Source organism: Hibiscus syriacus, unplaced genomic scaffold (assembly GCF_006381635.1).
Source record: "Hibiscus syriacus cultivar Baekdansim isolate YM2019G1 unplaced genomic scaffold, ASM638163v2 tig00018191_pilon, whole genome shotgun sequence".
NCBI lineage: Eukaryota > Viridiplantae > Streptophyta > Magnoliopsida > Malvales > Malvaceae > Hibiscus > Hibiscus syriacus.
Genome location: NW_024062431.1, coordinates 8,028 through 151,039, shown reverse-complemented (window position 1 = coordinate 151,039; position 143,012 = coordinate 8,028). Strand labels below are relative to the sequence as shown.

Genomic DNA, 143,012 nt, shown 5'->3' with positions numbered 1-143,012 from the left:
AGATCGACATGTAGTCGGTGCAAGGAAAGTGGTCATACAAGGTTGACATGTGGATCACCAGTGCCATCACAATCATCTTTTCCTCTACCAAAATATGGATCATCATCAAAATCCAAAGCTCATATGGTGTCAAGAAAAAGGCAATCAAAATCGCAATCACCTTTAAAATCCCAATCACAACTGGCTTCACCTTTTGGGACTGTTAACTTAGGTGATTTTTAAATGCAAACGTTGTATTATGTAGATTTTATGTGTGAACTTTTAACATTTTCAGTTAGGCATGTATTAGTAACTTGAGTTTGAAAATTGCTATGATCTGTTCAGTTGTTATCACTTAATAGGCAATCATCTTAATGTCTATCACAACGCGGAAATTACTATCGCAATGCGAAATGAAAATCGCAACGAGAGAATCGCAATACGAAATGAAAATTGCAACGCTAATTTCGCAATGCGAAATGAAAATCGCAATGAGGGAATCGCAATGCGAAATGAAAATCGCAACGCGAATTTAATTTCGCGTTACGATTCTCTCGTTGCGATTTTCATTTCGCATTGCGATAGTACTTTTTGCCTTCAACATAATGCATATTGAAATCAACAAAATCAACAATTACATTTCAATCAATTAAACAAGCACAAATAAGAATTATGTTAACATCAATTAAACAAATTAACTTTTACAAATCACTTTTACAAATCAATTAAACAATCAAAAAATAAGCAATAATTATTAGAGAAAATAACACTTCTACTATTGAATCAACTTTTGCAGCCATACATCATTTTCACGCAGCTCACTTATGAGATTAACCTGCATAAACCAAACATTTGCTCAAACAACACTTTCTACACATCTAAAACCTACAAACAGCAAATTATTGAATTCTAGGTACTTAACCAAACATTTTCAAACCACAAGCCTATAACATACCAATTGTTTATGGACATTTTATAATGCGGATGCAGGTAGGCAGCGTCTCGTATATATCGATCTAGCCATATAATGTCGAAACCACAAGCCTACTGCAGCTCTATCTATATCGGTGGGAGGTAGATACTTTATACTTCCTGTGATCAAACGGTCCAACGCCAAGCATACGAGAGGACCACAATCCCCTCTGGGTCCTTTCGTTTGTTGTGGTACGGTCTCGTCTCTGCTAACTGTAACATTGAGCTTCTTTGGCTTCTTGTTTCCAGAACGAGTCCAATAATTTATCGCATCCAAGAATTTAGCCAAATAAGAGCTCCATCCCTTAATAATATCTCTTAAATCAGCCAATGATATGTAATTTATCATGTTGTCATATACTATTGCCTTAAGGGATGGGATCTGAAGCTCGACGAGAAGCTAATGGTTACGTTCCAAAACAGGGATAAACACCTGCAATCATAAGTAATAATTCATTCATTTGCGCACTTATTTATGAATACCTTTAAACTCAATCTAATATAAACACTAACCATATCGACCTCCCACCATGCAGGATAAAGTTTAGCTTGTCCATTGCCCAACGCAAATGATTCATCTCGTTGATTCTTCAAGTGAACGACGTTAAAAGACGTCGGTATAATTGTATATCGTGTATTTCTTTTATTTTTCTTAAGTTTCCTAATTATTAGAAGACGTGACACCCACACATCGATATGCTGTTTTACAAAAAAAGACATATATTAGTAACTTACATAAATTTACAAAAAAATAATCAAATTAAAATATAAGAAAAATATAAGACTTACCTCTCCATCGAAATAGCCATTGTCTTCGACCCCTAATAATACGCCCCACCAAGACCGATCAAGCAACAAATAGATATCATCATTGAGCTTGCATATGTCAGTGAAACACCCCTGGCTTCGCTCATGTAGATAAAAATCAATTGCGGTCTTAACCCAAAGGGTGTTATCCAGAATTGTGTCCGGTAGTTGTTCCCTCTCCACTTCAGATACCGGTATGGTACTGGCCGGTAACTCATACGAGAGCCAACTTGAATCCATCATGTCCAGCACGTCAGAGGGTTTCTCAAGAATCCTACATATGACGTCATGTGAATCGGGCTCTTGAATGGTGGGAGGAACCTCTTCAACGATGACAGTGGCCTCTTGAATGGTGGGAGGGGACTCTCGAGGAATGATAGGGGCCTCTCCAATGATAGGAGTGGACTCTTGAGGGATGACAGTGGCCTCTTGAACGGTGGGAGGGGACTCTCGATGAATGATAGGGGCCTCTTCAACGATAGGAGTGGACTCTTGAGGGATGACAGGCGAGTCGGGCTTCTTCTTGCGGTGTCTTCGCACTATTGGGGTATACGGAGACTTAATAGCACGTGCACGCCGTCTGATGTGTGAACTCTGTCGTGCAAGAAAAACCCGACGTAAAGCATCCACCTTATCGGTCCGCTAAATAATTAAATACAAATATCAGTAAATAAACGGACATGATATTTAAACAGTGAAAACAAAGACAAATATATTTCAAAACTTCAACCAAAAGACAAAACAAAGACAAATACTAACTTCACAATGTTAAAGAATACACAGTTTAGCAGAATTGGCAGCAACCGAATAAATTTACTTCAACCAAAAGACAAAACAAAAAGACAAATACTAACTTCACAGTGTTAATAAACAGTTTAGCAGTATTGGCAGCAACCGAATAAATTTACTAAGCAATCTAAGTGAAATGGTTAATTTAAGTGAAATTACGAGTAAATTTATCATCAAGTTAAATATGGAAAATCTTAAACTTACCTCGTTGCGTAGAGTATGAACCTCATTCTGCAACGATACTACCATCTCACTTAGAGCGGCAACCTCACCACGTAAAGTAGATACCTCCACACACCATGCACCATCGTTATCGCGTAGAGTACCGATCTCCTCACGCAAGGCATTGACCTCATCACGTAACTCCCTTGACTCATCCCGTGGAGGTGGAGAACAGGGAGATAGAAGTCGTGGCATCTTTATCGGTCGCCTATCATGAGGTGATGGTGGAGAAGAGGCTCGATGATGTGACGGGATAGGTGATGGCTCTCGTTGTAGAGGTGTATAGTCGGGTCGATCAGGTGATGGCTCTGGGTGAGGTGATGGCTCTCGAAGTGGAGGAAGTAGAGGCTGCTCATCATTCGTGCCATCAAGAAAACGCTGACTAGCTTGCCACCAATCAGTGGCAAGCTCAGCCTCCGTGGGTGTCAGTCTCATTAATGGAATGTTGGCCTCCTAAAATATAAAAACTCAAACAAAGTTAAACGTCTACTATTAATAACTTGTTTATATATGATAGTATTTGTGTTAACTTACATTATTTATTGTCGCATATGGTATTAAGTCTTCCCAATCCAACAGACGTTTCCTCTTCCAGGAAATAGCCCTAGGAATATTATTTGAAGTTTTTATTGCATATGTCTTCATGGTGGGAAAGGACTCGAATATCCAAATCTACAAACAATATAATAACAAACATTAGTAATTGTTAAATAATTAATTATAATTTTGAAAACATTATATAGAAATTCTTACCTTAAAGGCCCAAACAAAGCCTGACAAAGTGTATTTCGACCCATCGCCCCGCAAACTTTTACGGTCATCAAAGGCAGACGACAACTTAGTCCATGTAGCTTTCCATATATACGAACCCCACGGAAACAGATTCCATGCATTTAGGTCATCTACCAATAATATTAGCTCCTGAGGAATAGGTTGTCTGGCCTCTCTGCCTAAAAAGCTGGCATACAAAAGTAGTAGAAGGCATACTCGGACAACATCGACGTCATTCATCCGAGTAAAACCATCTTTCTTATTAAACAATTTCTTCATGTCGTCGACGTGTAAGTTCGGCTTCTCTATTGACTCATCAAAAAACCTGGATAACCATGATGGGCGGGTGATATGACGAGTGTACCGGCCTACATCATCGTGTCCGAATCGTAGACCAGTGATTAAGCATAACTCCTTCCGCCCAAAACAAGTATACGCAGGTGGAAAATGAAACAATATCTCTTCCTCACCACGTTGTATACTGTCGGGTAGATCTCTAGTCATGGTCTGAAGCCACAAATGGGTCAAATTAGCATCTCCACCCGGATGTTGTACTCTCAGCCATGGCCCGAAGCAGGTTTCCTCAAACAATTTTCTTTGTGCAGGTGAAAGCTTCGAAGCAATTGTAGTGGCTAGGCTAACTTTATTCCTTAATGTCAATGAAGCCGAAAAAAATTTCTACAAAAACAATAAACATACCAAGTTAGATATACCAAAAACTACACTGTCAAGATATACCAAAAACAATAAACATAAATAGTAGTTTATTCTTGAAACTAAAATTTGCAACACTGTTTTGTCTTTTGGTTGAAATGAAAATCGCAACGAGATAATGAGAATCGCAACGCGAAATGACTATCGCAACGAGAGAATCGCAACGCGAAATGAAAATCGCAACGAGAGAATCGCAACGCGAAATGAAAATCGCAACGCGAAATGAAAATCGCAATGCGATTTTGGTTTCGTGTTGCGTTTTTTATTTCGCGTTGCGATTCTCTCGTTGCGATAGTTATTTCCGCGTTGCGATTTTCATTCTCGAAACTATTCTTCTTCTGCATTACTTCAACCAAAAGACAAAACAAAGACAAATACTAACTTCACAGGCTAAACAGTTTAGCAGTATTGGCAGCAATCCAATGAATTTAATAAGAAATCTAAGTGAAATGGTTAATCTATTATTGAAATTACCAGTAAACTTATCATCAATCTCAATATGAAAAAACCTAAAATAATGCAAAAATTTCAACAACAAAAAAAAAACTAACCATCGGAGGTTGATTTTCCATTTCTGAATGATTGTGAGGGATTTTTGACTGTGAATGGTTGTGAGGGATTTCGCCGGCGATGGGGACAGAAATCTTCGGAGATGGGGACGGATTTCGCCGTAGAGAGTGAGAGATGGAGATGGGACTGAGTGTTGTGATTTTGGGTTTGAGGTTATGAGTTGCGATTACTGTGGACGATTCAGTTTCCGATTTATTAAGAAAAAATTCGTGTTTGAAATTTGAAAAAAAAAATACGCGTTAATACGAATGGCGCTATGTAAATCGCGTTGCGAAAATCAGTATCTCGTTGTGATTTTGTATTATCGCATTGCGATAGTAAGTATCGCATTGCAATAGTCAGTATCGCATTGCGATTTTCCCAATTCGCGTTGCGATTTACTTATTCGCATTGCGAATTAGGAAAATCGCAACGACATTGTAGACCATCGCAACGCGAATTTGCGATAATGGAGATCGCGTTGCGAATTAGCGATCGCATTACGATTTTGTTGGTCATTTTGACAAATCCGGAAAAAGTTGGTTAAAATCGTATATTATAAGACATTTTTGATCACTGAGGCGATTTTCTCTTTTAATAAAGTATAAATTACATATGAATACATTGGGGAGACGGCAGCTACATGCATCAAGGTTTCAGCGTACAGTTAAACATGGAGAGGAACTATTTATATACAGGTTCACATAGGCAAAATATAGATATACAGTGAACTCTCTTCCTCCAAGCATCATCGGCTTCTCGATGTTGCTTCTCCTTGTGATGTGCTGACCCCCCCCCCCTTTTTTCCTCATCCTCTCCTCTGGCAATGCCAAAAGCCCTATGCCTTGGCAAACGGACATCAACGTTTGAGACGGAATGTTGATGCCAATTCTCTGTAGGTGCCTGCTGCCGGCAAATTTGGCGTAGAATATTCACAAGATCAATGGCCAGAATCTTCATTATTTCTGTTAGAGCAGCTGGATCTATGGGTTGAAGCTTTGCCCTTCCAACTTCTTCCCCTACTGTTGCTACCACCTCCCAAGCCCTTTGAACTCCCCATCCTACTGCAGGCTCCACGAGAGTTCACATCTGATAGGCCATTTTCTAGAGCTCGAACTAAATTCTCAAAGAAAGTTCGTGTCACGCTGTTGTCACAAAATTCAAACAATTAATTAGAAGAAAAAACGCATACCAATTCTCTCAAAGATGCATAAGAGTACGATAAAACACTTCATTAGAAAGTTAAATAAAAGCATCATCTTTGCATCCCCAAACATGGACCGTGAATCAGAAATGTAATATACAAAAAAAGAAAAGAAAAAAGATAACCATATCCTTCCAACACAATAGCTTAATTCCATGACAAACCAACCAAACAATTTCTTCAATAAAACTTCATGTTAAGCTTATCAAACTCTACTTAATATTAAAATGAATATTACCTGGTCAATCCAGCAAGTTTTGAGCGAAACTCGTTAAAATCTTTTAATGGTGCCTCTGCATTGAGGTAGACCTGAAGCTCCTTCTCTGCACATCGATGAAGTCGTTCTAACCCAGACTCAGCCTCGCCTGCAAGCCATACGAGCAATTGGTGCATACTGAACAGGAATATAAAGCTATAGCTTATATTATAGCAATAGATGGAGCCACATTACCCTGTAGGTATTCAAAGAAGTGCCTTTTAGTATGTTCCTCTTCAGGTAAATAAAATCCGTAAGCATAAGTCCACTTCAGGACTCTCCTACATTCTATTATCTACACAAGCAGAGCAGCTACAATGAGCTAAAGCATGTAGCTAGGGACTACGAAAAGTTTGAAATTTACCTGTAGCCATGCCTCAATGATGAACTTCAGCTGTGATTCAGGTTGACACAGTATCTCACTCAACTTCTCGAGCTACATTTACATGTCAGCAGTTCCCATAAACTAAAATAATAATAATAATTGTAATCTGAATCAAGATAAAACACCAAGTGGGAGGGAACAAAAATCCATGTGTTATTAGTGAATTTTATATTGCAATTTATTTAATTTTTTTTGGCAGGGGAGATTGAAACCTAGAGGAGAGGTAGCCAAAATGATGGAGATTGGGGGTGGCTGAGAATGTCTCGCCAAACTCTAAAGAAGTAGACAAAGTGCACTCCCACAAAAACAGGAAAGGGAAGGTCTTTGGCAGTTGCACGTCTTATTATACATGTCTTTCGGGAAGAGATGAATTTTCCACAAACGCGAAATGCTTCAACAATAACAGAATATTATAATTGCAGAACAAAAATAATGTGCAACATAGTGACCTCATTTTCACGATAAAGGCATTTAAAAATCCAATTAAAGGTTCCATTGGTTACACAAATCTTGACATTTCAAAACAAGTGATACTGCCAAACTTAGCAGATTCAATAGATAAAACTCAGATGACAAGAACATGCAAATCTGTTGAATAGAAACAGATTAAAACCAGTGGTGATAGGTTATAAACTTATACAGAGCATTTAATAGTCTTCAAACCCATTTCCATGACATCCACAATAAATGGTGCAAAAATAATTGAAGAGACCAGCATCGACAAATAGGAAGTCAGTAACTTTAAGAAGTTTGACTTACATGCACGGACTGCATTTGCTGTAGATCAGCCATTGCCTTTTGCCTAGACTGCATAAGTCGAGAGAAGTTTTAACAAGTAAGACACATGGTTTCTCATTCAAGTATATAGTGGCATATCATCCACAAAGTATTCCCAGAAAAAAAAATATTAAGCAATCAGAAGAAATGGGCCAATAAATGCTACAAATTCTACAAACTAATACATACTAATTGGTTGGTTGCCCATCGTTCATAATAATGAGTGTATTTCTCTACAGATAATTTAGCCAACTCTCTTCGTTTCTCCTCTTCATCAAACTGTAAATAAATAGCATTGATCAGAAAAACATAAAAAGAGGGCAGCTAAATAATGATGTGCAATGAATAATGACAAGAACTGGGAAATGTTGACTGCAAGAATAAGGAATTGCTTTTCATACCGTGCCCTCTTTTTTTGCTGTCTCGTAACGGTTGCAAGCATAATAACCACCAGTTACCTCACCATGATCTGTCCATGCACCAAGGCAAAGCCTGCATATATAAGTGGTCAACTGACAGAAACTTTTACACAAAAGAGAGAAAACAAACAGTAAGCACATAAAAAGAGTACAAATATATAAATTTGTTTTTGGCACAAAATCTTTTTAGTAAAGTTTAGGAAAATTGCCCCTAGTTGAGTAGATCATATAGCTAAAGAAAGTAGGCAACCTTAGCAGAATTATTTATATATGTTTGCATTTGGAATAAAAGGGGGGACAAACAAAGACAAATAAGGTAGTGAGGACAGACTTCAATCAAAATACATGCAATGCACATGTATGAAGTATAAGCTCACCAGCAAAATTCAAATTTACATGGTGGTGTGCATGTCATATGCATACACCCGTGGTTCTTCTCAATTGGGCGCTTGCATTTAGGACAAGGCTTGGAATTAGCCAATATCCTGAAGATTAAAACAGGAAAATTTATTGAGAAACAGAACACTTTGAAAATAAAGCATTGTATAATATATAATGCAGAACAACTATTTTAGTAATTGGACAATCACAAACAAGTCCATTTGTAGAAGGGGAGAACGAAAAGGAAACTTATTTTAAGAAAGAAATTATCGAAGAAGATCTTTGGAAGGACATATCCCTATGCCCATATTTGAATATGGGTCAGACACTTGTATCATACATGAATACTTTAAGAAAAAATTAAGGGTCAGAGTAACATAACATTTTTGTATAGACATATAAATGAGGAATATTTATTTCACTAATTCATTTAATAGCAAAATAGTTCAATTCATAATGCAAAAATGATAATGTACAACCATAAACATTACATTACTTATCAAGATAGAGTCCACATTTAAGCTCAGCAGAGGGGGAAGTGAGAATAAGAAAATTGCTTCTGTTAGGTGGGCTATTCAGCACTAAACTAGCAACCCCTCTATTTGGTATGAATTAAACAATCTAACGCATTAGAATAAGAAAAGTTACTATAATCCTGTTCCATACCAATTCATATTTTCAGACTCAGCACTGTTTTTCAGTATCCACTTGGCAACAGTTTCACAATCAACAGGACGGTGAGCTTCTTCAGAGCACTGCAAAGTCAAAATTACATTATGGGTCAAAATTCCTGATTGCAACTTAAAAAATGAAAGAAGAATGAAGCAGGAAGCCATACGCATGAATTGTTAGAAGTACTCTAAATAGAAACAGCACCAAAGGATCTTACATTCCAACAAAAGCTATATGAGCAGTGACACGTGACATCATAGTTTCCACTATCAAAATTAAAATCCACGGCGTAATCACACCCAGGTGCAGGACACCATTTGGTCTGCAAAATAACACAAAAGAATCGAAATGTTATTGATACCAAGAAGGCAAACATGAAATAATGGAGAAAAAAAAAGCTATACGTCTGTTCTTATCAGTGATTTTAGCGCAGAATATATATTGAAGAAATATAGTAAAAACTGAAAAGGAACATAATCGATACATTCATGGTTCTAATCCATGACAAGCTTGAGGAAAACCTATTTATGAAGCTACACAGAGAGAAATATTAGCAATATTTTCATACAATCTTAACAAAGATGCAAAAGAGAGGGAAATAGTTATGAAAACCTAGTAATTACAAGGAACTAATTCCCAAGACATCTTTGGTTGACGTGTAACAACTCAAGGGGACCCACTAATTGGAATTTGAATAAAAATGTTTTCAGTCATTATGGTTAATTACTCGCATAATTCCCCCATTCCAAACCCTACAAGAATTGGAAAGTGGACTTGGGTTGCCATTGTAATTACAAGTGACTATACACAAATTCAATTGCTGGGTGGTTTTCAAAACTACCTCCGTGTTTTTGTTCAAAAGTGTGTGCGTGTGTATATACATATAAAAAATTTTGTTGAGAAAAAAGAATTATAAAAACCAGTAAGCTGGATGACAAATGTGTTTTTTGTTTTTATATAAGCTAGAGCAGAAATAAGAAAATGTGGTTAATATCTTTTTTATGCAAAACTGCTAAAGCGCACAACCAATTTTCAATTAATTGCCAATTAGATACTAACCATAGGGAACTAAAAGCCAAAATACAGAATCTTACAACTGCACTCCCAATGCAGTGGCAGCTCGTCCTTCAACCCAAATAGCATAAATGAAAAAGAATAAAAAAATTTATATGCATATATATAAGTAGGCAATTCTGAGAAATCCTTTTGCAAAGGGAAAGTAAATGCACACATAAAATGCTCTACTCATGGGCAATAAGTCCTATTACTCAAAACATTTAAGTATTACCTTCCTATTGTCTTCAACATAAGATCTAATGAAATAACGAGAATACTTCTCTCTGTCTTCAGCAGAAGCCAATGCATTTATCATATCTTGACCAACAACAGCAGCACAGGATGGATCAGGACATCGCAACATCAAACATCCAGGACCATCATTAATGGCTGTGCTAATATAGCCTAAACAAGGAAAAGATTATATATATATATCACAACTATATAAGAAAATCCCACATGCATAACATATGGAAAGGTTAGTAAACACACAAAAGTTAAAATATTAGCAAATAACTCTCAGACGGGAAAAAATCATTGAGAGGTAAGCCATTTCCTTCACCAAACAATAATTTTTAAAATATCTGCACAATATCCTGGTTAACCATTGAGCTTAAAATCATAGAAACTAATCTACAATGTAGATAATCATGCAAACAATAATTTTTAAAAGTACAAGCCCTTTACCCCTTCCCAGACAGCTTAGATATGAGAACTCAATGCTTTAAGACAAAAACTCCCAAATCTAACCAACAGCTCTCAAAACAATTCTGAAACTGAAAATTAGAAAGGAAAAGGGTACATTAGGGCATAAGCTTATATAGCAGCATTAATAATAGAACATAACTCTACATAGTGACCAACATTGTTGATCTTTCTTATACCAAATTATGTAAAATGTTCATTTGTATAAAATATACAATATACATGGTATAACAGCAACAGGAACCAGCAGCTTAATTATATCAATGGTCTAATTTCCATAAAATTTCTAGATGCATGCGTCCCCTAAAATCAGTAGGCACCAATATTGATGGTTGCAATATTGATGGCGGAACTCTTATATTGATAATCACTTGCAAGAGTTTTCTGATGTTTCTTTCTTCAAAATACTTTTACCAGTTCCTCATGTAAATTATCAAATAACCATCCCCTTGTGACAAAGCTTGAATATAGATCAAAAAATCACATTGTTGGGAATGATTTAAATCAATCCAAGTAAAAAGAATGAGCAATAGAGGGGAAAAGTCATTATTACAAACAGAGAGCACTAAGGGAACCTGTCTACTTGTTTGGAACATGTTGCCAACTTCCAATATAACAGTAAGAACCAGATTAATCAATAAGGAAATCCCATTGTTATGCAACTGAGCGAACCCACAGATTCTGGAGTGTAATTGACACAGTCCTAGATTCAAAATCCCAAAATCATTTGAGAGGTTTTTTTTTTTATAAGAATTTCAGGCCTCGTTAAAAACCTCCTTCTTGATTAAAGGTGCTTGTAGGTAAGCTCCTTAATCAGTGGAAGGAGGAAAAGAGTGCCTTAGGATTTTATTGAACATAACAAAAATATACATAAGATATATTACTATAAGGGGGTGTTTGGTTCAAGGATTGTGGGAATCCCACATTCCCATGTTTGGTTGGCCGGGAATCTCATTCCCGATAATATTTTATTACCAATAGTAGATTTTTTGGGGTATATTACCGGGAATGTCATTACCTCCCTTCCCTTAGGTATTGTAACATTACCGGCGTTTTGGACTAAAATGCCCTTAAATTTTTATTTTTTTTCAAAAATATCCTTCTTCTGTCATTGAATAATAAAAATTCTACGAATGTTAAATTACAAATTTATCCTTAAATTATTTTAGATTTACAAAAAAAAGTCTATAATTAAAATTTTATATGAAGTTCAGGGGTTAAAAAAATTTTACCCTTTCATTAAACATTTTTTATATTTTTAATTTTGTAAAAAAAATTATATAAATATTATGAATTTAATTTTTTAAAGAAAATATATAAATATTTTACAATTTGTAATATTATACAAATATATAATAAAGACAATTTGGTCAAATATACATTCCAATAATCTTTTATTCCTTCAACCAAACACGGTAATATTACATTCCTGCTAAACCAACCAAACACAAAATACAACATTCCCAGTAATCCTATTCCCTGGTAATCTTTTATTCCCACTGGTAATCTTACATTCCGTGAACCAAACGCACCCTAAGTGCACTAAACACAGGCAGGTAAACACAAGGCAACCTTGTGACCCATATACATCAACATTTAATCAACCAATTCCTTCTTTAGCTAAGGCATCAGCTAAAATAATGGTATTTATAGAATCAACCAAAAATTCTATTCTATCAGCCAAATGCCTAAAGTAGCATCTTTGATGGGAACAGAAGAAAAAAAGGTTAATGAAACAAGGAAATTAGCTTCAGAATTTTTTTGATAAGAATTGAAGGTCTCGTTAAAACCCCCTCTTCTTGATTACAAGAGCTTGTAGGGAAGCTCTTTAATCAGTGTAAGGAGGAAAAGAGTGCCTTAGAATTTCATTCAACAACTGAAATTACATAAGATACATCCGGAGAAACACCCCCTTCAAAAACAGAAAGACACAAGACACCCGTAAACAACCAGATACAACAAAACTGACTTAGAGATGAATGGAACAGCAGAACAAATTTCATAAACACCCAGGACTTGGAGATGCTAACAAAATAATTAGAATTGCATCCAACTAGAAGCATACCTTATCTTTGCTAGTTAAGCAGTCCATAAGGAGCTTGAGAAAACATGGAACTTTGATTATATTCCACTGGGGGGAAGAAGTAAACTACATTATTCAGTGAAAGAAAGCATGCTTCTAGGTTTTGGGAGAAAAGAAAACTTTATTTATCTTCAACTGTATAATGTTTTTTTTCTTATAAAAAAAAACATTATACAGTTGAAGATAAATAAAGTTTTTTTTTCTCCCAAAACCTAGAAGCAAGCTTTCTTTCACTGAACTTACTGGTCGGTCTGGAAATATAGGAATGAGATTATCTTTGAGAAAAGGAAGTTAGACTCTACTCATCTTTTCTTCTTAACAAAATATAGGTTGTCAGTGTGGTTCTCTGCAAAATTTCCTAACTTCTCTATTCCTTTTTACTGTCTCGTGGGGGACCCTTCCTTGGCTGATTCCTGGTCAAGTTGCCTGAAGGTGCCCTCCTCCTCCTCCTCGTGGTGTCCTCCTCCTCCGGATTTCTTCAAAGTTAACGTTGACGGCGCAATGGATAAACAATGGATTAAAGGGGGTATTGGTGGTTTACTTCGGGATGCAGATGGTTCTGTGTTGGGGACTTTCTCTGAAAGTGTAGGGTCAGGTCCTCCTATTATGGCTGAGCTACTGGCAATTAAATCGGGCTTACGGTTCTTTATGGAGTCTGTTTGGGGCTGAGGGGGCGCCTCATCTTGAAGAGTGATTGAGGAATATTATTGTAAGGCATATTCTGAGATGTGTGAATTGGGAGGCAGATGAGTTAGTGAAACTAGGAATTGGTTAATGCTTTTTGTTTTTTCTAGTTTTTCTGTAGGAGGTAATTTCTTTTGGTTATGGTTGTATATGCACTGTCTGTTTCTTTGTATCTTTGATATTATATTGATTGGTAATAAAATTTCTGAGGTACTCTTTTCCTCCTTCTAATGTCCGTTGAGATACTTTGTTGCATTTCGACGGTTATGAAGAGGGGTTTTAATGAGACTTCCCTTTCTTATAAAAAAAAGGTGGAAAGAACCAGGCAAAGAGTAGAAATTACTGGTCCTAACTCCTAAGTTAAATGTTTTATTTCCAATAAATTATCTTCCTTTACATACTAGGCATGATATTAATGTCATTGACATCATCTGGTAATTTAACTCTGGCCTCAAGTAGGCTGTCGGGACAAAGCAATCAATCCAAACCAAAATTACTAACAGTTCAGATTATCACAGCAAAGGGATGTGGTTGGTTGCCACAAAAAAAGAAACAACAATCAAACGAATGACGCTCTAAGAATAGCAGACATTAACATGAAACAAGCAAGGAACTTTTAAGAACCATGATATGAAAATAAAAGTTGTGGCTCTCTCTCAACTGACCTGACCAGCAAGAGTTACAAAAAGGATGATCACATGCAGCGGCATGAAGCAGATCACAAGGATAGTTATCAAAACATATCCCACAAGTCATCTGCCAAAATAAGTGATGTGAAAAAAAAAAAACTGTCCAAGAACATGTAGCAAACACGCACTGAAACTCCTGGCTCATAAACTAAAAGTTAACTCTCATTCGGGTTTGCATCACTTACTTCGCTACCATCAGGAAATGGGACTGCACGCTTATCCAATAAGCCAACAGACCAGCGAACCTTTTCCTCATCTGCAAACCATTCGTCATGTATTTTACTGACGTTCCTGCAAGTCCAAAATAAACATAAATCACTAACAACATCAAGACACACAAATTTATCATCGTCAAGATATAGCAAAAATATATGCATAGTAACCAAAACACTGACAAAATTCTAATCTTCACTCTGCATTTACATTGCTGCAGTTTTAGGTCCATTAAAAATAGGATTATTATCCTATACAAATGGAATTAACTCCACAAAGGGGTTTAAAAAATACCACATATTACACTTATTTATCTTTTATTTGGAAAAAGAATAATAAGAACATGTGCCAGTGTACCAATAATAATCCTTAAAAATAAATTTTCAACCAGTGAAAAGCTCTACATATTTCGGAAGGAACAGAATGAAGAGTATATGAAATACAGAAATTATACCAATAGTGATCACTCACCAATTATAATGGCATAGTAGAATGCCTGCTTCAGCCTCTGAGATGGAAAGCACAGTAGATATCCTAGTGATGTCATCCTCTTGACGTTGACGAATATCTACTTCACTCAAAATGGTATAATTTTGCTAAGAAAAGAAGAAACATATTTAGGATAGTCAGCTTCAAAAGAAATGATTAACAGAACAGGGCTCAAAATACGCAACTTTTATGTACAAAAGGACGAAAAATGTTAAAAGCTTGTAGTGAAAACCAGTGTTAATATTCAGTCCTATAGCAAAAGGAATGAATGCATGCAGTGCAAATAAAAAGAACCTATGACTTATGTAAAACACATTAATTACAAAATCCTCAAAGAAAAAGTGTTTCAGTCTTAGACATTCAGTTGTGCCGGTAACTATGTAACATTAGAGAAAAAAGTAAGGTTTTACAGACATTCACTGTAGAATGTCAAGATATTCCATCAATGCTAACAGTTGATCAGCACAAATACGGATAAAGAAAAGGGTCAGGCAGTTAACCAGTTTAACAAATAAAGCAGGTAATGAGCATCTGCATGTTGGATTTCAACTTGTATTAAGAAATGACACCCAGCATGATTGCATTTTTTTCATTATGTTTAACACTAAATTGTAAAGCGTAAGCATTACCTAGGGTGCAATGAATAAGGGAAAAAAAGGTACTTTTTTTTTCCTATCTGAAAAAAGCATCTAATACCCATTAGCAAGTAGCAAAGAAATGTCATAAAGTTCTATCCAAAAGTAAAATGATTTTGGAGTAGAGACTTGACATGCGTCTTTGACTTAGAACTTTGATATGGTCATTCAACACCTAAAGAAACTAAAATTCAAGATGTTCGAGGAAAACAATTCAAGTGGCCCATGGAAATTTTACTGAACCAACGGGTTATGTAATCATTTTATTCCGCTATCTAATTTAATTTCCTTTCCATGTAGTAATCTTTGCAATATAATACGATCCATTTCCATCCGCTAACATACTTAGCGCTGCACGTAATTGATAATATAAGTATTCAACAGTTCAATATCTAGTAAAATTTATATTTGCGAAACCAAAAAACTTCAAACTCTTGTGTACATTTTCAAATCTTGAAAAACAAAACCAAAATTAAGCATATTAAGATGACCAATGTTTGCAAATGCAGTTCAATAATCACATGCCGAAAAAGATGAATAATTTGAATGAAATTAGAAACTTTCAAATTTGTACGAAATATTTATACATTTGACAACCATGTTTAACCAAAAGCAACTCGCATCAACAAATAGCAACATAACCCACAAAATCAATACTGAAAAAAAGTCATGAGCTTGAAATTCTAAAGGAAAAATTCTAAGCGAATAAAGTGAAATCCAAAGGAGGAAAAAAGAAGAACAAATACCCGGTGACTATGAGAGGTAAAATCAACGGAATCATCAGAATCGTGGCCGATGAACTCGTAGCCAGCGTCATCGGCATCGGAATCATCATCGTAGGTAGCCATGGCCCCAGCATCATCGTCGCCTTCACTGTAGAAATCATCTTCCCCCGATTCGTTGGCGCCGTTCATATAGAAATCATCATCAGATTCCATTTCCCTTCTGCTGCTGCTTTTTCCCCTTTCCTCCTCCGATATATGTACCAAAAATAAAAAAATAATCAAAAAAGATCAAAGGAAACCAAACCGTAGCAAAAATAGTAAGATGGTGTGAGATCAATGGAGGAGGAATGAATTGTAGAGAAGTATAAGTGAATTGTAAGGTAAAAAGCGGAAATGAAATGGAATCGAAAAGAAAATAGAGGGAATTTTATTGAGCTCAATTCATTTTGGCTTTTGATGGAGTGGACAGTGGAGAATCAAAGAATGTAAACAATTACTTAATTTTACTTTATATGGTTAAAGGGATTATTTTTTTATCGTTCTAATTCGAACATATTTTGACAAATTTGATTGAAAAAAGTCCACTATGCCAGCCTTAGACGTGCAATTTTAAACATTAATATACGTGTCAAAATCTTAATACTTATAAATATATCACATTTATGATTATGACAAACAAATGATAAAAAAGAGGGTAAATTATGAAAATAATCTTTTTCTTATAGGATGATCAGTTGATTTAAAAAATAAATAAATAATTTTAAAAAATCAATAACAGATTACATAACGGTTAATTAACATGATAATAAATTTAATTTTCAATATTTATAATTTACTTTAATTTGATTTTAGTTCTAAAAAATAATTATCAGCTTTTTAATATCTTATCATTTTAGTTCTCCTCTTCCACGTCTCCAAAATCCAAAGCAATGACAACTCTGATGACTATCCAACAAAACTTCCTACCGTTCTTCAACACATTTACCCTTGTGTCCCTTACCTTACTTGCAAGACCTTGTGGATTTTGAAAGATTATTCAAAGCCTACACCTTTATAGGGAATATGAGGGTTCATCATTCTGCCTCTTACTATTTTGCATTGCAACAATACCAGAAGCATTAGAAACAGGAAGCGTCTCCTTATTTCACACATATTGGCGCATTATTTGTCACATCTGCTGTCATAGAAACAGAATGCAAACAGAACAATGACAAACAACATTTACTCTCATATTCCACCTAATCGCAGTTACTCAAAACACACGATGCAATTTTGTTATACAAGTTAAGAAAATAATATAAAATTTAAACAAGTTTTCATTTTTTTTCCCTCAAAAGCATTTATGTGTCGGCAGTCTTATAAATTATTTTTATTTGGGGTGAAAAAACAGCTTTTTTACAGTGATTTTGGTGCTAAAAACAAGTGTGTGGCATTATTTCTGCTGCCAATAAAGACTTTTGGAGTTGTAGAAGAATCGTCGAAGTTGAACTGTGAACATACCTTGATCCTATGCCCATTACCACTGTTTAACTACAGTTCAACTTCTTTTGCAGACAACTTCCTATGGTTTGTCCTTGATCCAGTTCCTATATCTTCTACAAAGATCTGATTCGAGATTCGAAATATACGAGTACCGTGTTGTTATCAAGGCCCATCCTAATTACCAAAATACATCCACCAATTCAGGGCCGGCTCTGGGCAGGGAAAGAGGGGCACCCGCCCGGGCCTATAATTTTAATTTATATTAATTTATCATATTTTAATAAATTAAATTAAAAATAGAGTCCATAAATATTAATATAATATTTTCTTACATTAATGCAAGGCCCATAAATATTAATGTACATTAATGCTAGTTTAATTTAAAATTTTTAAACGTTTAAATTGGACATTCTCATCATAACGTTAAAAACTATAACGTTTACTTTTTATTTCTTATAAATGATAGGAGAACATTGAAGTAAAATTAACTTATTTCTTATTGTTCTCAATTTTCATTTTCTCATATTTATCACAATTTACAAATACAAAATCACAATTACTTATCATCAATTGTGGTCATTGAAGATATTATTAAAATGCTCGAATGCAATATTTTTTATAAGTATTTATATGTTTAAATATGTTTTTGACATTTTTGATATTATAATGAATTAATATTTATTTAATTTAATAAAAAATTAATTAAAATTTTATATTGCATATTTTTTTAATATTCTTTTAAATTAGAGCCTATTTTTTTTTAATTTTGCCACGGCCAAGAAAAAGTCAGAACCAGCCCTGCACAAATTGAACCAAAATAAAATATATAAGAAATCACAAAAATTGAATCATTACTGATGCTAGATGAAAGACGGTCCAATCCATTGGATGGATATCAAAGATCTCCAGGCATATTCAAAGTTTACAAATGCAATCGGAAGGGTATTGATTAAAATAATTATATTTCTTTACGAATAAAGAAGACAAACAAGAATTCAGTTTATATTTGAAAAAAAAACTTTTCTTCTATAGAAGATGCAGCCAGCAGCTCACTTTGTTTCATTAACTATGCGTGCATGAAGAGATGAATGAAGTTATGAACTGTGAAGAACCATTTAGATGGCATTTATTCTGTTCAGTAACTAAAACTAGTATTTTTCTTTTCTCCATCTGACTCCGCCTAAAAAGAATGTATTACTCCAAAACTGTTCCTGAAATCAAAACATTTCCGAACATTATTTACATTTAAAGGCATAAATATCAAACTTAAATGATCATGTCCTAACAAACTTGACTGACCAATATAACTCACCCAACCTGCTTGAACCCTGATGCAATCCGGACATCAATTCCACTCTAAAAGGGAACAAATAAAACCTGACCTAATAACCCAACCTCAGCCCAACACCCTCAGTTACAATCTCTATTTTTCTAATATTATAAAACCCCCTCTAAGTTTCGAACAAGATCCATGTAGGTACATGCGAAGTTTCTTTTATTTGAAGCCTCATGTTATTTATTCTTCAATGGTTACCAACTCTCGAACCTTGTCGAGGTTAGAGTGACAAGCACCTAACCATTGGGGACAAGAGAAGAGTTGGTCGTGTTATTTTTTAATAGCACAAAAAAGGAAGGAACCATGAGTTTTAGACAGGAAAAGCCGGCACAGATAAAAGAGTCGGCACATAACCATTATCCATACCAATTATGTGGAACTTAAATGGGAAGAAGCTGTCTTTTTTCTTCTTCATGAACACGATGACTAGCCTGGAGAATTTTTAAAATAGAAAAACATTGCATATCGTAAATACGGATAAAAAAACAAAGAGAAAAAAAAATCAACATATTTAATAGAAAACTGCCAGTGAAAGCTCTCACCTCTTCATTGGCTCCAGCAGTCATATTTAGCAACAATGCATCCTTAGACCTGATAATATACATCGGGAAGTTAGCATCTTTGGTTTACAGTGAATCAAAGAACTACAGTATTGGGGAAACTGAGGTTAAAACAAGATCTGGTGTGCTGAGAAACACATAAAAAGAGATCTGCTTTTACTGGGAAAAAAGCGATGAACCTAGACTGAAGGTTTCTGTTGTATTCTTTTACACGATAGAGCAGGAATGAAATTCAGCAACAAAAATATTATGTTTGATGCCTTCGCTCTCCCTCTGAATCCCCCCCCCCCAACACACACACGCACACACTCCAGTTATTGCCATTATCAACATCCAAGAATAGAACAGTTTTAACATGGTCCACAAAAATAGCATACAAGAAAAAAGTATACCTCTTGATGTCTTGGCCATCCACCATCTCCAAACTACCACTTTGTTTTTCATCTTTAACCTTTGAAAGTGATGAAAAAAACTGAAAGGAATAAAGTATACAGCACAATTATAAGCAGGCTCTCCCTATCTCAAAATAGCAGAGAAGGGAAGTACAACATGGTAGGAGCATTGAAAAATAAATAGGTGCACGTTTCTGTGTGCTTTACTGGACAGCATTGACAATATATGAGCACCTATATAAGCTAAAATCACCTGATGCATGGAGATAATCACAACTGATATTCCTAAAACAAAGTTTATGGTCAGGGTGTGACCAAACAAAATAGCAGATGCTATGCCAGTGAAAATTGTGGCAATTGTTGAGGAGTACTTTTTCAAGATTGTATCTGCAAGAAAAAGGAACCTTACTTGAGAAGACAAAATACAAACAGTATGAGAAACCTATAGATAGTAAAAGAAAAATAAAATATAGTGCCACTAATAATGCAAGTGATTTGACAAATTTTAGAAGGGTAGTCAAAGGCAATATGTTGTACGATAATACTACGGCATAGTTTAACATCTACCCAAAAGTGGTTTTTTTTCTTCGTTTTTAGGAGACAAATTGCATAACAGTAATTTAAATTATGGGTGTTTTCTTTAGCCATGAAAAATAAGGATTTCCTTGTGGAAACCAACTTCAACAGCTGACTTTTGGCATGTGGTTCTCCAAAAGTCCACATCAGGAACCTTGTCCTATCCCTCTACCCAAAATATCTGGATGACCAAAGGAATAATTTCCCTATGATTTTTTTGGGGGTAAAAGCTTCCTTTAGGAGATTAGCACCTGCCGTCCATATCCCTTTATACATGTACATGCATCTATGACAGACATAATTGATATTGTAAATTTCCCAAAGAGTTTTCAAGCAATTATGGTAGCTATTTAGGCTATGATGTCAGCAGGAATTACTTTCTCTACAAACAAACAGAAACAAAAAACAGTTCAAATTAGAGTATGATTTAGTTTGTTGCATATGATCATAAAGGCATGAAGGACAGCAAAACCTTAAACTCAATGTTGGTACCTCCTGTTCAACCTTTTAAAACCATTCAACTCATGTAGGTATGCACTAACTCAAGTATTTTCCGAAGGTCTTATCAACTTCAGTGCTATTCAGTAATCCTTTCTCTTCTTTTTTTTTTTCTGCATTACCTTACAGTAATATATACATGCACACTTTAGTATTAAATATACCTGCATATTTGAAGAAGAACGATGATAAGATCCCTTGGGCTGCATTGTTGCATATTAGAAGCATAGTAGCCTTTGAATGTCCCTGCATGATATCCAAGCTACTGGGACCTAAAAGTAGGGAGGTCATGGAAATACAGTAGCTAGTCAATAAAAAGATTATGAGTGCACTTAGAGCAATTTACATGTCTTCTAAATAGAAAAATGTCGGTTCAAATATATATGTATATAGAGAGGGAGACAGAAGAGGGGCCCAATTACAGAGTGTAGAACTAAATTAGTCTACACTTGATATCTTAATAAAGCAACCCTTGAGTTTACCAATATTGTTCTATTTGACATTAACATAAAGTTCTGAATTGATCCGATACCACTATCATATAAATTGAGACTACTGATTTTCTCAAAATATATTTAACAATACAGTTTTTTACTTTGAACAGATAGTTAAACATTTTTTAATTTACTCTAAATCCAATATGCGTGTTCTATGTGGATAGAACATGGAATACAACGGTTAGATTAAACAAATAAAAATCAAATAACAAGTCTACTTCTTACCTTTAAAAAGTGCAGTTCCAAGAATTGCTAGGAAATTGAAAATTGCACCATACCCATAAAGAAACAAGTTCTGTGAAACACATAAAGCAAAATAAATAGAGGATTCAAATTAATGGTCAAAGAACATTCTTTTTAAGCCATTTTCCTAACCTTCCTATAAAAAAAAAACATTTGCCTAACCATCAGCAAATTACTTTAATTCTCTCAATCCATGCCATGTAAGACTACTTGAGATTTTTTCCCTACCTGTTATCAAGAATCAATGCAAGAGCCTGGACAACAAATAAATTCATTATAAACGTACCTGATGGTAAATGCTCGTCTCAAACTGGCTCTTTAAAGCATATTCATTAAAGACAGATGCCAGAGATGGGACAGTAACCTGTATTAATGTCATAGAGTTAGGTTTCCTTGTGTCATAGTCCCCAGCATAATAGATACATTAATCTTATACATATAGCTAAAGATTATTTAACACTGTGCTATAGCAGTGTCTTTATAAAAGGGGCACAATTGGCAAAATAGCGCACCACTTTATCATTATTTTTCACAGTTTGTGTTTTTTTATAGAATATTAGGCCTCATTAAAAAACCCCTTTTTACCCTCCATGTTATGAAAGTAACATGAAGGAGAAAGAAAGGAGGAAAAGAATGCCTAAAAATTTATTAGATTAAATAATAGTACAACCAAGGCAGACCCTGAACATCTGCTAACACCACCAGTAATTACATAAAACTTAAACACAACAGCTAAACATAGGAAGTAAATTTCCTACACCTCCACCGAAACAGACAGAAACCATAACATCACCGTATCCCATCTTTAGCTAATTTGTCAGCTTCCCAATTTGCAGCCCTCAAAATGTGCTTGATAATGATATCCTTCCCTGCCATAAGAGGAACTATATCCTTCACCAATAATTGAAACATAGGAGCGCATGAACCCGGACTCTTGATCCATTTCAGAGCATTGCTTGAATCTGATTCAACAATAAACCTTTGGTTAAGAACAAAACTTAAATCTTCCAAAATACATAACCCCCTCTTAATCGCCAATAATTCTGCCAAGATAGGAGGACCACCCCCAACTCTTTCTGAAAAACATTGAAGCACCATACCTTTGCTGTCCCTAATCAGTCCACCAATACCTCCCTTCTCCCAACCCTTTGCCATCGCTCCATCAACATTAAGCTTTAAAAACCCATCCGGAGGAGGAACCCAACAATTTGGTGTAGAGTTACCATTACCCTGTCTTCCCACCAAGTCAGCAAGTTTTAGATCACCCACTAGTGAGTCTAAAGGGATATGAACATCCTTGAACTTTGCTACAAACCAGGAAGCTATTCTAAAACGAACAATAAAAAACAATCTCACCACATCCAGTTTGTGTTTCCAAATCATTTGGATCATACGAGGGTTTTTCTTCACCAGGTATTTTCACCGTGCAGTAGCACTCTGTTTTTGCTTATTAACAGCCCTTGCCGAACTTATATCTGCAATAGTTAATCAGTTTTTTGGTTCTGAATTCCTATTATCTTAAACTGCATCTATTGAATCTAAAAGTCCAAACCCACAAAATAACCCAGTTACCTGTTAATTCTGTTTCTATTATTATTTTTTCTATTGGATGGATGGATGGATGTCCCTTGTTCCCATATGTAATGGGGTAAGGGGGAGGTAAGATAGTAGGTTGCCCCCAACACTAGATTGAGAGCAGCTTCCGTAGAAGACCTCCAAATTATAAAATGCCCTCCATGGGACTCGATCCCACGACCTCAAGGTTAAGAACCTTGTGCTCTACCAACTGAGCTGGATGGTCATCTCTTTCTATTGATATTGGTAATTAACATTATTAAGGAGCATGATTTTTTAAGAAACTATCATAGTATTACTGTTACACTATATGCTTAGAAACTTGAATTGAACAATTTTAGCATCAAGATATAACTAGATGTATATTTAGATAGCTGATTTTGCAAGTCTGCATAGTACATTATGAGATTTGTTTGTAAATCTACTTGAGCTCAAACCTAATAACTGGATTAGTTATCATATAATATCTAAGAGATAGTGATGTAGTTGTAAAATATGGTGTGTGTTGAACGCTTTTTGGTCAAGGTAACTCCTTAACAAGTACAATGGTAAACAAATACTGTAAAAGCTGTAAACTTAATAATTGATTTTCCCCTTACTTAGCCCTACAGTATAACATCATTGCAAGATATAACCCTTTGAAAGAAACAGTTCAAAAAGTTGTCACATCAATGTGCAGCAACTATTTTAACAACTTACAAATATAAGAGTGTACAAGTATGCGCCTGTTGCAATCGGAACACCAAGTGATGTTGTACCCTCTGGAAAAGACCGCAACTGGTTTATGCTAATTCCAATGAGCAACAGAGCAAGAGCCTCCCACTGTTACAAACATGGATCCGCACCATACATGCAATATGGATAAACTATAACCAATTAACCAGTCCAAATGTCCACATATTTGCTTTCAGTTTCTGGATAATTGACTGTGATACAGTTCAATGAGAAAAATCTTTCTGTTCAAACTAACCTGAATAATAGAAAACCGCCGTTTCATGATCATCTTTAACAAGATAGCTATTACCAAAACCTGCATAAGTTGGACAGTACTGAAACAGATTCACTAAGAATTCTCACAGGAAAACCAAAAGAAAAGGCATGATCATGTGCATAGTACTCAAATTTTCCAATGATTCACAGTAGTCTAAAGTTAGTTTTCACAAATGCATTAAACTTCTAGATAGAATGAATCCTAAACTAATTATATTTAGGTTTTAGGATTCATCGCACTCATTGATTGTGATGGTAACAAATACGTGATGAATAATCAAACGGAAACGGGTTTAAAGCATAAACTAACTCAAAATGTATTTATTTAGAGCAGAAAGGAGATTGCTTAGAACCTATACTATTTAAACAATCATTAAACAAAATGTATTATTCTACCTTTAGGTTACTAAGCATCTTCACAGTAGCAGGATTGAAATAAAGCTGCAGGGGAATAATGGCATAAATATTAGAAAACAATTACTTCACAAAAGAATATTAAAAAGAATTTTTTGCTGTGGATAAATAGTTTAACGGAAACACAGCACATAGTTAAATTCTATTAATCAAAATTCTACAGAATCAGGTAATTTTTAAGTAACTGAAATTAAACAGGTGACAAAGAACAAGCGGAAAGATCATTAAGAAAACACCACCTGCATGATGAACTTTAGGTAATTGTTAATAGCGTAAAGTAGAGCTGGAACTGCAAGAAGCACATTATTTCGAGCAGCCTGTAAAATTTTGGAACAAAGGAAAAGACACCTTGAGGTCAAAAAGATGTTGATATATTACTATGGTTCATACCATTTCAGAGTAGACTCAGTGCAAAACAATATAAAAGGGGGAAATGAGCTAAAAGTTCCAAAAAAGACTTCATGTCACATTAAGACGGTTTTGCAAGACCAAAATGACACCACACTGATATTAGCACAGATATATTAGTTTACAGAATGCAATCCAAACACATTTTTATGAACCGAATAAGATACTTAATTGGCAGCATCTTTTTCAGAAAACCCATAATATGAATAGAAAGTTAAAATTATATCAACTATTAATAAACCAAAGGAAGAATAAAGAAAACTGCCACTCAAAATAAAAGAATACTAACAATATATCTTCACTCATCTACCATTAGTCTCATTAAAGTTGCACATTGCATAACTGTGTCTGACCAAATCTACTGCACAAGACCAAGAAAATCAATAAAAAAAGCCACAGCTACGTGAAACTAAAAACATTTCACTGACTTGTTTTATCTACTTTCAGCATGGCTTCTTAATAACTGGAATTCTTCTAATTTCTCCCCCTTTAAGACCCAAAATATCTTAAAAGTGTCAACTAAGATTACAATGAATTGCTATTGTTATCTACCACAGAGCATATATGGTTAAGTCAGCTTCTTGACCAGTCTCACAGTTTAGCACTCCAGACAAAATCAGCCCCTACCAATAGAAGAAACTTAATGAAACTAACAGTCAAGCCTCTAATTAGCCCAACGGTTGCCTCTTAGAATAGTCTACAAGTTTTTCATTCTTTATCAAAAGCTATTGGAATGCATCATAAAACCATCAACTCAAGAATCAATAGTGAAATTAGTGATACAAAACTAATAATAGAATTGCAATTAGAATCATACATTTGTGGAAGTAAAGTTCTTACCTGCACTAACGAAGAAATTGAGAGGAGAGATTTCTCCCCTACTTTCTTATTCCGAGCCTTCAGAGAGAGAGAGAATTAAATAAGTACAACAGTTAAAACCTAATGAAAGAATTTAGTAAAAAGAATCTGAAATAACATTTAGTGTAATAATCAATGCGATTGGACTTCCATTAATCTTTGAAATGCAATTTTTCCTGTTACGGCTGAAAACTAATAGCAAGCCCATTGAGCTTCTACAGGCTAGGCTTAGTAACTTTTCCTAACGCTGTAGACCATGAGAAAAAGCATATTTACTTTAGCAATCCCTCTAACTTCCAGAACTAATGCAGCTGATCTCTTACACACTTCTAGAATATCAGATAATACATGGATACGAACATAATCTACTTGTTCCAGCATGTCAGGATATCCCCACAAAAATTAATTTACGAATCAGATACAGAACAATTTACAAAAAATAATTGATGAATTTTTTAACACCCCCTCTCTTATACTTCTCAAGTTTCACGAACAAAGATATTTTTAACACAGATTTTCATGCATGAAGGAATTTTGATTGAACAGTTAAAAAAGAGGACCGACTTTAGTGGGATATGGGCACCATCTTATGGTGCTTCTGACACCTTTATATCATATAAGTACTTTGCTTTGTTCGCGGAAACCAAATTCAACAATTGCCCTGTATAAGGGCATCTTATATTGGGTACAGTCAAGCTCTATTTTCCCGAATTATTTTGATAAGTTGTAACAGAGAGACATTTGACATTTCTTTGGTCTGTCTAACCTAATAAAAAAAATAATTTAATCTTAAATTCAACAGGTACAACTATGACTTGATTGATAAAACAACACCATGGGGACAAGAGAGTTCCTTATTGGAGGTATATGTTATAACATGCTTATAGCTAAACAAACACATGACAAGCATATAAACCTTTTTGTTGAGTTTTTGAACTCCACTTTAGGCAAATGGTATAAACCCTCACCTATTCTAGTTGACAGTTAATAAAATGCTAAAAAGGTACCTGAAACAAAAGCATAATAATGGCGAAAACAACTTTAGCCAACTCGGTAAGAAAGTTAACGCTAATGGGACTAAACTTGAAACCTCCATCCACCTTTGACATATAAACCAATATAGGCTGCAATAATATAAATGTATGGTGTTAGAACGCAAAGAAATCTCGCATCCAGATTACCGATTTAGATTTGATGGTTAGAAACAAAGAATTTACCTGAAAACCGACCAAAATGCAGTCCCCACCGACCAAAAGAACGTTGAGGAGACGATTTTTGGAGGACACATAGCTGCGATGCGTATCGTAAGCCCTTGAAACGGTTTTAGTACCGGGCGGTGCCATTTTTGAATGGCAAACACTGCATTTTATCATCCCCACCAGTGCCTGCACCTAACTAACCAAACTAACAATAAATCAACAGCATAAAATCAATTTTCATTCTCACAAATAACAAAAAAGATGATTTAAGGCGGCATCTCAGAATTGGTAACACAAAAAGGAGAAAATTACCTGAGTAGAGTTACGGGAAGCGACAGGCAAGAGAGGCTGCAGATCTTGAGAGATCTCGAAGCCCTCGATCAGAATTTGACAAAACAAAATAGAAAACTGAGAATTAAAGGGCCAAAACGTATGGAAAGAAAGAGTTGGGAGCTTGGAAGGTGAGATGCAATGTCACTTGTTGGCTGCTCTTTCGTGTTTTGCTTATGTTTGAATAAATTATTTCGTGCATAAATTGTACTGTTTGCGAAATAAAATAAATAATGAAAAAGGAAGGTGAACTGTTCTTTTCGTATATAGGTTTTCTCTTCTTCAATTTATTGCATTTTTCTCTTGACGGTGGAAAAGTATTTTAAAAACGTGTCCTTTTTTCTTTCTTATTTTGAGTGTGTGTAGACATAAGAAGTAACTGAAAGATAGTGTAATTGTTAAGGCAGTGACTTGATATTTTTTTTGTAATTATAAAAAACATTAATTAATTTTTAAATACGTAGAGCTAGTAAAATACGATTACACACAATTTAATATACTAAACTCCCCAATTAAAAAATAATAGGAAAATTTTTGAAAATTACACGCATGTTTCTTTTCTTTTCTTGAAATAAACAACCATTCGATTGATTAGCCGCTAATGGCATTAGCAACAACAATTTTGCAATACATTCAGGTGGTTCATAACTATAAAATAAAGACGAAGGAATCGAAAGAGCAAACAATGCGAGAGAGTGAACGGCTAAATTCGCCGAAAATAGTCAGGATTACCTCGGAGCAAAGATTTGGCTTCAGCAAGATAAAAACCAACTGTGCACAAATCTAACCGGTTGGCTCTCAGTTGACAAACAACATTCCTTGCATCACTTTCAACATAAACTGTGGAAATCGATAACTCCATTGCAAGCCGAACACCATGAGTATTTGTCATAGCTTCTGTAGCACTAACATCAACAATTCCTTTAAGTGGTGTAGCTTGGGTTGCAATCACCAACCCGTTATGATCACGGGCAATGACACTAATCGCCGAAAGGCCAATCGTAGGATGACAGGAAGCATCTACGTTAATTTTAATGTTGTCCCGTAGGGGCTTATGCCAAATATTTGTCAAAATTCTAGCAGAAACAAAGGAACCCGAGAGACCATGAGCAGCAACAAACGCTGACAAATAAGATTTACTCATATTGATCACTACCCAACCAGGAGTTAATCTTCTCGTCATGACTAGCTCATTTCGCCTTTGCCAAACATAATACAAAACCATTAACGACTTTCGGAAATCATCATTAGAAAGCCAAGATTGCATTGTGCAAAGCCACTCCCCATTACTGGTCACCGGACTGAAGACTTCTGATTGTGTGAGACCTGCAGATCGTATGATTTGAGACGAACAAACACAATCACGCAAAACATGCAAACAAGTCTCCATGAACACTTGGCAAAACGGGCAGCGACCATCTGACCTTTCTGCTTGTTGCAGCTGACTGCTCACTGGAAAAGCTTCATGACCTAATTGTAAACCTTTGGAGGAACTGAAAGACGAGATAAAAATAACCACAATGGAGAAACGGAGTTGAGTGATATTTGACACCGAAGAAGGTAAAAGTAATCGGAGTGGACTGGATAGACTCTCGAAGAATAAACACTCAATAGCAATGTATCACCCATGACCGGAGCAATAGGACACTCTAAAACCGCCATGGCATCTTCATCACAAAAGACATCCCAGACTAGGTTTTCATTCCATCGATTATCACCCAGTATTATAAATTCACCACAGAGAACTGGATGCGAGGCACTATCAATGTAATCAGTAGCAAAATCAATAGGTGAAGAACCCCCCAACGGTCGACAAACATCTGAGATCCACTATTTTGTCCAACTCACTAATGGAAACCCGATCGAAATTTCGTATGACTTTATATATCCATTTTCAAGCAAATGAGGGCCTCACTCCCAAAGATGCATCCAAAATACTCTCACTCGGAAAGTATTTAGCAGACAAAACACGAGTTAGAAGATAATTTAGATCTGTCAGACACCTCCATACATGTTTCCCAAGTAAAGCAACATTAAACTGTAGCAAATCCCAGAATCCAAAACCACCCATGTGGTTCAGTTGACATATGGAATCCCACTCTAGCATTGGCCAACCATGATCCATCAAAAAAACCATCCACCAATATGATTGGAGGATTAACTCCATATCAGAAATAATATTCCCTGGCAGAAGGTAGCAACTCATAGTGTAAGTTGGGATAGATTGTCCCACAACTTGAATATAAATGGCACGTCCTCCAGATGAAATCAAATGCTTTGTCCAGCCTCGTACTCATCGAAGAATCTTGTCTCGCAGAAAACTGAAAGTAGCATATCAGTTCTTACCAATCTCCAATGGGGAGCCTAAATACATTTTTGATCCACTATTTTGTCCAACTCGTCAATGAAAACCCGATCGAAATTCTGTCATAACTTTATATATCCCTTGCCAAGCAAATGAGGGTCTCGCTCCCAAAGATGCATCCAAAATACTCCCCCTCAGAAAGTATTTAGCAGACAAAACACAAGCCAGAAGACAATTTAGATATGTCAGACACCTCCATACATGTTTCCCAAGCAAAGCAATATTAAACTATCGTAAATCCCGGAATCCAATACCATCCAGGGGCTTCGATTGACATATAGAATCCCACGCTAGCATTGGCCAACCATGATTCATTAAAGATCCCATCCACCAATATGATCGGAGGATTGACTCTATATTAGAAATAATATTCCCTGACAGAAGGTAGGAGCTCATAGTGTAAGTTGGGATTGTCTGTCCCACAACTTGAATATAAATAGCACGTCCTCCATATGAAATCAAATGTTTTGTCCAGCCTCGTACTCGTCGAAGAATCTTGTCTCGCAGAAAATTGAAAATAGAAGATCGATTCCTACCAATCTCCAACGGGGAGCCTAAATACATTCCTGGATTTTTAATAATCGACACCCCAAGAATAGCACTTAACGATGTCTGAACGGCAGGATGAGTATTAACACCAAAATAAACACTTGATTTGGCGAAATTGACATGTTATCTTTATTGAAAAATCAACTTCAACTTTCGGTGGCAACTTGGCCAAACTTTCACCGAAAATTGGCTTGTTTTTATTGAAAAACAAAAATAATAATAAATGGTAAAATTGCAATTAGTCATTGTACTTTAGGGTATTTACAAAATTAGTCCTTAAGCTTCAACTATAAATACCCTAACCCATTTACCTTCAAAACCATCCCAAATCATTCTAGCTTTCTCCCAATACTAGAGAATTTAGAGAGTTTCTTGAGAGTTGTTTTCTCATTTTTTTATCAAGAGAGAATTATCATTGTTTTCTCCTTGTAGATCGAAAGAGGTTATAATTCCTATTTTCTCATATTGAAATTCTTCTACCGTTGCCTGTGGTTTTTACCCTATATTATTTAGGGGTTTTCTACATAAATTTTGTGTCTCTTTTATCTTCATTTTTCTTTTCTCAAATTATTAGTTGTGATTTTGCTCTATCTGATAGTCGTCTTCCGCAACAATTGGTATCAGAGTCAGATTTGAGTATGTAATATCTGTTTATTGTCTTTGTGGTTGCCACCAAAAGGTGGATCCTCCAACATAAGAAAGTAAGAAGGTATTACACATTCTTTGAAGGTTCCAAAGAACTATTCACGATAGTGAAATAGTGGGAGCTATTCGAAATATAAGCTATGGAATCGAAATTTGATATTGAAAAAATCAATATGAGAAATTTCTCATTGTGGAAATTGAAGATGAAGGTCATCTTGAGGAAAGATGGTTGTTTAGCATATATCAGTGAAAGGCCGGTAGATTTCACAAATGACAACAAATGGACGGGAATGTTATGGCAAATTTTTATCTAGCATTAGCAGATGAAGTATTGTCAAGCATCGAGAAGAAGAAAATAGCTAAGGAGATATGGGATCATCTCACCAAATTGTACGAGGCCACATCGTTGCACAATAAAATTTTCCTTAAGAGGAAAATGTACACTCTCTGTATGCCAGAATCTACTTCAGTGATGGAGCACTTAAACACGCTGAGCACCTTATTTTCTCAGCTTACATTATTACGATGTACAATAGAAGAGAAAGAACGTGTTGAACTTCTACTTCAAAGTCTACCTGATTCGTATGATCAACTCATCATCAACTTGACAAACAGTAATGTCATCAGTCTAGTCTTCGATGATGTTGCAACTGATGTTCTACTAGAAGAAAATCAGCGCAAGAACAAGGAAGACAAACAAGTAAATCTGCAACAAACATAAACATTGACAACGATGAGAGGAAGATCAACAGAACGTGGCCAAAGCAGCAGTCACAAACATGGTAGATCGAATACGAGGAGCAAGAATAATTTAAAGTGTTACAACTATGGAAAGAATGGTCATTTAAAGAAGGATTGTTGAAGTCTAAATAAAAACTCCAATCCACAAGGCAATACTATAAACACTTCAGATTATGGAGATGCTCTATGCTGTGAAGCGTCAACCACTGTGGAAGGCAGAAAAAGATTTACAGATATATGGCTCATTGATTTGGGAGCAACATATCACATGACCTCGAGAAGAGAATGGTTCCATCATTATGAACCTGTCTCAGGAAGATATGTGTATAGTTGCAATGATAATGCCTTAGAGATCATTGGCGTAGGAACCATCAAATTGAAGATGTATGATGGAACAATTAAAGTTGTTCGAGATGTGCGGCACGTGAAATGCCTGAAGAAAAATTTATTATCCTATGGATTGTTGGATAATAATGCAAGCAAGATTGAAAAACGAAAATGAATCATGAAGGTGTTCCGTGGAGCGCTTGTAGTGTTGAAAGGTGAAAAGATAGCTACAAACTTGTACATGATGAAGGGAGAGACTTTGCTAGAAGCAGAAGCCTCTGTTGCCTCATATAGTTTAGATTCTGCAATGATATGGCATCATAAATTTGTACACATGTCATAACAAGGAATGAAAGTCCTTGTGGAGAAAAAACTAATTCCAGGCTTAACAAAAGTATCACTTACTTTGTGTAAGCATTGCATAACAAGTAAGCAGCACCGGTTGAAATTCAACACATCAAATTCTAGAGGAAAAAATGTTCTAGAATTGGTTCACTCTGACGTATGGCAAGCACCAGTTATATCCCTAGGCGGAGCAAAATACTTTGTCTCATTTATTGATGACTACTCCAGGAGATGTTGGGTGTACCCTATTAAAAAGAAGTCATATGTGTTTTCAACTTTCAAAAACTTCAAAGCGCGGGTGGAACTTGATTCTGGAAATAAGATCAAGTGTTTCAGAATAGATAATGGAGGAGAATACACAAGTGAAGAATTTGATGACTTTTGCATGAAATAATGCATCAAAAGATTGTTCACAGTGGCTAACACTCCTCAACAAAATGGAGTGGTAGAGCAGATGAACAGAACCTTGTTAGAAAGAATAATAGCAATGTTGAGGGATGCAGGCCTAAAAAATCATCATGGGCAGAAGCAATCAATATTGCCTGTTATTTGGTGAATCGAGCTCCATCAACTGCAATAGAGCTAAAAACACCAATGGAGATGTGGACTGGTAAACCAGCTGATTATTCAAACTCCATGTATTTGGAAGTATTGTGTACGCGATGTACAACTCCCAAGAAATCTCAAAGCTGGATCCAAAATCCAATAAATGCAAATTCATGGGGTATGCTGATGGAGTCAAGGGGTATCACTTGTGGGATCCCACTGCCCGCAAAGTGATCATCAGTAGGGATGTTATCTTTGTAGAAGATAAACTACAAAGAAAAGAAGACAATGATAGTGCTGAAAAGTCATAGATTACACAGATACATATGGAAAAGGAGGTTGAACAAGGAGATTCTTCTGAAGCAGAACCATCACACGATGAAAAAGAACCAGAGAGTTCTGAAGCTCCAACAACTCGTCAATCATATCATGTGAGAAGACATCCCAATTGGCACTCAGATTATGTTATAGAAGGAAATGTTGCATACTACATTTTAATAGAGGACGGTGAGCCATCAACATACCATGAGGCAATAAACAACTCAGATGTTTCATTGTGGATGATGGCGATGCAAGAAGAAATTGAAGCCCTTCATAAAAATAATACATGAGACCTTGTGCCACTACCACAAGGAATGAAGCCAATTGGTAACAAATGGGTTTTCAAAATCAAGCGAAATGGTGATGACCAAGTGGAGAGGTATCGTACAAGACTGGTAGTCAAAGGATATGCTAAAAAAAGGTATTGATTTCAATGAAATCTTTTCTCCTATGGTTTGACTAACAACAGTTCGAGTTGTCTTGGTAATGTTTTCTACAATGAACTTATATCTAGAGCAGTTAGATGTTAAAACATCTTTTCTTCATGGAAATCTTGAAGAAGATATTTACATGCTCCAGCCTAAAGGTTTTGAAGAAAAAGAAAAGAAGAACTTGGTTTACAGGTTGAACAAATCTTTGTGTGGTCTAAAGCAGACACCGAGGTGTTGGTATAAGAGATTTGATTCCTTCATTATGTGCCTTGGATACAACAGACTTAATGCATACCCTTGTCTTATTTCAAGAGGTCTGGTGATAACGATTTTGTTATATTGTTGTTGTATGTGGATGACATGTTGGTTACAGGACCCAACAAAGATCATATTGAAGAATTGAAGGCACAACTGGCTAGGGAATTTGAAATGAAGGACTTGGGATCAACAAACAAGATTCTAGGGATGCAAACTCACCGAGACAGAATAGAAAGATTTGGCTTTCATAAAAGAATTATTTGAAGAAGATCTTGTCAAGATTCAGCATGCAAGATTGTAAGCCAATTTCTACCACTCTTCCTATTAGCTTCAAATTATCCTCCAGTATGAGTCTTAGCAGTGAAGAAGAGATGATGAAGATGTCTTGAGTACCGTATGCATCAGCAGTGGGAAGTTTTGTAACATACTCAATACCGGGATAGTGACTAGATTGAAAAATTTAAGAAATTGGTGATTAAAGTGAGATAATTGAATAGTTCAATGACTTACTTGAAGATATTTTATGCATCATTGTTAGTAATTATTAGATGAAATAAAGGGCAAAATGGTCATTTGACATGAAAGATTTTTAATTTTCTTTATAAGATAAAGAAGCCCACGTGGAAGAGAAAAGAAGGCAAAACAAACTTCCAGAGTTCTCTTCTTCTTCAGCCGTGAGTCAGCATAACAAATGTGAGTTTTGTGGTTAATTGATTATTTGTTGAAATTAAAGTTGGTTTATGATTATTGGATGATAATTAAGCTTAAGAAAAGCTTAAATTATCTTAAAAATAAAGGATGATGGAGTATGAGAGATTAAGTAAAAGAAGTTTTTAAGTGAATTCTTGAAATAAAAAGAGTTAATAGACTTTGAAGTTGAATTTGACTTATCATTAGTGGAATTAAAAGATATGAAGTGTTAGAAGTGGATTTAGAACATATTGAAAATTGTGCATGATTCTTGAATTTCATAAAGAAAAGAGGATATTGAGGTTAAAGATGAGATAGATAAATATTAATGAGGCTCGGTATGTATAGATAAGTTTTAAGGTATAAGGAGAGGTTAATAAGTAAAATTTGAGGACAAAGTAAGACATTTTCGTGCTCAAAATAGAACTTTTGGGTTGTGTGCATCGATACATCTTCAATGTGTATTGATGCACTCTCAAATAAATAAACATCGAATGCAATTAGTGCATCGATGCATAAGGAGTGCATCGATGCACCCCCTTAAAATGAAAACATCGAATGTAATTTGTGTACCGATGCATGGATAATGCATCGATGAACATGTTAAGGAATGCATCAATACACTGTAGAATGTACCGATGCACTTCAAGGGGAAATATAATTAGACATTTCTTTTGGTCTAAGAAATGATAGATTAGAATACATCAATTAGATACTGATATGTATCAATGTATAAATATATAGATATCGAGCACGAACAAGTTCCGGGATGACCATCAAGTTAAGATTCGATCGGAAGAAATGAAATCATAAAAAAGGGATTGGAACTTAGTGAGGCCAAGGTGAGTGCATATTAGTGATATGTAATGTTTACTGGAAATTGGACTTGCGATAAGTCTATTTCCTAGAGTAATATGCATGAAGTCATGACATGAGAATAGTTTGATATGATTATATGTGTTTGTCCACTTTTTGTGAGTACTATAAATGGTGCGGAAATATGTTCAAGTATACACAATCGAACAAGTAATATAGTGATGAGTGAGTATCGTTCTCCACAAGGATTGGGGGAAATCAAATAAGTTTGTCAAGGTACTTTACTTTGCCATCTAAGTAAAGTTAGTGATGGTATGTACAAATGAGAATATTGTGGCAAAATGGAATGTCTGATGTGGAAATAGAATGGTGGTAGTGTGGTAGCAAATGGATATGTCGTGACAAATTATATTGTGATGCGTGCGAACAAACTGAAATGTCAAGGCAAAATAAAATGTAAATACGAGATTTAAAATGTAGGACTTTAGCTTTCTCATAGGACAAGCTGCTTTGGGAATGAGTGATTGGAGTCACTAAGGAAAATATAAGTTTACTTCTCCGAATGATTTTATCTTTATGCCTCTCCTGTCCGACAGAGAATACTAAGATACCCTATGCTATCTCTAGTAAGGTACTCGACAGAAAATCAAGATGCCTTGGCAAAACCTATTGGCTTAAACCCCTGTAGTGATGATATTGGTCCAGATAACAGGATATGTCTCGGCAATACCTTTTTGCGGCAGCATTAACATCTAACCTATTGTTCTTGCACAACTCCTTTTAGTCGAATGAAATCCTAGCCTTATCTCTAAGGTGGATTAGGCCTAGTTACTACCTAGAACCCTTTGTTTATATAGTTCATCCCTAGTTTCTCTCGAATACTAAGGATATTTTATCAAGGTATTCTCTCGAACCCTAAGAACCTCTTAAGGAAAGGCTACTCTCGTAGCTCCTACAACCTTAAGGCATTAAGTATCATAAACAAAACAGATTAAAGCATAGAAAAACAACCATTCATTGAAATAAAAACTTAAACATCCAAGCGAACTCCCACCAAATAGGATTAGTTCATGGTGGGGATCAAAATAAACAAGCACAAGTCAAGTTTCATTCGTTCCTTACAACCCAATAAAAATATATAAAAGCAAAGAACTAAGGGAATGAGGAAAAGCCTTCGACGTGCACTACCAGAGCTTCCATCGGCCACCACGAACTGCCCCCAGCGAACTAGCTCCTCTCGGATGACTTAGATCGCCACTCCTTCAAGCTTGTCACGGAGAAATGCCACAGTAAGTAGGATTGACGGAGAAAGGTAAGACATTCTCTCTCTAACTTTTAAGCTCAAAATGGCGTGGAACCAAAAAAGTGCATAATATTGTGGCTTCATCCTCTATTTATAGGGGAGAAAAACCCTAAAGATTTGTGTCAAAATTACAAAGATACCCCAAATCATGCTTAATTCTCATAAAGATCGGGCAGAGCTAGCAGTAATCCTACTGGGCAGCTGGTAATGGTCCAGCTTGGATGGTTGACTGAGCACCAGATAGACAGCACTGATTCAAGCGGATTTCTCGGTTATGGTCAGAGATCCCGTGAAAATAGGGACAGCTGGCTCCAAAAATATCTTCTTTCATTTTGTTCACTCTCGAGATGCCAATCTGTTGAACTATGTTTTGATATAACAATTTAAGGCAAAATGGTTTTTGGACTTGAATTGAATTTACAAAATATTTTTGGACTTAATTTAATTTATTCAAAGTTTTAAAAGGTTTCAAAAATAATTCAAAGTCCATTAAATTCGGATTTGAGCCAAAATGCTAAAGGGTGTCAAAGTGCATCCATGCACCCCTGCAGTGCATCTATGCATCCCTGCAGTGCATCCATGCACATGCACTAGTACATCGATGCACCATGCAGTGCATCCATGCACTCAAACACCAAATGAAATTAGTGCATCGATGCATCCTTCTGTGCATCGATGCATCAAGGTTGTGCATCAATGCATTTTGTTGTGCATCCATGCACGAAGGCTGCAACAGCTAGTAACGGCTAGTTTATTTGAATTTAATGAAAAGGTATTGGTGCCCATGATAGTGCACCGATGCCATGTTATGGGTAGCCTTTTTGAGTAGAAAAATCATCCCCAAACGGATCCAAAACATCCCCAACAGCTATATACAACATCAAACACATTCCAAGCTATAAATACAAGCTAAGGACACTTAAAGAATAAAGAGAACAATTATCCAATCAATCAAACGCAAGAGAAGAGTTTTTCAATCTTATTTCATCTTTCTCTTGTAAATATTTTGTTCTTGTGAGCTCAATCTTGTAAACACTTACCTTAGAGAGGTTTTCTTGTTTACTTATTTTATCCTTTTATAAAGGGGAAATGTTCTAGCTTATCCCGTGTAAAAGGTAGGGAAAGATTCTAGTTTAGCCCAGAAAAACTAGGGAGTTGTAAGGTTATCTCTTTGTCCTCAAAAGAATGAACAAATTAGTGAATTTGTTGGAAAATCCTTGGTGAGGAGCTAAGGTAGTGGACGTAGACTTTGGTTTAGAAAGTCGAACCACTCTAAATCGCTGTGCACTTTTCTATCTTTCAATTTCCTTACTCTCTAAACTCAAAAACCGTTCCGACCCCTCTTTGCAAACCGTTCCGGTTGTCGAATCGAGCTTCCGAAAATCCCAACACAATCCAACTTGACATTTTCATTCTGCTCAACAATCTCCTTATGCCAAGGCATTTCCCTTTTTCTTTTCATTGCTATCAAATCCTGCACATCATTAAGCAAACACCTTCCCCATAAGACAGCACTGATGACAAATTAAAATGTCACGACAAACCTAATTCCACCACATGCAACTATATGCTCCTAAATGCATCTATGTGGTCCTAAATGAGCTCTTAGACATTCAATAACTTAAGTGAAAAGGTCCCAAAATGTGACCTTTTTACGGAGTTATCAATGTTATATGTTGATATGCTTTGTATATGATAAATGATTTATGTAAAATATTATTATGTGATAATGGAAGATCATAAAATAAGATATATAACGATATGCTTATAAGAAACAAGCCATATAAGTATATGTTACTGACATAATAATTAAGTCAAGGTTTATTGTGATAAGTAAAAATTAAATGTAACTGCATATAAGTGATAAGTCATGAAGATATGTGACTATGAGAATATTTAAGAGAAGAAAATATAAATCAGAAGATAATAAATTAAGAGACTCTACGAAAATAATATATAAATTAGGGGACATAACATAACGATGATACGAACTTATAGGATAAGCATTATAGGAAAGAGTGATATATTTAAAAGGAAACTATGATATATTAAGTATAAAACGAAGAACTATAAAACCCTATGAGAAGGTTATGAGAGTTATGTGAAACTAAATTAAATAGATATAATAAACTAGTATTTAAATAATGTGAGATAAATGATAAGGGTTATATGTTATTGTACAAGTTTGAATAATAAACCATTTAAGCTGGTACAAGAGGAAAATGAGATAAAGATAAATAGTTTTACCTATAGGATTTATAAGATTATATGTTGGTATGATAACATGAAAAGTGAACCAAGTTCTATGATATTGATATATGTGAGTATAAAAGTACAAACCATAATTTATATGATATGAATAAGTTATTATATGTACATGATGTTTGTTATGAGATATGATCTATGTAATTACAAGAGAAATGATATTTGACTATACGAGTATAGGTATATGTGAATGATTTGAAAACGAACTACGTGACTATGTGTGATCTTATGAAAATGTGACAATGAGCTATGTGAAAGAACTATAAGATTATGTGTATATGTGATATGAATATGGCAATGTGTGATAGCATAAATATTAATGCCCATGTTATGTGTCATGAGAGCTAGAGGTATAGTTGGCATGCCAAGAATCGAGGGTCTACGCGGTCCTTCGGGACATATATGTATTCCTTGGAACATGTGTGATGTCTTTTGAGACACATACTTGATCCTTAGCATATATATATGATTCTTAAGGAATTTTCTATGTGGTCCTTAGGGACATTTTATATGGCACTTCGGTGCAATTCTATGCGGCATTTCGGTGCAATTCTACGTGGCACTTCGGTGCATTTATACGAGCTATGGTGACAACATTAGTGCACAACCTCTAGAGACTCACATATCAATAGTTCTCACATATGTACATGGGTTAATCAAGAGATAATAACAAATATATGTTGTGATATGATAAATTTTATAGCAAGGACATGATGAGGTATGAATATAGAATATGATTAAGAAGGTTAAGTATATATGCTATGTGATTAATTATAAGTGACTAATTATGATTTATATGTATGCATGTATTTCTTATTAGATAATCTGATATGATTTATATGATGATGTTTGTATTGCTTAGTTAATTGAATCATATGTTGAGTAAAAGAATAGATATAAAAGGATATAATTATAAGATATAAATGATAAGAATATTGATAGTGGAATAAGGTTAGAGATGAAAATAATGTGTGATATGTATATGTGTATAGTACGTTATATATAATGTTATATTGTTTTGATGTGGCATTATAAGATGATATGTTCATGCATGTGTAAATAGTTAGAGTTCTTTTATAAATTAATGTCTCACTAAGTCATAGACTTAGCGTGTGATTGTTTCACACGTAGGTTACAGAAACGATAATATAAGTGAAGAGGAGCAAGACAAGTTAGCATCTTCCTTATGAATACCAGATCAGAAACATATAGAGTATATGTATCTTGTGTTATAAAAATTTAGTTGGCATGTAGTTACAAGATTTGGATTGAATATGCTCTGATTGGTTTGTAAAACGATTTGATTATATTTATTTCTAAAAATTACTCACTTTTTCAAATGATGAATTTAAGATTTTGATGGATTTGTAAAGAAAAGAGTTTTGAAAAGTCAATGTGACACCTCAAACCCGGATCCGGGTCGGATACGGGTTGAAGGTGTTACAAGTTTAATGTTCGCTATGATATGCACAAGACCAGACATTGCACAAGAAGTTAGAGTAGTTAGTTGGTACATGGCGAATCCAGGAAAAGACCATTGAAATACATTAAAGAGGATCCTGAGATACATCAAAAGGACCTCAAATATTGCATTATGTTACGGAGGATCAAACTTACTAATCAATGGGTATGTAGATTCTGACTATGCAGGGGATTTAGATAAAAGCAAAACTACTACATGATATGTGTTCAAAGTTGTTGGTGGAGCTGTAAGTTGGGTTTCAAAATTGCAGTTAGTTGTGGCTATGTCCACAACAGAGGCAGAATATGTAGCAGCTACACAAGCCAGTAAAGAAACAATTTGGTTAATGATGCTATTGGAGGAGCTTGGGCACAATCAAGAGTATGTCTCTATGTTTTGTGACAGTCAAAGCACCTTGCATCTAGCAAGGAATCCAGCATTTCATTCAAGGACAAAACACATACGAGTTCAATACCATTTCATTCGTGAAAAGGTGGAAGAAGGGACAGTAGATATGCAAAAGATCCATACCAAAGACAACATAGCAGATTTCATGACGAAGGCGATCAATGCTGATAAATTTACTTGGTGTCGGTCCTCTTGTGGCCTGTCAGAGACGTAAGCAACATGATAGTACAAGGTAGAAAGAATGGTGTGAAAATATGATTGTTCCAATCAAATCTTCAAGTGAGAGATTGTTGAAAAATCAACTTTAACTTTCAGTGGCAACTTGGCCAAACTTTCACCGAAAGTTGTCTTGTTTTTTATTGAAAAACAAAAATAATAATAAATGGTGAAATTGTAATTAGTCATTGTACTTTAGGGTATTTACAAAATTAGTCCTTAAGCTTCAACTATAAATACCCTAACCCATTTACCTTCAAAACAATCCCAAATCATTCTAGCTTTCTCCCAATACTAGAGAATTTAGAGAGTTTTCTTAAGAGTTGTTTTCTCTTTTTTTTAATCAAGAGAGAATTATCATTGTTTTCTCCTTGGTAGATCAAGAGAGGTTGTAATTCCTATTTTCTCATAGTGAAATTCTTCTACCGTTGCCCGTGGTTTTTACCTTATATTATTTAGGGGTTTTCCACATAAATTTTGTGTCTCTTTTATCTTCATTTTTCTTTTCTCAAATTATCAGTTGTGATTTTGCTCTATCCGATAGTCGTCTTCTGCAACAATCCTGATGCGTTCACGTAAGCCTGAATAATATCCTTCAATCGAGAAAATTCAGTCACATAATTCTGAAAGAATAGTAAACAATCATCCGCATATAACAAGTGTGTTATACACGGAGCCAACAAACTCACCCTCGGACCACAAAATTGATTATGCCTTTGGGTAGAATAGAGGAACGATGAAAGTCCTTGTGAGCAATAAGAATAAAAAGGGGATAAAGGATCCCCTTGACGAAGACCACGTTCTGGTCAAAATTATTCCGTGAGACTGCCATCTACCCGAACACAATAAGTAACTGAGGTAACACACAACATTATAAGAGATATCCATTCCAGAGCTAAACCCAACTTGTGCAACTTATCTTTGAGAAAATATTATCCTACTCGATCATAAGCTTTCTCCATATCGAGTTTCAATGCGGCACCAAGAGACACACCCATCGAAGCAGTCTTGAGATAATGGAAAAGTTCATCGGCGAGCAATACATTGTCCAAAATTAACTGGCCAGGCACAAACACAACTTGATTATAGTCAGTACAAACGAGTAACACTGAACGAATTCGATTGACCAAAACCTTGGAAACAATTTTGTAAATAATCGTGCAAAGAGCGATCAGTCTAAATTAACGTAGATGCTCAGGGTTTGTCATTTTCGGAATCAACTCAAGCACCGTTTCATTAATAGCTTTCACTTAAGCCCGGCCATACAAAATGTCGAGACAACCGAATCATGTCTTCACCAATAATGGGCTAAAAAGTGCGATAAAAACTCCCGGACAAACCATCTATGCCAGGAGCCTTACCAGGTTGAATCTGCATGAAAGCATCATAGACCTCCTGACGTGAAAAATCTGTTGTGAGAGTTGTGTTCATCTCATTTGTAATAACAGAAATGACGGTAGCTAATAATTTGAAAGAAGAGGTTGGGGCCAATGATTGGTAAGCCAATCGAAAATATAAATGTACTTCATCCAAGATAGAAATCCAAGTCATTAATCACGAACAATCAGCCTTATAAAATTCCCGTATGTGATTCTCCCGTTTTTTTTGAAGAAGTGCGTGCATGAAAATAGGAGTTGGAGTCCCCATGTGCAAGCCATGATACTCTGGATCGTTGCTTCTAGTAAATTTCCTCTATCGCTAACCGCCTCATCAGATCTTCTCGAAGTTGGCTAATAATATGCAAGTCAGGGGCAGACAAAGGTTGTTGCAACAAGTAGTTAATTCGGTGTCGGAGAGCATGAATTGAAATATTCTCTTCCCTTCTTCTAACCTGCTGTCAATCATTCAGAACCTTAGCCACTAAATTAATTTTATTCATAGTCGGTCCAGATTATTGTCCCCAAGCTGTTTGAACCCTATGGATCATTTCGGTTCATCTTTCCAACAATCTTCGAAAATGAAATAATCATCTCAATGATTATATTAAGGTAGGAGGGACTGCTCTGTGTCCAACGACAGATGACAGTGATCCGACTCAAGCATATTTTCACTCCTAACCGCATGAGAAGCATTGAGAGACATCCAAGAGAAAGAACCAAGGAAACGATCAAGTCTCTCACAAATAACCGTCGATGGTGACACACCCCATAACCACGTAAACCATCCACTGCTTAGACGAATATCCCAAAGATAGTTACGGTCAAGGCAATGTCAGAAATCGACCATATCCGAACGGGATCGACGTCGACCTCCAGACTTCTCTGAGTCGGAGAGAATTTCATTAAGGTCACCATCAATCACCCACGGGAGGGAAGATTGATCACGAAGGAAGTCAATCAACGCCCAAGTATTGGCTCAATATCTTCGATCACTAAAACCATGCAAGCCAGTGAATCTGAACGGATTGCCAATGCCATGAACTGATATGCCAATATGATGATCTGATAGAGACAATAAATCTACCTGAATAGAATGCTGCCAGAGAACAATTAAACCAGAACAAGTTGAAGAACTCGGAACACACAAACCTCCATCCATTTGAAGAAGAATTTTGATCTATTCAACCTTATTTTGCTGAAGATGAGATTCACAAAGGAACACAACATCAGTATCTTTGTGAGCAATTAATTGCTCAAGAGCTCGAACTATCTGCAGGTTCCCAAGCCCACGGTAGTTCTAAGATAAGATATTCATAATGATTGGCGGGGTTGGCAACCAGCCTCCGCCGTTAAAGCATCTGATGAGTTTGAAACCTGAGCCAAAGAAGAGGATCGAATGAGTTCAATTGACCGAGTTCGAGTGCTTTGTTGGGACAAAATTGGCCAAACAAAACGAGATTGTCGAGGATCGTTTGAATGACCTTGCACCCTTAGAAGGTGGACAAGTAATTTGGATGCCCTTTCCTTTGGCACCCCCAGATAGACCTGAGGATGTAGATGTAACAGAAGCAACGAATGGCAAGGACGAAGGGTTCCCTAAAACTGAATGAGCAAACAGATTCGATTGTCGAGGAGTAGAGGCAGAAGGAGCCATCGCATGATCCAACCGAATAATACTCGGACGAGCCTGTTGTTGAGAGGATGAACCAGGAGGAAGATCCACTCTTAGCTAATCACCAAACTGATTTTCACCTTCTGTCACCAGTACCTCAGTTGTACAAGATGCAATAGGGTGTCCAATAATACCACATCGGTAGCAAAATACTTGGAGACGTTCATACAGAAGTATACATAACTGAGGTGAACCATCAGGCCTTCGTGCAATAGCTAGACATCGACGAAGGGGTTTAGATATGTCAATCATTACCCTAAGCCTCATATAAGATCCCATACGACCTGCTCCCGGACGAAAATCAACCGACTCTTAAATGCCAAGTCTCTGCCCTATCCGCGACGCCATCTCTTCTGTCATCCATCCCAGAGGAAGATCGTACACACGGATCCATATAGCCAATCGTGAGAAATCAAAGTCAGTCAGACTGCAGAGGGGGTCATAATGTGTAAGAGCAAACAAGTCCTCGTTAAACGACCAATGACTACGATCCAAAACAAATTGCACGGCTTCAAGAGACAATAAGGAAACCATGAAGTGTTTGTCACTAAGAGCAGATATAGTGGACACCCGAGTTAAAGCGGTAGAATCAATCGAGTTCACTGAAAACAAAGCCAATTAAAGTATGCTTTGATGGTTTGTTGGTCGAAGTCTCAGATAAGCCTGGAAGCAAGACTTCACCCACCTCATCATTGGTGAAATTTAGGTGGGCAAGGAGATTATGTGCTTCTTCAGCCATTTCCAAGAACACTACCTTCCAAGGGAAGCAATTCAAGTGCAAATACAAACTGTAGACAGAAGAGACCATACAAAAATCATTGAGAACCACGTGTAAGAAGTTGGCAAAAAATCGTTGCATGTACCATGCAACCACCTCCATGCCACAAAAAGCTAACCACCCCACATTCCAGACAGTACGTAGGTTAACCGCTCTAAACCGACTGAAGTACAGCAGGAACTGATCTGATGGACGTGATAATCCGACTGAATAATTTCCGAACAGCGAATGAAGAGGGTAGAGGACTGGAATTGGGTGAACGTATTGTTCAAGATCTCGGTGGAAATCTCCAAATCAACACTGGTGGCGGCCAATACCGCTCGATATGGAAGAGAAAGGAAAAGTTGAACGACTAGACGATGAAAGGGAAACCTAGATATCAAAACACATAACCAAACCTGCACCGAGGAACTGTAGCGAACCTCGGCGACGATGACACCCTGCCATAAGCGGAGGGCCGAGAGCATGAGGAAATCAATTTGAATAGGGATTGTCACGCATATTTCTTTAAATTTTAAATTTCTATATGAAGTTAAGAGCATAACCTTATGTTCAAATTATATTTAATTTAATAAAATTTAGTAATTATATTTTTTATTCAGTCATCCAACGTGTGTAATTCACAAATAATTACATTCAAATTTAACTAATTGATTAAATATTGGAAAATTTTTAAATATAATCTAATTGATTTCTTTAATTTCGAAAGATATAATTTTTACCTAACCTCGGTACATGTAGATGTTTAGGTTAGGTGATTATGGAATTTGATTATTATTACTATTATTGAAATATAATAATATAATACAATCAAGACCTTCAAATTAATAAGTGTGGATATTAATAACTTCTTTTCGAAATTCTATAAAAAAAAATCCATACACTGGATTATGAATGATCATATAATATTGTTATGATTTCATTATATTTTAATCTTATTCGATGTAAATATAAAATTTTAATTTTAATTTTTTCACCATTATAAATTTATCATAAATCTCTTTCAATTAAACCTTAAATATGACCAATTTTACTCTGAAATTACACAAATCCAAACATTTCCCTCCCAAGTGTAGGTGTCTAAATTCCATTTTTCATTGTTTGTAAATTTGTGGAGGTATTATTTATTCTTATTGTATTTTGTATTGTCATTAGATAGTTTAATCACATGAAAGGAATCATACGTTTCAAGTTTGAATATGTAGGGTCCTAAAGACCCAAGCCCATCGTGAAAAACATTTAGGATTTTTTTGTGTGAAAAGGAAAAGTTTTATTTAATAATATGGGATAATTATATTTGTAGTATTTACTTATAATTTTTTAATTAATTAGTAATGAATACATTCTTTGTAGATACAATTTTCATATTCAGAATTTTTAAGAAAATAACATTCTATTTTACCGTTAAGATCACTTGATCGGTTCAAGCAAAAAGCTGATAAACTACCATACGAATCCATATTATAAATTTTTAATTACAAGTTCAATTAACGTTAAAAAAATAAGAATTGAACTCATCAAGTGATTTTAGTAATAAAAGAAAATATTTTTCTAGAAATTCTGATTTTGAGCAATTGAGTCTGTATGGTATGTGCACGTATTAATAAGTTAACAAAAATTTGAACATATATTATATTGTAATCATATCATATTTTAAAAATAAAAATAAAAATTGATTTAGAATCTATATAAATTAGAAGATAGTACATTAAATATTATATCTTAAAAGAGTCAACGGCAACCTATAATTAAAAAATACGTTTGACATGTTCACAATTCAAGAAAATAATAATAACATTTTAATTGAAAATTTTATAAAATTATATTTTATATTTTTTAAGTTTAAATCTTTATCAACTATTAATTAATAGAATGAGTTGTACTTTTAATTTACAAGAGAGAGAAAAAGCTACACCACACAAGAAAATAATGGAACCAAACTTAGTTTAATTTCGTAGGCTTGCACGATTCCTTCCCCCAACAATTCATTATATTATACCAACCAACTCACTTCAATAGGTAAAGTATTTATTATTGTTTTTAAATGTTATCGATTCGAGCACCAATAATTATAATAAAGTGATTGAATGTATTCATTATTAAACGAGTGAAAATATATTTAGAACATATATAATTTGTAATCACCTTAACCTAATAAAAAACAATTCATTATATTATTTTTGCATCTTTAAAAAAATTATACTTGGAACATGATATTTCCCTTTTGTTAAATAACTTTTCGGTAAATTACACATTTAATACTTAAACTATCAGCTTTGATTTATTTTATTACTTAAACTTTTAATTTTTTTCAAAACCATACTTAAAGTTTAATTTTTTTTTTTCATTTTAGTACTCATCGTCTTTCATTTTTGTACCCACGTTCAAAATTTAAAGTTAAGTTTTGAAAATATTGAAAGTTTAGATACTAAAACGGATCAAAACTGATAGTTTATGTACTAAGCGCGTTAAGTTTTTAATGAGCGGTACTAAAATGAAATGAAAACTAAACGTTAGATATGATTTTTAAAAAAACTAAAAGTTTAGATACTAAAACATATCAAAATTAATAGTTTAAGTAAATAGTTTACCCTAACCTTTTTTAGAATGATTAACAAATGAATATTCCGGTTCAAACGCCTCAATAGGTAATTCCCCTAACTTTATGGAAATGCTCACGTGCGGTAGTCTTAATATACAACAAAAAAAAATGCTACCGATTTTGTTATTATTTAAATAATAAAATCGGTAAAAAATTACCAGAAATATTATTATTTCTATCGGTTTTATTATTGTTGGACATTTTTATCAGAAATGTTAAAAATAGATATTTTAGATAAAATTAATAATATTTTAGATAAATTTTTTTATCAATTTTATTATTTAAATAATAATAAAACTGATAACATTTAATTTTAATCTTATATTAAGGTGTCGCACTGTTTAATTTACACACCGACTTAGCACCACGAATAGGACAGATACTGATAACATATCCGTAAGGCTCAAATAAATTAAATTTAAAAAAGTGCGCCAACTCGATTTCCCGATTCAGCACCACCGTATCACCACCAGCTATGGGCGATGAAGTTACCATCGACGGCGCCGACGAGGACTTAGCCCTCTCCAAGTCCGAGTTTCTCAGCCGACAAGAGGTGCTTCGCCGGCGGTTGCGGCGGATCAAGCAGATAGCGAGGCACTACAAATCTCTCTACTGGAGCCTAATGGAGGGGGTCAGGAGAGACTACAAGGAATACTATTGGCTCTACGGAAAGAGCCCTTTCAAAGAAGACGAGAAGAAGAATGACGAAGAAAACGATGGAAATAAGTTAGGGTTTCGTCTGAAGTGTCAGATTTCAGATTGCAAAGAGAAAGCGATGGCGTTGACTCGGTTTTGTCTTAAACATATTTTAAAGGATTCTAATCAGATCCTATATCGAGGCTGTAATTTTCCTATCAAGAGGTTTGTTCTTTTTTCTATATTTTTACGATTTTACTTTTATGTGTTTTCTGCTTTTTTATTTTTTATTTTTCTTGAATGCAATTTCTTCTATAAGTTGAATTAGGGTTTAAACTGTAGTCAAAATCATGAATTATTTTTTCTTTCTTTCATTTTTTTTTTGGATCTTGGAGAACATTGATGCTCTTGGACTCATTTACTGACCTTGGAAATTGAATTCAATAAAGAATGAATCTTACTCAAATTTAGAGCTTAAAATTTGTGATGTTTGAAAACATTTATTTACTTGGATTTACTGACATTGGAAATTGAATTCAATAAGAAATACTCTTCCTCTAACTTAGAACTTAAAATTTTGATCCTGCACGGCGACATAAGGAGTCTTGTGCTAGCGAACTTGAGAATATCTCTTTTTTGTTTCTTCTATGAAAGCTTATTCTAACAAATATGGAGTCTTAACTCTTATTTAAGTATATGCTATTCTCTTTTCCAACCCTAGTTTTGTCGATGGAAGAAGTTATTTGGCTTGGTAGACTGTTCGTAAATTTAAATATGCTTTCTGTGTTGAAAATTGAAATAATGATAGTTGTTTTGACATTCTGTAGTGAAAGAACATGTGATGAATTTAAATGACATTGCTACTATGGTGTATTCTCGTGAATGTGATTTATTTCCTTTCTCATCATTTTCTCTAATGTTCAAGAGGATCCTTGATTAGATATTTAATAGGAGAAGAAGTCTTTAAGTTTATGGTTGATGCGAATGACCACGTGCTAATAGAGAGAATGCCATATATGTCCTAATTAACCATATGGTTGCATTTCCATGAAAAGTTTGTTGTGGGATAGGTTAAGATTAATGCTCCTGTGTAAATGGTCTTCGGTTCTTAATCCTATGCGGCTATGACCCAAACAATACGATAACAAAATAATTTACAAGGAAAAAAAATGAAGTTGTAGTTGGTGGTGTAAGGTTTTGCTTAGGTTGAAGAGAATTTTGGCTTTGTTTGCCTCTATCTCTTGAAAATATTTCAAGAAGTTGGGATAATATCAACTCTTCTGTGGATATGAGCTATTTTGCTCCGACTCTTCCTTTTTATTGAGGTATTTGTGTCAGGCACTTGTATTCAGAAATATGACCTTCAAGGATTCTCCAAATACATGGGGAAAAAATCTGACCATACCCTTGTCGGACACACACATGTATTCAACACTCCTATTCAAGACTTCAAGTCCAAGTAACATATGATATGAGAAATAATCATACCTTTTATTTCATAGTCTCCTCTTTCCTCTCATTTAAGTGTAATACATTAGCTGTTTTGAGGAAGCTTTAATTTATTGTTTTGTCTGAAAACTTCAATGGGCTTCCTTCATACACTAAAAATCTTAGAACTTTAAGAGCCAAAGACATCTCTTCTACTCTTATTGCAGAAAAGCTCATTTTTGAGCTGGGCCAAATACACATTAAAACTAGGCACTGCTGTTGCTCTCTCCATTTTAAACATTTAAGGATGTGCACTTGGGGACACGAATTTTAGATGTCGCCTTGGTGATGCCTATTATTATTGTTCCTCCTATTGTGTAAGATAGCAACTGCATCATTTATGGTCGGCTTTATTTTCTTTAATTGGTCACTATATCGGATAACCTTGTCCTCCTATTAATATCTATACCTGTTCTCCATACTTGGGTTTGTGTTCCTTGTAATACTTGCTGACTACATTTTTGCTTGAATACATTTCTTTGTCCTAACTGGTCAAAGGCTGACCCTTGCAATGTATTAGCTTAGTAAATTTAAGAACTATATCTTGTTTAAACAGTGAGCAGATTTGCAAGAAACCAATCCTAAGATCCATTAATCCTCCTCATTGCCCTGTCCATGCTCAAGCAGCTGAAAAACATCTTCAACGAGCTTTGAAAAGGGCCGGCCTTGACGTCCCATCTCCAGGTAAGCTTGCTCCGAAGTTGCATGTTGTTGTCGTCGAGTATGTTCGCCAGATTCAAACTAAAAGAAGCGAAGCACAACGGAAATCTGTATCTAAAATCAAGAGTGAAGAGAAAGCTAGTGAAAGCTGAATACATTCAGCAAATATGTTGTCGGACACTGGAATTGTGCATCGAAGATCATCATTTCTGCATAGCAGCAATTGTTTTTCCCATTTGTTGTTGTTTCGGTTCGAGGATATGTTCATTCATGTGCTATTCACGAAATAAAATCCATTATTTATCCTTCACATCATTTTTTCCCCCTCTTCTAACGTAGAGAAACAAGCCAAATAGAAAATCTAAATCTAAATCTTTAATTTTCAAGTCTCCTGCATGAAACAGGTTGTCAAATCAGCATTTATAATTACGTTATGGGTCGGGTTACTATCTGTTAGACGCAATCCATCATCTGAAAATCTTCCAACGCCTAATAGTATTATATGTTGTAATTCATCTTCTATTAAAGTTTTATTGCTTTACTCATTTAGGTGCTCGGGCCGTCAACGGCGTTAATTTCTTCTATTAAGTGACACGTATCACACAACATGGTAATTTTAAAAATTTATTTAAAATTAAAAAATATATATATATATATATATATTAAAAAGAAAACACAAATATTGAAATAAACCCAAAACTTTGAAAACATTCATTTAAACCTCAAAACCCACGTTAGCCGACACCTCTTGTTGTCGACGAAGCTCCACCTGACCTCCCCTCCCCTTGGCGACCAAAACCCCCATGAAATCGTGACCGATTGGCGACGAATCAACATTTTATACCCCGCGAACCCTAAGATAAAAATCTCGATCCCACGTGATTCCAATGGTTGATCGTCGGTCGATCGGTCACGATTTCATGGGGGTTTTGGTCGCCAAGGGGAGGGGAGGTCAGGTGGAGCTTCATCAACGGCAAAAGGCACCTACCGACATGGGTTTCGGGATTGAAATGAAAGTTTTTAAAGTTTTGGGTTTATTTCAATATTTGTGTTTTCTTTTTAAAATATAAATGTATAATTTTAATTTTTTAATTTTAATTAAAAAATTTAAAATTATCATATTGTGACAAGTGTCACTTAACATCCCGTCACTACTTGACCTGTTTTGAGTAACGAAATAAAACGTTAGGTATTAAATTGGAACAAAATAAACGTTAGAGACCAAACTGAAAAATGAACATAGATTGGGCGCATTTTGTATATTTAAGCACACACAAAAAAGACAATTTTTTAGTATGGAAAATGAAACATACATTTCTTTGACAATTAAAAACAAAAATGGGAACTTGGATTCCAACTTTCCAAGGTTTAGATTTGAAAATCGTGCCATATGCTTCGATTTAAAGTATTCTCATACAGCTGATTTGAAACGATTTCATATGAAAATGGATTGTATAAATAAGTTAATAAAAATTCCCCCAAAAAAAACAAAATTAGCATTGATTATGGAAGGTCCCATCTGATTTATACTCACCAACTTGGTTTAACCAATTAGCTCTGGCCAAATTCTTACAAATATATATATATATATATATATATATATATATATATATTCAAATTGAGTTAGTTGGTCACCAAGAGATCATTTTGATGCTATTCAAACCACAAAAACCAAATATCTGTTGCTGCAAACAGTTCACAATCACACACACACAAAATATCATTTTCATGTCAAGTTGATTCCTAAAAAGGCTTCATTCTCAATATATATAAACACACGACATTGGCAATACAAAGGAGAGTGATCAAATCAATATATATTATGAAATCAAGAATAGATGGAGATCCTTTACAACAAAAATAAAAATTCTTTCTACAGTACTAGTGACTTAGCGAGAGAAAGGACAGATTCCCGGAATCTAATACAGCCGGGCTTGCCTCTCGGGTCCAATTTTTTCAACATCAATCAATGTTCTGTGGAAAAAGAAACCAATATAATAGAAGCAAACCAAAATTCAATTTAATTTCAAAAAAAGGTACTAACCACACCACCTCATTTCCGAGCCTTCTCATCCTCCTTCCCTGGAACAAACCTTGGGAGATTCAAAAGTGTGTCGACACGAGATACTCCATCAAGAGAAGACCAATCTATTCCTAATTCTAAATTCCTTTCCAGCTGCTTTGACTTTGATGAATCTTCATTCCCTCCGGGGACTACTTCATCAGTTCGCACAGTTCTGTATCGGTCGAGACTGGTTAAGACACTGACACTATTGTCTTTCTCGCTATCATTGTTGACATGGTCCATTGAAGCTGGCTGCACTTTTTCCTTGGCATTGGAAGCATAAGTTAAGTTGCTTGAGTTGGAATCAAGGAAGAGACAGACGACAGCACAATCATCAACTTTTGAAGTCGGGTATTTGTATCTCCAAGCTCGAACTGCTGAATGAACCAAGGCTCGAGCGGCATAGGAACGTGTAGGGGCAGATGCTACAATATCTATCACTTCGTTGTTTGAAAGAACATCCCATATCTGCAAAGATATTGAGGAAAACCTTAGATTTTGAGTTAAGCAATCAAATGTCAGTATTTTGAATAAGAATTCATGTTGGCTACTTTACCCCATCTGTGGCCAACACAATAAATTCATCCTCCTCTGATAGGCGCCGATAATATACTTCAGGCACAGAGATCAGGCCAAAATCCTTGAGGCAAAAGTCCCCAAAAGCCCGTGCCATGGCCAGGCCAGGTGCATCATTGTTAGGCAGCCAAACTCTGGCAACTGTAGGTTCATCACGAAGAGCAAAGACACGACCCTTACATCTTCGAATTCTCTCCTCTTCCGCTGTAAAGGGAAAAGAAAAAGAAAAAGTGTATTTAACATGTCAGCTGGTGAAATCTTCTCTCTCAACTGCTTCCAGTAATGAAAACTGTATCGAGAATGTACAGAAAACACAAAACTAAAGGATACATGAAATGTCAGATGAGCCAGCCAGCCAGAGAGCACAATAACGTAAAAAGCATAAATGTAGTTGCACGCACGCGTGCAGTTAGGATATACTAGAACAGACATGTACCTGGAAGATTTGGTTTGAGATCAACAGTCAACTGAACTGCAGTAAGTGAATTGTCTTTGTCCCTAGAGGCCAACACAGCTCTTGAGTCCCCAACATTGCCAATGACTAGGTATGGACCCTATACAACAAGGAAAGAGACTTACGATTAGCTATGAAACTTACCATAAAATAGTTCTTCAAATAAAGCTTTTAAAAGTTGATGCTGCATACCTGTTTGACCAACGTTACAGCTGTTGTTCCACTACAGAAGCAATTGATATTTGTATGCAATCTAAGTTCCCTGTCCATAGCCTTAAAAGCCTTCAGAAAAGACGCTTTAAGAGTCTTAAAAATCTCGATCTCTGGGTGCTTTTCCATTTCATCAAGATTTACAGAGGTCCTAAAGTCATCATCAGCAGATGTAAGAGCAGTTTCTTCGGAGTTCACGCTTCCTGCAGTGTTCAAACTGGTCTTTCTGAGAACATCCTCACTGGATATATTGACTTCCCAGTGAGCACTCAGTTTTAAGGGAAGATGGTCCCTCACTTTCTTTGCTACCATGTGACCAAAGGGACCGTGGCCGTCAAAAACACCACACAAAACTGTATCTGCTCTGGAACAAAAATTCTGGGGAACAACAGCCATGAATAGTGAGAAATGGAACATGATAATGCAGAAGAACAATATTGGTAACCATATTAACAATATCTAATACGAGAGAACAGTTATTCGCATCACAAATCTGTTGTGACTATAAACTTTTATCCTTCCTCTGACTACAAAAAATAAGATACATGTTACAGGGATAAAAAAAGCCAATTAAAGGGAAGAAGTTGCATTCAATTAACACGACAATATTGCTTTCCCTCTAATTAGACAGCTATGAAGATATGTTCACAGGTAACCTAAAAGTTACATACACAACTTGAAGATAATACAAAATTTAATGTTAGCCGAAACATATTAAAATTAACTTAATATTACAGAACTAAAAGATACTGACAAAGCAACCAGGAAAGAAGGGAAAGTTCCATTATCCAATAAATATTATACTCCTAAATAATATAAGATCTATTACAATTCTTCAAAGCTACAAAAGGATCATGACACACAAAGCCAAATATATTAAACAATAATCGGTTGACCAGTTTGATAGAAACAGGATTCATGTGAAAAATGGATAAAAGAAAGAAACTAACCTCCCAAACAATCATGGCATCCTGGTTGGTTCCTTTCTTGCCTTGTTGAGTATAGAGTGAAGCAACACCACTACAGCCATTCAAGAATAACCTCCCCGGAATCCTATGCAATGTTTCTCCCTTGCTGTAGTCGAAAGACCCTGATTTCTTCCTCAAATACCCCTTCTTCCAGTAGTCGAGAGCCTGATGAGGGGAATGGGATAGAGGCGACCCCGGGATAGGGCTCCTGCTTTCAGCAGAGAAACAGGACCCCATTTGGAGGGCCCTGATGATGCTTAATATGCACTCCAGACCAGCTAGACAACCACAACCCCTATTCTCAGTTGATGGATCCGTCAGAACTCGTTGGGTTAAGTCCTCGAAGAGACTCTTCCCAACTTTCTAGATAGCTAATGTTGCAGATTAATCCACCAATAACCTTTAATTGTAAAATCCTTCTTTCACCAAATCTAAACAATCCTTTCTCAATTCAGAGCCAAAATATCCTATTTGCCAATTGAAAATTCCTTGATTGGTTCTTCAATCGCTTAAAATTTCCATCTTCAAAATCACAGCCTTAAAATAACTTTTCCTTTGAGTTTCTTCCCAAATCACTTGAATAATTACCTTAAATAAGAATTTTCCCGATACCCTTTTTCACTTTCAATCCAATGATCAGACCACTACACGAATTCAATCTCTTGAACTGCATCCATTAAAAAGAAAAACACTCAGAATAAAAGAAAAAGAAGGAAAGGTAAATCCTTGGTTTCTAATACATGAAATGGATCAGAAAGAAAATAATAATAACAACAAAAAACTGTAAAGGCATATGTGTTGGGGGGAAAAGGAGATCTATAGATGCAAATCAACAGCAAAGAAGCACAATTTATGGGAATCATTAATTATACATTGAATAACTCCACCAGGAAAAAAATGCAAGACCATTTTCAATGAACAAGGCCAAAAGTTGTTAAGAGTCGTATAATTCAAACAAGAAACCACCCCAAAAAGAGCAGAAGAACAAAAACAAAAAACAAGGCCATGGGTTAGTGAAAATTGATTGAAGATAGAGAGGGAGAGAGGGGATACCTGAACACAGTTGTTCAAAGAGGAGTTATAGTTAAAAAAAGAAGGAAAAAAAAAGGAAACAGCAAATTATCTCATAATTCTTTTGGGATATATTTTCGTGAGGACAAGAATTGAAGATGATACAAAATGTTATTTTTCTTTACATATATAGCAAGAAAGGATTTATACTTTTTAATTAGACTTTTATTATATTCGGGTGTGTGTTTAATTAATTAGTAGGGTACAACAATAATCAGTTTATCGAATTTAGCAATGAACTTTAAATATTTCAATTTTAATATCATTTAGTACATTATAGTATATGTTAAAAAATAACTCTTAACCTTTCGTCATTGAACTTTTACACCTCTGATATTCATGGTGTTAAAATCCGAAATTTTAAAGAACAACAATAATTCGTTTACTACGAATTTAATATCAAATTTCAATTTATCTGAATTAGGGTACTTCTTTAATAATTGGTGATATGATTATTTTTTATAAAAAATTATTATTTTTATTTGCCGTGCGCATCAATTGTCATTTGTTATCATATTAACATCAAAATATTCTTATTTCGCTCATCTTTCTTTTTCAATAGTAAGTATACATGATAATGATTTTTAAAAATAAATAAATTTCTGATTACATGTGTATATTTGTATATATTTTATATCATTCACATAAATATTAAGACTATATAAATAATTAAGTCAACATTTTAGATACGAGTTACAGAGTCAGAACATCTTATTTTAATTATAGTAATAAATATTGTATTTTTATATTACTTTTATTATGATTGAAATATAAATTATCATTTGATATACGATTGAAAATATAATACATCTAAGATAATATCAATCAACTCAAAAGAGGTAGGGTTTTCGTAACGTACATAAACTTTCTATTTCATGGTCACGTATTCTTCTAATTCTAGCACATATATTTTTGAATTTTTTTAGAGCACTTAATAAAATTATAGATGAATCCATCAAGTGACCTTGGGTAAAAAAAGTATTATTCTTTTTAGAGATCTTTGGTTCGAACAATTATATATGTAAGGTGTGTGTTGTCAATAAATTAAGAAAATTATGAATGAATAATATCTTGTAATCATGAATATACCTAGGCGGGGGCGGTCGCCCCCTAAAAATTTAAATTTATCATATATTTTATATTTTTTCCATATATTTTCAATTGAATACAAGTCTTCGTCCTCCCTAAAATTTTATAAGTTTAAGTTTGTCACCTCTTGAATTTTATAAATTCAGGTTCAACTCACTAACATAAAATCTCACGTCTGTCTTGCTTATAATTACTCAGGCTATTTAAAGAAAATTATATGCAAAATAAATAAAATTTATAAGACAACCAATTGGGGACTTTGATTCTTAGTTTTTTTTTTCTTTTGGAGTTTGGGTTTAATTTTTCTGTTTCAATTTCTCCCTAATCATTTTTTTATAATTCAAAATTTGAGATTTATTAAAAAAATTTGAAAAAAATGCTTAACTGATAAATTTTAATTTTTGATTAATTAATCGCTTAATAATATATTTTGTCATATAATTATTTCATCTAATATTTAATAATAAATAATATATTTATAATCAAATTTTAATTAAATAATTAAATTAAAAATTAAAAATTAATCTATTTATAATTTGAAATAATAGTTAAATAACCTAAATGTATTTGACCGTATATCAAATTACATGTAGAGGTGGTCAAAATCACAGGGACGCTACTGCTAGTTGCCATCTAGCTTCAAAGAGACAGCCAATTAATACATGAGAAAATTAATTCAACATTTTTATTTTCAGTCAAACCTAGTCGGCCGCCTCACTCTTCCATTAAGAAAACAATGGGATTAAATATAAAATAAGTGTTAAAATTATACTTTTTTTTGTATGGATAAATATTTAAAATCCTTTTTTTTTGAATCATCTTGAATTAAGATATTTAACGTTATAATTATAATTATTTTAGGTGTTTGTGTTGTCAACGGCGTTAATTTTTTCTGTTAAGTGACATATATCACAATATCTAATGATTTTAAAATTTATTTTTCAAAATATTAAAAATATTATTATATTTATTAAAAAATCACTAATTTCTCTTAATTTATAAAAAACTCTAAATCCCTAAACTTTAACCTTAACCCCTCGTCGCCGCCCTTTCTAGCCACGACCGTCGCCGTCGATGTAGTCACTACCATCCTCCTAGTCATACGTTGTCATCAGTGACGAATCCAAAAATTTAAAAATGGAGAACCAAAATTTTAATATTATTTTATTACAAATAATGGGTATGCAATTTTTTTTCTTTTTTCTTAACATATTAAACTAAATTTCACTATTTTTCCAAAATAATAGGGATGCACTTGGCCTCCTATGGGACTTAGTGCATCCGCCCCTGCCCGGTGTAGTTGTCGTCGATTGGTCGTTAAAATTATAATTTTTATCTTAGGTTTCACAGGATATAAAACGTAAATTCGTTGTCGATCGGTCATGATTTCATAGAGGTTTTGGTCGTCGGGGTGGTGAAATCAGGTGGAGCTTCGTCGTTAGTAAAAGATGACGATCGATGTGTGTTTAGGGTTAAAATGGGATCTTCGAAGTTTTAGGGTTATTTCAAAATTTTAATATTTTTAAATATATGCATAATTTTAATTTATTTGAATTTTTAAATAAATTTTTTAAAATTATCATTATTGTAACTTGTGTCACTTAACGGGAGAAATTAGTACAGTTGACAGCTCGGACACCTAAAATGATAACGTTTGTAGCTTTAGACATCGGTATAAATCAAAAAAATACTTTAGACATCTACTCATGAAAAGTAATATAATTTAGACACTTATTTTATATTTAACCCTAATGTATATATATATATATTTATTTATTTATTTAAAATTTTGAATGACATTAATTTTAAAATTACAAGTTTTAGGTTAGCATCAGATGTAAAGATGACGCACATATGATATTAATGATTGTATATGAATATTGTTCAACTATATATTTATGTATTTATTTATATATGCATTGCATTTTATCTATATTTTTAATTTTTTGACTGCCAGAGGTCTTTCACGGAAGCTACTCTCAACCTGACGTTGGAGGGAGCCTACTATCCTACCTCCCCTTACCCCATTGCATATGAGAATTGGGTTTTGTTGTTGTTGTATCATATGTAAAGACGACAAAATATAAATCGTCTAATGAATTTAAAACAGTTCCGCTTTGAATTAAATAATTTATTTTGATTTTGAAAAATGGTTGTGGGATGAGACATGACATGACATGACATGTAGATTTATGATAATTATTTAATATGTTTTGTTTCATCTTTTCAACTATATATTTATGTATTTATTTATATATACATTGTATTTTATCTATATTTTTAATTTTTTGACTGTCGGAGATCTTTCACGGAAGTTACTCTCAACCTGACGTTGGGGGCAGCCTACTATCCTACATCCCCTTATCCCATTGCATATGAAAATTGGGTTTTGTTGTTGTTGTATCATATGTAAAGACGACAAAATATAAATCGTCTAATGAATTTAAAACAGTTTCGTTTTGAATTGAATAATTTATTTTGATTTTAAAAAATGGTTGTGGGATGGGACATGACATGACATGTAGATTTATGATAATTATTTAATATGTTTTTGTTTCATCTTTTCAACTATATATTTATGTATTTATTTATATATGCATTGCATTTTATCTATATTTTTAATTTTTTGACTGCTGGAGGTCTTTCACGGAAGCTACTCTCAACCTGACGTTGGGGGCAGCCTACTATCCTACCTCCCCTTACCCCATTACATACGGGAATTGAATTTTGTTGTTGTTGTATCATATGTAAAGACGACAAAATATAAATTGTCTAATGAATTTAAAATAGTTCCGCTTTGAATTGAATAATTTATTTTGATTTTGAAAAATGGTTGTGGAATGGGACATGACATGACATGTAGATTTATGATAATTATTTAATATGTTTTTGTTTCGTATTTTCATATACAAATATAATTTTACTTTTATATAGATATAATTACTAGAATAGGAAAAATAGAAAATATTATGCCAAAAGTCTTAATTCTTAGAAGATAACTCTCTCTCTCTCTCTCTCTCTCTATATATATATATATATATATATATATATATATATATAGTATCAAGGGCTGCTATGAATCGAGCCGTTTGTCAAGATCACAGCAACACGTACCTTGTCTGCATCCTTTCAATTTCCTTTATTTTACAATTTTATTTAGTATTTCAATATAACACATCAACAATAACGTGACGCATACATATCTATAATTTAATGATAAATTAAAATTCATTAAAAATTAAAAATCCATATAAAATAATTCATAATTTAATGCTGTTAGGTCTTGAAAATATATTAAATGAATGCAATAACGTGAACATCAATGAGTAGTCTTAACCAAAACAGAAAGGGATTGGGATTATTACAATTTAAGCCCAGTTTTGATAAGATTATGGGTCACACGATTGCTTATCCAGTTTATTTATAAATAAAAACAAATTCCTTATACAACTTAATGCAGTTTTTACAAGATATTAGATTTTTTAAATAAAATTTGAACCTTGGAATCTCAATATTACAGAAACAACAGATCAGAAAAAAGTCTTCTTTATAAAAGATGTTTATACTATTTGATTGAGATTAATCGATCAATAAATCATATAATAATAATTATGTATATATATATATATATATATATATATATATATAGCCTCAGTTACGTTGCCTTATAATAATAGCATCAGCATGTGCTTACTGAAACAAAATGGCTCCATGCCATTCATCTTTCATATCACACCATAATTGCTGAGGATAAAATTGGGTAGAAATCCTGGAGCAAGTTCAACGAGTGAGGCAGCTGTCTCTCGCACCACAAAGCTGGTAAATGCCGACTTAGAAAACGCAATAAACGCTTCCAACCTACCGTACCACTGCACATCAAAGTCAGTACCATACCAAATCATAGTTAATCCCCCTTTTTATTCCCTTCCATTTAACTGCCAAGTGCCAACCTCACATCGTTTTCTTACATAGAATCACCACAAAATATCATTGTTCATCGATGACCAAATTCGAGAATCTAAATGGTTGTAGGATAGCTTCCTCATAGCTATCGGCAAGGGCAGCCACTGTTAATATATCAATTTGTTTGACTGATCCTTCCCCGCATCTCGTACGTTTCTTGATCTGCCCTTCGATGTTACGTCGGACTTTGATTACCTTCCTTTCTCAAGTGATCGATGGAGAGAGACCTTCCCTTTAGCTCCCCCACTTGCAACACCCTCCCTAACAACTAAAAATACATTTCAACGCCAACCTATGACATACTGACGCATCTTCTTTACTCCTCTCCACAAATTTTAAAATATGATATCTTTTTATATTTTCAATTTTATACGAGATAAAAGGGCACTTGATTTAAACCAAAAGTAGAAAGATGTAATCCCTTCCAAGGTAAATTTAAATAAAAGATGATGTAAGAACTACCCAAACCTAAAAACAAGCTAAGAGAACCTAAAATAATTCCAATACAAAATAACCTGAACCAAAACTAGTTGTATGAACAACGAACGGCCAACCCCAGTCAAGCCCTCCCTAACTCCCGCTTAAGCCGTTGTGGCCTATCAAACCCAACCCCTAAGTTGAGATCAGTGGATACACAGAGACAACACGCAAATGAAAAAATTGAAAGATTAGGACTAAAGAGTATTATTTTACATCCTTTTCATCCTTGACGACTTCCAGGGACTTCAGATCCTCCATCAACAGTTCATACTCACGCTGAACCTCTATCATTTCATTCCTAAGCTTTTCTACCTGCATGAGTTAGGTTAGGTTTAGTTAAAAGTCCAGAGTGATTGATGCAAGATTTCATAAACCAACAAGCATTTGATACCTCGACTGTAAGTTCTTCCCCTCTCTTGTCATACTCCGAGCATCTAAAATACACAAGTAATTTCCAGCAATCAGCTGCCAGATTATTGTTGGCCTAAATTTTGAGACTAATGACTGCTTATCACTAAATACATGTGAAAATCTATACATATGAAATTGATGTTTTTCAAGAACTAATAAAAACCATGTCAAAATATTCTACTCACTTTGCACGAAGTTTCCTGTTTTCTTGCATCAAGTTCTGGGTTTCTTGATCTTTCAAGTGATTTGCAGTAGCATTTAGAGACTAGGCCAAGAAGAAAAAAGGCACGCAGAACGTTAGCAATTAGAATCCATTATATTAATGAAACATGATATACACACACAGACACAGTACGAGCCGGTAAAAGAAAACCAAGTTCCCAAACTTCTATTTATAGAAAGATGGAACTGATAAATGCTACTGAATTCTAAGTAACCAGCTAAATACAATTCACGACTGGTTAGCAATCATACAATGAGCAGGAAGTCTGGAAGGATTTGCATGCATGGAAGAGTCACGCTTCCATTGAACTAGATAACAATAAATTAAGTTGCATACTTGCATGTTTTAGCAAATAAACCTCCTCTTTGAATTCAAATAATCTAGCAATGCAAGATCATGCACCCTACACTGACCTGAGATGTGTTGGCACATGTCCCTGCTTTGAGTTTCACCTTTTCAATTTTTACCAAGTCAACCCGTACCTTCCTTTTTATAGGCAATCCTGTTTAACCACAAGGCAACATGAGTTAAGGTTAAAAAAATCCTTCATATTAGTACCAAAAGAAGATTGATATAGCACCGTGCATGCTTCTTCCATGAGAGATTGGGATTGACTGCTCTGAAACATCTACACGTCGTCCTTTTGCTCTATCAGAAACCATATAAGTTCGATTCAAGCCAACAGATTCTTGTACATTGCTCTGTTCGGTAAAATGAGATGAAACATGAGATGCTGGTGGCCTAGACTTTTTCTTGATCTGATATCCAATTAGTCCGCAATGATAATCCCTGCCAGACAGAATACTGAGCTTCAGGCATCTATGATGAACATGATCTTAAAATCTCATGAAGAGAGCATCATCAAAAGAAATTAAGGATCACATTGCAAACAGGCAAAGAAGGCACAATACATGAGCCAAAATCTACACTTCAAAACCATTTTTTTCAAACAATCAAATTGAGTAGTTGCAATAGAAACAGTGAAGTACATAGTTTTATCCCAAACATACAATAAAAACATGGAAATGCGAGCTCCCTACCATAAACATCATGGTAAGCCTCTAGATAGATTAATAGACCAAAAAGGAATTGCTGGACTAATTAGATAGGAGGAAAACCAGGAATAAAACTTTAAGTGGGAGAAACAACAAGCTATGGAAGTATACATGTGACTTAAGGTAGCGTTTAGTATCACTTGTCAGATCACTATAGTAATAAGATTATTAGGGGTCGTTTGGTTCACAGAATGTAAGATTACCATTGGGAATAAGATTACTGGAATGTTACATTACTTGACATATTACTGGGAGTGTTGTATTACCTTGTTTGGTTTGTTTGGCAAGAATGTAAAATTATAATGTTTGGTTGATGGAATATAAGAAAAGAAAAATGTATGTTTTACCAAATTGTCCTTGAGATATATTCTTTTAACAAGTTAAATTCTTAATATTAAAGTCAAAATATTTACACAGAAGTTCATAGAAAATAAAATTTTATATTTTCTAATATATATATGCATGCAAATAACTTGATATATATTTTTTTATTTCTTTGAAAATACAGAAACATACTTACACCAGTGTAAGTATGTGTTAATTGCTACGATATTGAGTATACTTACACTTTGTAAGTACGTGTTAATTTCTAAGATATTGAGAGGTGTACAAACTTACACCGGTGTAAGTGTGTTAATTTCTAAGATATTGAGAGATGTACATACCTACACCGGTGTAAGTATGTGTTAATTGTTAAGATATTGATAGATGTACATACTTATGTGTTAATTGCTACACCTTTTATTTTATTCATGCTACATGTATGAGTTGTACAACGAAATATTATATCAAATTATCTGACAAGATTAATAGAAAACATAAAAAAATTATAATATAGAAAACCTTTTATGAAAATTAATCCTAAAAAAATAAACGTAACAAAATACATATAAAAATAAAACTTGAATCAAGAACATACATAATAAATACTCAAAATAAAATAGAAATTTAGTATTTTTTACTTTTTATTATATGCATCGTATTATTTTATAATAAGTTTTAAAAAATTTAGAACCATAATAAAAAAATAAAATAAATATATATCATTGTATGTATGTAAAAAGGAAGGATCATTTTGAAATAACCATATTGTTTCAAAGAGTATTTTTGTCCTAAATAGAGGGAGACAAATACCTAAGAAAACAAAGGGAATGACATTTCCGGGAAAAGCCTAAAAATACGCTAATGTAGGTAATGCTTTATTACCCCTTGAAAGGAATGCTCCTAAACCAAACATGGGTATGTGATTCCAGAAAAGATTATCCCCTGGTAATGATCTTTTCTGCGAACCAAACTCTCCCTTAAGGTAATTTGATCACTGGTGATTTTATATTACAATATTTTGTATGACATTATAAATTACTAGTGACATTAAAGTACAATACTTTTCATTTGATAAAAAACAACCTACATTATTTGCCAATACAAGGAAAAGATCATTAGCAACAAAATTTTCACTTTTTTCTTGGTATCCAAAAACTTTTCTCTACAGAAAATTTTGGTGCATAAAAATGCACCATTAGCAACAAAACTAATTCACCTTAAACACAAGCCTCAAACTTTTTGGCCAAGTTTAGGGGTCTGCCATGAATTAGGTGACAGTTCTTCACATGATTTCCCCAATCTTCTTAGGACAGGTTAGTGAAAAATTATCATTGAAGATTACTTTACCATTAGCGATCCACTTGGATGGGAATCAAATCACTGCTTAAGGCAGTGATCTTTTCACTGCAAAGATTTAAGATCAGTGCAACGTAGGATTCTCGCATTACTAACAAACTCTGGTGTAATTACTGAATTCAGTCGCCCTAATTTTGGGATGATCACTTATACCAAACATCCACTCAGACATTAAATAACAGATTACCAGTATTCCCATGTCATTTCCTTCAAGCGAGTTTCAAGCTTCTGAAAAAGGGAAGTTCTCTCAAAATCTTGTTTGTTATGCGTTGGCTCAACGAAATTAGCTTCCAAAACACCTGAAAGAACATAATTATATTTTTTTCCTAAGACTTAAACGCACAATTAAATGGAGAAAAACGGAATCAAATGCCAATGAGTTAATATATTCTTACCAACCACACCTCTACCCCTATTGTCTGAATAGCTAACAACATGCCAAAATGGCTGCAAAAGGGAAAAGAAAAGACTTTAAGAGACCAAAAATAGTCACTTGAAACAAACATGTAAATAAATTGTGTGGAGCAGAACCTCCTTAAATACATCCATCCAGGCATGTAACACAAATCACAAGGAAAAAACCTTCCTCAAAGAAATATAGGCACAGATGCATCATATAGCAATGCAAAATAACTACCGATAAAGTATCCCTGAACCTGTTAAATTCCTGGTCAAAAGACATCAATGACCATTTTGTTTAAGATAAAATAGAAACGAGTTATTTACAAGTTGGACACTCATGCACTTCACAGGTCAGAAGCTATTTTAAAAATTTTATTAAGTTTCTGATTTTAACCTATTATCATTTTAGGTTGCCAGAAAACGAATATCTGATGTTCTCAAAATTCTTTGAGGCATAAGAAGGTCTGATGAAAATGAATAAAAGACCATGACAAACTATGTTTCTATACTAGAGTCCGCTATCTAACTCCGCCACACATAACATGCTTGAAAATCAGAAGCATTATGTTTTCTAGGAAAACCACAAATGAGCAGCATTTGAGACATGGAACAGAAGATATGTTGGTTTATTTAACCAAATGAAGTTACACCATTAGTCATTCGCATGTTTTATCCACAACATTAACAAAGAAAGTCTAACCATCTAAGAAGGGTAAAATATTTTTATGAAAGTTACCAGAATGAGACGGTTCTTGTGATAGACACAAAATCCATGGATATTAACTTGAGGAGCTTCTTTAAGGAAACCAATTGTAGATACAACTGCACCCTGCAGTTAAACCAGAAAGTAGAAATGTAATACATGGTAAAGTAAGAGACATTCAGGCGAGGAATACCATCATATCCATCCAAGCAACTCCAGTAGAATTTGCATAGGCAATACCCAACAGATGACAAGACTGTTAATTTCATATTAAATTACAAAGGAGGATGGTTGTTTAGACATCCAGAAAATGTTTCGCTATTAACTTGGGATGCAACATCATAGGACAACAGTGGTTCATATAGATCATTAGTTTCCAATTAAGATAAAAAATGGATAAGCAATGATGGTAATGCTAGGAATAAGTAAATAATACCTCCACAGATCCACAGCTTTGTGGTTTATACAAGATATACTCTATAAATTTCAGATCATCAGCAATGTTATGATGCTCAACAATTTCACCACGCAATATTACTCTGAAAGTTTCAGGAATTCGCAAATACAAGATGGACAAATATACCTGTACAGTGAAAAAAATATGAATCCTTTTACTCATTAGTTTAACACAAATATACAAAAACTATAGACTCACACGAAGAGAATGATGGTAACGTCTAGCAACGTGTTGCTCATTTACAGCTTTCCAAGCAGGGATTGTATTGACATTTGTGGTGTCTCCACTAATGCGAATATCCTGCAACCAGAATCTTAAGATTTCATTTGAAAGACGGTGCAAAATATCTTGGGAAAAAGATAGAACAGCATGCACAAAAAAAAATTTCAACCTTTTCATCAGAATCAAAGTCTAGCTCTGAACTCCCATCATTATTGAGCCATAAATTGTAGATAATGATTTTTGTGCCATGGGAACCGATGTCATCAAACTGCAGTTAGATGGAGGTACGTGTGAAGTTAGTCAGACAAGAATAACTTCAAAGACCAAAAGGTTTCACAAAATGTTAGATAAAATATATCACACAATATAATCCATTCTCCGGTACCCAAGACAAGGTGCTGAATAAATTCCAAGTAGATTTCAGTTTTGCACTGAATTTTGTTTTATCAATTAAATGTAATTTAGGAAATTATTTAAATTAAAAACTGTAACCCAGGTTTCTCTTGTGCACTTGGCCATTATGCCTCTCAAAGAAATTAACAGGAAAATAATACAAAGAATCTTCTTAAAAAAAAAACAATAAAGACACATAAGCTTTACTTGAATGTGGTGTTAGTTTTATGAGCTCAATCATGTCACACAAGCCAACTGTAAAAGAAAGACATATTAGGCTTAGAAGTCATTGAGCGAAGGTAAGAAAACTAAAAGTCAAATATAGTATTCACCAGGAAAAAGCTCAATTAAAGTATTTTCAAGAAAATCTCAAATAGCTCAGAGGTAGGATTAAGTTGCTTACATCGTGTGGTATTCCATTCAAGAAAATATCCTTAAATCCAACAAATAGTCAAATACAATGATCCATTTTTTTTCCTTTTTTGTTCTCTTTTCCATTTTGATTTAAGCATATTATCTCAAGCCTCATTTTTAGGATGTAGTGTTTGGTACCATTTCCAAAATCACAGGGTGATCTTATCACTTGTGGTTAGAAATCATCTTTTTTTGTTTAGCAACAATTAGTTCTTAAGAATTAAAGGTCGTTATAATTGTGCTTGATATTACTGAAAACCAAATTTTGCAAATATTAATGTGACGAACAAATTCAATTAGCATCAGGAACAATCATTGACAATAGCAAGAAGAATGTAAAATAAAAAAGAAAAATGTATAAGGCCTACTTGCTTCAAAAGCTCAGCTTCTGTTGAATATGGAGACCATTGTAACAAAATGGAAAGGTTAGATGCAAAATGTTCTCTACCATGCAACACATCCAACGTGCCACTTGACGAATTAAGCTCATAATCCACCTGCGGTTTGCAAAAGGATCTTATAGCATGCATTGGAAACTAACATAAACTTAATGGAAAGAGATTCTCACCATAGGTACAATTATTCTGTCATAGCCTGTCTTTGTCAAAAATGAATAAGACAGTAGACCAATGCTTTGAGTCAATGACCTGATCAAGGAATAAAGGGAATTAACAATTTAAAGGTAGCAATACAGGTCTAAAAAAATTATGATATTTTAAAAGACATATATATCGTTATTTCAATTATATTTTTCCCTTTCTGTAATTTCACTAAGTTGGTGTAACATGATTTATGACACCAACCTCTGTCGGAAATTATCAAATTATAAATTTATAAGTAACATAGATTATTTCCTTGTGTTATAAGAAAAAGCCATTGAGAACCTTATCATCGCAAAAAGTTTCAAGTAATACCTAAGTTTGTTCCAAATTTTTTTTTGAAGTCATCAGAAATTTATGAAAATGATGAATTTATCCTCTAAATCAACATGCAATAATAAACTTTAATAGTCTACCATTAAAAAAGTACAAGATGCAAGAATAGAGTTTTAATGCACAAGGTAGAGAATGGTTGTGGTAAAGGAACCAAACCTATCATTCAAATGGCGGCTGAAAACAATCACATCTGCTCCAAGTCTCATAGAACTAGTCTTGAAACCATTTCCATCTGGAAGGCAATAACTTTTGTAAATATAAAAGGAAAGATAAAAAATATTCCAAACATAACACAAGGTTTATACATTGTCCAATCGCGAATTTTGACTTCTTATCTGAAAATCCAAAGCTCATGCACCGACGCATTGCTTCAGGGTCCATTCCACCACCATCATCTAATAGAAAATTATCAAGTTTTGAGAGTTGCAAGTTACAAATATTTGATTAGACAACTTTCACAAAGAATAAAAATAAATGGATTATAAATGAAAGCAGATATAATCATTTTTATTAAATAAAAAAAAATACCTTGAATTAACAAAGCTGGACTCCCATCCCTAGGGTTTGATGTTTTATCTACAATGACAAAAGTGGCCCCATTTTGGATCTACCCAATTTGAAAGAAATAAGATATGAAGTGCAAAACAGTGAGAATTCATCAAGATAGAACATTGGGGAAACATTGTAGTAATCTACTTAACTGTGCATATATTTACCGACAGAAGAATGGCTATAATAGGGTAATAATGTGATACAAATTTCATATATGCTTGAGTTTTCAGTCATTGAACATATCAACCATAATCTTAATAAATATATACAAAAGAGGGTTTTCCTAGCCAAGAAAACAATTGTCACTTAGCTTTGATCTAGTTAAAATATTAGGTATTTAATGCATCCTTTATTTTATTCAGGTTGGTCTTATTCCCAACTTTTAATGATTATAGGCATACCATTACTAGTTAGATTATGTCTAGCAGATCTTCGGCATTAATAAGACTTCAAAGTATTGATTGCAATAGAAAATTTAAATCTCCTCATTACAGGTCAATTCACATGAACGTTCATAACCTGGTCTACCTTCCAATTGTAAGCATACATCAATGCCCTTGTTAAATCACTACATGCCGGAATCCCATACAAAATTTCAGACCAATTACCATAAACAAGACACAATAATGATAGTATTAAATCCTAGTTTTATGACTATTTGATATTATAATAAAGTTCTGCAAAATAATCCTACACCATGCATTTGCACCATTAAACAACATAGATATACTCCAGCCAACAAGTTGACATTCACCTCGTCAATGGCATTGTCAAGTAGTTCAGCAACAGCTGCAAACAAAATAAAGTTTAATCATGCAAAAGTAATCTTGCCAAATGAAAATGTAAGAAGCATAAAAAATTATCAGCATTCAGCAGAAGCTAGACATACCGCCAAAGGCCCACTTATGCGAGGTGGCATTTGAATGAAGAAACAAGGGATGCACATGAAGATAATTTGTGCTATCTGTTGTAAAAATAAAATTTAATAAAAGGTAAAAATGTCAAATAAGGAAACACGATGCATCAGCGATCTGGGAATCAGAATTCAATAAGTATACAAATGCAAAAATAACTGATGGCTGCCTACTTCGTAGCGTGACCTTGGAACCAGGCCCTTCTTCATAGCTCCCAGCTTTCCAGAATTGTCGACAAATTGGCGCTGGCAATACGGCTGACGTTGAACAGACCCCTGTATCATCCCCTGAAGACTGGCATTGCTCCAAAACACTAGTACTACTTTGACCAGTACTTAAAGCATTATTTGAGCTTTTATTTTCTTCAGAGGCTTGTTTTCTAGTTTGAGTCTTGGAATTAAGAAGCCCAACAGATTGAACACTATGATTATTTAGCTGCTTTATCGTGCTCCCAACAGCACCAGGTTCCAATTTAACAGGCTTCACATCTGCCTCTTCAATTTCATCATCACTGGTTAAGTCCACAATTTCTATACCACTCATCTCCAAAACTGTAAATATAAATGAAAATAGACTTCAGCTAACATGTTAAAATCACAAAATTGCAATGTATGCTAAAATAGATTCCCAATCCCAATAGTTTCAATTCGCAGTAACTAAAGAAATTGGATTTCTTCAAATGAAACATAACCTAACAGAAATTATCTATGATACCCAGAAGTTAAGAGGTAAATAAATTAAAATAGGAGTAAAATGAAGAACCTTTAGGTAGGAACGCCTAACAGTTTCGGCGAAAAAGATTATGGAAGCCAAACTGCAACAGGGAAGCTGTACAATATCTGTTCACTTTAAGTCCCCCAGCATCAACCAAATAACATGAAAATCTATTGAAACCATAGCGTAAAACTCGAAGAACAGCCAACAATGGAGGAACGACAAACAAATTCTTTGGTGGGATTGAGAATATTTTGAAATCCTAACTTGTATTCACTCAAGGGAAGGGAAGAGAATATATAAACAAAAGAGGCGAAAGTGAAATTAGGATGCAGCTTTTAAACCATGCAAAATAAAGGGCTGCAAACCGGAATTCAATAACGGGTTTAGGGTTGTAGCGAATGCCGACGGTTGCCTCTTGAAATAGGAGGGCAGAAAGAGAAAATTAAGAGAGTGGGACAAAAGATGGGATTGAAGGCAAATAGGGGGGGGCTGATTCAGGAGGATGTTGAGCTCGTGACAGAAAAACAGCATATAACCAGGGACCTCTCCCGAAGTACAAGAGGCAGAAAGAGAGATGAATGTTTTGCTTACTCAAAAAAAGAAAGAGACGAATGCATAATGAAATGAGGGACAAATTAGTGATAGACATGGATCGGGTTCACTCGAATTTTTTATTGATTCGATCAAATTTGATATTCATATGAATTTTATTCGATTGATTTCATTCAATTTGAAATTCGATCCATTTTTCTATAATTTACATTTGATTTAATTAAATTTGACATAAATATATATATATAATTCTTAATTTATTTTATAAAAATAGATTTTTAATTAAAAATAATATGAAAATATTGTTATAATTATCTTTTAGTATAATTAATTATTTTTTAAATTAAGTAAAATTAAATAATTTTATTTTAAATTTAAATTCAAATTGACCCAAACTTATGGTTTAAAAAATTCAACCTATCTAATACAACCAAACCCATCTTTTAAAAACAATGAATCCAATAAAATGGGTCGAGTAACCCATCAAGATTGGGTCTTGTGCCCATCCAAAGACCCAACCCCACCCCCACCAACTCTCTACCGTTTTTGTTTCATCATGTTTTCATATATATTAGGGTAAATTACCTGGATAACCACGTAATTAGAGGTGATCGCTGTTTTTTATTTTCTAATTAGATTATTTAATTATTTAAATGATTAGATTAATAAAAAAATATAAATAATTTAAATGTGTAATTATATTAACCTTTAATTGTCATGTATGTGATTTGATTGACATTGATTAAACTGTTAAATAATCTAATTGAAAAAAAAGATAGTTATATCAAATTCCTCCAACAATTAAGTGGTTATCTATGTAATTTATCATGTATATTAGTACTACTATACTATGTTTTAGTTGAAGTTTTCTTCTTATCAAAGTATCACTTAAAAAAATTTATTTTTTAAAAAATACACCTGTTTTCAAATTGACCGTCCCATTTTCCCATATGTATGGGGTAAAGGAGAGGTAAGATAGAAAACTGCCCTCAACACCAGGTTAAAAACAGGAGACCTCCAAATTATAAAATACCCTCCGTGAGACTCGATCCCACGACCTCAAGATTAAAAACCTTGTGCTCTACCAACTGAGCTAGATGGTCATTTCATATTAGTTTTCAAATTGATGTCTTTTAAATATGTAATTGCCTATGTGAGTGTTTTTATCTTATATAGCAAATGATTGACATATAGGAAAGAATATATCTAAGTATGTTGTCTATCCAACGTGCTATATATATATATATATATATATATATATATATATATATATATATATATGTTTAAAAAGATCAAGCCATCAACGGTAAATCTAAAACAAAACGATGATATTAGTTTAAATATGACTACTTGAACAAGTGGGTAGGGAGCAATATAATTCCAGGATAATGAGAAACCTACTGAATTTTACGCACAACCCACAACAATTAGCTACCATAAATATAGTAAATACAGAGCAATATTGTTTATTACAAGTATTACTCCATCCACGTAGGCATCATCACATGTTTTAACAGACACGGCAAATGTCAAAGGATCTCCCAATAATCAGGTTCATCGTCTCATGAATAGATATAATTAATAAAAAACAGCAAGTATAAGGTTGATGATCACAATCTATTCTGAAACAGATCGTGTCATTATTGTTGGCTCACTTATTCCTCTTCCTCTGCTTCCTCCAGCCACTTTATAAAGGGCTCCAGAGACTTCACCAGGGTTTGCCTGCACCACAAATTGCAGTGTGTTGTTTCAAGCATTTTATGTCTTCAACATGCGGGTTGGGTTCCTACCCTTTATTGTTTCTCTTTTGTGATAATTTTTTAATGTGCAAATGATACTTCCAAGTTAAAAAAGTGAGGGTTCAGAATTCCGATTCTTAACTATATGTTCCCACCAGCAACTCATGTGGTGATACCTCATACTACTTTTCAATGACATCACAGCAACTATAACTTGAATACATACCTGCCCTTCGGGTTAGTTCCTTTGCGGAACCAGTGAAGAATGGTGTCTTCTGCTAGGACATCCTGGTCATAGAGAGACCTCACAATCTCAGGGAATAGCTTCATCAATTTTGCATCCTCATAGCATTGCATCTGAACTTTATATATCAGTTCCAGCTCAAGCTTGCCACTGGTGCAGAAGGAATTTAACAGCTTTGCCCATGTTTTGACCTTCATAATGAAATGATCTCCCAATTAACAACTTACTACGCCATTTGTTATAAAAAAAACATACAACAGTTAGCTTAGCAATAGTTATCCAAAAATTCCAAGTAAGTTATTCTTTCTAGAAAGATAATTTGAATCTAGCCGAGCAAAACTACATCTTTAGTCAAGCACCGCTACAAGGGCAACTGGGCAAGTATTACAATTTAGCAAGGACAGGATGGCAAATTAACATGAGCGAACAAATAACTATTGGACTTCCGCACAGGACAGGTAGTCTCGCATTCATTCACATTTAACATTATCAATGTTAGGGAGGTGTCCATAAAAAGTAATCAATTTCAGCCACCGTGTTATGAACGCTTCCCAGGCCTAAACAATGAGAAGTTCAACTTTGATTCTGAACATGAAACTCAAAACTAAGCTCGTGCTCGATCGAATTCTATTATCAAACCTTGGGCTTGATTCAATATAAAAATAAAACTATTACTGCTCATTCAATTAGGCCCATTTACATAGTAAAAAAAAGTGCTTGATCCCACATTTAACTTCAAATTTGATTACCTATATTCGAGCTACTCATCTGACAATGACCAAGCAAAATTAATACTTTTCAGACAGAAAACCACTAACTTGTGAGCACATCTCATTTACAGCCATACATCAGAAGTCATAAAACAAAGAATTGGAGAAGTGGTCAATTTAAGTTGGCAAAGAACAGGCAGCAACAGATATCAAACCAACATTTTTAATTAAACAGCAGAATTATGTGACGGGAAACACAACTAAAGATATCACTGAAACAGAAACCAAATTGGCATGTACCAATACTCAACAAACTAAACCACATTATTAATTAAGGAAAAAAATTCATATACAGACTGTAAAATTTGAGCTACACAACCTTGTATATTATAATGTCATTTGTCTTATTCATAGTTTAGGGAAGTAGGGTTTAGGGGTTTGAATTTAGGACTTAGGGTTGAAATAGACAAGGTCCACAAGGATGTCGAGGCTAAATTTTACAATCTGTGTATCAAATAGTTTCCCATTAATTAAACTGTAGAATAACGAGAAGAAAAATGCAACTAAAGATATTACTATTAAAACAGAAAACAATTTGGCATGCACTAATAATCAACTAAACTAAACCACAACAAATTTATTAATTGGTCATAATAAGTGTAAAAGCATCAATTCTTCCCTAACTTCCTTAGATTACAGTCCCAAGTAGTTACCCTGTTTTCTTATTGAAACCAAGGAATTGACATCCAAAAGATTGTTTACAACAAAAAAGTCACCTTTCCCTGTTTTCTCACTACACACTAATCAATGCACTTTCCAAATCCAAATAATTAAATAAAGGAGACAGAAAAATATGCATAAGCTACTGCGGAAATTAGCCACATCCACATCTCTGCAAAAGTGCACCTGCACACATCTTATTTAAAAAGAAAAAAAGAGGACAAAGCAAAAGAGCACAGATCAAAAGTATGAACACTCCATGGTTTCTGAACCATCAGTAGATCATATAGTAGTAGTACATAATCTATAACAGTTGCACAAGATTCAACACATTATGATGCTTATCTCTGGTAAATTTTTTAACATATTTGCAACAAATGTGGAATAAAGTAGTTTCCTGAATGCATATGAATTGGAAATTATGTCCTTTTCAATAATGTTAGATACTGGTAGATTACTTTTATTTCAGTCCACTTTGTTGCTAAATTCCTCGTCTTCTATAATGCATTGAGTTTCAATCAAACGAGGGTAAAAGCTTTTCGTGCAAGAAGTCAAGCGAATCACAGGTTTTTTAGGATTGCTCCAAGTTGCTCGGGTAGTGTTTGTTCAATGAATGAAGTGTCTATTTGTTTCCATGAGAGAGTTTACAGTAGGGGGGATAGAGGTTTACACACAGCAGTTTCAGGTCAGGACAGTGCTTCGTCTGAGTCCTCATTCGACTATGCTAAAGCTAGGGAGGAGGCGGTTGCTACTAGAGAAGTTTGTGATATGTTGGGGATCTCTTTTATAGGGGGGCAGTAGTTACTAGAAGAGGAGATATTGAATATGGAGTTGAATGGGTCTTCTAGGGGTTTGTGAGAGTAGGTAGCGAGCTGTGAGGGGTTGTAGTCATTCATTTTGTATGTCTCTTTTTAATGTGATTTCTTGGAATGTTAGGGGTCTTGGGAAAAAGGAAAAAAATCGAGCAGTAGCTAGAGTTATTTCTAAAGTTAAACCGGTCTTTTTGATGTTACAGGAAACAAAATTGAGTTTCTGTAAAGCAGGCTTATGGAGGAAGTTGGGGGGTAAATTTTTGAAAGGTAGAAGTTTCCAATTAGCTGATGGGTCTGCTGGTGGTTTAATTTGTTTGTGGAATGAAGATCTTTTTGAAGTTACTAGTGAATATAAGACCAGTAGATTCATTGCTGTCTCAGGGAAGTTCAAGGTGGTTAATTGTGACTGCTATTATTAATGTGTATGGTCCGTCAGTAGAGGCTGATAAGGAGGATTTTTTCTTAGGATTGATGGGTTACGTGCAAGGTCTAAGCTTGCCTGTTTGCCTGGGGGGGGGACTTCAATGCATATCTAGATCCAGAGGAGAAGATTGGAATGGCTCAGAACTGGCATTCAATTGATCTCTTTTCTAACTTTGTTCAAAATCTGAATCTCTTGGACCTTCCGTTAGTGGGTGGGAAGTTTACTTGGTGCAATAATAGGGAGTGTGCCACTTGGATAAGGCTAGATCGGTTTTTATTAAGTGACAGCTTCCTACAATGTTTTCCAAAAGTTGTCCAAAAAATGTTACCAAAGTCACTTTCGGATCATAGAGAATTCTGTTTAGCATCATAGAGAAGGACAATGATCGGAGGGGTCTGTTTAGCATTCTGCAAGGTACTAAGCAAGTGATTAAACATTGGTCTAATAAAAATCGGTTGGGTTTTTCCGATCAAATTACAGATTTGGAAGCCAGGATCAATGCTTTGGAATTGAGGTCTCAAGGTGGGGGGTTTACTCCATTAGATAGGGATCAGCTTTTGCTGTGGAGGACAGAACTGTGGAAACTGCATAGGAAGGAGGAGAGTATTTGGCTGCAGAAGTCTAGAATGAAGTGGATTAAGGATGGGGATAGGAATACGAGGATCTTCCATTTATGTGCTACTAATAGGAATAGAGTAAATGCAATTTCGACCTTGAAAGTGGATGGTGTTTTAATTGCTGATCCGATTCAGATTAGAGCTGCTATTAGGACTTTTTCAAAGTCAACTACAATGCAAAGTCAACTTTGGAGGTGGATGATATTAACCTGAATTTTGCTAAATTCTGTCACGCAAAAAGAGGGTCTTGAGGTCGAATTCTCGGAACAGGAAGTGTGGAAAGCGATTTTTTACTCGGATAGAGCCAAGGCACCTGGCCCGGATGGTTATACTATGGGTTTCTTTAAAAAAAAAATTGGAATATCTTAAAGGACAAGATTATGAAATTTGTTTTTGATTTCCATAGTGGAAGGAAATGGGAACATGGGGTTAATCATTCCTTTATTACGTTAATCCCTAAGAAACTCAATCCTGAGGAAGTTGAAGATTTCAGACCTATAAGCCTTGTTAGTAGCTTATACAAAATAATTTCTAAGGTGCTGTCAAAAACGGCTAGTTGCTATTATTAAAAACATAGTTAGCCCTTCGCAGTTTGCCTTTATTCCGGTAGGCAATTGCTTGATTGTGCTCTTTTGGCTAATGAAGGCATTGATTATTGGAGGAAACAAGGGAGGTATGGAGTTGTTTTCAAAGTTGATTTTCGTAGGGCCTATGATTCTGTTGAATGGCCGATTCTTTTCAGATTACTGAAGGCTATGGGTTTTGGTGAAAAGTGGATCTCATGGATGGAATGTTGCGTCTCTTCAGCCTCAATCTCGGTGTTAGTGAATGGGTCTCCAACTGAGGAATTTCAGATTAGTAAAGGTTTGAGACAGGGCTGCAGTTTGTCCCCTCTATTGTTTAATATAGTAGGGGAACTTCTAAATTTAATGCTGATCAAGGCTGCTGATCTGGGCCTTTTTGAATGGTTCAGTATTGGCAGGTTAAACAATTCTTTCCATCTCACTCACCTTCAGTTTGCAGATGATCTCATATTATTCTGCAAAGACTCTTCTACTCATATTCTAAATATTAGGAGAGTTTTGAGGATTTTCAGTGTGATGTCAGGGCTGCACTTAAATCAGTCTAAGAGTACTTTGTATGGCATTAATGTTGAAGAGGTCATCTTAAAAGATTGGGCTAAGAAGGCGGGCTGTGGAGTGGGATCCTTTCCGATGACTTATCTTGGTTTGCCGCTTGGTTCAAAGAAGAATTCAGAGGGTATGTGGGAACCGGTTGTTCATAATTTTTACAAAAAATTAGCAGGCAGGAAAGCTAATTCTTTGTCGATGGCTGGAAGAGTAGTGCTGGTTAAGTCTGTGTTGTCCAGCTTGCCGATTTTTTACCTATCAATTTTTAAAATTCCAGTGAATGTCATGCAGAAATTGAATTCTTTGATGGCGAATTTTATTTGGGGTGATGTTCCAGCTAAGAAAAGGATTCACTGGGTGAATTGGAAAACGGTCTGTCAACCGTTTGAAGAAGGGGGGTTGGGAATCTTAGACCTGAGGTTGATCAATAGAGTTTTGCTTGGTAAATGGGTGTGGAAATTCGCAAATGATAAAAATAGTCAGTGTAAAAAGATGATTTGTTGCAAGAACAACGTTAGCAACTTATCTCTCTCAATTACGAAGGCTATTTCTCCACTTGACTCTTGGATTTGGAGAGCTATTCTAAACAACTATGTCAAAAATGATGAGGTTGGATATTGCTTGAGAGCTAACTCAAAGATTCAACTTGGTAATGGCATATCGATAATTTTTTGGTATGATGTGTGGATAAACGACTCAACCTTAAAATCACAATTTCCCAGAATTTTTGCTTTATCGGTTAATAAGCGGGGGACAGTGGCTGAGTTTGGTGGTTTTGTACAGAATGTTTGGGTATGGAACATTCAGTTAAGAAGGTATTTACTCGACTGGGAACTGGTTCAATGGGTTGCATTAATGTCTTTAATTGAAAATGTTACTTTGTCGAATTCGGTGGAAGATTTTCTTGGGTGGTCGGGGAAGGGTGATGGCCTGTTTTCGGTCAAAAATTGTAGGATGTCTTTATATAGCAGAGCAGAAGGTTCGTTTGAGTGGAATAAGTGGGTTTGGGCTGGATTGGCCCTCCTAGAGTGGAAACGTTTCTATGCCAGCTTTGTCATGGAAAATTGGCAGTTAGAGAGGAGTTGAAGAAGAGAGGTATTCCATTGAAAGATGTTTTGTGTCCTCTGTGTCACTTGCATGAAGAATATGTTGATCACCTTTTCTTCTCTTGTGAGGTAGCAGGGGAGTTGTGGACTAAATTCCTTAGGCTATGTGAAATTTCTACTGCTCTACCTAAGGACACCATTTCATTTCTGTGCTCTTGGTCGTTTTTAAGGAAGAATTCGTGTATTTGGAAGTTCATCCCGGGGGTCATTCTTTGGTCAATATGGAAGGTTCGGAATTTGGTTGTATTCGAAAATGGGAAGGTCGACGATTCTGCTCTGTTCTTTTTCGCCAGATTCAGATTGGCTAAATGGTTTTTAGCTAAATACTCTTTGGTTCGTATGAACTCGGACAATCTAGTTGGAGACCCTATTTTCATTTCCCTGACAAGGCTAATTGTTGGACTCCACCGCCCCCAGATATGTTCAAACTTAACGTTGATGGGGCGGTAAGAGGGGATAGGTTGCAAGGAGGTATAGGTGGTATTTTGAAAGATTCTACCCCTAATACATTAGCCACATTCTCAACATCGGTAGGGCCTGGAACTCCTATTTTGGCAGAGCTGAAAGCTAAGGAAGGGATTATGTTTTTCTTCTCATCGGATTGGGCTAACAAGGGGAGACTAATAATTGAAAGTGACTGTAAAACAGCAGTGGATTGGATTTCTAAACAGATCTCTGCACCTGCTTTTTTCAGTTCGATGGTGGAGGAAATTGGGGCATCTATTTTGGCTAAGAATATTGTTTTGGGATTGATTCCTAGGAATTTCAATATGGAAACTGATAAGTTAGCTAAGGAGGGGATTGGTTGATTGCTTTAGGAATATTGTGGATTTGTTTTGTGTTGTTTTCCTGGCTGCGTGTAGGGTGTAAGTCTTCAGTAGCGATGCTAGACCGGGTTTGACCAGCCAGAGTAGAGGTCATTGTAGAGTTGTACAGGACTGTGTCGGTAGTTTATTTCGTTTTTGGTTATTTTGGGATAGCCCCTTGGATGTATCTTATGTAATTTTTTATGGTTAATATAATATAAAGGCACTCTTTTCCCTCTTCCGCTGATTGAGGAGCTTCTTTACAAGCTCCTTCAATCAAGAAGGGGGTTTTTAATGAGGCCTTCAATTCCTACAAAAAAATCAAACGAGGGTAAAGGGGAAAATGCCAACAAACTTGCCTGCCGCAATGCAGAATTGGCATTCTGCTGTTGGTTTTTTCCAGACCACTGAACAGCATCCATTAATACATCCCACAGAATTCGTACAACCTCGATATCAGGTAGATTAGCATCTTTGACGCGTTGCTTAACAATTTCAATGACTTCAGATATGTCAGATCCCTCAGCTATCAGGGTCGTCAAAGCAGACTTCATATCCTTCAGTTTTGCCTCGAATATTTTTTTCTCATTGTATTCAACCAAAGGCACCAACCCTGCCTTACTGAAAATCAACATAATTAGACGAATAAGTTCCAAAACAGTTGTATAGAAAGAAACAACGTGAATGCACTTGCAAACCCAAAGATCCAACCAAAGATTGAAACAATGTCACAGTATTTAACGAAATAAGCAAGCATTTGATGAAGATGAATAGATACAAAAAAATTCATCATTTGCCTTGTTTTGTGTTCACTTAAAATGAAAGATGAAACTGCAAATGGGATGACTAATCCTTATAGTATAGGATAATTCAATCCACTGAATATGGGAGGATTAGTATGATAGGATGATCAGTATTCTAATTTTTTTCTCCCTTCTTGCAAAAAGGTGCATAAAAAATTGACTTAAACCAATATCACAACAATTTGGGGTATGATAAAAAATGGAAAGCACAAGACATGTTAAATAAACACAAGAATGGTGTAATATACACAATGCAACATGTTTAAATACAATCAACATGACACATTTAATATGCATACCATATTCATGTTAGAATTGACATTTAATAATTTATGGGCTGGCAAGATACGGCATGCATGCCCAGGCCTAGCTTTAAGTTTGGCATTGTTTAAACATGTGTACAGGATATGATAATCCTTATAGTATAGGATAATTCAATCCACTGAATATGGGAGGATTAATAGGATATGATCAGTATTCTATTTTTTTCTCCCTTCTTGCAAAAAGGTGCATAAAAAATTGATTTAAACCAATATCATGATAATTTGGGGTACGATAAAAAAATGGCAAGCACAAGATATGTTAAATAAACACAAGAATGGTGTAATATACACAGTACAATATGTTTAAATACAATCAACATGACACATTTAATATGCATACCATATCCATGTTAGAATTGACATTTAATAATTTATGGGCTGGCACAAGATACGGCATGCACATACATGGATTGCCAGGCCTAGCTTTAAGCTTGGCATTGTTTAAACATGTGTCTTGTTTGTTTCCTAGGTTGTTCATAATCTGTTGATGGATCTGTGTTATCATAACCGTGGTTGAGTTTGTTTCAACAGTCACTAGTAGTTTCTTTTTCATGGACTCCATATTTTGAGTAAATTATAAATCCTAAATCAGTCAAATCTTCTCAAGTTTATGGGATTGGACCCAAAAATAGAAAAAGTTTGCACCCACCTAGAGATTATATGCGTGGTGGAATTCCATGGAAACACAAATAGAAAATATGTTAACCTACCTTGATAAGTGTAAAAAGGTATAGGTCACTCACTTTACATGTGAATTAACCTATATGTATGATCTCTGGAATACTTTTAGCCAAATAAGAAAGATCATTAAAAGAAAATTTTGCTAAGTGAAGTGGATATTTGACGATCTAAATAGTCAAAACAATGATAGGACCTGTATGTATGAAGTGGATATTTTTCTTGCTAATGTTTGGGAAATGGAAAAACAATGGAAAATAGTAGTTTTCAAGTTTTATCCCATATCCTCGGTCAGTAAATTAAGTCACTTATCCTATTGGAAGCTGAACTTCCCGCTTTTTGCCCAATATTAGTCTCAGGTTCTTTGATACAAGGTTTTACCTGTGATACAAACTATATTACTTGGACTAGGGTGTATGTGTCCGATATAGGTATGTATCGGACACAGCTATGGTCAGATTTTTCTAAGTTTTTCCATATTTTTGGTGGATCCTTAGAGGTCATATCCCTAATCCAAGTGCCATACACAGTACACTAGTGTCAAACATGGATACTTGATGAAAAATGAAGTTCGAGCAACATAGGATACAAAGATGGCTTGCTTATGCAAACCCTAAATGCACACACTGCAGACTTGCTTATGCAAACTATGATCCATGCATAGTCAATTAGATCTAGGGACCAACTAGCAGACTTTCTTAGACTGTTTAGAAGAAGACTAGCATTAGAAAAATCTTCACGTGTACTACTTCAAATTCTAATATAAATACAAAGTAGACAACCATGTTCATACATTCTACTTTTTACCCGACAACACATACCAACACACCCTAACCAGGTCTCATGAAACCTTCAAAAAAAAGGTTCAATTATCTAAGCCAATTATGAATAACACTCAACTTACCATTGCTATTTCGAAAACATGCAAATATGTTTTTTAACAATAATACCATCACAAGTTAAATTATATATTGGCTTTCTTGTTCTTTATGTCTTTAGTTTCTTTCTACGAAATTTCCCTAACAGCTGAAGGCATGGAATCTTAGAAATTAGGACAAGGAGATTTTAGAAAACAAAATAACTGTCACTAAGCAGAAAACTTACGTGAAATGCTCAGAAAAACCTTCAGCAGATCGCTTTGCAGAAGGGAAAAAGTCCATGAGATTGTCCTCCATTTTCCCTCGCTTCAGAATAGAAATTAAATCCTCCAGGCTATTATCCACCAGATACTCCTTGAAGAAATCTGTTATGAATGGAAGAACTAGTCCTTTGCCCACAAGATTGTCCTTGAGTAGGGGCTGGAAGACAGCCTCGGGTGGCAACCCCGACAATTTCTGGGAGAAAGCAAGTGCAGTGAAAATTGCAAGCTTCTTCCTTTCATTTTCCTCAAAAAGCTCCAATGATTGCAAGAATCTTCGCATAACATTTTCAAGATTCTTTATCAAAAAAGGTTTTCGGCGTAAGATTTTCTGTACATAGATCACAGATGGCAAAATAGCTTCGCGATTAGCCTCACACTCTATGATAGAGTATGGGTGTCGCTCCCCCTCATCAGCTTTAATTGTGCCTGGTTGAGTGCGTCCTCCAGTGAAAACAACCTACAATTGCCAATTTAGTTCACTAAAAGCAATATAACTAAAAAAGACCAAAGAAAGGAACAAGCAATTAGAACCCCACAGATTTGAAGTTCAATATTTAATCAAACTTCAGCAATATGAGCTTTAATGTTTCTGAAAAGAAAATTTTCTAGCCTGTCTTGTGCAGAATCAATTTACTTGAGATTGTAATGGTAGGAAGGTCAATTGAAGGAGAAAGACTATAATCAAGTTTAGCGTAAAAGAGTTTTATCAAGTATTCTTAATACTGTCTAAAAAAGCACCACCAAGTTTTACTTAGAAACTGGATCTTTAAGTCCAAAGTCAAGGCATATAGAGTAGGTAGATCAAGCATTAGCCTCAAAATGTCAACCAAATAACCACCTAGCATAGATAAGCAACAAAAGTGAGAGAAATCCTGTATGTATTGTTCCAGTAGATCGCCATTCTTAATGCATTATCTTGATATCCAATGAAATAGCAGACACCAATCAAGTAAATACATTTAGAAAGAAAATAAGAAATCGTTGACATTTCAGCTTAAATGAAGTTTACCTCAAAGAAGGTGTCACCGTATCTCGAGAAGTTAAGGTCTGAAGACTCAACGGTCTTGGCAACAAGTTCCTGCACGAAAAAAGTGTTTAATCAGCAAGTCACAAGATAAAGAACAAGAAGTCTAGAATCATACTTAATCTGAAATCTAGGTTACAGATATGTAAACTTTGCATTATGATATTTACCAGATCACCAGCATTATCCAAATAGATCTGGACCACTGCATCAGCAAAAGCTGCAGGGTCCAGGGGCGCAGCAATATTCCGTTTGCGGGTCTTAATCCGCGTTCCACTACACACAAGATAAATGGAAATTATGCAAGAAATAAAAATAACAAAAAGGAACATCAGAAATACACACTAGAAAGGTTTTTCCTTATACTGTTAGCATATTAGCTTTTCTTCATATTTTTCTTCCTTACAGGGAAAAAATGAAAGGTGCAGTTTATTTATTTACTAGTATCTAACATAACACGAGAGCGTCTAGCAGAAAAACCGAACATTCCCTTCTTATAAACAAAAAGAAGCTCTGTGATACGAGAAAACAGAAAGATGATCATACCTATATTAGTTTCAGGTAAAATTGAAGAATAGTACATTTCTAGATAAGTAGCGTAAAAGGTTCATAGACAAGAAACCCAAAATATTTGCAGCGAAAAGGAATGAACTTTGGCCTATTACTTTGAAAGTTCATTCTAAATGGCACGCAAGGACTCAAGATAATAAGCATTTCAGATACCTCCATTTGATTATCTTTTAAAATGTCAAATCCAATACAATTAAGAAATTAGAATAAAAATGAACTTACCCAAGAGTGGGTTTCTCCTTCGAGCTGCACACAAAAATCAAAAGCGCAAACATTAAAATCAATTAGACAGCAATCGAAAAATGAAATTGCAAATTTCTTACGGGAAAATTAAACCAAATGCATATGCATGTATAAAGAAATCACTAGATTATTATACAGATCAATAAAAAAACGAATCGATTTTGTGATGCGAATACAGGAAAAAGAAAACCCTATAGATCTCCGATCAAGAAAAATAAAATTAGAAAGCCAAAGAAAAAAAGAGGGAACCTCATAAACCAAGACGAGGAGAGGATCGGAGGAGACGAAAGCCTCTTTTTTTGGAAGATTTCGGGAGGAAAATGAACCTGATACCGATCCAGCCAAAAGACGAGAGGGGGCGAAGATAGTTACTCGACAAAGATTTTTATAATCATATATTATTTATTATTTGTGAATTTCTTTTTTTTCTTTTGCAAAATAAAAATAATGTATATTTGTAAAAAAAGTAAGTGATAGGGATAAAAAAAGCGTAAATTACACAAATCAACAATGAACTTTACTCTCTCCTATTTTACTCATTATATTTTAAATCAATTTAATCTTCTCACTAAACTTAACATAATCAGTATTTTTGGTCACTCTATCGTTAAATATTTAACAGGGTTAAAATGACATTGTTTTAGAAAAACAAAATTTTAACCAAAACGAATTCGTTTTGTATCTATATAACAACTCATTTATATCGTCGTTTAGTAAGCAAACATACGAGTGACAAAACATACTAATTAAGTTAAGTTCTGTGAAAAAATTAAATGAGTTTAAAGTATAGTGAGTGAATTAGGAAAGAATATAAAGTTCAATGATTATTGGTGTAATTTAACCAAAAAAAAGCCATGAAGAAGTTTTGTATCCGTGTATTAACCTTGAGTTTAACAGAGTTATTGTACGGTTTTTTAAACTTAAAGGTATGTTACATGTGAAGCTTTAAATTTGTGGTTAAAAATATAACTTGACCATCCAGATAACAAATGTTTGAAAATTTTATGATCTCCTGTTGACAAGTTGGGTTTTTTATCAAATATTTTTTTAAGAATATTTTAAAAATTCTTGGATTAAGTTGAGGTTATAATTTAATTAAATACGAAATTAAAAAAAATCTTGTATTAAGTTGAGGTTATAATTTAAGATAAAAATCGAAATTAAAGTGTTTGAAATTTAGAATTTTTTTATTTAAAAAATTGGGAATGAAATGGTATAGATTCAACTTGATAGTGAAAGAGATGATGCTTGAACGGAGGTCGAATAGATTATGAATAGAGGTGTTTATCGAACGAGTCGATTACGAGTTAAGTAGTATTTGACTCGTATTTATTAAAAAAAATTGTTGCTCGATTTGACTCTTTGTTCTTTAAGTTTATCAAAAAATTTCTCGACTCATACTCGTTAGAAAAACTTATTGCTTGACTCGACTCCTTATTTATTAAGCTAACCAAAAAAAATTTAGTAGGATAATTAGAGTTTGATTTTTGGGTGTAGTAAATTAAAAATCATTAATTAATAGTTTAATATTTTTTATTGTTTATTAGAAAACTAATAGTTTAGTTAATTAATAATTTAACATATTTCTTCTTAACTATTGATAAATTAGTAATTATTGTTTAGACTTTCCTTTTTTTTTAAATGGAGTAATATTGTAAGGTGATTACTAAAAAATTATAAAAAAAAAAAGTTAATGAATTGCTTACGAACTTATCGATTCGAGTTGGACGTTACTCGATTCAATTTTTTAAGATCTTGAGTCGAGTTCAAGTTAAAATCGAATCAATCTGAATTGAGCATTGACCGAATTTTGATAGGGTAGAATTCGAATAACTCACGAGCCGCTCAATTCATTAAGCTCCTAACTATGTTCATAAAAGTGTGATATTTTGTTATCTTCATTTATTTTCTGTTTAATTATCACAAAAGTTAAAAGAAAAATAAAACGAAATAGTGAAAAATGAAATCTAGAACAAAGGAAAATGAAACGTCATGTTAAAAATTTATCTGATAATAATTTTTTAACAAACATAATTGATCAACCTTAAAATAATTGACTTGGACGGATACAGCAAAAGATTCCTTGTGCCGTTCAACAAATCCATCTAGACAGTGAGAAAGTGTCAGAGGTAGGACAGGCTAACTGGACAAAGAATTCTTTGCAGCTTAATGGTTCAAGAAGATCATCAGATGTTAGATACTTTCCTATGCCAACACTAAATTGTTAAGTCATAGTCTTTTGCATTGTGATTAGCTTGAATAGTTGTTTTCCATATAACTATCCATAAATTATTCAGGTTTCTGGAATTTCTTCTTTCCATTTGAGGAACACTGAGGTGAATCGGTGATTCAATTTTTGTTGTTAGATATGTATGAATGTACTTGGATGTTCTATATCATCAAATAAAATATGATTCATCAAAAACTGCTTTAGGTTGCACTTGGAAACCTAAACATGATTTAGTTGGAAAGATGGAAATCAAGCTCAGGAAAAATGGCATTCTTTATCTTTTTCAAATTCATGAATTTGCTAGATCTTTGTTTTGTTAGAGGATTGGAGTCTCTTTACAATTTAGGAAATTAGAAATTATCTGCTTAAATTGTTTTCAATATAAGGGCGTACCGAAACTTAACTAGCGTTTGGTGTCATTTACTTTAAGTCAACTAAGCCACTGGTAATACCCTACCTCTTTAGATATTCCAAACATGGAAATTATATGAAACCTCCGACATACCCTACCTCTTTAGATATTTGCTCATTTCTTAATATTGTATAGAACATTTAGATGAATTTATTTTCTTCTTCCAAATCACCTGCTAATACAAATTATGTATCATTCACAAAGACTTGACAAATACTTTTTTGAAAATTTCAGTTCTCTCTGTACTGATTATAAATGTAACTCGAGTTGTGTAAAATATTTGTGAAGATTTGCTAGAAATGTTTAGGTTATACTCTTTTAAAATTTTCAATCATCTGTCTCTACTAGGGGTACATTTATGATTCGGGAAACATGTTTAGTTTGTTTACTTGTTGATATATCATGCTAGATTAATGTAATTAAGGGCTTGATCCCGACATTGGATGTCATTTACATTCAAAATCAACATCTTGTCCCTTGGTTGTAATCTCAAAAATCTACGCGAGTTTACTATCTTTGTGCTGACCATGCTTTAATATATTTACTGCTTGAATATAAGCTCTCTGGCATGAATATTCTAATTGTCAGTAGAGTCTTAAGACGAGCCTTTGAGCAGCTTGTACATGGTTGGACTGGGTAAAATGTTTAAAGACTTAAAGTCATGGTTGGAACTTGGATACGTTGAGGGTAAAGAATGAGGATTTAGAGTTTCAATTTCTGTTGTATTGTGCCTTCTGTTGATGAAACAACTTGGTAATTCCTGATTGGCAACATTTATTGCTGGAAAATAATCATATATTTTCCTTCTTGCTCATTTTCTGATGCGCATAACATTTATATTTTTGATTTGACACTATCTATTTGATTGTTTGACTGGGTCTTCTGCTTTTGATCTACGGTTGAATCTGATGGGCAATGGAGAATTGTTGCACTACCCTTGCAATATTTTGATCACACTAACCATTTCGGATCTAGAAATCAGGAGAATATGAATGACCTGCATCTGATCTCCTCTGCTTCTATCAATTCATTTATGGTTGATGGACGGAAGATGCAGAAAGGGCCTCGACCTGCGATTACTTATCCTGCCAAGTCATTTAGAAGCAGAAGTTTCTCTGGATCCAATGTCCAATATCGATTTCACAACAAGGCCTTTGCTAATAAAGGAACTAAATTTAATGAAGTGTCAAACAATTTTTCCTATAATAGTTTCATCACTTGCTATGATTCCTCTGCAGTTATATCAAAAGAATTTAATGCTACTAATCCATCAGCCATGTTCATCAACTCTTCCGAGGAAGACAAGTCTAAAAAGAGAAATTCACAGAAGAGGGCAAAAAAGAAGGGAAAACATAAAAAGAAACAGTCGTGTGATGTTGGCTTCACAGAATCAGAAGTTTACTCTCAGTATACCCATGGAAGTTCAGCATCTGAAATCTGAGGTAATAATGATATAAATTGTAGTATAGTAGTATCATATGCAACTTCACCTGAAGTTCCACCCTTTGATAGCTTGCTTAATGTAATTGATTTTGCAGACAGCAGCAGTGTCGCTGTTACAAGTTCTGGTTCACCAAATATAAGCACATCTGACATTGATGAAGTGGATATATCAGAATTTGTTGTACCCTCTGAAGTTCAGAAGTTCCCGAGGGAGCATCATATAAATAAGTCTGAAATGGGCTGTGAGGACTACCAACTTTCCAGGTGTCAAGGAGATAAGGAGGGGAAACATCTTTCTCATATGGGCTCTCTTGAAGATTTACAACCGAAAGATTTCTCTGATGTGCATGATTCTCTGGACTCTGTTTCTGTTGGTTCGAACTATGAAGACAGTACAAATGCTGTTATTCTAAAGCCATTTAACAAGAACATCCTCGACCAGTTTCTGGTACCAAGAAGGGGTCCTCCTATCAACAAAACACATTATTTAGCACTGTACAAACCCATGATTATATGAGGAAAGCAAGCATGGTCTGGCTGATAGTTGCCTTCATGGACGAAACGTTGCTTCAAGCAAGAGGGATAAGCAATTTAAATCTGTTCCTGTGAGTTCTGGTAGTTGCAGACCTGGAAATATTGGAAACCATAATAGTCGAAGTGGAACAGAAAACAGTCATTTTGTCTGGCAAAGGATTCAGAAGAAAGCCGTAGAGAAATGCAACTCTGAGTTGAAGAAAACAAGTCCCTTTTCCTCAGAGTTTGATGTTTCTTTAAAGGATGTTCCTGCGTTGAAAAGGAATACTAATGCTGTCAATGCAACAACCTTATCTATTACCAACGACAAGAAGTCAAAAAGTAAGGTTCCTAGGAAGTTGAAAAGAAAAGTTAGTCCAGCATCAAAAGAGAAAAACAGTTTTTCCTGGAAGGAGTCTCATCCGAACAAGGTAAACTTAAATGCTCATTCAAAGACTAGCTTGCCAAAACATGAAATATTAGATGTTTCAAATACTGAGGATGATAATGGATTAACTAATAATCTTTTAAGGTCTTTTCGCAGGTTGATTATCCAAGGGTTGGGACCATGAAATCTGAATCAGTTGACAACTTTCAAGCAGGTCCAAGCGGCATAGAACCATGTGACACTGTATGTGACACTGTATGTGGGACTGTTTTTGGTTTGAATAATATATGCATAGAGAACCAAAACAACATACTGCAAAAATCATTTGTCCCTTTGGATCGGCCAAACTTGTTTGAGGTGCAAAGTCCAGTTTATCTATCCCATCTGATGGTGAATGGTGTTGCTCAAACAGAAAAAGGAATATCTCTTGCTGAAAATGGTAAGCAAAGCCATAATTTGGGCTCTGTTCTGCAGAAATGGATACCTATTAAGATAAAGGATTGTGGATTGAAAGCATCTGTTAGATCTGCCAATTTGTCTTCGGAGCATACCAATGAGCCAGATGCTGAAGCCTGGATTTCCAAAAATACCTTTGAAGAGAGTTAATCCTTGCTCTGAAAATCTGTCTTCCATTACTTTTGGAACACTGTGTCGGACTGGGAAGGATTTGAGACATGAAATTAGTTCTATTGAAAGTAGGAACCATATTCGAAAATTGAGGAATCTCAGTTCTTGTGTAAATGAAAATGAAAACTAAAGCAAGCATATTGGGGGTAATGTGTTTATTGATGATGACACGAAAGAACAGGATTTATCAGCAGCGGCAACTGATTTAAACAAGATAACAAAGGCATTGAATGATGCATATAGGGCACAAATGGCATCTGAAGCTGTTCAGATGGTCACTGGGTGTCCCATTGCCGAGTTTGAAAGGCTTCTTCATTTTTGTTCTCCAGCTATTTGTCACTCATACAGTTCTGTAGGCTGTCAAACTTGCTTGTTGGACCAGGGTCCTAGTGCTCTATTGTGTAGACATGAGACACCGAACATCCCACTGGGATGCCTCTGGAAGTGGTATGAGAAACATGGAAGCTATGGATTAGAAATAAGGGCAGAAGATCATAAAAATCCAGAACGATTGGGTATTGATCAATCTGCGTTTCATGCCTACTTTGTTCCATACTTGTCAGCAGTTCAACTCTTCAGGAACAGTACAAATAATTCCACACAGAATAACACCAGAATTTCTTATCCTGGTATTTCCGGGGATTCTGATACTTGTTCCATTTCAAGAAACTCTGCTACTGTTGGTCACCGATCAATATTTTCAGTACTTGTTCCACAGCCTTGCACTGCAGAACCAAGTAATCAGCTGCAAGTAAATGATGTGGTTAGATCAGAACCATCTTCAGTTTGTCCTGAAGATGTGTTGCCTGTAAAATCGGTTGACATTACACGGTCTGTTTGTCTTGAACTGGCTTTTGAGTACTTTGAATCTGAGCAACCTCAACAAAGACGGACATTATATGAAAAGTAAGTGTTAATCACGGCTCTTGTCATGTTATGCATTAAGTTTCTTCCCCAGGTGGAATCTACTTTCATCCCTCTCCCCTATTCTCCATTGAGATCTGCTAAGCATGAATGTAATAGTTTGTCATTTTGATTGCATAGATACATATTTTGATATTAAATACTCATAAAACTTTACATTACTATCCTTGACCTATAACATATTTGATAAGTGAAATCGTGAACATTCTGCACTTGCTTCAGAGAGAATGGTAGGCTGAATGCAGTAGAAAACTTCTTTTAGCCTGTAAGTTTTAGGTGTGCGTAACTGCGTTTGTTTTATGCCATTGTTGTGCTTCTTCTGGCTGTTTTAATTAAAAGTAAACAAACATTGAATGGTGGGGCAACAGGTGAAGATGCAGGTTTGGCAAGTTCCATTTTGCAAATGAAGTGACAATTCTCTTTTCAAATACCATGATTGTGATTCTGTTTGTTTCAGGATACAAGACCTGGTTAGAGATGATGTATCTCCTCGGTGCTAAATGTATGGGGATCCAGTTTATTTGAACAACATAGATATACATGATTTGCATCCTCAATCATGGTTAGTGATAAAAATATGCTTAACTAAATATGAAACATGTTTTGGTTTTGTTTTAGATAACATAAGATGAAAGTTCTGTATCATCTAGATATACCTATATGTTTTGTAATGTTTGCTTGCTTGCTTCTATATTTCAGGTATTCTGTTGCATGGTATCCTATTTAAAAACTCCGGATGGGAATTTCCGTGCAGCCTTTTTGACTTACCATTCTCTTGGCCATTTGGTTCGTAGAAGTTCCAAGTTTGATGATTACCCTAGTGTGGATGCATGTGTAGTATCTCCTGTTGTAGGTCTTCAGAGTTGCAATGCTCAGGTACCCACAATAACTCAATTGCTATCATTTTGAATATGAACTTTGATACTTTAGGTGGCTTTTTGGGGCTCATTTTTTCTCCTTTGAACAGCATTTAAGTTGTTCTTTGTGGCCTACTTAACTTTGATTGGACAAACCTTCCTAACTGAGCTTTGATGTATTTCAAATTCAAGCTCTATTTCCGTTAGCTTACCATTCACATTGACCAATCCTTGACTAGGATAGGCAGACTTGCAATTTTGTTAGTTCTACTCCAATGACATAAAGGGTTTTTGGCTGCCTTGTTTGAGTTTTACATCCACACATGAAAATCCCAACCTAGAAGAACCTAAAGAGATAGCTATGTAATTCTTTGTTTTGAAATTAGGTAATATAATATAGTGTAATATCTCATATAATAAAACTTGAGGCACTCTTTTCCTCCTTCCGCCGAGTAATGCTAGGTATTTAAACCCTTATTTTAATAAAACTTGAGGCACTCTTTTCCTCCTTCTGCTGATTGTTTGTTCTCCTTTGTAGGGGAACTGAAAGTTAAGAAGAGGGTTTTTAACGAGGCCTCCTATTCTTATAAAAAAAATATATTTCATTCATATAATATAGTGTAATATCTCATGAAATTATTGATTCCGTGTTCACTTCTATTGTTAATCATGAATAAAGAATGTCCTAGACTCATTCTAATGTGCAGAGCGTATCTTCTCCCTAATTTTATCACTGCCTCCTTGGTTAGTTATTAACTTCGATTTTGCTGCTGCAATTTGCATATGACATGCATCTATTTTTAAAGATGATGGATTATTTAATCAGAAATGCTCCTCACTTGGACAGGGTGAATGCTGGTTCCAGCCGAGGCACTCTACAACGAATGATACTTGTGAAAACCAGGGCCTAAGTCTATCCGGAATGCTGAAGGAGCGATTAAGGACGCTCAAGGAGACCACATCTCTGATGGCAAGGGCAGTTGTTACCAAGGGAAATAAGACACCGGTTAACAGGCACCCAGATTACGAGTTCTTTTTCTCAAGGCAGCAATAGTTAATTTCCTGCAACTCAACAAGTAACCTCTTAGGCTTATTCAGTTAGTTCAGCAACGTCCAGGTAGAAACTAACCTTAACATAGTGTTGTTTGGTCGGTGAATTTCGGTACACTTTGTATGTTTTCACTTTGAATGAATGTTAGTCTTCACTTTTTCATATAGGGTTAGCGACTGTTAAATAATGTATACAAGTTTGTTTAAACAAAGTTGGAAGTTTTCCAGTTTATACTAGTCGAACTGTGCCCCTAAAACATGAAGATTTTGCACTAGCTAAATTAATAAACTTGAATAGAGTCGGTTTGGTTTGAGGGAAAACACGGGAATAGACGGATGCATGATTTTATGTTAGGGGTGCCAATTTAAGAAGTTATATTAAAAACTTAGGGGTGTGAAATTATAAAATTGTGTGCATGAACAGCCACATGCCATGCTTGCCTCTCAAAAACCTTATATTGGCTAACATTTTTGTGCTATCATATATTGTTTTCCCTTGTTGAATTAGCAGATAACATATAGCCATGGCAGCTGCTTCCCCCATGGCCAGTCTAAAGTCAAGCTTCACTTCTCCAACTCCACGGGCCTTGCTCTCTCCCAAGGGTCTCTCCTCTTCGCTTAGAATCTTGCCTTCTAGTTCCAGGAGGCAATCTTCCTTCGCCATCCAAGCCGTCCAATCCGAAAAGGTACGTCCAACACATAATAAATTTCGATCAAGATATGTTCTTTCCGATTATCAGACTGTATCATCATGTTTTTAAATGTTGCAGCCAACTTACCAAGTGATACATCCCATCAATGGAGATCCATTCATTGGAAGCTTAGAAACCCGTATAACATCAAGCCCCTTGATAGCTTGGTACTTGTCCAATCTTCCGGCATATAGTACAGCGGTGAGCCCGCTTCTTAGAGGTGTTGAGGTAGGGCTGGCTCATGGATTTCTCCTGGTGGGACCGTTTGTGAAAGCAGGGCCCTTGAGGAACACACCGGTGGCTGGTCGAGCAGGGAGTCTGGCAGCTGCAGGCCTTGTTATATTGAGCATTTGCCTCACCATGTATGGGGTCGCTTTGTTTAAGGAAGGAGAGCCGTCGACCACACCTTCTTTGACGTTGACCGGGCGGAAGAAGGAGCCGGATCAGCTGCAAACCGCTGATGGATGGGCTAAGTTCACCGGTGGATTTTTCTTTGGTGGCATTTCGGGTGTCACTTGGGCTTACTTCCTCCTTTATGTCTTGAACCTTCCTTACTGCTTCAAGTAGAGTTTTCTATTTAACACCTCTAGTTACCTTTCTCATATGTAAACACAAATGAAAATTCATGTGTACATTATTGTCTTGTTTCATATTTGTCCATTTACATCACGTAAAGTTTTTATACGATTTTTTGAATAGTTGGGTTAACTGAATTTAATAACTAAGATTAAAATTGAAAATTGAAAATAATTTATTTTTTTCGTAAAAATCTCCTTATTTTATACAGTTAATCTTAGTCGCGTATAGAACTACAAAATCATGAAATCAAGTAGAAAAACAGAGAAAAATCCATTCCAGTTTTAACCATTTCTTAGACACTTAAATATAATCATATCCCACCACAACAATAATATGATTTGCCAATGACATTTTGGTTTGTTTCAAGTAGAAGATCGAACGGCTGCCTGTGTTTCGATGGCTTCACATGATGAAGGATCAGATGGGAAAGTGAAGAGGTGTAATTGAGGCAAGAAAAGATAATCCCAGCTGCCCGTGTTCATGCTCATGCTGGGGCTGCTTGATGGAGATTCGTCCAATCCTACGTGTGCTACGTGCTTTACATCTGTTGGCAACCCTATTTCCATATCATCCTCCGAATATTCCGTCTCTTCCTTGTACACTAAGACACCCAAACAAAAGATAACAAAATCGATTTCAAACCGGAATAGACACATAATTTTATGTTAGAGAATTATGTTAGAGAATGTAGATTTAGAAAATTATAAAATACATAAATTGTATGATAATTTGAAATTTTCAAAGTACGACCACACCTCGACACTCCTTCGGTCCATCCCTAATTTGGATGTAACAAATGCTAGACATGGACTTAGCTTACCAAATAAATGTGAAAATGTCTTGAAACCCTTGAACAGTTTATGAAACCCAGTTACGTCGGACTTCATGGATAAACTTTCTTTATCTTCTTCCTCTTCTTCTTCTTCATGTCGTGCTCCTACAAAGTACAAATCAAAACCTTGTTAGTGTCCTCTAAGAGAGACCAAACAAAAGGAAAGAAAATATTGGAGAAAAAGACTTGTTGCAGAAGGTGGACGGGTATCTGCAAGCTTTGAATTTGATCTTCCAGATTGCTGCTGCTGACCAGCAACCGCCACACCTGATTCAGAAACACATCCAAAGGGAAGAAGAACAAATCTTTCCATGATTCTAGACAATGAAATAACAAACAAACAAAGAAAACCTGTAGTTGAAGGGAAATGCAACCATTGTTATTTGGTTTGTTATATTGGGTAGCTATGACTGCCTTTGTTCTCAAGTTACCATAATTCTTACGTATAAAAAAATGTCAAGGTACATTCGAGTTCAGTTTGGTGGAGAAAAACAAACGGCTTCGAACTACCAAACTTGTGATCTGTTTATACTAACTGGATTATAATATCAAGTTTAAGGGTATAAACCCAAGCTTAAAATGTAGAGGAACTTATATTTAGGGTGTTAGAACTCAGAATCAAATCCCCAAACCAACCCTATTTCTAACTTTCAGTCACTTTCCCCCAGAGAACTTTTTAGTGCATTAAACTATTTTTAATTGTCTTTTTGTTTACTTAGTTTGGACTCTTCCCTTGGATTAGTGAGTGCATCACAAGCCATCTTTTGTGTTTAAAACACATGCACCAAGCTCTTGGTGCATGGGTACCAAATGGTTGTGTTTTCCTTGGAGTTTAAAGAAGGATAAAATGATTGATGAAATTGAAAAGAAAAAAATATATTAATTTGTTGAGAGTTTAATTTTAATTATTACATTTGGGTTTGCTCCGTACATATGTTGGCATTCACTATGATTAGTTTCAATCAATTCCTCAAAAAAGTTTGGTTCAGAAAGCGTTTTTTAACGTAAATTGAGAAATTTTTTAACATCTATCTAAGATTTTTTTTTTAATCTGAATTCAACCCAAAAGAATTCGAACCGAACAGAATCTAAGCCCAAGAAAATCCAAAACCTCAGCTCCAGATATCCCACCAAAATCCAAATTTATAACTGAACAGACGAATCCGAGGACTGCATTGTTAAAATATATTGTTGAAAAAGTTGCCAAAGTATTTTAATTTTTTGGTTACAAAGATAGGCTGCATTATCAGCAATGAGTTCTTCTTCTCCACTTATCCATATCACGGTGGAGGAGACGATGAATATTAGCGGGGTCAACAAGGTTTATCGTGTCTAGCATTATCATACGATCAAAATAAGCTATTACATCCGTAACATCATTAGCTCTTCACGAGGGGCATGCGTAATCTTGATATGCCAATTTCGGTGGATAAGATTCCGAACTCTGCGCATTAGAGCGGGCGTCAAAAAGCTGAGGCAGGGGAAGACAGGATACGAACCTCTTCCTTATTATCCATTTCCACATCGATCTTCCTGAAATAGCTATCCCAAGCGACCGTAAGCCCATCTGCAAGAGCCCAAATTTCCACATAAATGGTTAAGCAACACCCCAAGTTGCGATGATACCCAGTTAGCCAATCGCCATCAGCGTTACGGAAGACGACGCTTCCATAATTGCTTGGTTGACAGCTCCATCAGTATTCAGTTTGACCGTTCCTGAAGTACGGAGTAGCGTTCTAGGAAGTTGAGGAGGATCTCGCTTTGATAGCCCGAGAGCCCATGTGTGTCGAGTCAATAATGGCCTTGGAGGCTCAAATTTTTCCATTAAACACGAACCAACACCGTTGCTTCCACAGTCTCCAAATCAGAATCCCCAAAAAAATACGGCCGGTTATAAGCATCAACCTGCACATTACCTGAAGATACTATTTTTTTTATCCATTTTATTATCATTATTATTAATATATATTATCATATAATATTATTATCATTATTTTTATTATTATTATTATTATTATTTTTTTTTATTATTAAATATTAAATACAAACCAACAATTAAACCGGCTCAGTTACAAACCAACTGAAACCGGTCCAAATCCAACCGGAAACCCTAAATATTTGGGTTTCCAGTTAGGGTTTCCTACCTAATCATCCTCAGCCGCCTCATCACAGCCGTTGGATCTGGCACGATCCAACGGTCCACATGGCTCCAGAGAGGAACCCTAGGGTTTGATACCCTAGGGCCACGCGGCGCCGCTCCAGCTTCCACGCGGCTGCCGACAGCCCTCGCCGCCTCCGCCGCTGCCACGTCCCAGCCGAAGACTCCAGAAGCTAGAACACCGACCGTCCACGCCAGGGCTACGGGGTGAGTCACCACTGGTAGTCCGGGACTCACCGAAGCCCCTCTTCGGACCGGTCCGAGACGAACACCGGTGTGGCTATAAAAGCCACCACCACCTGAAAAAAAAAAAAAAAGGACAGAGAAAAAGACAGAACCGGAGAGAAAGAAAAAAAAAAGGACAAAGAAAAGAAAAACAAACAAACTATACCAACGATCTCAGCAGCAAAGAACCAGAGAAAAAAAAGAAAGAAAAAGGAAGAAGAGGCTTACCAAGGAACCTTGACCGTCGCCGAAACTGAACATCGCCGGAGAACCAAAAATACCGAAGGTACTTTGTAGATTTGCTCCGATTGGGAACCTTTAGGAAGAAATAACACCGGAACCGTCCTTAGGACGGTCCGATCTATATATTAGTGTAAAGAAAAATTTTTCCGGCCACGGATGCGGTGGCCGGCGGTGATAACACGGCGGCACACGGTGGCCGACCGGTGACCGGCTTCCCTCCGGTGAGGGAAGCTAGAGAGAGGCGAGAGAGTTTTAAACTCTCTCGGTTTAGAGAGAGAGAAGGAAATGAGGAATGAAATGGTTGCCCTTCGGGCCAACCGGTTTGGGACTTTTATAGTCCTTCCGAACGACGTGTTTCGGGAAGGACTATGCGCGTAATTACAAAATAGTTAAATCCCTTCCGCAGTCCTTCATATTTGTAAACTTTACATTTTGGTCACTAAACTGAACTTATAAGAATTTTAATTCGGTCTTTGAATTTTATTTTATTCATTTTAGTCTTTTTAATTAAAATAATATATTTAGGATAAATGATAGATTTAATCCTTAACTTTAATAATAATTCTTTAGTCCCTAGTTCATACTTTTAATTTATTTTATTATAAATTTGAATTTTAGATAAGTTTATTTTGGTCATTAAATTATTAAATAAAAAAAAAAATATATTTAAACCCTATAATTTCAATTAATAATTAGTAATTAGTTTATTTTATAATTTAGTTATTAATTTTATATGTCTTATTTATTTTATTGTTTTTAAAATATATTGTTTAATAGAATTATTATTTTATTATATTGTTAAATATTTTGATATATTCATAAATATATATAATAAATATTAACTTTTAAATATTTATTTTTAATATCGAAAAAAAGGACAGTCTTAATACAACTGGATGTCCTATTTTGATGTTTTAAAATTAAACAATATTATTTAAATTAATATTTATCAATATCAAAGAAAGAGCTGTCTTAAGGCACTAGAAGTTCTTTTCGGATATTTTTAAATAAATATTTTTTTTACAATTTTGAATTATAAGATTATAAATTAATATATTTTTGAATTTTTAAATTTTTAATAATAGAGACAATTTATAATTAAAAAGTACCAATTTTGGGCGTTGTAGGGGTGCTAATCCTTCCCTAAACGTAATCGACCACGAATCCCTCTTTATTATTAAAAGAATGAATTTTTGGTTATAAAACGCAGATCATTCAATTTTTTAATTGATGTTTCTTAAAACTCTTTTAAAAATAATTTTTAGGTATTCGACCTACCTGATCCAAAAAGGCCGATGGCGACTCACAAAATTTTTCAAAATTATTATTAATATTATTTCCCCCGCCAAATTTTAATATTCGTGCCCGGACGAAAACCGGTTTACGACAGCTTGGCGACTCTGCTGGGGACTGGTCAAACTTTTAAAAATTAATATAAAATTGTCTCTATTAGTTAAAAATTAAAAATTTATATATTTAATTTTAATTCTTTCTTTCAAATTTTTTATTTTTATTTATTTATTATTTTTATAAATATTGTTTTATGCAGTTTTTATTTCAGTATTTATTTTTATGTCAAAAGTTTAACATTTCTCCTCACACACACTGCATTGCATTACATAAAGCTCTATAATTGAGTTGTCCCTTTTAAGTGGGAGTGAAAGCGACGTCTTCGTGAGAATTATTCTCCGTGTCAGACCTAGCAAGTAACTTTCGGGGTTCATATGCTCTATGTCTTCGTGAGAATTTATTCTCCGTGTCAGGCATAGAGAATGTATCCCTCGAATTGAACTCGGTCCACTTTAGTCTGTAATGGACTAGGATTGAGGGTTAGCAACCCAAGGGGGCACTAACAAGGACAATTCGGGTACCTTTATTCCTAGATCTGAAACCTTGCATATAAAAACCTTAGAAACTCTTCTAATCAGAAGTCATGCCGAAATTTTGTCCAAAATAGGTGTACACAGGAGAATGAATTCTGTCTTCCTGTTAATTTATTTATTGTTTAAATTACATGTTTATTTAAAATTTAATTCAGAAGAACATGTTTAAATAAAGAATATTTATATTATTAAATTCCTTTATTATGTAAACTAATTTATTTTTTTTTTGTGTGTTATTTATTTTTCTGTTTGCATTGCATCATACAGGATAAAAGACATTGATCCTTGTGTTAATTGTCTCATTGGAAAGCCTTCATCTATGGATAAAAAGTGTTCAAATCAAATAATTCTGAACTCAGAAGTAAGACAGTGGGCTGAGGATTTACAAAGACAAGAAGGAGATAGTCTGCAGGATGATTATGTATCTGACTTGGCCAGTTATGCTTAGTTTCACTAAAAAGAAATGATATGCAAGATTTGCGGAGCATTTGGGAAAGTTGGGATTCAAACAAAAAATTGCAGTTTTATCAGACTTACGGAGACATCCCATATTTGCTCTATGTTGAAGTTGATGATGAATTATTCAGAGCCCTAGTTCAATTCTGGAATCCAGGGTACAATTGCTTCACTTTCAATAAGGAGGACTTGGTCCTACTATGAAGAATATACAACTTTGTTACATCTTGAAGGTGCTTTGGAGAGTCGTTCAATTCTGGAATCCAGGGTACAATTGCTTCACTTTCAATAAGGAGGACTTGGTCCCTACTATTGAAGAATATACAACTTTGTTACATCTTGAAGGTGCTTTGGAGAGTCGAATATATTCAAAGTCAATTAAAACTCAGCCCTTTCGAGTTAAATTAGCAAAGATTGCTGGGGTACGAGAAGAATGGGTAGCATCCGTACAAAACAAAAAGGCGAAAGCGAAGGCATTGCTTGGACCAACATCAAGGAACTTATTCAGAGTCATCCAGACGCTAAAGTACGATTCGATCTATTTGCTCTGGGTATATATGGTATGGTCATCTTCCCAAAAGTATTGGGATATATTGAAGCTGCAGTGGTAGACTTGTTTGAACAACTACCAAAGAAGATTAATCCTGTTTCTGCCATCCTAGCAGAGACCTTCAGATCATTAAATGCTTGCAGAAGGCTAGGAGGTGGACGATTCTCAGGGTGTACTCAGTTATTATATGTTTGGATCCGTAGTCATTTCTGGAGAACAGAAAAGGTTTCATACCGACGCTTTAATACGGATTATTCACCATTAAAGGAATTTCTGGAGCAGGAATGGCCGAAAGAAATTAAGAAAGATATGTGGATTAATGCCTTTCGAAATTTGCAAGCAATGACGTTGTTTGGCGAGCCCCGTGGCAAATACAAAGGGAATTCATTTACAGATGTGGGGATTACAACTGGATAATGCTGCTCGGATTATGGGGAGGAATTGGATATGCACCACTTCTGGTTATAAGACAGTATGAAGGTCGTCAATTTGTACCTATCACTACTGGATTACAGTCATCTGAGTTTGCATTCCACAGCAAAAATTATAAAAGAAACATCATGGAAGCCGTTACAGCTTGGAAAACAACTTTTTGTATTCGAGCTAAAGCAGCAAAGGAAATGCTAACTCCTGATTATGAAGAATGGAGATCTGTCAGAAAAAACGAAAATATTCCTCTACCAGATCAAAATGAGGATATTCCTATGGAAGATCACATTAAGGTGGTTCCATCAGAGATTGAAATCCTGAGAGCTGAGTTTGAAGCAAGAGAAGGTTGGTCGAAAGAGTTAGATCAAATGAGACAAGATAAAGCTATGTTGGGGGTTGACATTGACTTTCATTCATCACAATGTGCAATGTTGAGAAAAGATAAAGAAAAAGGTGAGGATGAGTACAGAGCCTTACAGAAAGATTACCAAGAGTTATACAAATCTCGAAAAGCATCAGGACCCAGCCAATCGACGGTACAGATGACCAGAGAATTGAACATTGAGAAAAGACGAGTTGAAGATCTGAAAGGAAAGAATAGCCGTCTACTCAAAAGCCTAGAAAAAGGAAAGCAAAAAATGGAAGATTTCGAGGTCGACAGAAGAGAGCGAATTATAAAACACAAGGCTGAACACCGTGAGATCATGAATGAAATGCAAAGAGAAAGAGATCGAGCTAAAGATTTAGAAGAGATGAAGAATGACATCTTTGTTAAATTTGAAGGCGAGAAAAATAGCATGTTCAAGGGATTTGAATCTGAAATGAACCAGTTGATTGCTGAACTTGAAGTCAGAGGCCAAAAGATGGAAGAATCCAATGTTGAAAAAGAAAAATGGGAGTTAGAAAGAAAAAATTTCAATACCAGACTTGAGGTAGAGCAAGAGGTGGCTAGCAATTGGATGCAAAGATGCAGAAACAAAGATGTTCAAATCCAGAAGCTTAATCAAAGAACGCAAGAAGCACGAACAAAACTTGAAGAGGATTTGGATCAGTCTAGAAACAAAAACTCAGAGTTTAATGCTTACATTTTGCAACTGGAAGAATCATTGTTTCAAGAAAAGGTTCGTCTAGGACCTAATGATCTCAAAGAAAGTAATGAGGAAAATGCTTCATTGCGAAGACGCATTAGAGATCTTGAAAATTCTGCACAATTGCCAAGTCAGAATCACTGAGTTAGAGCAAACTCTTGAAGGAAACGAATGAGCAATGGCAAAAGTCAACCGAGTTCTATGTGGAAAGTGAAGAAAGAAGCAATATGGTGTTCGAGGCCATGGTACAGATGAGTGAAGTTGCTAGATATGTTGGGGAACTAGCTGTTGAAGCCAAAATAATTGAGCATCAAGTTGATCCAGTTTCTAGATGTGGAAAGAAGGTGTCATGGTTAATGAAAGAAATTATAGAGCTTAATAGGAAAGCTATGCCTTATCTGTAGTTATGAAATATTATAAAGAAACTTTTGTATGCCGATGAAAGTTGTTCTATGACAGTTAACTTTTGGGATCAATGTTTTTACATACATGCATTTTTCATACATTCATCATTCATTTCATAATTTTCACTATGAATTATTTTATTAAGTTAAAATTCATTAATTAAAATTTGAAAAATAATATTAAGAGATTTTTCAATCGCAGTTATTCTGGCCAAAAGAGAAATACTACATCACTACGGTACTAGACAAGCTACTAAAAGAATTATGGAGGATAAAATACAGCGTATTGAGGAACAGCATCATAAAGAACAAGAAGAAATGAGAATGAAGTTGGAAAAAATTGAAGCCAGCATTGCAAATTCACAAGACAGTATGATGAAGAAGATAGAGGACATGTTTAAAAGGCAGGCTATCAGTGGAAAATGCATGAAAATCCTGTATCTTTGACCAAGAACCCATATATCCTCTAGGTTTTCCACCAGAACCAATTATCACTCTGGTACTACCCCTATACAAATCAATGCTCGTACATCTGCATTACAAGAAGTCAAATCACATGAAGATCAACAAGTGGATCCTGCATCTTCAAGCAAAATCCACTTATATCTGATGTGAAAATAGGGGATCTTAATACTGATCAGTTGATCCCAGATTTAAATGAGCTGAATGAGAAACAAAAAGCAAATGAAGAACTGACCAAACAGATCAAGAGCTTAGAAGAACGAATGAAATCCGTGGAAATAACTGAAATCATTCTATGGATTTGATGCTAGTGAGTTGAGTTTGGTTCCAGACCTAATCCTCCCTATCAAGTTCAAAGCTCTCGAATTTGATAAATATAACGGTACTACATGCCCTTCATCCCACATTACTATGTTTTGTCGAAGAATGGCAGGATATGTGAAGGACGAGAAATTGTTAATTCACTGCTTCCAGGATAGTTTGACAGGACCGGCTTTAAAATGGTATACTCAATGACCAAAGCCAACATTAGATCCTGGAAAGATTTGGCTAAAGCATTTTTAGAGCAGTATCGCCATGTGACAGACATGGTCCCTGATAGATGGACTCTCCAAAATTTGGAGAAAAAGAATAATGAAACATTCAGACAGTATGCTCAGAGATGGCGTGACACTGCGGCTCAAGTTCAACCACCTTTGTCAGAAAAAGAGGCCACAGTAATGTTTGTCCATACATTGAAGGCTCCTTATCTAAACCATCTAAGGGGAATGCAACCAGAAATTTTGCAGATTGGTCATTTCTGGAGAATTAATTGAAAATGTCTTAAAAAGTGGCAAGATTGAATCAAATGATGGGTCTAGTTCCAAAAGACCTACATACCGGAAAAAGGAGAATGAGGTCAACAATGCCAATTCTTACAGCAAAGATTCATCGAAAAGTGTTACAATAACCCAGCCAAGGGTTAAGAAAGAGGAAACAAACACTAATCGAGCAGATTCCAGAGGATCTCGAAAGGAAAATGAAAGGTTATCTTTTACACCTTTACCAGTACCATATGCAGAGATCTATGATTCGCTGTTAAAAGCAGATGTTATACGGCCTTATCCCTTGGTTCCCATGCAACCACCATTCCCTCCTTGGTATGATACAAAGGCACACTGTGTTTACCATGAAGGAATTACAGGACATTCTATTGAAAACTGTTTAGCATTCAAAAGGGTGGTTCAAAATTTGATCAACACTGGGAAGTTGGAATTCAATACACCATCCGCATCAAGTCATCCATTGCCAAATCATGGAGATAAAAATGTGAATGCAATTAATGAAGAGAACAGAAAGAAAGCAAAGACTGACATTTCTGAAATTAAATCTCCATTTGTTTGGATATTCCAACAGCTTTCTAGCCGGTATAATTCCACAACAATTCAAGCCAAAGCAGAATGAAGGCAAGAATTATTGTGAATATCATCAGGAGAGAAAGGGCATAAAATTCAACTATGTCCTGAGTTCAGGGATTTGGTGCAGAAATTGATGAACAATAGAGAAATAGAATTCTTTGAAGAAGAACCAGGGGAAAAAAGAAGATGATGTTTTGTTCAGAGGATACTAAACCAAGTCAAAGAATAAATGATCCTGTGGTCATTAATGTGAAATCATCCACGGTGATTCCTGCACCAATAAAGCCAAAAGTAGTTATTACCACTCCTCTACCATTTCCATACAAAGATACCCGCAGGGTACCTTGGAATTATACTACCAATGTTTCAATGGTAGGAGGATCTGTTTCTCTAGATAAAAACAGAAGAGAAAATACAGAGTTTGGGTACCACATTGACGTCTGAAGCAGTGAGCGAGGTCGGTTTCTTTACAAGAAGTGGGAGATGTTATTCTCCCGAAACATCCAATGCTTCAGAACAAGTGAAAGCAAAGGAAAAGCCATGGCAATACCTCAGAAGGTATTTGAGGATGAATCCCTTCCAGCATTCAATGAACCTGTGACAGAAAAACAAGCTCAAGAATTTTTGAAATTCTTGAAACATAGTGAGTATAGTGTGGTTGAACAACTACACAAACAACAAGCGAGAATTTCTATTCTTGATCTATTGATGAATTCAGAAGCGCATAGGAATGCTTTGATGAAAATTTGAACCTGTGACAGAAAAACAAGCTCAAGAATTTTTGAAATTCTTGAAACATAGTGAGTATAGTGTGGTTGAACAACTACACAAACAACAAGCGAGAATTTCTATTCTTGATCTATTGATGAATTCAGAAGCGCATAGGAATGCTTTGATGAAAATTCTTAATCAAACATTTATCCCCGAAGATATATCCCTCATAAAACTTGACAGAATTGTGGGACATATAGCCGCTGACAATTATAACATTCACAGATGATGAAATACCGGAAGGCGGAATGGGGTCAGTAAAAGCTTTGAACATCACGACACATTGTCATGGTCATGTGTTGCCAGGAGTATTGATTGACAATGGTCTGCCCTCAATTTGATGCCTCTAGTTACACTTCAAAGAATGCCTCTGGATCAATCACACATGAAGAGTTATCAGAATGTGGTACGAGCCTTTGATGGTACCCAAAAAGAAGTGCTTGGGAAAATGGAAATACCTTTGTTAATTGGCCCAGTCGTGTACAATATTGACTTTGTGGTGATGGACATCCACCCCACATATAATTGTCTCTTAGGGAGGCCATGGATTCATTCAGCAGGAGCCGTTCCTTCTCATTACATCAGAAATTGAAATTTGTTGTTGATGGACAACTAATATGTGTCAATGCTGAAGAAGAAATCATTGCGTCTGTAACAAGCGATGTTCCATATCGACACCAGTGATGAAGCTCTTGAATGCTCTTTTCGAGCTCTTGAATTTGTAAATACAACCTTTGTTGCAGAAGGAAGGAAAATTCCATATCCCAGATTGTCTGATTGCACCAAGATGACGGTACAACAAACTTTAGGCATCGGAGCTAAAGCTGGGAAAGGTCTAGGAAAGAGTCTTCAAGGGATTTCAGTCCCTATCAATATAAAGATGAAAAAGACCGTTTTGGGCTGGGATTTAAGCCCAATCTTCAGCAAAAGAACAAAGAGATGAAAAGATGTGAAGACAGAAAGGCAAAATTGAAAGGAGGAGAAATCCTTTTGGAAACACATGTCTTTCCCACAGTTGAGGACAACATTCAGATCAGGGGGAACAATTAATGTGGAACAGCTTGTTGAAGCCTTTAAAGAAGAAAAGTTGACGAAAGATCAAGACATAGTTGGAAGCTATGAATCAACATGATCACATTATATCGACCATGCCTTCCTGGAGAAACACTCTCCAATTGGACCACTGAAGATCTTCCTATAGTTTTTAATATTAATGCAGAGTAATATTCAGAACTAATCTTTATGTTTAGATCAAAATATGAAAACTTTTTGTTATCTTGTAAAGAAATTATGTTAAATATAAGGAACTTTCTTAAAATTTCAGATGACAATCATTCTTTACATTTTCTTACATTTTACATTTATTATTTTCATAAATTTACTATATTCTTTCGTAAATATGTCTGATTTAAATTTGCAGGTGTCACAGTGTTAATAGCATGTTTATTCTAGATTTAATCCAGTGATAAATTTAGAGCAGCCTATATGTCTGGAAGAAATCAATGGTTGTGAAGATGAACTAGAATGTGATGTTCCTACTGAACTATTAAGATGGTAGAAAAAGAAGACAAACAAATTCTACCCACAAAGAAGAGGTTATAGACTGTGAATTTGGGACAGATGAAGAAAGAAAAGAGGTGAAATTGGTACTACTCTGACAGTCCAGATAAAACAAGAATTGATAAATCTCCTTCAAGAGTTCAAAGATATCTTTGCATGGTCTTATCAAGATATGCCTGGTTGAGCACAGATATAGTGATACATAAGCTTCCAATCAATCCAGAATATAAACCAGTCCAACAAAAGCTTAGAAGAATGAGGCCAGAAATGTTGTTGCAAATCAAAGAAGAAGTGATGAAACAAATCAATGCAGGTTTCCTACAAGCATCTAAATACCCAGATGGGTAGCCAACATTGTTCCCGTACCAAAGAAAAATGGAAAAGTTCGAATGTGCGTGGATTACAGAGATCTCAACAAAGCTAGTCCGAAAGATAGTTTTCCATTACCCCACATAGATACATTGGTGGACAATACTGCAGGGCATGCATGATTTTCATTTATGGATGGATTTTCAGGATATAATCAGATAAAAATGAATCCTGAAGACATGGAGAAAACAACATTTATAACCATGTGGGGCACATTCTGCTATAAAGTGATGCCATTTGGATTGAAAAATGCAGGGGCAACATATCAAAGAGCCATGGTAACTTGTTTCATGACATGATGCACAAAGAGATTGAAGTATATGTAGATGACATGATTGCCAAATCCAGAACGGAAGAAGAACATATTCAAAATCTGAGGAAGCTTTTCCAGAGATTGAGGAAGTATCAATTAAAGCTCAACCCCGCAAAATGCACTTTTGGGGTAACTTCTGGGAAACTTTTGGGATTTGTAGTCAGCAAAAAAGGAATTGAGATTGATCCAGATAAAGTAAAAGCAATTCAAGATCTTCCACCACCCAACACAAAAAAAGAAGTTCGAGGCTTTTTGGGGAGATTAAATTATATATCTCGGTTCATTTCTCAATTGACTGACAAATGTGATCCAGTGTTCAAATTACTTCGAAAGAACAATCCTGAAGTCTGGAATGAAGAATGTCAGGAACTTTGGATATTATTAAGAAATATTTATCCAATGCCCCAATTTTAGTATCACCAATGCCTGATAGACCATTAATTCTCTATTTGACGGTCTTCGAAAATTCGATGGGATGTGTACTAGGACAGCATGATGAATCAGGAAGGAAAGAAAAAGCTATTTATTATCTGAGCAAGAAATTTACCGATTGTGAAGTTCGATATCCACCAATACAAAAATTATGTTGTGCTTTGGTGTGGACTACTCGAAGACTCAGACAATATATGTTATACCATACTACTTGGTTGATATCCAAACTTGATCCTTTAAAGTTCTTAATGGAATCACCAGCTTTGACAGGCAGAATGGCTAGATGGCAGATGTTATTATCTGAGTTTGATATTATATATGTCAACCAAAAAGCAATAAAAGGAAGTGTAATAGCTGATTTTCTGGCCAGTCGTGTATCAAATGATTATCAGCCTTTGAACTTCAATTTTCCTGATGAAGATTTGTTATGCATATCCATGAATGAAGAAGTCAGAACAATTGATGAATTTGCAACTTGGAAGCTTTACTTTGACGGAGCATCTAATGCTTTGGGACGAGGAATTGGGGCAGTGTTAATTTCTCCAGAAAATATTTATTATCCCTTTACAAGTAGACTGGAGTTCTTTTGCACCAATAACATGGCGGAATATGAAGCTTGTGTCATGGGATGAAAGCAGCCATAGAAGAAAAATCAAATTTCTCAAGATATATGAGATTCATCTTTGGTGGTGTATCAATTGCGAGGAGAATGGGAAACAAAAGATCCCAAATTGTTGGAATACCGAAATTTTACACTCGAATTAGTGAAAGAATTTGAGAAAATTACCTTCAATTATCTCCCTCGGGAAGAAAATCAAATGGCAGATGCTTTGGCTACATTAGCTGCTATGTTTCAAGCAACTAAGAAGGTTGATATGATGCCAATCAAAATGCAAGTATATGAAATTCCTGCACATTGTTATAGTGTGGAAGAAGAGGTAGATGGTAAACCATGGTATCATGATATCCTGCAATATATCAAAAATCAAAGTTATCCACCAAATGCATCAGAAATTGATAAAAGAACCTTGAGAAGAATGGCTGCTGGATATTTTCTTGATGGAGAGATTATGTATAGAAGAAGCAGTGATCAAATGCTATTGAGATGTTTAAATACCAGCGAAGCTCGAAACGTCATTGAAGAAGTACACAGTGGAATATGTGGAACACATGCAAATGGTCTTTCCATGGCCAGAAAAATAATGAGATATGGATATTATTGGGCTACTATGTACACAGATTGCATTGATTATGCAAGGAAATGTCATAAATGCCAGATATATGCAGACAAGATTCATGTACCCCCATCTCCTTTACATGTAATGACAGCACCCTGGCCATTTTCTATGTGGGGAATAGATGTCATTGGGGCAATCACACCAAAAGCATCGAATGGACATTGTTTCATCCTTGTGGCAATTGATTATTTTACCAAATGGGTTGAAGCTGCTTCATATACCAATATTAAGAGGTCCACAGTCTGCAAATTCATAAAGAAAGAGATAGTTTGCCGGTATGGTCTACCAGAAAGGATCATTACAGATAATGCTCTGAACCTGAACAATAAAATGATGACCGAACTTTGTGCACAGTTCAAGATCAAACATGCAAATTCAGTGGCATATCGTCCAAAGATGAATGGGGCAGTTGAAGCAGCAAATAAGAACATCAAGAGAATCATTACAAAGACTACTGAAACTTACAAAGATTGGCACGATAAGTTACCTTTTGCTCTATATGCATACCGAACTACTGTTCGAACATCTACTGGGGCAACACCGTTTTCTTTAGTCTACGGGATGGAAGCAGTCTTACCAATTGAAGTTGAGATTCCATCGCTTCGAATATTGAGAGAAACAAAATTGGATGAATCTGAATGGATCCAAGCTAGATTTGATCAATTGAACCTTATTGAGGAGAAAAGATTGAAAGCTATTTGCCATGGACAGATGTATCAAAAACGGATGATGAAGTCTCATGATAAGAAAATACATCCAAGAGAATTCCAAGAGGGTGATCTAGTATTAAAAAAGATCTTGCCTATACATAAAGATTTCCGTGGGAAATGGATGCCTAATTGGGAAGGGCCATACGTTGTGAAAAGGCCTTTCCGGAGGAGCGTTGATCTTGGCAGAAATGGATGGAAAAATTCTGAAAAATCCAATAAACTCGGATTCTGTCAAGAAATATTATGCTTGAAGAAGAAGAAAAAAAAGGAAAAAAAAAAGAAAAGAAAAAAAAAGAGAAAAAGAGAAAAAGAAGAAGGAAAAAGGGGGTCAAGGTGAAAACCCGCAAAGGGCATCTTGTAACCAAATGAAGGATTTGAGTTGAAAACCTGAAAAGGCGGCTCAAAGGCAGGTTGATATTAGGCATCCGGCAATTGAATTCTCTTAAGATTTTGGTAGTTTGGAAGAAACTTCACATCTACAAGCATTTCAACAACGTTTGAGATCTTCCAGACAAAAGCTTACATCATCTCTAAATTGTGTCAACTTGATTAATTTAGAAATACTTATGCTTGTATATGTTGAGACATTTGAATTTTTATTCTTATGCTTGCCATAACTTTGAATACAATTATATCTATTTCAAGTTCAATTTATTTGAGATTCAATTTATTTTTGGAAATTCAATTTATTCTTTTCTATTGAATTAACATAATTTTGAAATAAATTAAAGATTTCTGAATATCACTTTATGTTAATACTTTTAAATACATGGAATACAAAATAAGCAAATCATCACCATCTTGAACAATAAGGGTGTTATGCTAGATATAACCAACAACAAGGTCGAATCCGCCAAATCTACTCATCAATTGCTCCAACCGATCACCATTCAGTTCTTGCACATCTGTTTTCAAAGATATACTAAAACAGTAGAAGATGATCTTTGCAGTACTGATTCCATCAAAAAGAAACAAGACATTGATATCATAGGAAACATGTTTCTATACAGATCCTTGTATATGGTTTTTAAGGAAACCTAGAAGCATTTCCACCTCATCAGGTGCAAATGGAGCAACTTTATTCCTTCCAACCCATACTAGATTCCATTTTCAGCACTCATCAAGAACATACTTCTGAACGCTCGAAGTTGGCTCATTATCATAAGCTTCAAAAGCCTTACAGATCCTTTCTGTCAATTTGGCACTTCCTGTACATGTTTATAAACAATTCGACTTTGTTCTTGGATCCCACGAAAGCCATCATTTCTTTGTCAATGGAAAAGCATCAGCACATGGAGGAAGCAGAATAAGAGAAACTCTGTTCTTAATTAATAAAATTATGAATATAGCCTTTTCAGTATAGTAGCATGGAAATGCTTCGAATTTACAAATTTTGGCTCTACATCAAATGAGCACTGTGATATCTTAGTCCAAACATTAATTGAAAGAGACTAATAGCATCTTCTGGAAGTGTTCTTTGAGTTATCTGATCTGGTTAGACAGAATAGCATCTTCTGGAAGTGTTCTTTGAGTTATCTGATCTGGTTAGACAGAATAGCATCTTCTGGAAGTGTTCTTTGAGTTATCTGATCTGGTTAGACAGAATAGCATCTTCTGGAAGTGTTCTTTGAGTTATCTGATCTGGTTAGACAGAATAGCATCTTCTGGAAGTGTTCTTTGAGTTATCTGATCTGGTTAGACAGAATAGCATCTTCTGGAAGTGTTCTTTGAGTTATCTGATCTGGTTAGACAGAATAGCATCTTCTGGAAGTGTTCTTTGAGTTATCTGATCTGGTTTGACAGAATAGTATCTTCTGGAAGTGTTCTTTGAGTTATCTGATCTGGTTTGGCAGAATCAATCATTGAATTTGGAAGATGAATTTGCTAATAGCATCTTCTGGAAGTGTTCTTTGAGTTATCTGATCTGTTTTGGTAAGAACTACAGAACCAATAATTAGAATTAAAAGATGAACTGCATGATCTTCTTCATTAAGAAGTTTCTTTTCAAGCTTCTTTTGCTTATTCCTTTCCCAAAAATCATAGCACAAGTTTCGCCTTTGCTTGTAACTGGGATCATCACATAATGGCTTCCCGTCTTTTACCGGAAGAAAGCTATTTGAAGTTTCAGCTTCTGAGAATCACATTTTTGTCAAGTATAACAGTTTATTCTCCTCATCAGAATCAGAATTCAAGATTTCTCGGTATTAGAAGAACAATCGATATCTGTGAAATCATCCTGAAAGGTTACTTCATAATCAGATGAGTTGTTATCAGAATCAACATGTTGCCTGAATGCAAGCTTTTCAAGAGCCTATACTATTGAATTTTATTCTCAAGAGATTTTTGTGACATTATATCTACATTTGTCAAAGATGATAGATTTCTTTCATTTGAAGAAGAAAAATCTATTGGGTTTTTACAATTGAAGAAATACTCAATTCACCAATCTGAAATCAAATAACTCAACATTCATGCATCATATTTTAAGTGTTTACAAAAATAGGTGCATTTTCATTCATTTTCATCTATGTTGAATTTTTAACAGGAATTTCAAAGATTTTAGCAAAGATTTGAATCCATCACTTGATGGATCAATCTTTTCCAGAGAAAGAGTTCATAATGAGAAGAACTCGTCATCTGCAGAAGGAAGAAGAAGTTCATAATGAGAAGAACTTGTTCAATCTTTTGCTTGAATTCATCAAATTGATGGATCATCATTTCCAGAGGAAGAGTTCATAATGAGAAGAACTCGTCATCTGAAGAAGGAAGAAGAAGTTCATAATGAGAAGAACTTGTTCAACCTTTTGCTTGAATTCATCAAATTGATGGATCATCATTTCCAGAGGAAGAGTTCATAATGAGAAGAACTCGTCATCTGAAGAAGGAAGAAGAAGTTCATAATGAGAAGAATTTGTTCAACCTTTTGCTTGAATTCATCAGTTGATGGATCAACATTACCAGGTAAAGTTCATAATGAAAAGAACTCATCTGAAGAAGGAAGAAAAAGTTCATAATGAGAAGAACTCATCAAGAGCTTATTCAACCTTTTGAATGACTCTATCAAAAAGGAGGTCATCATCATCCCCAGCAGAAAGTTCATAATAAGAAGAGCTTATTTGGAGAAAAAGAAGAATTTATTCAATATCTCCATAATGATCAAAGTAAAGTCAAATGGATAAAAAATTTTATTATCTTTTCATCTTTGCCCTATTCTTGTTAACACAAGAATGAGCAAAGAGGGGCAGCTGAAGATACTATTTTTTTTATCCATTTTATTATCATTATTATTAATATTATTATTATCATTATTAATTATTATCATTATTATTATTATTATTATTATATTTTTATTATTATTAAATATATTAAATACAAACCAATTACAATTAAACCGGCTCAGTTACAAACCAACTGAAACCGGTCCAAATCCAACCGGAAACCCTAAATATTTGGGTTTCCAGTTAGGGTTTCCTAACCCTAATCATCCTCAGCCGCCTCATCACAGCCGTTGGATCTGGCACGATCCAACGGTCCACATGGCTCCAGAGAGGAACCCTAGGGTTTGATACCCTAGGGCCACGCGGCGCCGCTCCAGCTTCCACGCGGCTGCCGACAGCCCTCGCCGCCTCCGCCGCTGCCACGTCCCAGCCGAAGACTCCAGAAGCTAGAACACCGACCGTCCACGCCAGGGCTACGGGGTGAGTCACCACTGGTAGTCCGGTGACTCACCGAAGCCCCCTCTTCGGACCGGTCCGAGACGAACACCGGTGGTGGCTATAAAAGCCACCACCCACCTGAAAAAAAAAAAAAAGGACAGAGAAAAAAGACAGAACCGGAGAGAAAGAAAAAAAAAAGGACAAAGAAAAGAAAAACAAACAAACTATACCAACGATCTCAGCAGCAAAGAACCAGAAGAAAAAAAAGAAAGAAAAAGGAAGAAGAGGCTTACCAAGGAAACCTTGACCGTCGCCGGAAACACTGAACATCGCCGGAGAACCAAAAATACCGAAGGTACTTTTGTAGATTTGCTCCGATTGGGAGCCTTTTAGGAAGAAATAACACCGGAACCGTCCTTAGGACGGTCCGATCTATATATTAGTGTAAAGAAAAATTTTTCCGGCCACCGGATGCGGTGGCCGGCGGTGATAAACACGGCGGCACACGGTGGCCGACCGGTGACCGGCTTCCCTCCGGTGAGGGAAGCTAGAGAGAGGCGAGAGAGTTTTAAACTCTCTCGGTTTAGAGAGAGAGAAGGAAATGAGGAATGAAATGGTTGGCCCTTCGGGCCAACCGGTTTGGGACTTTTATAGTCCTTCCCGAACGACGTCGTTTCGGGAAGGACTATGCGCGTAATTACAAAATAGTTAAATCCCTTCCACAGTCCTTCATATTTGTAAACTTTACATTTTGGTCACTAAACTGAACTTATAAGAATTTTAATTCGGTCTTTGAATTTTAATTTTATTCATTTTAGTCTTTTTAATTAAAATAATATATTTAGGATAAATGATAGATTTAATCCCTTAACTTTAATAAATAATTCTTTAGTCCCTAGTTCATACTTTTAATTTATTTTATTATAAAATTTGAATTTTAGATAAGTTTATTTTGGTCATTAAATTATTAAATAAAAAAAATATATATTTAAACCCTATAATTTCAATTAATTAATAATTAGTAATTAGTTTTATTTTTATAATTTAGTTATTAATTTTATATGTCTTTATTTATTTTATTGTTTTTAAATATATTGTTTAATAGAATTATATTTATTATATTGTTAAATATTTTGATATATATTCATAAATATATATAATAAATATTAACTTTTAAATATTTATTTTTAATATCGAAAAAAAGGACAGTCTTAATACAACTGGATGTCCTATTTTGATGTTTTAAAATTAAACAATATTATTTAAATTAATATTTATCAATATCAAAGAAAAGAGCTGTCTTAAGGCACCTAGAAGTTCTTTTCGGATATTTTTAAATAAATATTTTTTTTACAATTTTGAAATTATAAGATTATAAATTAAATATATTTTTGAATTTTTAAATTTTTAATAATAGAGACAATTTATAATTAAAAAGTACCAATTTTGGGCGTTGTAGGGGTGCTAATCCTTCCCTAAACGTAATCGACCACGAATCCCTCTTTATTATTAAAAAGAATGAATTTTTGGTTATAAAACGCAGATCAGTTCAATTTTTTAATTGATGTTTTCTTAAAACTCTTTTAAAAAATAATTTTTAGGTATTCGACCTACCTGATCCAAAAAGGCCGATGGCGACTCACAAATTATTTTCAAAATTATTTATTAATATTAATTTCCCCGCCAAATTTTAATATTTCGTGCCCGGACGAAAACCGGTTACGACAGCATTACCAATAAAGTTGATATTAAAATTTAACCAATCTAGAAAATAATTTACTTTAATAAGATTCAATTATGCCAATCAAACATGAGAAACAAAATATAATTTTTTTTTGTAAAACCAATTACGATTAGCACACCTTAAATTTGTCAGCAAAACAAAAGAATAATATTACAGTGTTCATATGATTAAAATATTTCGAGACAATCGGTTGCATATCACTCATGAAAATTCATAACAATATAATTCTGTAAATGAAAAGAAAAATAGACAAATTTAAATCCAGGTCAGCAGTTATGTGTAGATAAAAGTCTTTCAAGCACATACAGAATTATAGAAATTTTATCATTAATCATTGTACACTTCTTGTTAATGGTGATTAATAATAATATTACCATCATTTATAAGTATATCATTAGGTTATATCATTGTTAATCATGAATTTTCACAATATATTAGATAAAAAAATAATTTTCAATTAAAATGCAACTCTTCATATTTATACATATTATCACTTAAGGTAATTCCGCTATGAACTAATTAGTTAACCTAAGATAATTATTTACACAATTAAATAATTGTTTAAAACAATTCATTAACACAGTATTCATTAATTTAAAAACAATAAAAGTTTTTGAATAATAATGAATTAAAACCAAATTAACCTTTTTTGTTTAAAATCAACTTACTAGACAAATCTTAGGGGCTTAAAGTAATTTTCCCATAATCTTAGAAGATAAAGGAGGGAAGGCAATACAAGCAAATTAGCATAACCAATGGGTTTTGAGTTTCTCAGCCTCCTAAGCACTATCTCTCTCTCTTTCTTGCTTTCACTCCAGCTAAATCCCATTTAAGATTGCAGTCAAATCAGCTGTTCAAAAAGACTATTCCGTTTTCTTTGGGTTAATTCCAAATAAGTGCCAAAACTATCCCTTTTGTGTTAAATGCCTACAATTTTTTTTACCCATCCGGGTTTATAACATTACAAACGTTTTCTTTTTAGGTGCTCAGATCATCAATTCCGTTAGTTTTCCTCATTAAGTGACACGTTTCAACACCTGATAATTTTAAAAAAATTATATAAAATTATATAAAATTTTAAAAATTAAAATTATATATTTTTAGAAAAGAAAAAACATAAATTTTGAAATAAATCCTAAACTTTGAAAACTTTTATTTTAACCCCTAAAATCAAGTCGATCGCCGCCCTTTACCGTCAAAGAAGCTCCACCCAATCTCCCCTCCCCTGGAGATCGTAACCCTTATGAAATCGTGACCGGTTGACGCTCAATCGACCACAAATCAATGTTTTAAATCTCACGGTCTCTAGGATAAAAATTACGATCTCACGCGATTTCGACGATGAATAGATGACAACTACGACGACATATATCTAGGATGATGTCAAGGACTACGTCAGCGATGGTGATGGTGACTGGAGAAGGCACTGGCGGCGGTAACCGGAGAAGGCACTGGCGGCGGATTAAGGTTAAGTTTTAATATTTTGGGATGTTTTATAATATAAGAAAAGTTAGTATTTTTTTTATAAATATAACAATATTTTTAATATTTTTATAAAAAATAAATTTTAAAATTATCAGATATTGACACGTGATACTTAACAAAAAAAATTAACGATTTTGACAATCTAAACACCTAAAAGAGTAACGTTAGGCAACCAAATAGATAAAAAAAAAACTGTATGCACTTATTTCGGCATTAAGCCTTTTCGTTTATGATTTTATTCTACTAAAACCATTTACACACGTCAAAATCTCCATTCTTTTCCCCTTTTACATACTGCTCAGCATATCACAAAAACATTTTGAATAAACATGAAATCTGCTCATGGGATCACTCTTCTTATCCTGTATCTGCTCTTTTCAGCTCACGTCTTAAATTACAGTGAATCTACCCTAGTAAGTAAAAAAAAAACTTTGCTTTGAATTCCATAGATCCCTTTGCTTTTCCATGTCCAAGATTTGAACTTTTTTTTGTCTATTTTCTATGGGATTTAAAGTTGGTTTCTTGAATTTAAGGTAAATGGGTCTTCGGAAATGGTCCCATTGGTGGACAATAAGACGGTGGAGATGATGACGACGATGATGATGTTCAACGAGAGCAGAAGAAAGCTGGGGAGTTTCCAGATATGTGCTGCTTGCACCTGCTGTGGTGGGGCTAAAGGTGCTTGCTTGCCCTCCCCTTGTTGCTATGCCATCAATTGCAACATTCCAAACAGGCCTTTTGGTTTCTGCTCTTTTACTCCCAAGACCTGCAATTGCCTTCGATGCCATATCTAGTTCTCAAGCTTTTATCATACCTATATTTCCTAATTTTGGTTTATTTTAAAAAAAGAAGAAGAAGAAAGATTCTTGCTTCCGTTGGGAGTTTGAGGATGAGAATATCTGTTCTTTTTTTACCATTGTTTAATAATTTTATTGGGAGGTTGCTGTTTCCAGGTTAGTTCTTTTGTCTATAATTTTTGTTTCTTCAAGGAAGTAGCATTGCCTGGAAATAGTCATATGCTAAGGAACAATTGGCCTTGTTTAGTATGACAAAGATTCAAGGTGTCTATTATTTTACTGTTGCCGTTGTTTTACTTTTATTGTTTAATATAATTCACATGTTTAATGTATTAGTAGGGTGTGTTACGCTGAATCCAACTTGGATCAATGTAAGGAACTCTTATTTTAGTATCAATTTGCTTTTGGATAGTGTTTTGTTTATTTTAATCCTCTCTCTCTCTCTATATATATTATGCTAATGTTGTTATTGCTTCAATTATGCCTCACACTGGATCTTGCACAGTATCTTAAACCATAGTAGCTTTATAGATAAATATCCCAGCTGATAGTGTTTAAGAGAAAGCGAACTGATGGAACTTGCTAGTTTGACTTTTTGTGTCGATGCAGTGTTGGATCTAGAGAGATATGTTTTCGATTTTCTAAAATTTTATAAATTAATATTTTTAATATAAAATATTGTATCCAATTATGTGTTATATGTCGAGTAGTCGGTCAAATCTCTAAAAGATCATAATCTCCCATTAGAGTTTATCTTTTGTACTTAATCGAGAGTTCGTAAATTCGATTATTCGACAAACGACAAAAGTATTCTTCCTAAAGAAGTTGAAAGACCCTCAACAATGTGAAATGCCTTAAAAACAATGACGAATTGTATGGGGAAGAAAGGAAGTGCCTTAAAAATGTAGGGTCGGTGGGAGTTGGGTAAAGACCTTTAAGCTTGATTTCCACTTGGTCACATAGGTTAGTGTTGTTGGGGGATGAGAGGTGGGAGCAGGGTTTTGGACTTTAGAGGCACATAAAATTTGTAACGTTATTTTATTGAGAAGAGTGAATAAGGGATCTCATTGACCTTATCATCATGATGATGCCAATATGAAACAGCCCATGTGCTCCTTAAACAAATGACGTTTTCTGAAAATTATTAGGACCATTTAGTATGTGGGATGGAAAATTATTATATTTTCCCTACATTTTATTTTTAATTTTTTATTCAATTTACTTAAAATCATAATAAAAATAATAAAAATTACTGAATAAAAAATTAAACTCTTTAATATATTTTCAATTAACATTTCAACAGTATAACTGTATAATTTGGCAGAAATGAACATTTTGTGTACTACATTTTAAATCAGAATATTACTTTTTTATAATACTTTTATCGTTTTCAATCGTTCTTTATTTAAGGATACATATAATTAATTTATTGGAGAAATATATCCATTTATTAGTAAAATAAAACATTGCAAATTATAACTATTATGTAGTAAACCATTAAAATAAATAAATTTGATGGGGATAATACTGTAAAATATAATTTTTAAATATTTACATTCAATCAATAATAAATTTTTATATTTAGTTAAATGAATTAAATATAATAAAAAAATGTGTTTAATAATATATTAAATAATTTTATTATTAAAAATAACATTACATTCAATGAATGAAATGTGACTCAATTCTTACTTAAATGTGTGTATTTATTAAGATCGCGACTCTCAAATCCCTTTGGCTGGATCTATGCTTACTTATTTTTGGGTAAACAACAATCATGCTTATAAACTTTTAGGATGCTTTCATTGTTGTCACTACATTTTTATAATTTATATTACAACCATTAAATTCTTAATTTGTTTTTATTACGATCATTTCCGTTAATAAATACTGACATTACATTTTAAAGTATTCTTTCTCAAAAACAAACGCTCTAATTTTTTTAAATTGATTGCTGCCACAAAGGTAAATTTGTCTGAATGAACAAAAACGTAATCTGTCAATTCCAACGATGAGAAGATTTTGTTTGATATGAAGATTAACATGATTCTGCTTCAAGTTGATATGATGATTAGTAGTGATAAATCAATTCATTTTTAGTTTTTATCGAACCATTGCCTCCTTTATCCGTTAGTTTTTTGTCATTTGATGATTTCTCTAATTAAAGAAATTACCAAACTATTATTCTTTATCTCTTTGTTTCTTTTAATTCAAAATCTTCAGAAAAACCTTCTAATCTCTTTAAATATTATCGAAATTAAACAATAAAATTTTGACATATCACTAACAATCGTTGGACAACTTAAAATTAAACTATGTTAATCTTTTAGTCAAATAAAGCCTTTGGAATCGACACCGATTCACCAAAAAACCAACATTTGCATTGATTGTCAATTTTGAAAATTACAGTTGTTTTCCTAAAAGAAGACTTTAACTTGCAATATCTCTTGAAGGCACCTAATATCAACGATCATAATGAAAGCAAATAAAAAGTTTAATGACTACAATACAATTTTTAAAAGCTTAGTTACTAATGTGAAAGGACCACCAATGAAGTTTACTCTTCTTCTTTTCAACCACCATACCTTTATTTTACGAAAGGAAATCCTCAGAGTTTTGTGCCGACATTACTTTCGGCTCATTACTCTGTTTTTGACTCTCCCAATTCTCAAACCGGTGGGGCCATGTCCCTCGCCTATGTTTCAACAGCAATTCTGTCTCTTAAAAGTTAGCCCATTCAAGGAGATTGTTTTTCGATTAAAGGTGCAGAACAATCCAAATTATATTTTATTTTTCCAGAAATGTTTCCGTGTTTGAGGGATTGAAACGGTAAGAGATTCAGAAATATTTTTTAAATATATTAATTATTTAAATTTTTCGTATGAGATAGACATAAGTCAAATTTCGGGATAGACACTCATAATAAAATGAATATCTAATATAAAGAAATTTGATTCCGATGCTTTGCATCCTCCACTGGATTGAAACAAAACCGAAATCAAATCTACAAAACGTACGCAATAGTTAGTTCGATACTCAACCCTCTTGTTAAGGAAGATATAGATTAGGGTAGAAACTTTTATAGGAAGGAAAATGACAATGGCAGAGAAGTATTTAAGTAGTTTACAGGACAATAACAGTTAAGCATTGTCATGTTCTTGAGAAGGAGAAGCTATTCACTGGCACACCTCCATCAACACAAATGATCTGTCCTGTTATGAACGAGGCTGCCGGTAGACATAGGTATGCCACCAAGGACGCCACCTCTTTGGGTTCTCCCGTCCGCCCTAATTAAAGGTGTTCGTGACACCATAGCTTTCGCTAAATCTTCTTCTTTGAATGCCTGTAAGGTCTGGTTATTAGTGATGTCGGCCACGAATAATGTTAGAAATAATACTAATGCAAACTGAAATGTTAGTACTGATTAGAAAATAAATAAATAGAAGTAATAAGGTTGAACGTATCGTGAAAAATTCACTGCCTTCAAAATAAAATCGTCTTAATAGATGTAGTCATACCAATAACGATGAACAAGATTTTATACGATATAATTTAAAAATACCGTGTAATTTCGGAGATTGATTATAGTCCAACGACAAAAGAAATGACCAATGGTTACTGATTCAATGCCCGATGTATAGGGTTTAGAGTTAAATTTGTTTAGAACTTTGGATAATTTAGGGATTTTAAGATTTTTTTAGAAAATTAATAATTTTATTTTTTTCATGTTACTTTTTTTTAGAAAATAAAATTAAAAAATACGCTATATGCAAAAATTGATTGGATACCATATTTTTTTAATGGTTGTTAATGACCAGACACTTTAAGTGATAATTTTGAAAACGTTGGACACATAATTTGATAAAAAAAATTAAATACCTAATACGGATATAATTTATCCACAGATTTTTTTAATTAAACTTAAAAAAAAATTAAACTTGAAAGGTACTTGTATAGTTGTATTTGTTACGATGATTAAGTTGGTACGAGAAATTATAATGAAAAATTATAGAAAACAGGGTAAAATTAGAACTGAAGAGAAGTTAAGGGAGAAGACGCCATATATCCTTTAGATCTAAGGCTTTCCGTTAGATATTATTAACTGCATAGCTAATTTGTATTAAGATATCATTATTCTTATTATTTTTTTGCACGAAGGTTTTTTTTAAAGAAAAAATCTTCATCATTTATGCATTTTATTGTCTACTCTGAGTTTAAAGGCAATTTTAGCCCAATAATTTAGGTGGGCTAATTATCTAGCCCAATAAGACACAAAGTAATTTATTTAGGAATCTACGAGATTTGCTACAATTACTTGAAACTCATCAAGTCGAAATGATAAGTTCTAATAAAAATTATTTTTTATTCAAGCTTTTTATCCCGATGTGATAAAATTTAATAAAAAATGGTATGTTTTATTAGAATTCGTTACCTCGACGTGATGAGTTTAGATAAAAAAATATTATTTAGATAAACTCGTCACCTCGACTTGACGAGTTCCTTGAATATTGTAACAAATGTCGTAGATCTCAAAATAAACTTTTATATGCCTTATTGGACTAATTAATAAAATTGTTTGCCTTATTGGTCCAAAAAACCGAGTTTAAACGGGATATGCCCATTAAAGTTTGGAGCAGGGCCACACTTGTGACGCTGAGTCCAAACTCGTTTCACAGCACAATCCATTTTTGCTCCCTCACCAAACGATATTGTTTTATTAGAATCATGTGATAAAAAATTATTTTTTATGGAATTTGAACTTATAACCTTCAAGAATAAATATTAAACACCCAACCACCAAGTTAACTTATTAATTTAATATATATCTTAAATTACAGTTATATACTTCTTCTCCACTCTCTTCTTCTCCAACGTCCGTCGATCTTCTTTGCCGCTGATGAATTGTTGTGGGTGGAAGAGCTGACGATAAGAACCAGTCCTCACTTCATCAATAACGGTGGGTTCAAGATCTACAAAAACAGCAAGAGATACGAGCTTCCCAGCTCCGGTTTCACTGAAAAATGTGTTGAAAGCATCATCACCTCCACCGACAGTCTTGTCGATAGGCATCTGGCCATCAGGCTGTTCAAAACAGAAATGCAACCGCTCATTATTCAATGACCAAAACTTATACCACAAAGGTAAATGTACGTAAAACTATGATATATTTCATTCGTTTTTTGCTTCCGACTCACCTTTCCTACTGCTACTAAACTGCTTACTTTGGTTTCACTTCTAATTACTTAAATAATATTTTTTTCCAAAAAAAATAATATTCTGATAGTAGGAAAAGGTCTGATTCTATCGCATCAATAAAATTCCTCTTACAACAAGGGATTCCTTTTCATTGTTGGATTAGAATAAAATTTTGGTATATATATGTATATGGGTACTGTATATTCACGACTGAAAATAAAAAGAAAATTCAACGGTATGGCATGTTTGAAGACAATCCTGGCGTTAGTTGTTTTGATTCAATGCACTACCTTGAGTGAATCTTCTCGTATTTTGGAGAAGAATGGATGACAATATATTCAATGTCATTAGCGGCAAAGAAGATCGACGGACGTTGAAGAAGAAGAGCGTGAAGAAGTATACAACTGCAATTTAAGATATATATTATTTTTGTTAAGAACATATGAAATTATTAAATTAGCTTGTTGGTCGGGTATTTACTATATATTTCTGAAAGTTAAGGTTTGAATCCCATATAAAGCAAAAGTTTTATCAAATGATTCTAACAAAACGATGTCGTTTTGGGTTTTTTTAATATTAAAACAGTTGCGTCAAAACGACGTCGTTTTGGTGAAGGGCCACGTTAACAACGTTACGGCGCGGAGATATCATATCATCGTGCCGTTAAACTATTAATGGTGGGATGACAATTACAATGAAACATAAACGTCAATGATAAAATTGACAAAATTTAAACTTAAGTAGTATTTTTGAACCTGAATTTAAACACGAGTGGTATTTAAAATAATTATAGAATATTTAATACTACTAATTAATAAAGAAAAGGGAAAAGGAATAAATAAAGTGAGTGATGTGTTGTCCACTTTACTTTAATTCCCGTTTTAAATGCACAAAAGGTAACAAAATGTTTGTGTAATTTAATTATTATTCCTCCGTAGAATATCAAAATTCTCTCGCATAACATTTCTCTACTCCTTAGCTCAGCTGCAGAACGAGCAATCCCTCTTCTACTGTAAGTCTCTATTATCTCCCAGCTACACTACTGTTCCCATTAATCCCTTTGTTTCCATTCAAGAAGAACAAAGGGTTCTAGGTTTTTATTCTGCTGCTCTTTGCTCTCTGAGTTTTAGGTTCATGGCTTCAAGCTTTTAGCCTTTTCAGAGCACTTGGAAAAGTGGGTTTAGTGTTTTAGCTTTCTGTAAATAGTTCTTACTTTAGTTTCGGTTCGTTCCTCTTATGGAATTGAAATGGAGTGTTCCTGTTTTTCACCCATGGAAACCCTCGAAATTTCCCACGCTGCTCTTTCTATTGTTATCTCTGTGGTTTCTAGGCCCATCTCGGTGTTTTGATCTTGACCCACAAGACAAAGACTCGCTGATACGGTTCAGGTCATCGGTTGATGACCCTGGCCTGAGATTATCAAGCTGGTCAGGGTCTAACTGCACCAACTGGACCGGTATTTCTTGTGAAAACCGAACCGGTCGGGTTGTTTCTCTGAACCTGGCTAACATGAATTTGTCTGGTGAAGTGCACCCCGCTTTATGTAAAGTTTCACTTCTTGGATACTTGAATTTCTCTGGGAATAATTTCAATGGAACAATTCCAACATGTTTTGGCTCATTGGGTAGCCTTAAAAGTCTGGATCTTAGTCATAATAGCATTGTTAGGGTTATACCTGATGATATCATGAAGCTGAGGCAATTAAAGGAACTTGTGCTGAATGGAAATCGTGAACTCGGTGGCGTTTTGCCGTCGTGGATCGGTAACTTTTCCAGTAATCTCGAAAAACTCAATCTCGGCTCCAATTCCTTTCATGGGGAGATGCCTGACAGCTTGTTTCAGTTGAAGTCCTTGAAGCACTTGGATCTCGGAGACAATTGTTTATCAGGCAATATTCACGAGTTTCATCAGTCATTGGAGTTCCTCGATCTTTCTTCGAATCGATTATTCGGTACTTTGCCGTGTTTTGCGGCTTCGGCACAGAGTCTAACTGTTCTGACATTGGCTAACAATTCACTTGTAGGAGGAATACCTACATGTATTGCCTCACTGCAAGTGTTGGCACATCTTAACCTATCATTCAATAGTCTGAGTTATGGTATCTCTCCCAGGCTTGTATTTACAGAAAAATTGCTTGTGTTGGACTTGAGTTTCAACGATTTATCAGGTCCTCTCCCTGGAAAAGTTGCGGAGGCGACTGAAAAATCAGGCCTTGTTCTTCTGGACCTCTCTCACAACCGTTTTTCTGGTAAAATTCCCTTGAAGAACACCGAGTTGAAAAGCTTGCAAGCATTTTTTCTGTCTCATAATCTGCTTACAGGGTCTATTCCAGCAAGGATTGGTAATTTGACTTATCTCCAAGTAATCGATCTCTCGCACAACTTCTTGTCGGGTTCGATTCCTTTAGACATTGTTGGGTGTTTTCAGTTACTTGCATTGCTGCTCAATAACAACAATCTTTCTGGTGAAATTCAACCCGAACTCGATGCATTGGATAGCTTGAAGATATTGGATGTGAGCCATAATAAGATTTCTGGTGAAATTCCACTAACCTTGGCAGGGTTAAAGTCACTAGAGGTTGTGGATTTTAGCTTCAACAGCCTCTCGGGAACACTGAATGATGCGATAACGAAATGGTCGAACCTCAAGTATATCTCCTTAACTCACAACAAATTTAGTGGGGATTTACCGAGCTGGCTATTTACTTTCAGAGCAATCCAGATGATTGACTTGTCTGGGAACAAATTCTCAGGCTTCATACCAGATGGTAATTTCAACATTAGCTTCCACAACAACAGAGGAAATAGTGATAGAACAGCAGCTAAAGAGCCAATGTGGAATGCTGAGATTAAAATTTCTGCCGTGGTCATTGATAGCACTGAACTAAGCTTCAGCTACATGGTGTCTTCGGCAGTTGCCATCGACTTATCGGATAATTTGTTGCGCGGTGAGATCCCAGACATTCTCTTCCAAGTAAAAGGATTGGAGTATCTGAATCTATCTTACAACTCCCTCAACGGTACGGTTCCTAGGATGGAGAAAATGTGGAACTTGAAGGCATTGGATTTGTCACACAATTTGTTATCCGGCCGGCTCCCTGGAAACATATCCACCCTTAAAAGTCTAATACTCTTGAATCTATCGTACAACAGTTTTTCCGGATCAGTTCCTGCTAACCAGGGATATCAGAGATTCCCGGGAGCATTGGCCGGTAATCCGGGTTTGTGCACCGGAGAGGGATGTAACGGTGCAGGCCTACCTGGGAAGACATTTGAAGTAGAGGGACCGATAGTGGTGTGGGTGTTTTGTGTAAGTGCTTTTGTCAGTTTCTATTTTGGTGTCGTGGGTCTCTCTTTTGTTCGGCAGGAGCAAGGAGATACATCCTCCACACTAAACTTTAACGCATGCTTTCTTCTATATATTTTATGCATGTATGAATGTATGTATATCTCTGCTTCTTACTGATATTAAACTAATGGTCAACGCACTAGAAGGTGTGGATTATCTTCATTCACATATGTTTAATCCAACTCTTCTTTTGATATCTGAAGATTTATCAACACATGATAATATGATAGTTTTAGTGATAATAAATTTGATATCTTTAAATCATGAACTTGTGAGGAAAATAAAGTTCAATAAGGTTTGACAATAATTATATCCTAATATAAATCATGAATTGTGAGGAAAATGCAAATCATTTGCTTTTGATCGTCATACGAGTCAAATGGCTTATGACATTCATACGTGCATTGTCACATTAGCCCGTAAAAAAAAGTTACTAACCAAATCATCATTTCATTAAAAGTTAAAAGGTTGGATTTGGTTGTTGATTGTATCAATCCGAAGCTACAATCATGTTCGTGAAAACTAGACGCCGGCCAGAGCCGCCGTAGTAGTGGTGGTGGTTATTGGGGAAGAACAGAGTTTGGCTTCCATTTATATAGATGCTTAGTCAAAAAGGAGGGTGTGAATCACAGGAAAATGTGGAAAATTAAGAAATGGCGCGGTCCACCCAATTCTTCCCAAAATTTCGCCGAGAAGTGCAAGGAAAAAACTTACAATAATTTTGTTTTGATTTGCTGGTTTCCAAACATGGGTCGTCATGGTCTCTCCTTGTTTTCTTTGGGGTTCCAAAACGGCTTCTCCTTCAATGAAGGGGTTGAAGACTGTGCGCCAAAATTATCATTCTGAGATTTCTTCAACCCCCACCACCGAGGCCCACATCCATAGTTACTCGAAATTAGTTTAGGGGAAATTCTGGGGATTCGGCACTCCTGGCGGCGATTACCATGAATTGCTTCCCTTGTTTCTCATCGCACAAAAGCAAGAAAGAAAACGGCAAAAGGGAACATGACTCTTCCGCTGAAGACTTTATTCGATCACGAATGTTAGGTTTGCGCTTCCCTTTCTCTTGTTTTTTCCCGCTTCGAATCTCATTTCGTCTGAAAATCACTTGTTTCCTCGTTGCATGAAAAGCATAGTTTAGGTAGGAATCGGAGACCGCTTTGCATAGATGATTAGAATTCGAATTTAAAAACCTCTTTTACATTTGATAAATAATGAGGCCAATCATGCAATACACTTAAAAAGCTTGAAATTATGAGTCTATGATGAATTTAAATAAAAACAACGACGTAAATTTAACATGAGAAAATAATTAAGATATTAATATTTTAAATTGAATTAAAATTAGAATATGAATTTTATTAGATATTTTAAATTGAATTAAGATATAATTAAGAACATCAGATATGCTAAAATTAGAATCGGAATTGTATTAGATGTGATGTCATAACTACAAGAATTAGTTGGATTAAATCCAAATTTCGCGTTCAGCAGTTTATAGATGGATTAAATGATCTGAAAGTAAAACAAGTTGTTTAATTTGTTGATTTGTTGGATTAAGAAGATAACGGGAAATTAAAAAAAAGCTGATCGGAAGCGCAGGAATGGAGGCGAATCAGGAAGAGCATGCGAAAATCGAGGCTCAAAAGTTCAGTTTCAGAGAGCTAGCCGCGGCAACCAAGAATTTCCGGCAAGAATGTTTGTTGGGTGAAGGTGGTTTCGGAAGAGTCTACAAGGGAACTCTTCAGTCCAGTGGCCAGGTGCATGCTCTTTCTTTCTTTCTTTTTTAAATCATGTAATTTTCACAATCATTAAAATGGTTAGATTTGAATATTAGATTCATTAGATGAGACTAATAGTGGATTAAAAGCTGTATTGAGAATTTTTTTTTTCTGTTTGGAATTTGGATCCAAATCTGAAGATCAAAACTGCATGTAAACAAAAAACATATTAATATTTGATCATTCTTTATATCAAACAAGTTCTTAATGTCTAAATATCGAAGGACATGGGGGCTGACGGAGGCGGTTCACCCTCCTTAAAAATTTCAAATTCACATGTAATTTAGATATTTTTTTTATTGATAATATGTTTTCAGTCTCCTAAAATTTTATAAAGTTCTTTGTCTAATTTAAAATCCCGTGTCGACCCTGGATGTGGATGCATGGTGAACTTGCAGTTTGAACTCAAATATTGAGAATCTTGGGGTAACCGTGGTATCCCCTGGACTTGGCATCCTTAGGCTCTTTCTAGAATCAAGACAATATTTATTGTATCATCAACATGATGATCTAACAAGAAGGAAAGATAAAAAGAAAATTACAATTTGATAAAGAACAAATAAATGGATTGATATGTTGACTGATTGGTTTTTGGTATTGGAATATTGGAGATATGTATAGGTGGTTGCTGTAAAACAACTAGACAGGAATCATATGAAAGGTTGCAAGGAATTTCTCGTAGAGGTAGCACGATTGAGTCTCTTACGGCATGCAAATCTAGTTAGTCTCGTTGGATACTGCGCTGATGGAGATCAGAGGCTTTTGGTTTATGAATTCCTGCCTGGAGGTTCCCTTGAAGATAATCTACTTAGTACTTCCATTTTTCTTCTTCTTTTCTTAGTTTGATTCTCCAGTGAAATTTTAAGTGAACAACGATATTAATGCATTTGTTGCGGTAATTGCAGAATCCAAGGACGATAAGCCAGAAATAGATTGGTTAACCCGAATGAAAATAGCCTATGGAGTAGCACAAGCTCTGGAGTATTTGCATGAAAAGGTTGATCCTCCTGTTATATACTGTGATCTGAAGTCCTCAAATGTGTTGTTGGATGAAAAATTCAACCCCAAACTGTCTGATATTGGACTGGACAAAGTTGGACAATCGGCAGAAAGTACTTCGAAGCAGCCGAGGGTGATGGGAATGTATGGGTACAGTGCTCCGGAGTATGCAAGATCAAGTATACTCACAGCTGTTGCCGATGTATACAGTTTCGGTGTTGTTTTATTGGAACTTGTCACCGGAAGAAGAGCCGTCGACACTACCAAACCCGCGAACCAGCAGAACTTAGTCGCTTGGGTAAGCATATGTGTTTATATCAATAGTCGTTAGAGTATTGTGCAAGTAATGTTTAGGTATTGTGTTCTTTGGGTGTCGATATAAATTCCTGTCACAGACACGTTATGTCCGTAACACGTTATCATGTCTCTTGACAATACTTAACTGTACGAGGAACTGGAACAGGCTCAACCCTTATTCAAGGAACCGAAAAAGTTCCCAGAAATGGCAGATCCCGTGCTAAAGAAGCAATTCCCCGAAAGGGGCTTGAACCAAGCAGTTGCAATAGCAGCCATGTGCCTACAAGATGAAGCCACTGCCCGTCCTTTGATGGGCGATGTAGTGGCAGCATTGAGCTTTCTTTCGACTGCCTCCGAAGAGAATAACATCCCTTCCGCTCTCCCTCCGTCCATCTCATCTAAATTGCACTGTATCTCAGACAAGCTGAGGCTCGAGTGCGGTGGCGATGCAACAGAGGACAAGCAAATGTGATTGCATGTTCATTGGTTATGCCGAACATAGTGGTGCTGTGAATAGGTTTCTTGTTTTGGAAAGCTATATACTTGGTCGGAATACGATTATTGGAATGAAGAATGCTGAGTTTTTTGAACACGTATTTCCATTTAAAAAACTGATTATGTTTCTCATGCACTTGATATTTAAATCGATTGTGAATATGATGATGTGAAAAGATCAGAATGATCAGGAACTGGAAAATTTCTTTGGAAGTTATTGTTATACATATTTAGTTAAAAATGATTCTTTAATATATTTTTCTGAAACGATTTCTTCTTCTGATGCTCTTTATATATATATATATATATAGAAGTTATTAAAATTGAATTTGTTTTGATTGTTCAAAAGGCTTAATGCAAAAGTATCCGATATATAACTTAAGTACTTGAAGAAATTTTTGTTAAAAATGTGTTTTTTCTGTCATACTTTTACATGTCTATGTTGTAACATTCGTTAAATTCAATTGTTATATGACATGTGTCATACATATAAAATTTTAATTATTTTAATTTTTAAAAAATACTTTAATTTATTTTTTTAAACCCCAAACTTCTTTAAAATAAAAAAAAAACCTAAAATCCCAAAAAAACACCTAATTTTAATCATATTTTCTTCGTTTACCACCACCAACGCCGCCAAACGGCAAAATCCCAGTTATGCGCGACTGTCCGAACACTCTATGCTCGAACATCCATGCTTCAAGCGATAATTACAGTGAAAATGGGTGACTGTATCGACCAAATGATTTCAAGTAAGGGCAATGATTCTAACGATTCAAGCGACCGTTCCAATGATTCAAGTGATGATTCCTTCCACTGTGCGTTTGAATTTGGTTAGATGAAGTGGCTGACGAAAAATGGTGACAACCAAGACAACATCTACGATGGGCGGCATGGATAAAGAGGTTTGAAATTAGAGTTTTTAGACTTTTGAATTTTTTTAGATTTAAGTAAAATTTGAGTTTTTTTATAAATAAATTATATTTTTTATTTTAAAGTTAATTTTTAAATTTTTTATAAGTCTAACGCGGTTCCAATTTCTTAAAAGTATAACGTCGAAAAATTTAAACACTTATTTTTGACAAAAAAATTCTTTTAACATTTAAAATTAATTTAAAGTATATCTTGAAAACTTATTTTACATTAGTCCTGTTCAAAGTAACACTTGAACATTAGTTGAAAATAGATTTGGAGCAACGTATATATGGGTAGGTCATAACTAAGATATATTCAGGTAATTGGAAATTTAAATTATACTTTTTTTTGCATTAGGAAAATGCAAATTCTTGAATTATTTTAGTTTATATATATTAAGAATATTCTAGAATCATATAGAAATTATAGTTGTGTAGAAGTATTTATATAAAAATCTAGTTATTCGTAATATTTAATATTATATCTAAAATTATCTATTAGAAGAATTTAAATATTTGTAATATTAAATAGCTAAGATGTTGACACGTGTCAACAATCTAATAGTCGCTATAATCTATAAATAGAGGTGAGTTTTACCCTTGTGGTAAGTGTGAGAAAGTGAGAAAATGGTACAAAAAGTGTGAGCTTGATAAAGAAAGCTTTAGAGGTAGAGAAGAGTAGAGTAGTGGGGTAAGTGAGTAATATTGTAATTACATTTTGTATCAATAAAAGTTTATCTTCTCTTAAGTTTTTCAGTTAAACCTTAGTTGTTTCTTGATTTAACACAGAGCTCTATGTAAAGTTAAATGGTGATAATCAAAGCTGATACATAATTTAGACTCAAAGACCAGGGATATCTTCCCATTTCACACTCAAATAATTAAGGCCTCAAAGAATGGGTAAATTGCAGTCAAAACAAAGAAATTAGCATATTCAACTACAAATTGAGATACTTTACAGAGAAATTAGCATATTCAACTGCAAATTGAGATATTTTACAGATATATATATATATTATCCCCATCATATAATCAGACATATGATATCCCTCCCCCAGTTAAGCTACCTATTACATGAGCTGAACAACTAAGTATTAGAAAGAGAGAAAAATAACATTTTGAAACAAAATAATTACCCCTGAGCATCAGAAGTAGAACTACAATATGCCACTTTTCGTTGAAACATGTTTCATATGAGAGGGATCAGAAACTTGATTTCATGAGCTTTGCTCGAGGCTTTATACAGATGTTGTCAAATGGTTTCCCCTGTTCTACATGGATGTAATCTCTTGTCTTAAGAACCTGCAGATTGGTGAAATGAACAGATAACAATGAGGATAAGTTTTACATCCTTCCACGTAGGAGCAACAAACAAACTAGGACAATATCAAAGATCACATGACCAGATCATGGAAACATTCTTGCTTCTTAATTTCAACAGTTTTTAAGATTCAATTTTATTATTTGATTCTTAATATTTAACTATTGATCGGTTCTAATACACAATAATGTCATAATATACTTAAGTTGCATTTGTCAAAAGGTATCCACAAATTGGGTTTTGTACAGGTGCATTTTAGTGTATTACTACTTGTGCAAAAGTTGCATACTTCTATACAATACAGGCTTACAATGGTGGAACAAGCCCATATCTTCTCATTTACCGAAAACATAATGCCTTGTTATATAAGAAACAGAGATAAGATGCAGTTTTTTAACTTTCAATGCAAAGTTTTTGTATGCTTAAAGTTACAAATATTACATTCTTCATTAGTGAGTAGATAATAGTGTTACGCACTTTAAAAGTTACTTAAGAGTAAAGTTTCAGTGAACATACCAAAGTTTCAAAAAACATCCTTGATGCTTCTTTTCGTGTCTTATGAGTCAATAGACTGTCCATAGAAAGTACCTTATGTCCAGGTACAACTTCATCCTCGAATAAATTCTGGAGATACTTGGCAACAGCCCTGAAAGAAAAGGTATGACCAAATATCAAGATGTGAGCTAGCTTCATTCCAGTTATTCAGCTACGAGAAATAATTTGATAAATAATGCTAATTTAATGTCAAAATTATAGGGAAAGTAAACAAAGGTAAAATAACTACATGGAGCGTACAAACCTGGTACGAGAAGACCATCCACTGTTTTCAAGAAGACTTTCATCACCACATGGCATGTCATCATCATCACCACCACCTAGCTCATTATCATCTACATTCAGAAATTCTGGAAGGAAAGAAAAATAAATATTTAGCAAGCCGGTAATAGTATCAAGATTGGTTAACTCAAACTGAAGTAAATAAAAAACAGATTTTTTATAAATGTTGACATTTTCCATTTAGGGGAAACTTTTGGGTGGCCATAGCTCCCTTTGGACCTAAATATGGTCCACCCTACTACTGAGTTCACAGATTAAATGTAAATTTTACATCTAAAGTAAAACCCATTCAGTCAAAAAGCTCTTTAAGTTCAGTCAAAAAGCTCTTTAAGTCATGTCCAAATAATTAAATAAATATGATTTCCAAAATACCCATCATTGGTCAAAACTCAAAAGTAGAAGCTAAACAGAAAGAAATGTTATCAAACCTGTATCATTTGCAATTGCAACATCCTCACATTCCTGCAACGCATAAGATCAAGTCATTTACAGGATTCCTAATCCCTAAAATAAAATATGACGGGCCAAAGCAAAAACAATTTTCATTGGAAAATAATAAATTCAAGTAAAGAAAGCACATCGGCAGGACAAGAATATAAAGTTGAGAAATGAAATAGTTACGATAACTCTCAAATGCCCACTACCATGCTAGCTAGAATAGAACAAAGTAATATATAACAGTTACTGAAATATATTTAAAAAAAAAGGTTTTTGCTTGGGGAAAGAAAAACCCATATTAATGCACCATGCATGTATATACACTAACCTTTTCTGAATATGTGGAATCCAGTTTACATTCTTCACGATCCTTACAGATGATGTCTTTGTCATCATTATCCAAGAGTGCGCCCTCAACTTGAGCCTCATCTGCTACACCAGCCTTACCATATCCAGTTTCATATGCAATTTGAGATTCATTCATAGGCTCACCAGTTCGTATAGTTGCAAGAGGATCGGTTCCATTTTCTATAGGTGCAGGGTAGTCTGCCAACGCCATACCAACCTCAACTGAAGTATTGGCTTTACTTTCTTCTAACAACAACTCATCAGTTGCTTTTGATTCAGTTTCAGCTACGACAAAGCTTTCACCATGTTCCAAAACTTCAGCAGGATGAAATACTTTGTCATTTCTCATATCCAATTCAGAAGTATCCTCTCCAGGTTGAATACTTGTCTTTTGATCAGGTGGAAGGCATGCTGCATTGTTTAACATGGAGCCATCCATGCTGTTGGTTACCTCTGCAGCTGTCATGTTACCAGCATCTCCAGTAACAACACCGGTAGGGAATGATACCCTGAACTCATTCAGAACAGAATGATTTGCTGCATTAGCAACTTCAATATTAACTCCGTCAATTTCCATTTCAGTAATCCTATCTAAAGGTTCATATTGCAGAAGTTGAGGTACGTCATCAACAGCATAGCTATCCTGCTGAACATTAAGATCATTGTGTTCACCCAGATGAGTATCAATCTGGTTAGGAATGGCAGAAGCTTGTGCTTGCTTGTCATTTCCAAGAATTACAGGCACAGAGCTTCCTCCAATTCCACCCTCAGCAATAATAGGTTTGACAGAGGACTCTGAATTCTTAGCTAGTTCAGATGATGCATGGTTTTCCTCAACTTCAGAAATCCTGATTCTGGTTAGATCATATGGTTCACTGTACAAACATGTCAATTCACCAGAGATACCTATAAGCACACCATCAATTAGCAAACTTATAACATGCTAAAGGTACAAGCAATGTGTTAAAAAGTCATCCAATAGCAGAGGTATAATTGTTTCAAGAATCAAGACAGATGCACAAATATTAGGATAGACCACAAATAATCTTTATCATCCATACAATTCTAGAACTTGAGTAATCTTTCATACATATGACATCTGCACCAAAAAACAGAACACATATAAAAGGTAGTTGTTATGTCCACAGAAACGAGGCAATGCAGTACAAGCTAATAGGTAAAACAGATGTAGAAGTAGTAGGATCTTGTCTTCACTAAAGCCAGAGGATGCCCTAGATTAGACAAACATCTAGAATAACTAAAACTTTGCTCAATGAAAGCAAATCCAATTTCAACAGGGCCTTAAGGATATATATTTACGGTTGTATCTGTAACTGTTTCTCTTCTTGGGGCAGTAGCACATTAGATGCGTTTAAAATGCCACAACTCAACATCCCCACTCTCTTCCCACTTGTATTTTACAACACCCAAAGCATATCATGAATTTTCAAGACCATTATAATCAATTGACAAGTTGAAATTCTTCATCCCATTTGATGCAACAAAAGCATGCAGATACAAGGAAGTTTCAGCACTTTGATCTCACCAGTACATATTGGTTCATTAAAGATTTCATCTTCCAAGAATTTTCTCTGAATCAATGAAATTTCAGGGCGAGTGCAAGGCGCTTTCTTGCGTATGCGACGTATGTCTTCAGTATAAACCAACTGTTGACGTATTGTACTTGATAAGGGGGAAAAAGAAGCTGAATCAGTACATTTGATTTAGAAAATAAAAAAAAATGCATGCCATATAGATTGTTATATTTACACCCAGCAAGTAATCAAGAGTTTAATACCATCAACAAAAGTCGCTATTACAAAAATTGTTGACTACAGAAGAAAAAAAAAGGTGCTTCAGAGAAGGATAACACAACAATGCAAGAATAAACATGTAAATACAAAAATTTCCAAGTGCATCAATCCCATAAACAAATTTTGATTTATAAACTCGGGCATTGGAGAGCTCAAAAAAGCAAACATGTTATATTGACAGTGCAATAAGAAAATTGGTGATAATTATCAAATTTAAATACATTCGAGAAAGATCAGCCAGCAATAACAATAAGTTACTAAGTTACTGAGGTATAAAAAAGAGTAAGGTGCAATAAGAACATATTGATAACATACTCGCCATGTAAGACCATAGTATCATCCACAAGCACTTTTCTCAATCTCTTGGTGGCACCAGATCTTGGTGCAGATCGTGCCCGTTTCATTGGAGGAGGTGTTGGTTTCATTTTGAAAAGGGAAGATCTTCCAACTGAAGCAATGAAAAATTGCATCATTCATAGAAGTACTTGATTAAGAGCAATAATCCATTCTTTTCTAGTAAATTCTTAGAAGGCAAATACTAGTTCCTTTTAGAGTTAAAAGTGTGGCTACCTAAAATAGAAGACAACAAGTCATCATCATCAGGAACTGAATCTGTAGTTATCCTCGATCGTGATCTTCCGAATGATTCAAATGAGTTTATACTCTCTATAGTTAATGTACCAGTTATACTTCGTTTTTCCCCTGAATTGAGTTTCGTTCCAGCATCAATTTCATCATTCTCAGTTAGGACTTCTTTGTCTGGGGTAGACACGCCCAGCAAATCACTTGGTTCATCATGAGGTCCTTCTGGTGCAGAGAGGAACTTTTCTGGTGCAGGCAAATCGGACGTAGCAAAATTATTCGAATTTTCCAACTGATCATCACATAAAGCAGGCTCTGACATCTGAGTTTGGCAGGCTTCAACTGCGAAGATGGTGGTTAATTAGGAACAATATAACATGAAAGCATCATAAAAATGATGGTGCCATATATAAAATTGAGGGAATAAGCTATATAAGACTGCATTCGTAAAACTTGTAAAACAAACCTTGCATCTCAATGGAAGCTCCAGGAGCATGAACTTCCTCCTCCCTTATGGACAAATCCACCAAGTTTTGCTCTGCAGCAACCAAACTATCACTTCCAAGAACTTGAAGATACGAGAGATCTTTGTGGACAATAGGTTTTTCTAAATTTTCAGAGCCATTTGGTTCCTGAAAACCTTGAGCTTCACCATCAATAACTGTTGTTTTGGAAGGTGAGCATGTCTCTTCCAAATTATCAGTGGTTTGAGCATCATTGCCAATTTCAGATTTATGTGATGCTTGACCATTCTCCAAACAGCCATCTGATGTGGGCACATAGATGCTACTTGAACATGATCTTCGAGAAGGGTCCTCCAAATCAAAGGTGACGTTGGAGCAGCTAGGAGATTCAAGACATTCTCCATCAGTTCTATCCATAGAGTGCATGACACCATTAGGCGTATCTTCCACCCTATCCAAACCATCAGGTCCTCTGATAGGACCAACAGCAGATGTGTAATCCACAGACAAGGCATCATAGACAGAATTTCCTTGTGGTTTAGTTTGTTCCTTCTCCATGTCACTAATGTGGCAGCCATTTTCAGGAGGCACGCCAACAATAGGATTATGAACTATATCATTATGCAATGACTGATCCACTGGACCATTATCCCCATTGAGAAAATTTGATTTAGTAGAAGCAATTTCTACACAATCATTCTTCAATTCTGTAAAAATGTAATTTTCTGATTCAACATGATCAACCAAAGCCTTCTGAACACCAGACAAGCTAGGCACTTCCACTAATCCAGGGGCATTTGCATCCTCGTCGTTCTCAACAAACTTGGAATTTGCAGTCATACCTTCAACCTAACAGCAAGCAGAGCATATTACTCAAAGGCTGGATGTAACAAAATCACCAGAATATATAATTTTCTATGTCATAAAATCAAATTAAAAGGAAATTGAGATGTATGTTGAGTTGAACAAAAAAAAAAAAACCTGATCCCCACTGCAATCCATTGGCACAGCTTCTAAATTACTTCGGTCTTGTTTTGGTGGTACATCAGACCCTTGATCATACCTGAAATGACATAAACAAGTCAGGTGAGCCAAAATATTCATAATGGTTTCATAAATTAATCAGTGAAATTAACAATGACTTAACAAACGACCACACTATCCAAAAAAGATAATAAGGAGAAATACGGTAGGAGTATGACCATTTCATAAATGACATTATTGTGTATATATATATCAGGCTTACTCTGAAACTTCAACAGATCGTGGCGCTGCAACCTGATCTAGGACTAGCTCCTGCTCAAGATTAATCCAAGACAAGGATTTTCAGAAGATGATTAACATAATAGGAAAGAGCACAAGTAAAAAGTAAAAGACAGTCAATTCATAAAGAATAAAGTTTAACACCACAACCCCAAAGACATCAAACTTTGAAGAACCAATGGAACCATCCATTCAACAAATCAAAGGTTCTGCAGACCAGAAAATCCCATGAAGAATATTTTCAATGCCAAGAACCAATTGATCAGGGTTTTAATGTTCAAACCACCTATGAAATAGCTCAGTAAATAATCCACTTCATGCACCTTAGTCCATCCCTAAAAGGCTAGATGCAGTTCTACTTGGAGTAAGGATATACATGAATGACAAAAAGGCTGGATGCAGTTCTACTTGGAGTAAGGATATACATGAATGACATGCTCTGACATATTATTGCATCAGCTGTAGACTCTGGGTCTGATCTTAGTTTTAAGTTTTAGGATCATGTTATCATATTAGATTACTATACTTTGTAAAGCAGTTTTTGATCGTTCCCATCTTGAATCCCAACTACTTTCTAAGAACAAAAGGAATGCAGAAATGTGAATATGATTTCTTCTATTTAATGGACGGGAGTTTATGGCAATTTCAATAGCTATTATTAGTCTGTTAGGTAAGGAAATGGGCAAACGGTGCATAAGTATAGGAAATATTGCTGCAAAGCCTAGATCTCCATCATTGTCTTATCCCTAAATCATAAATCAAATCCTAACTAACATCATATTTCAACTCTAGACCCGAAATACTATTCATTGGCACAATTCACAGATGCAAAACACATCCAAATCAATTTGGCCTTTTTTGTCGAACTTTAAGCTTAAGTCCTAGCCTATATCAACCATCAAAAGATTCAAAACAAATCATATTTTCAAATCCATGTAAACCCCAAAATCAGAAACTCTTGCTTGATAACCACCCTTTCTTAAATTTCCAGATCCTACATTAGTAAGCCTCCTGCTGATTAGAAACCACTTTCAAAGCAATCATGAATCACCAAATATCAAGGACACAAGAATAACAACACTACCTCATCAAGCAGACCAATCTGAGAAGTGTCACCATCACCAAAACGCTCTGAAAGTATTTAAAATGCAGAATTTTAGATTCACTAAATTTTGCCAAGTAAATGTAGCTAAAAATAGCATTGCCGCAGTCAAAACCATCCACTAACCATCCAATCCAAATTGTGATGTAGTATAAACCACGTCACCCATGGTATCTTGAAGTGTAATCTGCTCTCTTGAGCTAATGTGATGATCAACGTAGTTACTGCCAAGAAAATTATGTTTAGTTAACATACAGTACTCCCATAGATACTTTATGAAGATATTTGATGTGCATCTCATAGTGCCAAAGCAACGCATACAACAAGACAATCTAAAAGGTAAAAATATTAAGACTAACCCCTGAAATATCTCATTGTCAGGCAGCTCAAAGTCATCAAGATCAAAAGTCTCAGGCAAAGTGATCGAATGGTAGGGCGCAGTCGATTCTTCTGGTGGTAAATCAACAGCAGTGGAGCGAAATGCCTGTTTTATCTTGAGCAAGGCTTCGCTGCAATCATCAAAAAGGTAATTCACCTTTCGAGAATATATCCTCACTACTCCAAGAAGAAGATGACTGGACAGTCGTAGTGCAATGGGTACATCAGGAAACAGAATAGAGTCTGCTCAAAGGCCATATAAACAACAAAAGGCAATCCAAAAGTTAGCCAAGCCTAGTCAACTTCTTCTGTCACAAAATTTCTTATGAATATGAAGGAAATTAGATAACAGAACGTGAAAACATCAACCATAACCTTTCTCTAATTTTAATAGTGCAGAGATATGCATGAACAACAAAATCAAAAAAAGGGCTGAGCAAGCTCAAAGGAAAATTCCTCCACTGAGTAGTAACTAAGTAAACCGCATATTTAAGAATATGCTACAACAGCATGGATAGTAACCATGTTCCAGAGAAAATTACTCCTACATGACCATAGGTTTCCGAAGAAACCAATAGAATTTCCAGGAACCCCTCCAAATATGCCCAAAAGGGGAAGATAAACAAATAAATGTTTACTAATTACATCTTGCTACTTCCGTATAAGGTAGTCAAAAATTGGAAGGGTAATAACTAAAATCATAATTAACTAAAAAAGAAACAATGACTAAGATGCAATTCCAATTATGAAACAACCAAAATTATATCTAAATAAAAAATGATACAGCATAAAAGGGAAGAATAAAGTAAGGGATGCATATCTAAAAACATTCTAGAGTGGACTAAGCTTAAGAAGATTTGGTTATTGCATCACTAAAAGGATTTTTTTTATAAGAGTTGGAGGTCTCGTTAAAAAAAAACGTTCATGCTTTTCACTAAAAGGAAACTAAAAAATACTAACCAACAGAAACACCGATGTCAGTATCCGCCACCTGATTCTTCCGGAGCTTCCTCTCCAGATGTGCTGCTATCCATATTGTCCCCAAGGGACCTTTCTTAGCCAATATAAACTGTGAATAAAACATTTCTTTCCTACTAAAATCCTATTTTCTTCATACAACTTCCCGACTTCTAAATGTAACAAACCCAATTATTAAAGCCTGCAAATTCTTAACCTATTCAAAAAAAATACCCAAAACAAACAATTTTAAATTTTCACTACAAATTTCAACAATCTCACCGAGCTCAATATCATTCCCGCTTAATTCAAAGAGAGACCACTCAGTGGAACTTCTAAATACCGAACCTTCAGAATCTGAAAAAGAACTCCCAACTGAAATTTGTGATCTGAACCCTAGCGCTCCACGGAAGGACGGCGATTAGTGGGAAAACCTCAGCTGAATAATTGAGCTAGGGAAAAAGGAATTGGAGAGAGACCGAGTTAGACTAGCAAGTCAGATCGGACAGGCATTACATAAACTAAAAGAGTAAGTGTCTTGTGTAAGAGAGAGACTTGAATTTTGTAATAAAGAGAAGATTAGGCTTTCATTTTTGGCCCTGTTTTGACTTTCAAGTCGTGCTGTCTACACTTCGTAATTGGCTTACATACAGTTCTTCTAGTTGGTCAACAACTATTTATCGTGTCAGATTTTCTTTTTCCAAATTTAAAGGCAAATTAGGAGTGATTTTACTGTGTGGTACCTAAAAAATAGTGTGACCCGTTATTAACTAAATGAAAATTTAATAAAAAATAAAATTCTTTAAAAAAAGAAAATTTAATAAAATATAAATTTAAAATATTATTCACGCCAAAGTTATGTATAGTATTTCGATAATATTTTGGTTATATTATAAAAATAAATATCTAAATTATTATTTTTTAGGTACTTAAATTATTTTTTAGTCAAATCACATATTTTTTTTTTGATTTCTCTGTATTTCTTTATATGATTGAACTTCAAATTAAATAATCACATTAATTTTTTAATAAATTCTAAATGTAATCTTAATCTAGTGAGGGAGATAGGAATTCTAAAAAAAGAATAAGAGTGTTTCTAGTAAATATAGAATTTATGATTTTAAAAAATATAGGAGAATAAAGTTAAACAAATTAATCAAATAACTAAATATATTTACTTGATAATCACACTATTTTTTTAAACATACAGTTTTTTTTATGTAAAAAGATATCTAAGGTTCTCAAACTTTAAAAAATCAATATGATCCTTATTCTTTTTTTAATAAATATGACCTTCCAACTTTAAGAAAATCTCAATGTAACCCTTTGACTAATATTTTCTGTTATTAACCAACGAATTATTACTTTATGCTGATATGACACGTTAATTTATTCAGCTCACTCCGTTTAATGCTGATTATGTGCTGAAAAGGTTTATTATTGCTTTTATAAATAGGGAAAATTATAACATTCATCACCCAACTATTTTTTTCTTCTATTTTGGTCACTAAACACTAAAGGTTTTATATTCCCATTTTCTTCTTCAGATCTTCTCCAAATCGAAACACCCAAAGCATTATTCTTTTCAAATCTAACACTAGTATTCATTTCAGATCTTCATCGGTTTTATATTATCATTTCTTCTTCAGATCTTCTCCAAATCGAAACCCCCAAAGCATCACCGTTCCATTTTCAGCCATGGCGGCCGCCTCACCGACCAAGAAGCTTCTATATTATACAGATGAGTCGGGTGAGCGAGGCGAAAACGTCACTGTCGACCCTTCCAATCTCACCCGCGATTGGGTCGGATCCGATGTTTATAATTACACCGGAGTTTACGGTTGTGGTGTCGATGAAGGTGGTTTTGCCGTGGTGAGGGTAAGAGGAGATGAGCAGGGGTGGACCGGGGGTGGACCGGGGGTGGACCGGGGGTGGGGGCAGTCGCCCCCCAGATGAATGTGGTGGGTTTTGTGTTTAAAATAAAATGGGTTTTGGCAAATTGTTGGACCTGAGATGTCTAATTATGGTGTTGCAACTTGGATATACACCATTGATGTCAAGTGCGAAGCAGAGTAAACTACTGCAACATGTTGAGGTAAATATTTTATATGGATTGTTGAGCCATAGCAATGCTTGGATTTTTCTAACTAGTTAGATAGGAATAGTTGTTACAAGGATGTTTTTTTGTCGAAGTGTAGGCAGCTAGAAGTTAGGGTCAACTCATAAATGACCCCATAATTATAGGTCACCATTTTTAAAATTATGATAAATATACCATTGAATTATTTAAATAGTTCAAAATGGCCACACAAAATTAGTATTTAACGGATGTATTTAAGTGGCAGTAAAAAAATAGAATAATTAGGGGATAAATCCTTGTAAAGTTATGTATTCACGACTTTAGCACCCTATTTGTTTTATTCCCTTTTGGTCACTACTTGTATATGATTTGTTTCTTTAAATTTTCATTTAATTCAATTTGATACTGATTTTGTTTTTAATTTTTCTAATGCCTTAATTTGAGCATTAACTTTAAAATCTTTTATTCTAGTCATGTATTAAATTTGAAAAATTAAATCCCCAAGATTTTAGAATTAATCAATTTGATCACTAAGATTAACTTTAATTCTTAATTTTTAATTAGGTCCTAATTTCAATTTAATTTAATAAATTTATTTCTCCAATCAAATTGTGACACATATCACAATCTTATGATTATAATTTGAATATTAATTGTATATATAATAAATATTTTTATCACTAATTATAATATAATATATATTATAATTTGAATATTAAATTATTTTTAATGATTTCATATATATAATCATTAAAAAATAAATATGAAAATAATAATTTTAGTTTAAAAATATTAAAATCTTAAATCAATTATAAATAAACTATTAGATTTATTTTAATGATTTAAGTGTTGTCATATTCTCAATTAACTTAATAATATGAAACATTAATTATATCATATTATTTATTAATTATATTATGTCAATTATGTCTCCCTGACGTCACAATAATTTCATAATTAATAAAAATTATCTGACTTCACCACGAGTACTCGCTAACATAAGTCGCGAACTCCTGTATATCAACGTACGTACAGGAGAGGAAGAAGATGACTGTGAAGATATATTTGAATTCATATTTTATTCGCTTGAAAAATGACATATTTTCTCATATCTAGATCCTTATCTTTTTTTTACGTTTTATAGTTTAGTCATTCTCTTTACTCCTTCAAAGTCCTACCACTAAGAGTATGTTCAAAATCGGGTACCCATGTTTTCGGGTATTTGAAATACCGGGTACCAAAAATTTTTGGGTATCAAAATTTTGGCCCGTGTCCCAGCCCATTACATACAAGTACCCGTAAAACTTGGGTACCTGTATTTTCGGGTTACGGGTACCCAATTTATAATTTTTTTTATTTTTAGAATTATATTATTTTTAATATATATATATATATAATTTCTAAATTTTAAATTTAAAGTTCTATAATATATAATTCACACATAAAGT

General features: G+C 34.7%; 13 protein-coding genes and 1 pseudogene across 18 annotated transcripts; 6 read left to right on the top strand and 8 right to left on the bottom strand.

Moving 5' to 3' along the window:
• Positions 1-5,596: 5,596 nt before the first annotated feature.
• On the bottom strand, positions 5,597-16,644 carry LOC120209180 (probable E3 ubiquitin-protein ligase ARI7). Of its 2 annotated transcripts, XM_039208249.1 has the most exons (15): positions 16,198-16,389; positions 14,799-14,923; positions 14,300-14,405; positions 14,091-14,181; positions 10,186-10,358; positions 9,115-9,219; positions 8,892-8,980; positions 8,222-8,329; positions 7,827-7,917; positions 7,615-7,704; positions 7,408-7,455; positions 6,628-6,699; positions 6,459-6,558; positions 6,246-6,372; positions 5,597-5,948 (listed from the first exon to the last, which is right to left on the bottom strand). In XM_039208249.1, the coding sequence occupies exons 1-15, from the start codon at positions 16,387-16,389 to the stop codon at positions 5,744-5,746; spliced, it is 1,722 nt and encodes a 573-aa protein (XP_039064180.1). In that variant the 3' UTR covers positions 5,597-5,743. The 2 variants fall into 2 exon arrangements, with proteins under 2 accessions (XP_039064180.1, XP_039064181.1); XM_039208250.1 differs by lacking the exon at positions 6,459-6,558 and having other exon boundaries at positions 5,598-5,948; positions 6,246-6,384; positions 6,624-6,699; positions 16,198-16,644.
• A 2,029-nt stretch (positions 16,645-18,673) lies between these two features.
• On the bottom strand, positions 18,674-27,719 carry LOC120209178 (CMP-sialic acid transporter 3-like). Its single transcript, XM_039208246.1, has 16 exons — positions 27,517-27,719; positions 27,223-27,409; positions 27,013-27,129; positions 25,988-26,044; positions 24,979-25,056; positions 24,722-24,766; positions 24,306-24,365; positions 24,035-24,157; positions 22,047-22,124; positions 21,743-21,812; positions 21,185-21,292; positions 20,200-20,333; positions 19,947-20,026; positions 19,537-19,585; positions 19,361-19,425; positions 18,674-18,869 (listed from the first exon to the last, which is right to left on the bottom strand). The coding sequence occupies exons 2-15, from the start codon at positions 27,376-27,378 to the stop codon at positions 19,375-19,377; spliced, it is 1,206 nt and encodes a 401-aa protein (XP_039064177.1). The 5' UTR covers positions 27,379-27,409; positions 27,517-27,719; the 3' UTR covers positions 18,674-18,869; positions 19,361-19,374.
• Positions 22,448-23,378, bottom strand: LOC120209179. The gene is made up of 2 exons (XM_039208248.1): positions 22,861-23,378; positions 22,448-22,722 (listed from the first exon to the last, which is right to left on the bottom strand). The coding sequence occupies exons 1-2, from the start codon at positions 23,150-23,152 to the stop codon at positions 22,550-22,552; spliced, it is 465 nt and encodes a 154-aa protein (XP_039064179.1). The 5' UTR covers positions 23,153-23,378; the 3' UTR covers positions 22,448-22,549.
• Positions 27,720-48,057: 20,338 nt separating the features above from the next.
• Positions 48,058-50,627, top strand: LOC120209177 (INO80 complex subunit D-like). Its single transcript, XM_039208245.1, has 2 exons — positions 48,058-48,514; positions 50,334-50,627. Exons 1-2 carry the CDS (start codon positions 48,129-48,131, stop codon positions 50,587-50,589), a joined length of 642 nt encoding a protein of 213 aa, XP_039064176.1. The 5' UTR covers positions 48,058-48,128; the 3' UTR covers positions 50,590-50,627.
• An 886-nt stretch (positions 50,628-51,513) lies between these two features.
• LOC120209176 (probable protein phosphatase 2C 33) lies at positions 51,514-55,379 on the bottom strand. Of its 4 annotated transcripts, none has more exons than XM_039208243.1 (6): positions 54,693-55,379; positions 53,725-54,120; positions 53,515-53,632; positions 53,059-53,282; positions 52,470-52,970; positions 51,514-51,545 (listed from the first exon to the last, which is right to left on the bottom strand). In XM_039208243.1, the coding sequence occupies exons 1-5, from the start codon at positions 54,945-54,947 to the stop codon at positions 52,491-52,493; spliced, it is 1,473 nt and encodes a 490-aa protein (XP_039064174.1). In that variant the 5' UTR covers positions 54,948-55,379; the 3' UTR covers positions 51,514-51,545; positions 52,470-52,490. The 4 variants fall into 4 exon arrangements, with proteins under 4 accessions (XP_039064174.1, XP_039064175.1, XP_039064172.1 ...); XM_039208244.1 differs by lacking the exon at positions 51,514-51,545 and adding an exon at positions 52,075-52,090 and having other exon boundaries at positions 52,487-52,970; XM_039208242.1 differs by lacking the exon at positions 51,514-51,545 and adding an exon at positions 52,338-52,411 and having other exon boundaries at positions 52,487-52,970.
• Positions 55,380-61,293: 5,914 nt separating this feature from the next.
• LOC120209175 (protein MICRORCHIDIA 6-like) lies at positions 61,294-70,976 on the bottom strand. Its single transcript, XM_039208240.1, has 20 exons — positions 70,437-70,976; positions 69,848-70,225; positions 69,650-69,724; positions 69,515-69,549; positions 68,737-68,815; positions 68,514-68,603; positions 68,365-68,440; positions 67,842-67,920; positions 67,642-67,770; positions 66,636-66,734; positions 66,443-66,544; positions 66,224-66,370; positions 65,821-65,913; positions 65,078-65,129; positions 64,870-64,981; positions 62,528-62,736; positions 62,361-62,449; positions 61,910-61,989; positions 61,705-61,747; positions 61,294-61,625 (listed from the first exon to the last, which is right to left on the bottom strand). Exons 2-20 carry the CDS (start codon positions 70,215-70,217, stop codon positions 61,518-61,520), a joined length of 2,067 nt encoding a protein of 688 aa, XP_039064171.1. The 5' UTR covers positions 70,218-70,225; positions 70,437-70,976; the 3' UTR covers positions 61,294-61,517.
• Positions 70,977-72,348: 1,372 nt separating this feature from the next.
• Positions 72,349-84,391, bottom strand: LOC120209174 (basic leucine zipper and W2 domain-containing protein 1-like). Of its 2 annotated transcripts, XM_039208238.1 has the most exons (8): positions 84,283-84,391; positions 84,013-84,036; positions 83,391-83,496; positions 83,206-83,274; positions 82,160-82,653; positions 79,611-79,872; positions 72,909-73,117; positions 72,349-72,665 (listed from the first exon to the last, which is right to left on the bottom strand). In XM_039208238.1, the coding sequence occupies exons 1-8, from the start codon at positions 84,285-84,287 to the stop codon at positions 72,599-72,601; spliced, it is 1,236 nt and encodes a 411-aa protein (XP_039064169.1). In that variant the 5' UTR covers positions 84,288-84,391; the 3' UTR covers positions 72,349-72,598. The 2 variants fall into 2 exon arrangements, with proteins under 2 accessions (XP_039064169.1, XP_039064168.1); XM_039208237.1 differs by lacking the exon at positions 84,283-84,391 and having other exon boundaries at positions 84,013-84,065.
• Positions 84,392-89,794: 5,403 nt separating this feature from the next.
• On the top strand, positions 89,795-91,344 carry LOC120209173. Its single transcript, XM_039208236.1, has 3 exons — positions 89,795-90,552; positions 91,028-91,132; positions 91,270-91,344. The coding sequence occupies exons 1-2, from the start codon at positions 89,897-89,899 to the stop codon at positions 91,068-91,070; spliced, it is 699 nt and encodes a 232-aa protein (XP_039064167.1). The 5' UTR covers positions 89,795-89,896; the 3' UTR covers positions 91,071-91,132; positions 91,270-91,344.
• A 1,657-nt stretch (positions 91,345-93,001) lies between these two features.
• LOC120209169 (photosystem I reaction center subunit XI, chloroplastic-like) lies at positions 93,002-93,799 on the top strand. Its single transcript, XM_039208233.1, has 2 exons — positions 93,002-93,163; positions 93,248-93,799. Exons 1-2 carry the CDS (start codon positions 93,002-93,004, stop codon positions 93,734-93,736), a joined length of 651 nt encoding a protein of 216 aa, XP_039064164.1. The 3' UTR covers positions 93,737-93,799.
• Positions 93,800-94,070: 271 nt separating this feature from the next.
• On the bottom strand, positions 94,071-95,097 carry LOC120209170 (CRIB domain-containing protein RIC4-like). Its single transcript, XM_039208234.1, has 3 exons — positions 94,785-95,097; positions 94,569-94,685; positions 94,071-94,349 (listed from the first exon to the last, which is right to left on the bottom strand). The coding sequence occupies exons 1-3, from the start codon at positions 94,891-94,893 to the stop codon at positions 94,111-94,113; spliced, it is 465 nt and encodes a 154-aa protein (XP_039064165.1). The 5' UTR covers positions 94,894-95,097; the 3' UTR covers positions 94,071-94,110.
• Positions 95,098-116,415: 21,318 nt separating this feature from the next.
• Positions 116,416-117,384, top strand: LOC120209172. The gene is made up of 2 exons (XM_039208235.1): positions 116,416-116,566; positions 116,687-117,384. The coding sequence occupies exons 1-2, from the start codon at positions 116,483-116,485 to the stop codon at positions 116,945-116,947; spliced, it is 345 nt and encodes a 114-aa protein (XP_039064166.1). The 5' UTR covers positions 116,416-116,482; the 3' UTR covers positions 116,948-117,384.
• A 5,631-nt stretch (positions 117,385-123,015) lies between these two features.
• LOC120209167 lies at positions 123,016-125,629 on the top strand (annotated as a pseudogene).
• Positions 125,630-126,269: 640 nt separating this feature from the next.
• LOC120209168 (receptor-like kinase LIP2) lies at positions 126,270-129,128 on the top strand. Its single transcript, XM_039208232.1, has 5 exons — positions 126,270-126,541; positions 127,097-127,254; positions 127,897-128,086; positions 128,181-128,572; positions 128,738-129,128. The coding sequence occupies exons 1-5, from the start codon at positions 126,439-126,441 to the stop codon at positions 129,041-129,043; spliced, it is 1,149 nt and encodes a 382-aa protein (XP_039064163.1). The 5' UTR covers positions 126,270-126,438; the 3' UTR covers positions 129,044-129,128.
• Positions 129,129-131,004: 1,876 nt separating this feature from the next.
• On the bottom strand, positions 131,005-140,056 carry LOC120209166 (sister chromatid cohesion 1 protein 4-like). The gene is made up of 15 exons (XM_039208231.1): positions 139,488-140,056; positions 138,509-138,770; positions 138,276-138,373; positions 138,132-138,178; positions 137,031-137,080; positions 136,766-136,847; positions 135,787-136,633; positions 135,309-135,662; positions 135,054-135,186; positions 134,471-134,607; positions 132,905-133,830; positions 132,567-132,600; positions 132,101-132,206; positions 131,818-131,947; positions 131,005-131,282 (listed from the first exon to the last, which is right to left on the bottom strand). Exons 1-15 carry the CDS (start codon positions 139,609-139,611, stop codon positions 131,184-131,186), a joined length of 3,429 nt encoding a protein of 1,142 aa, XP_039064162.1. The 5' UTR covers positions 139,612-140,056; the 3' UTR covers positions 131,005-131,183.
• Positions 140,057-143,012: the final 2,956 nt, after the last annotated feature.

Excerpts from the sequence above, each read along its gene's own strand:
- LOC120209180 (XM_039208249.1), bottom strand. The coding sequence starts at position 16,389 with ATGGAATCTGATGATGATTTCTATATGAACGGCGCCAACGAATCGGGG. Across the intron at positions 10,359-14,090 it reads TTGTAACTCTTGCTGGTCAG|GCTATATTAGCACAGCCATT; the intron begins GTCAGTTGAGAG and ends TTCCTTGTTTAG. Across the intron at positions 9,220-10,185 it reads ATGTTGAAGACAATAGGAAG|ACCAAATGGTGTCCTGCACC; the intron begins GTAATACTTAAA and ends GTTATTTTGCAG.
- LOC120209179 (XM_039208248.1), bottom strand. The coding sequence starts at position 23,152 with ATGATCCAAATGATTTGGAAACACAAACTGGATGTGGTGAGATTGTTT. Across the intron at positions 22,723-22,860 it reads ACTGATTAGGGACAGCAAAG|ATTCAAGCAATGCTCTGAAA; the intron begins GTATGGTGCTTC and ends TTGTTGAATCAG.
- LOC120209178 (XM_039208246.1), bottom strand. The coding sequence starts at position 27,378 with ATGATAAAATGCAGTGTTTGCCATTCAAAAATGGCACCGCCCGGTACT. Across the intron at positions 24,767-24,978 it reads ACCTAAAGTTCATCATGCAG|CTTTATTTCAATCCTGCTAC; the intron begins GTGGTGTTTTCT and ends ATTCCCCTGCAG. Across the intron at positions 21,813-22,046 it reads AGACGAGCATTTACCATCAG|AACTTGTTTCTTTATGGGTA; the intron begins GTACGTTTATAA and ends TGTGTTTCACAG.
- LOC120209177 (XM_039208245.1), top strand. The coding sequence starts at position 48,129 with ATGGGCGATGAAGTTACCATCGACGGCGCCGACGAGGACTTAGCCCTC. Across the intron at positions 48,515-50,333 it reads TGTAATTTTCCTATCAAGAG|TGAGCAGATTTGCAAGAAAC; the intron begins GTTTGTTCTTTT and ends TTGTTTAAACAG.
- LOC120209176 (XM_039208243.1), bottom strand. The coding sequence starts at position 54,947 with ATGGGGTCCTGTTTCTCTGCTGAAAGCAGGAGCCCTATCCCGGGGTCG. Across the intron at positions 53,633-53,724 it reads CTGTAACGTTGGTCAAACAG|GGTCCATACCTAGTCATTGG; the intron begins GTATGCAGCATC and ends CTTGTTGTATAG. Across the intron at positions 52,971-53,058 it reads TTGTGTTGGCCACAGATGGG|ATATGGGATGTTCTTTCAAA; the intron begins GTAAAGTAGCCA and ends ATATCTTTGCAG.
- LOC120209175 (XM_039208240.1), bottom strand. The coding sequence starts at position 70,217 with ATGAGTGGTATAGAAATTGTGGACTTAACCAGTGATGATGAAATTGAA. Across the intron at positions 62,737-64,869 it reads GAAATGACATGGGAATACTG|GGATTATCATTGCGGACTAA; the intron begins GTAATCTGTTAT and ends TCTGTCTGGCAG. Across the intron at positions 61,990-62,360 it reads CATGTGCCAACACATCTCAG|TCTCTAAATGCTACTGCAAA; the intron begins GTCAGTGTAGGG and ends TTCTTGGCCTAG.
- LOC120209174 (XM_039208237.1), bottom strand. The coding sequence starts at position 84,065 with ATGTTTGCGCTTTTGATTTTTGTGTGCAGCTCGAAGGAGAAACCCACT. Across the intron at positions 83,497-84,012 it reads AAGGAGAAACCCACTCTTGG|TGGAACGCGGATTAAGACCC; the intron begins GTAAGTTCATTT and ends TCTTGTGTGTAG. Across the intron at positions 82,654-83,205 it reads ACGGTGACACCTTCTTTGAG|GTTGTTTTCACTGGAGGACG; the intron begins GTAAACTTCATT and ends TGGCAATTGTAG.
- LOC120209173 (XM_039208236.1), top strand. The coding sequence starts at position 89,897 with ATGGCATCTGAAGCTGTTCAGATGGTCACTGGGTGTCCCATTGCCGAG. Across the intron at positions 90,553-91,027 it reads AGACGGACATTATATGAAAA|GATACAAGACCTGGTTAGAG; the intron begins GTAAGTGTTAAT and ends TGTTTGTTTCAG.
- LOC120209169 (XM_039208233.1), top strand. The coding sequence starts at position 93,002 with ATGGCAGCTGCTTCCCCCATGGCCAGTCTAAAGTCAAGCTTCACTTCT. Across the intron at positions 93,164-93,247 it reads AAGCCGTCCAATCCGAAAAG|CCAACTTACCAAGTGATACA; the intron begins GTACGTCCAACA and ends TAAATGTTGCAG.
- LOC120209170 (XM_039208234.1), bottom strand. The coding sequence starts at position 94,893 with ATGGAAAGATTTGTTCTTCTTCCCTTTGGATGTGTTTCTGAATCAGGT. Across the intron at positions 94,686-94,784 it reads TTCAAAGCTTGCAGATACCC|GAGCACGACATGAAGAAGAA; the intron begins GTCCACCTTCTG and ends TGTACTTTGTAG. Across the intron at positions 94,350-94,568 it reads GACATTTTCACATTTATTTG|TGTACAAGGAAGAGACGGAA; the intron begins GTAAGCTAAGTC and ends TGGGTGTCTTAG.
- LOC120209172 (XM_039208235.1), top strand. The coding sequence starts at position 116,483 with ATGAAATCTGCTCATGGGATCACTCTTCTTATCCTGTATCTGCTCTTT. Across the intron at positions 116,567-116,686 it reads ATTACAGTGAATCTACCCTA|GTAAATGGGTCTTCGGAAAT; the intron begins GTAAGTAAAAAA and ends CTTGAATTTAAG.
- LOC120209168 (XM_039208232.1), top strand. The coding sequence starts at position 126,439 with ATGAATTGCTTCCCTTGTTTCTCATCGCACAAAAGCAAGAAAGAAAAC. Across the intron at positions 127,255-127,896 it reads CTCTTCAGTCCAGTGGCCAG|GTGGTTGCTGTAAAACAACT; the intron begins GTGCATGCTCTT and ends AGATATGTATAG. Across the intron at positions 128,087-128,180 it reads CCTTGAAGATAATCTACTTA|AATCCAAGGACGATAAGCCA; the intron begins GTACTTCCATTT and ends CGGTAATTGCAG.
- LOC120209166 (XM_039208231.1), bottom strand. The coding sequence starts at position 139,611 with ATGTTTTATTCACAGTTTATATTGGCTAAGAAAGGTCCCTTGGGGACA. Across the intron at positions 135,663-135,786 it reads AGCTTCCATTGAGATGCAAG|TTGAAGCCTGCCAAACTCAG; the intron begins GTTTGTTTTACA and ends CCATCTTCGCAG. Across the intron at positions 132,601-132,904 it reads ATTCCACATATTCAGAAAAG|GAATGTGAGGATGTTGCAAT; the intron begins GTTAGTGTATAT and ends TATGCGTTGCAG.